The sequence below is a fragment of the Rhinoraja longicauda genome, chromosome 17 (assembly GCF_053455715.1).
Source record: "Rhinoraja longicauda isolate Sanriku21f chromosome 17, sRhiLon1.1, whole genome shotgun sequence".
Classification (NCBI taxonomy): domain Eukaryota; kingdom Metazoa; phylum Chordata; class Chondrichthyes; order Rajiformes; family Arhynchobatidae; genus Rhinoraja; species Rhinoraja longicauda.
Window position 1 is genome coordinate 20,573,706 of NC_135969.1, and position 141,845 is coordinate 20,715,550.

The 141,845-nt window shown below is 50.4% G+C and overlaps 6 protein-coding genes across 8 annotated transcripts in view; 4 read left to right on the forward strand and 2 right to left on the reverse strand.

Moving 5' to 3' along the window:
- Positions 1-14,490: 14,490 nt before the first annotated feature.
- lsm3 (LSM3 homolog, U6 small nuclear RNA and mRNA degradation associated) lies at positions 14,491-40,462 on the reverse strand. Its single transcript, XM_078413856.1, has 4 exons — positions 40,414-40,462; positions 27,277-27,387; positions 19,717-19,812; positions 14,491-14,785 (listed from the first exon to the last, which is right to left on the reverse strand). The coding sequence occupies exons 1-4, from the start codon at positions 40,432-40,434 to the stop codon at positions 14,705-14,707; spliced, it is 309 nt and encodes a 102-aa protein (XP_078269982.1). The 5' UTR covers positions 40,435-40,462; the 3' UTR covers positions 14,491-14,704.
- A 6,197-nt stretch (positions 40,463-46,659) lies between these two features.
- On the forward strand, positions 46,660-67,255 carry xpc (xeroderma pigmentosum, complementation group C). Its single transcript, XM_078414273.1, has 13 exons — positions 46,660-46,777; positions 47,422-47,506; positions 49,340-49,497; positions 52,216-52,339; positions 53,295-53,384; positions 55,711-56,589; positions 58,608-58,768; positions 59,927-60,008; positions 62,207-62,341; positions 63,223-63,392; positions 64,528-64,621; positions 65,222-65,311; positions 66,688-67,255. The coding sequence occupies exons 2-13, from the start codon at positions 47,429-47,431 to the stop codon at positions 66,856-66,858; spliced, it is 2,232 nt and encodes a 743-aa protein (XP_078270399.1). The 5' UTR covers positions 46,660-46,777; positions 47,422-47,428; the 3' UTR covers positions 66,859-67,255.
- tmem43 (transmembrane protein 43) lies at positions 67,249-82,978 on the reverse strand. Its single transcript, XM_078414274.1, is given in 13 exon segments — positions 67,249-68,853; positions 70,651-70,768; positions 71,738-71,839; positions 72,948-73,022; positions 73,845-73,966; positions 75,066-75,136; positions 76,550-76,619; positions 77,089-77,138; positions 78,344-78,438; positions 80,102-80,236; positions 81,476-81,625; positions 82,887-82,937; positions 82,940-82,978. Coding segments are annotated over 13 exon segments (1,278 nt in total). The 3' UTR covers positions 67,249-68,653.
- A 1,977-nt stretch (positions 82,979-84,955) lies between these two features.
- LOC144601632 (mitochondrial intermembrane space import and assembly protein 40-A-like) lies at positions 84,956-91,380 on the forward strand. The gene is made up of 3 exons (XM_078413857.1): positions 84,956-85,023; positions 87,673-87,771; positions 90,217-91,380. The coding sequence occupies exons 1-3, from the start codon at positions 85,002-85,004 to the stop codon at positions 90,516-90,518; spliced, it is 423 nt and encodes a 140-aa protein (XP_078269983.1). The 5' UTR covers positions 84,956-85,001; the 3' UTR covers positions 90,519-91,380.
- Positions 91,381-94,878: 3,498 nt separating this feature from the next.
- On the forward strand, positions 94,879-124,845 carry uroc1 (urocanate hydratase 1). The gene is made up of 20 exons (XM_078414281.1): positions 94,879-95,024; positions 98,084-98,214; positions 98,794-98,887; positions 101,124-101,183; positions 102,184-102,312; positions 105,690-105,751; positions 107,555-107,621; positions 108,229-108,372; positions 109,030-109,118; positions 109,568-109,630; positions 110,850-111,029; positions 111,599-111,696; positions 112,139-112,211; positions 112,973-113,094; positions 114,165-114,238; positions 115,441-115,539; positions 117,420-117,519; positions 118,200-118,281; positions 120,304-120,403; positions 121,656-124,845. Exons 1-20 carry the CDS (start codon positions 94,899-94,901, stop codon positions 121,827-121,829), a joined length of 2,067 nt encoding a protein of 688 aa, XP_078270407.1. The 5' UTR covers positions 94,879-94,898; the 3' UTR covers positions 121,830-124,845.
- A 1,951-nt stretch (positions 124,846-126,796) lies between these two features.
- The window catches only part of LOC144601823 (zinc finger protein ZXDC-like), a 47,444-nt gene continuing 32,395 nt past the window's right edge, over positions 126,797-141,845 (forward strand). For all 3 annotated transcript variants that reach the window (XR_013548374.1, XR_013548373.1, XM_078414275.1), the window contains exons 1-10: positions 126,797-128,091; positions 129,014-129,166; positions 129,953-130,031; positions 131,034-131,164; positions 131,645-131,815; positions 134,055-134,716; positions 136,681-136,765; positions 139,382-139,548; positions 140,075-140,176; positions 141,359-141,845. The exon at positions 141,359-141,845 is cut by the window's right edge. Coding sequence is in view for 1 of the 3 variants with exons in the window: in XM_078414275.1 (XP_078270401.1) it covers positions 126,837-128,091; positions 129,014-129,166; positions 129,953-130,031; positions 131,034-131,164; positions 131,645-131,815; positions 134,055-134,716; positions 136,681-136,765; positions 139,382-139,548; positions 140,075-140,176; positions 141,359-141,442 (2,889 nt within the window). In the remaining 2 variants the exon portion in view is untranslated. The remainder of the gene's footprint in view (positions 128,092-129,013; positions 129,167-129,952; positions 130,032-131,033; positions 131,165-131,644; positions 131,816-134,054; positions 134,717-136,680; positions 136,766-139,381; positions 139,549-140,074; positions 140,177-141,358) is intronic.

A 141,845-nucleotide genomic window follows, 5' to 3' on the forward strand; every position in this document is an offset into this window, starting at 1 on the left:
GTAGGATGGGGCCAGGTTATGGAGGGCTTTGTAGGTTATGAGGAGGATTTTGTACTGGATTCTCTGGGGGATGGGGAGCCAGTGGAGTTTGTAAAGGACGGGGGTGATATGGTCACGGATCGGGGTGTGGGTGAGTAGACGGGCAGCGAAGTTTTGAATGTATTGAAGTTTACTGATGATTTTTGAGGGTGCGCCATAGAGGAGGCTGTTGCAGTAGTCCAGACGGGAGGTGATGAAGGCGTGGATGAGGGTTTCTGCAGCTGTGGAGGAGAGGGATGGACGGAGACGGGCAATGTTTTTGAGGTGGAAGAAGGCTGTCTTTGTGATGTGTTTGATGTGTTTGTCGAAGGAGAGGGTTTGATCAAAGATGATTCCAAGATTCCGGATGTGAGGGGAGGTGGATACTGGGAGACCATCACATGTAAGTAATGGAAGGATATTTATAATGTGCAGACAGATTAGTTTAACTTGGCATCATGTTCAGCACAGACCTGTGTTCCTGTGCTGTACTCGTCTATGTTATTGCATTAACAAGTTCATTAAGCTGCACCAAGTGAAAAATTCATTGTTCCATTGTCGGCACATGTGACAATTAAACGCTCTTGACAGATTCCTTGCAAAACATCCCTGCTTCCATATTCCTGTTTAATTACAGACGGGTCCAGCTTATTTTACAACACTGTCATTGTGTTAAACTGGATTTTAAAGTCCCATAAGCACGGTAGTCTTCAATTGCAGGCTCCCCAGAGCAGCACTGTAACGCCACACTTTCAGCTTGCAAACCCATTGATTTTTATTCAAAACATCTCGACGTTTGGTTTACCATTGTTGCATGCACTGAGACACACTGAAAAGCTTTTGTTTGCATGCTATCCAGTCAAACCGTGTCATACTACACGAGAGCACAATCAGGCCATATACACGTAGAATAGGTAGTGCAAAGGGAAAAATACTAGAGTGCGGAATATAATGTTACAGCTTTATAGTGTTACAGTTACTGGGGAAAAGTCCAAAGGTCCACAATGAGGTAGGTTGGTAGATTGGGACTACACACTAACTTATGGGAGGACCTTTCCGTGGTCCGACAGTAGCGGGAAAGATTTTTTATTTATTTTTAGATTTAGAGATACAGCGTGGAAACAGGCCCTTCGGCCCACCGAGTCCGCGCCGCCCAGTGATCCCCGCACATTAACACAATCCTACACACACTAGGGACAATTTTTACATTTACCCAGTCAATTAACCTACATACCTGTACGTCTTTGGAGTGTGGGAGGAAACCGAAGATCTCGGAGAAAACCCACGCAGGTCACGGGGAGAACGTACAAACTCCGTACAGACGGCGCCCGTAGTCAGGATCGAACCTGAGTCTCCGGCGCTGCATTCGCTGTAAGGCAGCAACTCTACCGCTGCGCCACCGTGCCGCCTGATGCTGTTCCTGAGTCTGGTTAGAAGTATCTAGGCATGCATGTGCGCCACCAAGTCACAGAAGGTCGCAGAGCAGTAATGGATGAGTATAAGTGGATACTTGATGGTCAGCATGGACAAGTGGCCTGTTTCGGTGCTGTTCTGGGATATTCTATGATATTATGTGACTTTATGGCATCACACCTATCTGTATTAAACCCAACAACCAATAAACCAGTAAAGGAATGAAACAGATTAAAAGCAGCACTCTTCCATAGAAACACAGACAATAGGTGCAGGAGTAGGTCATTTGGCCCTTCGAGCCAGCACCGCCATTCAATGTGATCATGGCTGATCATCCATAATCAGTAACCCGTTCCTGTCTTCTCCCCATACTCCTTGATTCTGCTAGCACAAAGAGCTCTATCTAACTCTCTGTTGAATGCATTCAGTGAATCTGAGGCAGAGAATTCCACAAATTCACAACTCTCTGGGTGAAACAGTTTTTACTCATCTCAGTTCTAAATGGTCTACCCCTTATTCTTAAACTGTGGCCCTGGTTCTGGACTCCCCCAACATCGGGAACATGTTTCCTGCATCTAGCTTGTCCGATCCCTTAATAATTTTATGTTTCCATAAGATCCCCTCTCACCCTTCTAAATTCCAGTGAATACAAGCCCAGTCATTCCATTCTTTCATCATATGTGTCCCGCCATCCTGGAAATTAACCTCGTGGGCCTGCGCTGCACCCCCTCAACTGCAAGAATACCCTTCCTCGAATTAGGAGACCAAAACCGCACATAATACTCCAGGTGTGGTCTCACCAGGGCCCTGTACAACTGCAGAAGGACCTCTTTGCTCCTGTACTACTCTTGTTATGAAGGTGAACATGCCATTAGCTTTCTTCACTGCCTGCTGTACCTGCATGCTTACTTTCAGTGGCTGATGTGCAAGGACACTCAGGTCGTTGAACTTCCCCTTTTCCAAATCTGACACAATTCAGATAATAGACACAAAATGCTGGAGTAACTCAGCGGGTCAGGCAGCATCTCTGGAGAGAAGGAATGGGTGACGTTTCGGGTCTAGACCCTTCTTCAGACTGAGATGCTGCCTGACCCGCTGAGTTACTCCAGCATTTTGTGTCTACCTTCGATTTGAACCAGCATCTGCAGTTCTTTCCTAACCATTCAGATAATAATCTGCCTTCTTGTTCTTGCCATCAAAGTGGATAACCTCACATTTATACACATTATACTGCATCTGCTACGCATCTGCCCACTCACCCAACCCATCCATGTCACCCTGCATCCTCATAGCATCCTCTTCACAGTTCACACTGCCACCCAGCTTTGTGTCATCTGCAAATTTGCTAATGTTACTTTTAATTCCTTCATCTAAATCATTTATATTGTAAATAGCTGCGGACCCAGCACCAAGCCTTGCGGCACTCCACTCTCCACTACCTGCCATTCTGAAAGGGACCCGTTAGTCCCTACTCTTTGATTCTTGTCTTCCAACCAATTTTCTAGCTATGTCAATACCCTACCCCCAATACCATATGCTCTAATTTTGCCCACTAATCTCCTGTGTGGGACCTTATCAAAGGCTTTCTGAAAGTCCAGATACACTACATCCACTGGCTCTCCCTTATCCATTTTCCTTCTTACATCCTCAAAAAATTCCAGAAGATTAGTCAAGCATGTAAATCCAGGCTGACTTGGACCGATCCTGTTACTGCAATCCAAATGCGTCGCTAATACATCTTTAATAATTGACTCCAGCATCTTCCCCACCACTGATGTCAGGCTAACTGGTCTATAATTCCCTGTTTTCTCTCTCCCTCCTTTCCTAAAAAGTGGGATAACACTAGCTATCCTCTAATCCACAGGAACTGATCCAGAATCTATAGAACATTGGAAAATGATCACCAATGCGTCCACGATTTCTAGAGCCGCCTCCTTGAGTACCCTGGGATGCAGACCATCAGGCCCTGGGAATTTATCAGCCTTCAGTCCCATCCATTTCCTGAATAATGTGAATTTCCTTCACTTCCTCTGTCACCCAAGATCCTCTGTCCCCTAGTACTTCTGGGAGATTGTTTGTGTCTTCCTTAGTGAAGACAGAACCAAAGTACCTGTTCAACTCGTCTGCCATTTCCTTGTTCCCCATAATAAATTCACCTGTTTCTGTCTTCAAGGGACCCACATTTGTCTTAACTATTTTTTTCCTCTTCACATACCTAAAGAAGCTTTTACAATCCTCCTTTATATTCTTGGCTAGCTTACCTTCGTACTTCATGTTTTCTCCCCGTATTGCCTTTTTAGTTACCTTCTGTTTTTCTTTAAAAGTTACCCAATCCTCTGGCTTCCCACACATCTTTGCTATGTTATAGGGAAAAAAACTGCAGATGCTGGTTTAAATCGAAGGTAGACACAAGATGCTTTAGTAACTCAGTGGGTCAGGTAGCATCTCAGGAGAGAAGGAATGGGTGACGTTTCGGGTCGAGACCCGAAGTCTGAAGAAGGGTCTTGACCCGAAACATCACACATTCCTTCTCTCCTGAGATGCTGCTTGACCCGCTGAGTTACTCCAGCATTTTGTGTCTACCTTTGCTATGTTATACGTCTTCTCTTTTAGTTTGATACTGCCCTTGACTTCCCTTGTCATCCACGATCGCCTCTTACTCCCTTTAGAATCTTTCCAGATGTTGGGAAGTGTTGCTACTTAAGAAAACAGTGCTGCAATGATGGTAGGAGGTGGGAAAAGAACCAGAGGGACATGGACATGCTGGAGAAGAAAAGAAAACATGTTCTCTAGACGACGGGACCTTGGAAACCCTTCAAGGTTACAATAGGTGCTCCCCGGCAGGAGTGGGAAAGCAAAACGTGCAGATACTAGAAACCAGAGATAAAAACAAAATATGTTGCAGATTCTCAGCAGGAGTGAAGAATTATGTCTCTCATTGATGACTCCTCCTGGAAAGAAGTTGACAGGGAGCTCTCAGTTTGAGATCAGTTATCCCAAGGTGGGGGAAGCAGAGACTGGCTGTAAATCCCAGTCCATCATGCAAACCAGCCCCTCGTCTCCCCCACTGGCACCATCTACACTGCACGCCGAACATGAATCCAAGTTAAACTAATCTCTGCCTGTATAGAAACATAGAAAATAGGTGCAGGAGTAGGCCATTCGGCCCTTCGAGCCTGCACCGCCATTCAATATGATCATGGCTGTAACACACATCCCTCCATGTGCCTGTCTAAAAGCCTCGTAAACACCACTATCGTACCTGTCTCCACCACCACCCCAGGCAGCCCGTTCCAGGCACCCACCACCCTCTGTGTAAAATAACCCTGCCCCACACACCTCTTTTAAACTTTTCCCCTCTCACTTTAAAGCTAAGCACTCGAGTCTTTTACATTTCCACCCTGGTTTAATAGGTTCTGAATATCTACCCTATCTGTGCCTCTCATCATTTTATATATTTCTATCAGGTCTCCCCTTTACCTCTTACGATCTAAAGAAAATGCACCAGGTTTGTCCAATCTCTCTCTGTAGCTAATATCCTCTAGTCCAGGTAAACCTGTAGCTAATATCCTCTAGTCCAGGTAAACTTCTTCTGCACCCTCTCCAAAGCCTCCGCATCCTTCATATATGGGGTGACCAGAACTGTATGCAATATTCCAAATGAGGCCTAACCAAAATTTTATAAAGCTGTATTATAACTTCCCCTCTACAATTGCACAGCACTGTATTTTCAAGACCAGTATGTAAACCTTAGACAGTTCAAATAGTTTTAATTGCGGTCTTCACACTATTTATTTGACTATTTTCTTTACTCCTTTTCTACAATTCTATTTGTTCCCTACTCATTTATGTTAGTTTAGTCTGCCTACATCCTCCTTTCATTTATATCTTGGCACAAATAAAAAACAAATCAACAAATAACAGGGGTAAGTAAAAAAACAGAGTAATAATTACAGGAGATTTTGAACTCCTTGTAGTTTGGGTTAATCGAGTTGGAAAGACTAAGAGAACAAATTGAGAGGTTTCTTGAGTAATATGATATGGAGCCTGCCAGGACACAGTCTGTCTGGGATCCAGGAATAGGAACTAAGACTCTTTAATATATTAACTCAGAGTAAAAGTTCTGCTAAGATGTAGGATCATCGGGTAACACAAGCAACAGCAGATGCCGGAATCTTGAACAATAGACAAAGTACTGAAGGAACTCGTTGGGTCAGGCAGCGTCTGTGGAGGGAATGGACAGACGACGCATTGGATTGGGTCGGGTTGGGACCCTTCTCCAGACTGATGGAGTAGGGGGAAGAAAACCAGGAAAAGAGAGGTGGGCAAAGGCAAAATGGACACACAAGAAACTGCAGATGCTGGAATCTTGAGCAAAAACAAAGTGCTGGAGGAACTCAACTGAGCAGGCATCATCTGGGGAAAGATTTCCACCACACATACAGCCTGACCCACTGAATGCCTGCTGTTGGAAAGAGTGCAGAAGAGATTCGGCAGGAAGTTACCAAGGGCTTGGGGGGTTGAGTTACAGGGAGTTATTCAGGATATAAAATACGCACGGAACAAGAACTGTGCAAAGTTCCTCTGACATTCTCTGTGGCTACACATACATTCATTAGCATTCTGTTTGATAGTGTTCTCAAAGACCATAATTATACCCGACACTCTTGCCACTCATGTAGCCCCCGGGGGTGCTGTCTACTCCTTCCCTGGCTTGAGGGGCGGGGACATCTTTGGATCACAGGAGGCTGAGGGGTGACCTTATTGAGGTGTACAAGTTCATGAGGGGCATGGATAAAGTGGACACTTTTTCCCCCGGGGAGAGGATTCTAAAATTAGAGAGCACAGGCTTATGATGAGGGGGGAGATTTAAGAGGGACCTCAGGAGCAAGTCTTTCCACTCAGAGGTTAGTCCGCATCTGGAATGAGCTGCCAGAGGAGTTATATAAGAAGATCAAATTATGACCTTTAAAAGACACTTAGACAGATAAATAGATAAGAAGGGTTTAGAAGAAAATAGGCCAAATGCAGACAAATGTGACTAGCTTAAAATGCCAACAGTTGCCATTTGTTGTTTATTTTAGTTTAGTTTAGTTTAGTTTAGTTTAGAGATACAGCATGGAAACAGGCCCTTTGGCCCACTGAATGCACACCAACCACCAATTCACACCAGTTCTATGTCATCTCACTTTCACATCCACTCCCTGCACACAAGGGGCAACTTATAGAGGCCAGTTAACCTACAAACCCACACATCTTTGGGATGTAGGAAGAAACCGGAGCACCCAGAGGAAACCCATGTGGTCACAGGGAGAACGTATAAACTCCACACAGACAGCAGCTGAGGTGGGTCTCTGGTGCTGTAAGTCAGCAGCTTCTCCAGATGCACCACTGCGCTGTTTCTGGTTGAGATTTGCCCACATCCCTTGATCTGGGCTTTAAACACATGGGGAAGCTAAACAAGCATAATAACATTATTTTTAAAGACTTCTTTAATGAATTTGGAGGAAGAGAAAGTAAGGGCTCCAAGCAGGAGTGTTATATCCAACTCCAAGACCCATAATTTAGGGACAATCAAAAATCTTGGAGAGAGTTCAGAGGAAACATACAGAACGGTCCCAGGGATGAGGGACTACAGCAGTTTGGAGGGAGCGGAGAAGCAGAGTTTGCTCTCCTTGGAATGGAGACGGTTGAAGAGGAATTTATGAAAATGATCCCAGGAATGATTGGGTTAACGTAAGATGAGCGTTTGACGGCACTGGGTCTGCACTTGCTGGAGTTTAGAAGGAAAGGGGCGGCACGGTGGCGCAGCGGTAGAGTTGCTGCCTTACAGCGAATGCAGCGCCGGAGACTCAGGTTCGATCCTGACTACGGGCGCCGTCTGTATGGAGTTTGTACGTTCTCCACGTGACCTGCGTGGGTTTTCTCCGAGATCTTCGGTTTCCTCCCACACTCCAAAGACGTGCAGGTTTGTAGGTTAATTGACTGGGTAAATGTAAAAATTGTCCCTGGTGTGTGTAGGATAGTGTTAATGTGCGGGGATCACTGGGCGGCGCGGACTTGGTGGGCCGAAAGGGCCTGTTTCCGCGCTGTAGAATCTAAATCTAAAAAATCTAAAAAAATAAATGGGGACCTGATTGAAACTCTACCGAATAGTGAAAGGCCTTGATAGAATGGATGTGGAGAGGATGTTTCCACAGTGGGAGTCTAGGACCAGAGGGCATTGTCTCAGAATAAAAGTACGTGCCTTTAGAAAGGGGATGAGAAGGAATTTCTTTAGTCAGAGGGTGGCGAATCTGTGGAAGTCATTGCCACAGACAGTGGGGGAGGCGGTCATCGGGTATTTTTAAGGCGGAGATTCTTGACTAATGATGGGCATCAAGGGTTTATGGAGAGAAGGCAGGAGAATGGGGTTGAGAGGGAAAGATAAATTAGCCATGATTGAATGCCGAAGTAAGACGATGGGCCGAATGGCCTAATTCTGCTCCTATGACTTATGAACATGAATTTATTAGAAGTGTTCATCATCATAAAGAGTTTTGGTAGATTAAATAACAAGAAGGCGTTCCAATGACAGGACTGGTGGTGATCAGAGGGCATGGAGCGAAGGTGATTAGTGTCATGGTACAGGATACTTAGCACATTGCACCATCTTCAGCTTTGGAGATGTTACTGCGGTGCACAAGACCAGAGGGACGTGACTCCCACAACAATAGGAAAAACACAGCTATTTTTATAAAGGTCATAGATTTTTTTTTGCACAAGAGAAATATTTGCTTGCATTTAAACATAACAACTTGGCAAACATTCCAAAGCCCTTCACAAATGCAAAGCAGGGAACAACAGGATAGACGACCCAGGAACACGAGTGATTGCAGATGCTGGAATCTTGAGCAAAAGAAAGTGCTGGAGGCACCCAGTGGGTCAAGCAGCCTCTGTGGGGAGAATTGACAGACATTTTGGATTGGCACCCTTCTTGAGATGACCAGGTGTTGGTCAAAGAATTATAAAGAAAGTGAGAAAGGATTAGGGTGCAAACTCTACACATTCGGGCATGTGAATGAAAGTTTGGCTTCCATTTGCAGCGAAGAGAGTGGAGATGGTGCAAGAGGCCAGGCCTAGAAGTTCAGAGATCTGAAAGCAGTGCATGAATGGAGGAGGCTGCAGAGAAAGTTCACCAAGAACTCAGATTGAGGAGATTTGGCACGGCATCAAATTCTCGATTGAATCTCTACAGGTGTACGGTAGAGAGCACATTAACTGGTTGCATAAGGCCTGGATCAGCAACTCAAATGCCCAGGAACGGAGAAGGTTGCAGAGAGTGGTAGGTAACACCCAGTCCATCACAGGTACTGACCTCCCCACCAGCGAAGGGATCTATAGTTGGTGTTGTCTCCTAAAGACAGCCAATATCAAAGTCCCACACCACCCTGGCCGCACTCTCATCTGGCGAATAAGCTCATATTTTCGCAAATCCCATGCATTGTCAATTTAGCCTATACACTGAACTTATCAATACCAGTCTGTAGTTTAATGCTACCGCTGCACGGATAATGTTGCCTGCATGTGCTTGTTGTTGGCGCACAAGTGTGTGACTTGGTGGATGTGAGCCATCGTCCAAATCGTTAATCAATCCCCAAGCCCAAGCCCCAAAGCACACCTTTCCAATTATCACAACAACTATCTCCTGCCACTCATTTCTCCAACCAGGTTATTAATTTGCCTTCAATTCCGGGTGCTTCAACTTTAACTGACAGTCATTCACCAGGGATTTATTAAATGCCTTATGGATGTCTATATAAATGGCACCATAGACATGACCATCTATTACTTCCAAAAACCAGTCAGGTTTACCAGGCATGACATACTCTTTACAAGTCCACACTACCTCTCTCTCTGATCAGCTGAAAATGACCGAAATGTGCATTCAATTACAGACTCCAGTAATTCCCCTACAGCAGATGTTAGTTCACTGGTCTATAATAGTCATACAGCACAGAAACAAGGCCCTTTGCCCAAGTTGCTCATGCCAAGCAAGATGGCCCATCTAAGCTGGTTCCATTTGCTCACATTTGGCCCATAAGCATTTCCTATCAACGTACCTGTCCAAATGACTTTTCGTTTTTGTTTAGTTTAGAGATACATTGTTGTAGCGGGCCTTTCAGCCCACGCCGATCATTGATCACCTGTTCACACTAGTACTACGTTATCCCATTTTCGAAACCACTCCCTGCACACTAGGGGCAATTTAGAGGTCAATTAACCTACAAACCCGCACATCTATGGAATGTAGAAGGAAACCGGAGCGCCCAGAGGAAACCCGTGGGGTCACAGGGAGAATGTGCAAACTCCACACTTGCAGCACCCGGGGTCACGATTGAACTCCGGTCTCTGACGGTGTGAGACTACAGCTCTACCCGTTGCACCACTCTGCCACCCTCAAATGTTGTTTATAGTATCTGCCTCAATTGCTCTCTCAGGCAGCGTGTTCCACATACTCATGACCCTCTGAGTGGAAACGTTGACTGATTTCTCAAACAGAATTTCAGGTCCCATTTTCTAATCAAGAGAAATGACTCTCCATCGAAGAAAATGTTTGGAAAATTATACTTAGGGAATCTGCAATGCACTCACATGTAAAACACTGGGGATTTGCCACACTTCAGCGCAATTATTTTTTTCTTCTGGTGTTATTCGCTTCTGTTATCAAAACAGTTTCCCTGGGATACCTGGCATGCAGTCATCTCTCTCTAATGCACATCATAACAGCAATTACTCAAAAGCTCTGGCATTCCTTTATTTTCAAGTGGACCCACTTTATTCCTCGCTAGTTTCTTTTTCCTGATATGGCTATAACACAAAAGTCAACAAAAATTTCCTTTCAAAATGCAGTCACCCTTGAACCTTCTGCAAGCAGTGGAAAACAAGCCTGGTTTGTGTACTACCCTTGGAGATGACCTAACCCTTGGAGATGACCTAACCCTTGGAGATGACCTAACCCATGGAACTCTGGTGGTGTTCCGTGCTGCACTCATCCAAATCCAATATATCTTCGCCGAGGTGTGGTGCCCAGAACTGAACACTGTATTCAGATGTGTTTTCACCAGGGCTCTGTCCAGCTGCAGCAACTCAGGTTGTGTAATATTATCGAGAGAATAGGAAGCCCTGGTTTCCATGGATATTAGACGAGAACCACACAGAAATTCTGAAGGATCTTGACCCGAAATGTCTTCTGTCCATTCCCTTCACAGATGCTGCTTGATCCACTGAGTTCCTCCAGTACTTTGTGTTTTGCTCAAGATTCTAACATCTGCAGTTCCTTGTGTCTCCATTCTTCTGTTCCATTTCCAAATCTCCTCATAGTATGACCACTTTGAAGTAGTTCTCGGGCTCTCTCGGACGGGTGGTCTGCAAGACCATCTCCTGCTGCTCCCCCTGATTCCTGCTGCTCTCTTGCTCTTCAACCACGTTATAGAGTTATACCGCGCAGAAACAGGCCCTTCGGCCCAACTCGTCTGTGGCGATCAAGATGCCCATTTAAGCTAGTCCCATATCTCTTTAAACCTTTCCTATCCATGTACTTGTCAAAATGTTTAAATGCTGCGATTGTACCTGCCTCAACTCCTTCCTCTGGCAGCTGATATATTACCCTCTGAATGAAAAGTTGCCCCTCAGATTCCTATTGTCTTTTCCCCACTCACCTTAAACTTATCTCCTTGGGTTCTTGAATTTCCTACAGTACGTAAAAAAAACTCTGTGCATTCACCCAATCTATTCCTCTCATGATTTTATACATCACTGTAAGATCACCCCTCAGCCTCCTGCACGCCAAAGAATAAAGTCCTAGCCTGCCCAACCTCTCCCTGTAGATAGACACAAAATGCTGAAATAACTCAGCAGATCAGGCAGCATCTCTGGAGAAAAGGAATAGATGACGTCTTGGATTGAGGGCCTTCTCTTTCCATAGCTTTGGCCTTCAAGGCCTCAAAATATCCGCCGAGTGCATCTCCCCCCCCCCCCCCCCCATCCAAGTAGTTACTGTCCTCTAGATTCGGATACATAGCATCATGCTCCTTCCCAATAATGGCAGCATGACAGACAACTTCATTTTATATGCAATGCCAGTAAATATACTTCAAATGTGGTTTACTCAAGCAACTGCAAGTGCAGAGTACTCTTACTCAATACAACTTCTCACACCGTTTCACGGGACCATAGGTAAACAAGATATGATATGAAGCCACAAAGAGATAATTAAGACCGACAAGAGAAAGGATGCAAGGAAAATAAAAACACACAAAGTGCTGGAGCAGCTTAGGTCAGACAACATCTCTGGAGAATATGGATAGGTGACATTCCGGGTCAGGACCCTTCTTCAGGCTGATTTTAGTATGGGGGGAAAGAAAGCTGGAGAAGAGGTGGGGGTGGGATAAGCCTGCTGAGTGCTTGGTGGATACAGGTTTTGATAGGCAGGCAGTTGGGCAAAGGCCAGAGATGAAAAGACAAAGAGTGTGAGGCAAAGATAGAAGAGCTATATATTGCAAAGCCAGAGGATGGATTCTTTGTTGGTTAGTTACCTAAAACTGGAGAATTCAATATTCATACTGCAAGGTTCTAAGCTGTCTGTGGAATATGAAGTGTTGTTCCTCCAATTGGCATGTGGCTGCAAGGTTGGAAGGAGCAGTAGCACAGAGGGGTTCAAGGCATCAGTTTCAAAGCTAAGACCCTCGGCAGTTAGTAGTGTTGTCAATAATTAAGTGGTTACTTTAGGAGATGCTTCCAGGGCCAGAACTGGAGAAACATTGACATCTGACGGGGCAGTAGTAGCGTGGAAACAAGCTTCTTGGCCCACCAAGGACAATTTTACGGAAGCCAATAAACCTAAAAACCTGCACGTCTTTTGGATGTGGGAGAAAATCCACGCGGTCACAGGAAGAACGTAAAAGTTCCGTACAGACTGCTCCTGTGGTCAGGATCGAACCCAGGCCTCAGGCGCTGTAGGGCAGCAACTCTACCACCAAGGCCTGGAGATTACAGAAATGAAAAAGGAGCAAGGCCATGGAAAAAGGATGAGAATTCTGGGACCGCCACAACCAACAGGCAAACAGGATTCAAGTCAAGTCAAGTCAAGTTTATTTGACACATACACATACAAGATGTGCAGTGAAATGAAAGTGGCAACGCCTGCGGATTATGCTAAAACTACAAACAGAATAGATTTTTTTTTAAAAAGACACAACACAAAAAATAAATTACAGGAGGGGGCTAAGGACGCAACCCTGGGGGGATCCTGTGTTCAGGGTGAGGGGGTTAGATGTATGTCTCCCCATCTTGACCACTTAGGGCCTGACAGTGAGAAAGTCCAGGACGCAGGCACACAGGGGAGTGTTAAGCTCCAGTTTTAGCAGCTTCTCAGCAAGTCTGGTGGGAACTATTGCATTGAAAGCTGAATTAAAATCAATGAACAGCATCCTCACACTGTCCCCCTTCTGGCTGTCAAGATGAGAGAGCGGTGTGCAGAACCTGGGAGACCGCATCACCCGTGGATCTGTTCGGACGGTATGCGAACTGCAGCGGGTCCATATAGCGAGGGAGAAAGGCACAGATGTGGTTCTTGATCAGCCTCTCGAAGCATTTCATGACCACCGAGGAGTGGTAGTCATTCAAACAAGCTGGAGATTCAGTGCCACATAACTCAGCAAGGTTTTGGCTGAGCTCTCAGGTTCAGAGAATGACGGAGAGTGTCCAGAAATGTATTGCAACAGGCAAGTCTTGAGGTAAGAAGGACATTTAACACCACTTCCTAGGGGGGTCAAAGAATTAAATTATTCACAGAGATCTAAAGAACTGACAGAATCAATTAAATATACAGTCAGAAGCAGGAGATATTAAGTTTCGGGAAAATTTGAAGTTTGGGTTTTGGTATAAAGGGGACTGAGGGAGTGACCCGAAGATTGATTATTAACAGATTTGAAATGGTAGATAAGTGTTTCCAGATGTGGAGGAAACTTTAGCTAAAGGTTCATCAATATGTGACTGTCACCAGTAAAGGCATTTCAGGAGAAACTACATTACCAGAGTATGCTAAATGTGGAACTTATTACCATGGAGAAGTTGAGGTGAATACCACATATTTCGTTATGGGTCAGAATCTTTTTTCAGACTGATGAAAGAAGGATCACAACCCGAAATGCCGTCTGACCATTCTCTCCTGACCTGATGCTGCCTGACCCGCTAAGATCTTCCAGCAGTGTTTTTTGCTCAAAATTCCAGCATTTGCAGTTTTTTTGCATTCTCCTATTTCGAGAGCCATTGATTCAAATTTAATTGTAGGGGGAAAACACAAAAGAACATTCAAGCATAAAGATCAATATTTTCTGGCCTAAATATTAAATTTTGCAGTTGTAAACTTAATGTGTGCATACACATAGACACACACACACACGACAAAAAAACAAACTTCCTCTCAATTCTTAAGTGTTGAAGCCTAATTAAAGACCCCAGAGGTCTCAAGTAACAAAAGGGAGATGGTTCTCAGTATATAAACTTAATTTCCTCAGAGACCAACCCCCAGGCAACTGGGAATAAAAGCTCAAGAAGACAAAAAAAATTGATCAGTAACATCCAATATATTAATCACGTGGTGATAATAGACACCTGTTTGGTACTTATTGTCTGAATGTGGAAACTTTAATTACTGTTTCCAGTAAAAGTGAGAGAGAGAGAGAGAGAGAAGCAGAGTGCACAGATGCTTACTGATCATTGAAGTGATTTAATTGAAAGCCAGGAGCTGCTGAAGATGGAATCATCCACATCCAAGGACAATGGCTAACACTGACAGTAAGGCATCTTCTATGGAAATCAGGGCACGATGTTAAGAGAGGAGACGACAAAAGACGCAAAATGCTGGAGCAACTCAGCGGTTCAGGCAGCATGTCGGGAGAACATGGATAGGTAATGTTTTGGGTCAGGACCCTTCTTCGGACGATGTTAAGTTGATGTCAACTGTGGGTTAAAGATCTGGTTAATAAGTGAATAACGCATGGTTGAACATCGAGGCACAGAAAACGGTGGTGATCTTTATTAAATCCAACAGAAACACTTCACTTCGCTCAAGAGTCCAAGCTGGACACTTTTATAAAAATAAACTACAGGCCTCAGCCTTGTGTGATGTAACTTTGAAATAAGGTCTATAAAAACAATAACGTCTCAATCAACTGAAAATCATAGCCATATGTTGAAGCTCAGTCCACAGTGTTCACTTTGGTTGGGGTTAAACGACTCTCAGTGGAGGAGCCACAAGAACAACACCATCCCCACGGACAAACAGCATTGGAATATTTCTCTTGGTGGACTGGGGAGAGAAAGGAAAAGATCATGGATGAAATAATCTTTAAACAACCAGGTTCCTTTTCATAAAGCCCCAAACCATTTCGGCACCACATGTCAGATGCTGTTCACCTGTCCACTCCCAGCTTAAAAGCCATGGATTGTTATAGTTTACAGGGCTATTCTTTGACAAGGTTCACAGTCTTCGAAAGATGCATCATAAGGGCCATTCTTAAGCCAGGTGTGTGACCAAAAATGTGAAAAGTTGTGGAAGACATCTCCTCTAATTCTGAACGCATTACAGGTATATTGTTTTGTACTGTATATATGACTTATATATTTCAAAGTGAAATTTATCAAGTGAAATTTTAATGTTATGCTGGCAATGTTTGTTTAGGGTCAGAGGTCAAATATGACTGGTCACGTGTGTAACCATGCGAGGTCACACACGTGACTAAGAATGGCCCATAAGTAGACAGGACGGCGAAGAAGGCTCTTGGGCATGCTGGCCTTCATCAGTCATGGAATTTAGTATTAAAAAATAAAACAAAGTGCTGGAATAACTCAGTGGGTTAAGCAGCATCCCAGGAGGGAAAGGACAGGTGACGTTTAAGGTCCTTCAGCATCTTTGTGTTTTGTTCAAGATTCCAGCATCTGTAGTTCTTTATGTCCCCAATTCAGTATAGATGTTTGGACGTTATGTTACAGGTGTACAAAACATTGGTGAGGCCGCATTTGGAGTATTGTGCGCCATTTTAGTCACCCTTTTATAGGAAAGATGTTATTAAGCTGGAAAGTGTGCAGAGAATATTCACAAGAATGTTGCCAGGACTCGAGGGTCTGAGCAATAGGGAGAGGTTGGGCAGACTAGGATTTTATTCCCTGGAGCGCAGGAGGCTGAGGCGTGATCTCATAGAGGTGTACACAATCATGAAGGGAATAGATAGAGGTTTTTTACCCTCCAGGGTAGAGGAATCAAGAACTGGAGGGCATGGGTTGAACGTGAGAGGGGAAAGATTTAATAGGAACCAAGGGGCAACGTTTTCCACACAGAGGGTAGAACGTATATACATCGATCAGCCAAAACATTATGACCACTGACAGGTGAAGTGAATAACATTGGTTATCTTGTTACAATGGCACCTGTCAAGGGGTAGGATATATTAGGCAGCAAGTGAACAGTCAGTTCTTGATGTTGATGTGTTGGATGCAGGAGAAATAGCCAGGAGTAAAGACCTGAGCGACTTTGACAAGGGCCAAATTGTTATGGCCAGGCGACTGAGTCAGAGCATCTCTGAAACGGCAAGGCTTGTGGGCTGCTCCCGGTCAGCAGTGGCGAGTACCTACCAACAGTGCTCCGAGGAGGGACAAACCACAAACTGGCGACAGGGTGTTGGGCGCCCAAGGCTTATCGATGCACGAGGGCAGTGATGGCACCAGGATGTACTGTGGGAAGGCGACAAGCCGGTGGAGGGAGTGTGATGCTCTGGGCAATGTTCTGCTGGGAAACCCTGGGTCCAGCCATTCATGTGGACGTCAATTTGACACGTGTCACGTACCTAAACATCGTTGCAGACCAGGTACACCCCTTCAATGGTATTCCCTGATGGCAGCGGCCTCTTTCAGCAGGATAATGCGCCCTGCCACACTGCACATATTGTTCGGGAATGGTTTGAGGAACATGATGAAGTGTTCACGGTGTTGCCCTGGCCTCCAAATTCTCCAGACCTCAATCTGATTGAGCATCTGTGGGATGTGCTGGATCGACAAGTCCGATCCACGGCGGCCCCGCCTCGCAACTTACAGGACTTGAAGGATCTGCTGCTCATGTTTTAATGTGTCCAGATACCACAGGACACCTTCAGGGGTCTTGTAGAGTCCATGCCTTGGCGGGTCGGCGCTGTTTTGGCGGCACATGGAGGACCAACAGCATATTAGGCAGGTGGTCATAATGTTTTGACTGATCGGTGTAAAACGAGCTGCCAGAGGAGATAGTTGAGGTAGGTATAACAACAACATTTAAAAAACATTTGGACAGGTACATGGATAGGAAAGGTTTAGATAGATATGGGCTCGGAATGAGCACCTTGGTCAGCTTGCATGAATTGAGCCGAAGGGTCTGCTTCCATGCTGTATGACTCTATAGTCAAGTGAATTCTGACGTCCTGCAGTACAGCTGAAATCAAGTTTTTTTCGTCATCCAAAGAGCTCAGGTCAGCATTAAAATCCCAAATAAAATAAGCCAGGAGCAGGTAATTAGGTACTCCAGGCCCCTCTTAGCACTGATGAAAGAGAGAACACTTGGCAACGTTGCCAGTGATTTGGTGATCAACAGCAATCAAGGGAAATCTCTGGAACTGACCCGAATTCATGGTACGTACAAACCACGCCTGTCGCTAAATGCACTGAAACCCCCAGCTCAGTTACACCACATACAATTTAGCTTAATGCCATCGTTACTGCTTAGCAAAATTTCTGACCCAAATAAAATAAATACTTTTTCTGTAAATATGCTCATGATGCTTCAGTTTTTATTTTAATACATTTAATATTTATACACTGCACGCATTTTAAAAAAGGCTGTGAGATATCTTGATTAGTAAGGGTGTCAAAGGTTAACGGGAGAAGGCAGGAGAATTGGGGTTGAGAGGGAAAGATAGATCAGCCACGGTTGAATAGTGGAGTAGACTCGAAGGGCCAAATGGCCTAATTCTGCTGCTATGACTTATGAAGTTATGAAATTGTTTTCTGCTGCTCCACGAGCTTGATGGCATCAGACTTCCTGGGTGCCAGGAATCTTTCAACTGCTCACAAAAGCACCAGGGACTAGAAAAGGGGAAGATCTCACCATAGAAATTGGCAGGTATTTGTGGAACCATCCAAGGTCAGCAGTGAGTAACTTTGACTCATTGTTCACAGGGCCATAGGGTGAAATAAGGATGAGTCAGGCCTGTCCCAACATTATCATGGCAGATCTTCTACTTCATACCCTCCCCTTTATTCTGATACTATCACCCCCACATCCCCTCCCCAACTTTTCCCTGTAGAGCAGAGGGATCTAGGAGTACAAGTACACAGTTCCCTGAAAGTGGTGTCGCAAGCAGATATTTATCAGTCATGAGATTAAGTATGGTAGTTGGGACATTGTGTTATAGATGTGCAAGATGTTAGTGAGGCTGCACTTGGGAGTATTGTGTCCAGTTTTGGTCACCCTGCTAAAGGAAGGATGTCATTAAGCAGGAAAGAGTGCAGAGAAGATTTATGAAGATGTTGTCAGGACTCGAGGGCCTGAGCTATAGGGAGAGGTTAGGAAGGCTATTCCTTGGAGATCAGGGGACCGAGGGGTGATCTTGTAGAGGTGTGTAAAATCATGAGGGGAATAGATAGGGTGAATGCACAGTTTTTCTCCCAGGGTAAGGGATTCAGGAACCAGAGAAAAAATTAAATAGGAACCCAAGGGGTCACTTTTTGTGGTGGGTATATGGAACAAGCTGCCAGAGGAGGTAGCTGAGGCAGGTACATTGACAACTCTAAAAGACATTTGGACAGGTACATGGATAAAAAAAGGTTTAGAGGGATACGAGCCAAATGCAGGAAAATGGGATTATCTTAGATGGGGCATCTTGGTCAGGAAGGATGAGTTGGGCTGAAAAGCCTGTGCTGTATGATTCTATGTCCCCCCCTACTGCTAGACTCTCCTGACAAGAGAAATAACTCTCTACTTTTATCAGTGCTAGGATGGGCAGTTTATCTTATGAGGAAATAATGTGTGGGCTGGGCTAGTGTCTGGTGGACATTGGAAATTTAAAGATGGCTTGATGAAAACACAAGATCAGAGGTTACTTGACAGGCTGGATGTGGAGAGGATGTTTGCTCTTGAGGGGGAAATTTAAATTAGGGATTGCTGTTTAAAAACAAGAAGTCATTGAAGACAAACGAGGTGAACTTGTTTCTCTCAAAGGATGTGGAAGCCAAGTCTGTTAGAGTTAGATAGGTGCTCAATAAACAAATGGGTGAAAGGTTACCAGGAGTTGCCAGGGATGTGGAGTTGAGATTACAATCAACCAGATTGGCCACGACCTTAGTAAATGGCAGGAGTAGGGATGTACTGCTCCTAATTCATACCTGGTCAAGTCCCCAGAGTTTTGATAAATTGAATGACAAACAAGTTAATATACGCTTTCTACATACTGGCAATACAAGCCACTTCTGTTCCCAGGCCTTTGCTGATGCAGGCAATTGGCAGCAACTGGATAGGGTGCGAGGGAAAGGATGACTCTGCCCTCTGGTCACCCCATTACAGGAAGGATGTGGAGGGTTTGGAGAGGGTACAGATGATGTTCACCAAGACGCTGCCTGGATCAGAGGGTATTAGCTATAAGGAGAGGTTCGACAGTCATAGATTGCTTTCTCTGGAGCATCAGAGGTTGAAGGGAGATCTGATAATAAAAGTATATAAATTTATGAGGCACAGATAGGGTAGAGAGTCAGAAACTTTTGTCCAGGGTGGAAATGTCAAAACACTAGAGAGCATAACTTTAAGGTAAGAGGGGTAAAGCTTAAAAGAGATGTACGGAGCATTTTTAAAATATATACAGAGATAGGGTGGTAGTAGTGGCAGATACGATAGTGGCAGATACGATAGTGGCGTTTAAGAGGATTTTAGATCAGCACATGGATGTGCAGGGAATGGAGTGATAGGGGATCATGTGCAGGCTGAGGAATCTAGTCATGTACGGCATGGACATTGTGTTCCTGTGTTCTACAGTTCTACGAAAGGTGGGAGAGGCAGATTAGGTAGTCACAATATTGTTCTGACCAGTGCAACAGAGAATAAAGTCAAAGAGCTTGGGAGGGGGTCAGAACAAGTACTGTCCAACATGAAGCTTGTCCATGAGATCCCAAGCTGCCACAACAACTAACTCGAATGCGCAGAGGGAAGAGCATTGCACTTACTTTGTATATCTCCTCATACGTTTCCTCATCAATTTCCACTGTTGTAACAGTCTCTTCGACATCTCCCAATATCATATTCAAGTGCTGATCGTATGCCTGTGATTACAAAGAGCATGCTTCAAAATGGTGGCCTGCAATCTAACCTTGAGTTGAGAAGAAACAATGACAGATTTTGCACATGATTAATTATATCTACACAGGCCTGCTAACCTAGGCATTATAAATTCCAATGCTCACATTCATAATGGTGGCTGACTGTGTGTGTTTGTCAGCCATCTGCTGGGAGATTTCTGCATTGCCACCACGGGCAGGAGAAGGGTGTTTCTTGGCTTGGTAACAACACTGTCATTCACATAAATATGCACAGATGAACGAATCGTAGGAAAATGATAAAAGAACAATACAGAATGACGTCTGCATGGTCAGATCCCATTATCCTTGCCCCTGCTTCATCAGGCCTCACATGACTCTTGATGATTCACCATGGAAGATCAATTAGTACCATCCCAGGGAGAAAAGTCATGAGGGGAATAGATAGGGCAAATACAGAATCTCCTTCCCCAGAGTAGGGGAATCAAGAGCCAGAGGACATAGGTTTAAGGTGAGAGGGGAAAGATTTAATAGGAACACGAGGGGCAACTTTCACACACAGAGAGTGGTAGGTATATGGAAGGAGCTGTCAGAGGAGGTGGTTGAGGCAAGTACTATAACAGTATTTTAAATATATTTGGACAGAAACATGGACGGGAAAGGTTTAGAGGGATAAGTGCAGGCAAATGAGACTAGTTTAGATTGGGGGATGTTGGTCATCATGGATGCGTTGGGCTGAAGGGCCTGTTTTGGTGCTGTCTAGCTCTGTGACTCTACTGTTGCCTTCCAGAAAAGACAGGCCCCCTCAGATGGGCACCCAACGCTACCTTTCCTGAAGGACAATGACGTCTTGATCAATATGTAGCCCTCAAACATCATTTAAAAAAGAGACTCTGCTGATTAACACAGTGCTGTTTATAAGATCACACTGTTTGCAAATTAGTTGCTGTATTTACCTTATGGTGAGAGCGGCTACATGTAAAGTACTTCATCGGTTGCACCACACTCTCTATCCTCATGTTGCAGACAACGTTCTTTCCTACACACAAACATTTAATTTACTCTTTCCACTGCCCTTCTATTACATGGCACCTTAGCTTTTGTAACTTTGAAGTCAGCACACGCAGGAATTCAATATTCTGACGGGAGATACCTTGCAATTATTTTTTCCCCCAAAATGTTAGCATGATGAGCCTTTGGGTGTATCATCTTCTGAAAAGCTTTCAACAAAATCAGCCCTCACAGGAAATGGCAGTAAAATTAGATGTGCTCCTGGCCTCCAACACACAGAGTTTTTTTCCCAATCGTCATAAATTTGGGAACCTGATCCAATGTGCAAATCACGTGGGAATCCAGGGTTTAAAAACCATTGTGGGAAATAATATTATGTTCTCATCCGAACGTGAAACTAGTGGCTTTGCTCATAACATGCGGGAAGATTGTTTAGTCAAATAAATCAGGACCACTGCTTTAAAGAAACAAATCTACTTCTGTCCACAGGACAGGCGGCAGGGGTTTTAAACAAATGATTTGATTGCTACTTCCACCCAATGCTGCAGCAGAACATTGCTGATCTTGATCAAGGTGACTCCTTTGACGGACTTAATTCAGCTGCGCGACACGTTGTAAATCACCATGGACTAATGCATTCTATTTTTAAAAACTCCCAATTATTCATTTAGCGTATAACCAAATTATGGATTTATTCACAAAATGCTGGAGTAACTCAGCAGGTCAGGCAGCATCTCGGGAGAGAAGGAATGGGTGACGTTTCGGGTCGAGAATTCGCTCCCGAGATGCTGCCTGACCTGCTGAGTTACTCCAGCATTTTGTGAATTCTCTCCCGAGATGCTGCCTGACCTGCTGAGTTACTCCAGCATTTTGTGAATAAATCGATTTGTACCAGCATCTGCAGTTATTTTCTTATATAACCAAATTATGGAATTGCTTTCAGCAGGTAGTTGGAGTTAAGGATGACTTATTTCCATTACAGTGAGTGTTGAGTCATCCTATGGAGGATCTGCATGTTGTGTCACAGTGAAGTGGGTGGACAGGTGAATGAGTGATCTAGATTATCGTGACCCCTTCCCCTGTTTGCGTTTGGCCTCCATCTGCTTCCAGAGAGACTCAGAATGCTTACAGACGTCCTAGACGTTTGGGGTAGAATTCCCAGGAGCAATGGTGTTAACGTTTTGAGGAAGTTTGGAGGATACCCCTGAACATTTACTGCCCCACCTGGGAACTGCTTGCCACGGTGGGGTGTTTGCTTCAGGAGTCTGGTGACTGGCCTACAGTCAATACGGCTCACCCTTCAGATACAGCGGAACGTAATGAGAACCTTGGTGTTGGGATGTCTGCATCCTGAGAATGGATTTGGAGGCAGAAAAAGGAACTGCAGATGCTGATTTACACTAAAGTACACAAAGTGCCAGAGTAACTCAGCAGGTCAGCCTGCGTCCCTGGAGAACATGGATACGTGACGTCTCGGGTCGGACTCTTTCTCAGTCTGGGTGAAACTCACCCGTTCAAACTAGTTCAATGTTATTTCACTTTTGCAACCACTCCCTACACACTAGGGGCAATTTACAGAGGGCCAATTAACCTACAAACCCGCACGTCTTTGGGATGTGAGAGGAAGCCTAACCCTCACGCAAGTAAGGATATAATTGTTCTGTCTGGGATACATGACAATAAAACACTCTTGACTCTCTTGAAATTCACACGGTCACAGGGAGAATGTGCAAACTCCATTCAGTTTTGTGGTTGTGCAGGGAGGGCAGGTTGGTGAAGAGAACATGATGCCTCCAAGTATGCACATAAACGAGAAGTGGGCAAGGGGGAGACCATGTGGTCCATCAGCTCTGCGCCCACTCCCGGAAAGATCTCTCCAATTTGCTCCACTCACCCTGCTCTCACAGTTGTGCAATTTTAACCAAGTCCCGAGTGACGATGACTAACCAGCCTGCTTCAGTCAGCTCACAGAATAAAACACTATGTAAAAAATATTCCTTCGTCTTGCATCTGATTTTCTTTAACCATTTTGACAACTTGCTTCGGTTACAGTCTGTGGTTGCGGGCAAGGCTTTGCACGACCAGCAATCTCTGCCATAGATGAAGACAAGGAACTGCAGATGTTGCAATCCTGAGGGAAACACAAAGTGCTGGAGGAATTCAGCGGGTCAGGCAGCAACTGTGGAGGGAATGGACAGACAATGTTTCTGGCCGGCACCTGTTCATACCTTGTCTGCTGCATTCAGTGCTCCCGATATGGCTGTGACTGCTTTTCCGAATACTGCACTCGATCTGCCAAGAGCATTGGATCTCCCGGTTACTAACCATTTTAACTCTTCCCATTGCCACTGTCATCCTTTTTCTCCAGAGATGCTGCCTGACCCACTGAGTTACTCCAGCACTTTGTCTCTCTGTAGTATAAACCAGCACCTGCAGTCCTTTGTTTCGCCACAGCAACCTTTCTGTCCAGGGCCGTTCCTTTGCCAGAGAGAGGCCACACTTCTACTGGAAGAACAGCACCTCATATTCTGCCTCAGTAGCTTACAAGCCAAGGGTATGAGCATTGAATCCTCCAATTTTAAATGATGCCAGGCGCTACACCCTCTCTGTTTCCTGTCTCCAACCCAGCATGCACCCATTTGTCCCAATATCCCTCCGCAGTCACCCTGTTACTTTCCCTTCCTTCATACGTGCTGCCCATATCCCCTCTTTCCCATCCCCCAATATCCCTCCCTCCAACTTTACATTTCTCCCCTTATCCGACACCCTTTTGTCGTCCAGCCTTTGTCACTTTCTTCATCCATCTGCCAAGCCCCCCTCACCCAAGTCCCTACCACTTGCCGGGCTTTTTCTCACCTCTTCTTTCCAACTTTCTTCCCCCCTGCTCCATCAGTCTGAAGAAATATCATGACCTGAAATGTCATCTATCCATTCCCCTCAGAGGCTGCATCACTGGCTGAGTTCCTCCAGCACTTTGTGCTTTGTCCCAATACTTCTTATGTTTGACAAAAGCTTCACAGGGCAATTACTTTGATTTGTTTGAAGCTTCACAGAGCAATTTAGAACATTTTGAATGACGCATAGAAATGCCAGTTATTATTATTATAAATTCTATTAACCTTCGATTCTCCAAGGAGAACAATCTCGGTTCTGAAAGTACCTGCAGAAACACAGAACTGCAGATCTAGTTTACACAAAAGGACACAAAGTGCTGGAGTAACTGCGGGTCAGGTACCATCTCTGGGGAACATGGATAGGTGACGTTTCGTCTCGGAACCCATCTAAATCAGTCTGGATAATGGTCCCAACCTGAAATGTCACTTGAATTGAATACTTTCTTGTCACGTGACAAGTACAGTAAAATTATTTGTTTGCATACCCAAGGTATGCAAATAGTCGCTCATAAAGGGCGCTTACAAAGTTACAAAGTATCCCTGCGCCTGCTCCCCCTTTTTCTCCCCCCCCCCCTCGTCTTCCTCACAGTGGTTCCCCCCATGCCGGGTCCTCCATTGTCCATTGTTCTTGTTCATGTCCATGTTCTCCAGAGATGCTGCCTGCGTGTCCTTTCCTGCAAGTTCCTTTTCTCTTGGACCATTGTAGTTCTTGTTCTCCGTGCACCGAAGCTTATCATACCAGGCTGCACACAGTGATGTTATCTCTGCACTCAGAGATAACCCGGGAGATTAGTTGGGGTGTCTGCGACACAAAAAATCCAGGTTTCAGGTTTCAATTCCTGGACACTATTAAATTGCCTCTCCTGCGGCCTGAACAGATCAAGGTTTTGTTTCCGGCCATGTCATATGTGGCACTGTTAATCTGCGCTGACACAAGCCCCGCTGGAACATTTTTAGGCTTAATAGAAAGCAAAGCATCAATTATACACATTCTGGATGTCCATAACCTGGCAAGGACTGCATTACTGTCCAACGGAGACACGCGAGACTGCAAATGCCTGAGTGCACAACAAAAAACAAAGTGCTGGAGGAACTCAGTGAGGCAAACAGCATCTGTGGAGGGAAAATGCCGTTTCAGTTCCTCCAGCAGCTTATTTCTTTGTTCCACGTTACCCTCCTGTTTGCTTGAGGTTAAGTGGTTTGCTAGTCCACTTTAGAGTGCATGTAAGTGTCAATGTAACTGACAAGTGACTGCAATCGCATATAGGCCAGGTTGGATTAAGTTCTGTTGCAAGGTTATCCATCAGTAATATTAGTTCAGTATTGCTCTCTAGACACAGATACTGTCTGATCTACTGGACATCTCCCAACAACCACCTTCTGGTTTCAGTTCTCAACAAGAGCTCTGACTGGTTTCACATGTCCCTTTCTCAGTGTTCTCTCTCTCCAACCCTATAGCTGCCTTAAGTTAACCTAATAACCACACAGCTCTGCAAACTGAGTAAACCTGACCTCACTCTTTGACCTTCTCATGTCCTTTCTGCAACCAAAAACACATGTTATTCCTCTTTCCCAGTTCTGAAGGCTCTTCGATCTGAAGAGATTTCTGTAGATGACCTGCTGTGTTTTTCCAGCATGTTATGTTTTTATTAATGATTACATGTTTGTGTCCCTGGAAGACACTCACAACTTAATAGGCCTTTTATGATGAACGACTATGCTGATACCCGAACCTACATTCACTGGATTATGAGTTCAGATATTAACCACCAAAGTGGGGTGCAAACTTACACTCGCACAAGTTGGAAAACAATACATATTTTAAGGTGAGAGAGAAAAGGATTTAACAGGGGCAACCTTTTCACCCAGAGGGTGGTGGGTTTATGGATTTAGCTGCTTGAGGAAATGGCTGAGGCAGGTACAATAACAAGGTTTAAAAGACACTTGGACAGGAACCTGGAGAGGGAAGGTTTAGAGCACCATGGGCCAAACGTGGACAGGTGGGACTGGCTTAGATGCGACACCTTGGTCGGCATGAATGATTTCGATGCTGTGTGGTTCTAAATTCAGCTTACGCAGTGAATAAATGAGAATACTGGAAACACGCTGCAGGTCAGGTAGCATCTGTTGAAAAATAAACATGGTTAATTTTTACAGGTCCAAGACCCTGTCACCTGACCTGCTTGCATATTCTGTTTTTTCTGTGTTTAAGTCATCTTTATCAACCTAAGTCTTCACTGCTATCTGTTTTCAGAGAGAGACCAAAACTATACTCAATACTCCAGGTGTGGCATCACCAAGCACTGGAGAACGGCGGTAAGAGATCTTTGCTCCTGTATTTAAATCCTCATATTAAATGTCAACACTCCTCTGGCCTTCCAAATCACTTGCTCCACATGCACGCCAGTTTTCAGCGATCTGAGTACAAGTAGTCCCAGGTCCCCATGACAGCAATCCTTCCCAATCTCTCACCATTTAGAAATGACTCAGCTTTTCTGTTTTGTCTCACAAACTGGTGATCACATTTTTTCCACAATGCATTGCCATGTTTTCAGATCCCCTTAAAGCTTCTTCACATCCCCTTTTCAATCATATCTAGTTTAATATCAGCAGCAACTTGGAAAGATCGTTTAGACTAGACCGTGGGCCCGTTGAGCCCAAACCGCTCCTGCATTGGTGCAGCACCCTCTCCTCCCACCCCCTCTCCTTCCCCTCCCTCCTCCTCCCCCACTCCATCCTCCTCAACCCCCCCCCCCCCCTTATCCTCCCTCCCTCCTCCCCCTCCCTAGATAGATTAAAACTTAAAAATGTGAATAACTTAAAAAATATAACACCGATTTCAATGAAACTTCTTCCATTTGCACCAAAGGGACAACGGTGAGTAAGGTGGGTCTTAAATTGTCGCGCTATTTTGGCTGTAGTTCAGGAACAAACAAACAAACAAACAAACAAGAGTTTTAGTATATAGATAGATTTAGAGATTACAGCGTGGAAACAAGCCCTTCAGCCCATCAAGGCCTCACCAATCAACGATCACCCCGTACGCTAGTTGTATCCTACACACTAGGGACAATTTACAATTTTTACCGAAGCTAATTGACCTACAAACCCGCACGGCTTTGGAGTGTGGGAAGAAATCGGAGCACCCAGAGAAAACCCACACGGTCATAGGAAAAACGTACAAACTCCGCACAGACAACACCCATAGTCAGAGTTGACCCGGATCTCCGGAGCTGAAAGGCAGCCACTCTACCGCTGCGCCACCGTGTCGCCCTAGATGACAAGAATCTGAATAACGGTCCCGACCAGAAACATCACCTCTCCATTTCCCTCCACAGATGCTGCCTGTCCTGCTGTATTCCTCCAGCACTTTGATTTTTGCTCAGGATTCCAGCATCCTTGTGCCTCCGTCAGATGTTTTGATTCCTCAGCCAAATTATCGATATGGAACAAGAATAACTGGGGGCCAAGCATTAATCCCTGGAGTATGTCAATAACCACAGCCTGACAACCCGTAAAGAACCGAATTGTTCACAACATTGAAAGAGTTCAACTGGCTACCCACGTGTAGTCTGCCGCGAAGCTCTCGATCGTTCCTCATCTTCACGTAAATCCGCTCATCCAGACTAAGCCTGATCAAGTCAAGAGGCTCCTCGACGGTGTTGGTAGTTTGGGGCTAAGGTGGAAAGAGCAGAAACCAGAACATCACAAGGCAAGCATAGGACCTGACATCTTTAGCTACAGAGAAGTCACAGAGGTTTCATTAAAGCGTTTATAGAAAAATAGATTAGGAATATGATAATACATTGAAATAACAACCTCCATTTATACAGTGCTTATAAAACTTTCCAGGCCACTTTACAGGAGTGATGTTAAGATAGAACGTAGGATTTTATAGGGATGTATAAAATCATGAAGGGAATAGATAGGGTGAAAACATAGCCTTTTAAGCAGGGTTGGGAAATTTTAAGAAAGAGGACATAGGTTTGTGAAATGGGAAAGATTTACTTTGAACCTGAGTGCCAACTTTTTCACTCAATGGTGGTGGATATATGGGACTAGCTGCCAGAGGAGGTACTTGAGGCTGGTACTGTAACAGCATTGAAAAGACATTTGCACAGGTATATGGATAGGAAAGTTTTAAGAGGGATATGGGCTAAATGCAGGCAAATGGGACCAGCATAGATGGGGCATCTAGGTCATAATGGACGAGTTGGGCTGAAAGGCCTGTTTACGTGCTGTATGACGCTATAACATCCCAGAGACCAATATAAGATGCACATGCATAGAAATGATTTGGGACATGTGTATAGTGTCAGCAGCTGAAGATACAATGACATGAAAGAAATCAAGGATACACGAGAAGCCAGAGCTGGAAGAGCACAAATTTCCCAGATTGATGCGGGCCTGGAACAAGCACAAGAACGTTGTAGGGTGAACGCATAATATGAGAATATTTTAACCAGATGCGTGGTGAACGCCAATGCAGGTCAACAAACACAGATTGATTTATGACCGTAGTGGAGTAGGGTTCAAGTCACAAAGCTCTGGATGAATGACATGACATGCGAGAAGGCTGCCGGATGAGAATGGTGGGCAATAACAACGTAGATCAAAGTATTCGGGTAGGAGGTGGAAATTATCTGGTGGTCTTTAGAAGATATACAGTTGGAAGCATGATGTTCACGGTGGGGAGAGAATAGGGGGTTACTGATGTGGAACACCAGGGCACCAGCACAGAGTCCGATTCTACGAGTTTGGAACGCTGCAGAAAATCAGGCCATTTAGCCACTTAAAGTCTGCACCCACCCTAATATCCTGTAAAAAGTCAGATACTATAATCCCAGTCAAGGTACTGGAGGTAAGTTCAGTGGGGCAAGATCACGCGCCATCCCTCCTGCCCTTCTATTATAATTCCTTGCTGACTTCAATATCAATTGGGAGTTTCTTCAAATTTCCCTACAAATAACGTACTATTTTGGTCTTTATATTGTGCTTAGATTATCCAAGGAATTTCTGGGAATTAGAACTTTGCTCTTTATAGATACAATCTGGCTCTGTATCAAAGTAAATTATTTTTATTAGGCACTAGAGTGGTGGCACCATTAATGGATTTAACAAATTCACTGTAGAGACTATGTATGTTGAATGGATGCCATCTTTATCAAACCTAGAAACTTACTAGGATACACAAGGAACTGCAGATGCTGGTTTACAAAAATAGACACAAAGTACTAGAGTAAAAGCAGGTCAGGCAGCATTTCTGGATGACATGGATAGGCCACATTTCGGCTCAAGGCCTTTCTTCAGACTGATGTTAAATCCTGACCCACTGAATTACTCCAGCAATTTGTGTCTTTTCTAGATTTTTACTAAAAAAAAATCAATTAGTCCTTTTTCAAAACTACATTAAGCTTATCATATAATGATTGTTATTCAATAAATGCTCAACAATCATTGCATTGCTTAGAATATGGCTTATTATTCAGTACCAAATATCGGACTGCTAGTTCCCTTGTTCTAGTTTTCAGACATGTTTATCCCAATCCAAACGAAAGTAGTTTTACTACCCATCATTTCTTGATAAGGATTAAACACCCCCACCCCCTCCCCCCTCCCACCCTTTCTTAGCTTTAGAAAGCGTGGAGTGGTTTACCGGAAGGATCCATGAATTACGTGGAGGAGTAGTAGGAAAAATGACGTGGTTTTAGCTAAAGGGAGAGGTTGTACAGATTGGGATTGTTTTCACTGGAACGCCTGAGGCTGCGGGATGACCTGACAGAAGTATATAAAATGCGAGGCATAGATTAGGATAGACAGTCAGAACCTTTTTCTCAGAATGGAAATATTAAAAAAAACTAGAGGGCATAGCTCCTAGGTGAGAGGGCAATGTTTAAAGTGGATGTGGGGGGAAATTTTCTTTTTTTACATAGGGGTGTTGGGAGCCTGGAATGCGCTTAGGGGGTGGCATTTATGATAGTGGAATTTAAGCGATCTTAGATAGATACACAGATAACAGCAGGATTCAGTTTATGTATAGGCAGATAAGAGATAGACTTGGTGTCATGTTCACACAAACATTGGGCGCTCAAGGTCCTGTTCCTGTACTGTTCAACGTTTGTCCATGCCGACCAAGATGCCCCATCTAAGCTAGTCTCATTTGACATTTGGCCATATCACTCTAAGCCTTTCCTTTCCATGCACCTGTCGAAAAGTCTTTTAAATGTTGTTATTGTTCCTGCGTCAACTATCTCTGATGGTGGCTCATCCGAATGGGGAAGCGGGAAACAGTCCCAACCAAAACTTCCTTCGTACGGACAGATACCCTACATTTTTACAAAATAGCTACACCATGGTCAAGGAAACAATGATATGGCTTCTCTTCCTACTGACACTGTAAGGCTACAGCTTACAGGTTGCTGACATTCATTCCCAGGTGTTTGATTCTGAGCGATGAACTGCCATATAAATGAAGGCAATAGGTAGTAAATGCGGGAATCCTGAGCAAAATAGAAAGAGCTGAAGGATTTCAACAAGTCAGGTAGCAACTGGGGAGGGGGGGGAATGGATATGCAATGTTTCAGGATGGACCCTTCTTCAAACGTGTTTACAAAAACTGGAGCAGAGCAGGCTGAGGGATAATCTTATAGATGTCTATAAAATCACGAGGCGAATATATAGGGTGAATGCACAGAGTATTTTACCAAGTGTGAGAGAATCAAGAGCTAGAGGACACAGGTTTAAGGTGGGGCAAGATTCAATGGGGACTTTTTTCACAGGTGGTGGGTGTATGTAAAGAGCTGCCCAAAAGGTAGTTAAGGCAGGTACTATAACAATATTATGGGGTGGGGGGGGTGTTAGATACATGGAGGGATATGGGCCAAAGGGAAGCAAATGGATACGCTTAGATGGGCCTATGTAAGCAGAGTTAGGCCACAGGACTTGTTTCCGTGCTGTATGACTCTCTCTGTGTAATCTGCTGCTACGACATTTGAGTCTGCAGCACCATCTAGTGAGCGCATTTAAAAACTATAACCCGTATGCAATATGCAGCACCTATCTGGATATTTACTACATTGCATTGCAAAAACCCATTTTCAGATTACCTCGTCATTTCAATTGATGTGGTGTCACGGCACACAAACTGGTCAATACCATTACAGCCCAGGAAGTGCTATATTTAGAAATGACCTCTCTATCTGATCAATCTAATTCTTAGTAACTGGATCCACTGCAAATACAAAGGAAATTAATACTCTGTGGGATCAGTCACATGACACAGCTTCTGGTAATAGAACAGGCACCATCTGCAACGTTTAATAATTGAAAGTCACCTGCACTGCATTCGAGAAGTGATTGGCATGCAGTCCTGAAGGATGATGACGCAAGAGAGGCTTGGTAATCTTCCACGCTCCAGATACACTCCGTTAAATCACGGTTTGAGCTGATGTCTGAGTCAGTATATCTGCCCAATTTTCTCCCCCTATTTATTTTAACTCTGCTTCCAAGAGCAGGATTTAAAAAAAATTACAACCTTTTCCAGAATAAAGTGAATGTCAGTCTTTTTCCAGGGGCAGAGGATTCTAAAAGGGCATAGGGTTAAGGTGAGATGGGAGAGATTTAATAGGGTCTTCAGGGGCAACTGTTTTATGATGTATAGCATGGAACCAGGCCCTTCTATTCATCATGTCCTTTCCAACCAAGTTGGCAGATTAGGCTAGTCTCATTTGACCCATTTCCCCCTGAACCATTCTCATCCATATATTCATCCAAATGTCTTATAAAAATCATATTTGCATCCAATTCTATGGCTTATTCTGGCAGCACGTTCCAGATAGGAACTACCCTCTGAGGTCCTCGGGAATAAGTTGACAGGTGAAGCCATAGAATCGGATGCAATTGGGACTTTCAAAAGACAATTGGGCAGATATATGGATGGGATGGGTTCAGAGGGTTATGGGCCAAATGCAGGCAAGTAAGACTAGTCCAGTATGGCAAGGTGGGCTGAATGACCTGTTTCCGTGCTGTATAGCTCTGTGACTGTTCATTGAACCAGTGGTCCTAATTTGTTTCCTCATCTTTTGTAAACGACGTGATGAGAGAAAGAAAGTTACAAGGGTCTCTGGCATTCCATCCTTGATCCCCACCAACATGTCACAAAGCTGCTCTACATTTGTAATCTAGGGAGATTTGATGTGGTGTTGCCTAGAAAGCCTGGTATTAACCATTTGTATTTGTACAACTTAACACAGGAAAACATCCGATGCACTTCACAAGAGTATGAGCAAACAATATTCACCACTGGGAAGCAAAATGGGATATTTGTGTAGATGACCAAGTTTGTCAAAGAGAAAGCTCTTTATTGCACCTTGAGTGAATTGAACAGGAGGCGGTCTGAGAGGGAACTCCAGAGTGTAGTGCCTATGTAATCAAAGGTGTTACTTTCAAAGTTAAGGTGATTAAAGTCGGAAAAACACAAGAGACTGCCTCTGCTTGAATCCAAGACAGAAAACAGAAAAGTGAAAGAACACAGCAGCTTTTTAAAATACATTTGATTTCTGGCAGATACTGACTGATTATGAATCACAAAACATTACTCATCATCACTGATTCAACCAAACTAGTCTTGCAAAAAGTAGGAAAACAAACTATCAAGAAATATACAAGCAGATTAGAATTATTTTAGGCAAAATGTAAAAATGTAGCACAACTAAATGTGGGTAATGAGGAAGAAAAAGCTGAGATATTAAACAAGCATTTGTATGTGTGAAAGGTGACTTAAACTGTAAAACATGTTAAAATATAATCTATGTTAAACAGTTCCTGATGTATCTTAATGATTTTATATATCGTTGTTGCAACATGTCGTGTTTTATTGATTTTGTTTTTTGTTGTGTGGTCAAAATTGTTAAGGTAAATATAGCACACATTAACTCTACAGTAAAATAGTCCAAGGTCAAAAAGCAAAATATGAATTGCGTTAAGTAGGAAATAATATCACCGCAATGAATATGCCATGTTTAAAACTTGCAGAATGTGCAAGTCAGGGCACTAACCAACTACAAGGCTACATGACACACAGATCACCATGGACAGAACAGGTACGGTAAATTTACCAAGGTGGTAATAAAGTACAGTGCTTGAAACAAGTAGGGAACAGAACACTGATTAAGAATTAGAACGAGCAAGGGATTGCAACAAAGGGCCATGTTGCTGAAGCAAGTGACATATGTCACAGAATTAAAGGCAACTGGTAAAAGATCCTTCCATGGAATAGCTCATTCTGCCAGGAACTAAACATGATTGCAAGGAATCTGCAGAAGAGGTGATGGGGCAAATAGTAAAATAAATGTCTTTTTGGAAGAAACAGGGGTAAGATGGTTCAGAAAACTTATTGGATGGGATGCAATTTACTGAATTCCATTGCAATTATAACCATTATTCCCTGCACCTGTGGTGGCTGTCATCACAGGTTAGGTCGGTTAAACTAATTTCGGTAGGTTAAACTAAGTTAGGTTTTCTCTGGAGCGTCGGAGGCTGAAGAGAGACCTGATAGAAGTATATAAAATTATGTGGGGTATAGATAGGGTAGATAGGCAGAACCTTTCTCCCAGGATGGAAATGTTACAGACTAGAGGGAAAAGCTTTAAGGTGGGTGGTGGTGGAGGCAGTTGTGGATGGTGGAGTCCGAGGCTTTTGGGCAAGCATGTGGGTATGCAGGGACTGGAGGAACAAAGATCATGTACAAGCAGAGGAAATTTGTTTAGCTTGGCATCATATTCAGCACAAATATTGAGCCACAGGGGCAGGTCCCATGATGTACTGTTCTGTTTTAAATATGAATGGCCAATTTACAATGTTTTCACCATATACCTGAAAGCTTGCGGAAGCCAAGAGTCCAATGACAGATAATTATTAACTGTAGACTAAGATAAGTTATCAGGAAACTGCTAGAATATACTGTTCAAAGACATTCAGAAAATCCTATCATGAATAGGCAGTCAACATGGTTTTTGAAAGGAGCCAAGTGTTTGATTAATTGTCGTATGTGCCAACACCAGAACAATGAAATTCTTGCTTGCTGTAGCTTCACAGGCCCATAAATGTAATCACACGCAGATAAAAAGCATTTATATACATATCACTAGGAAACAGCATTTGATATATCCAAGCCTTTCTTTTTGAGGATGTACACCAGCAGGGTAGATGTCGGCGAGACCAAGCACAGACTCGACGATCATTTCACGGAACACCTTCGCTCAGTCCCCCACGGCCTACGTGATTTCCTGGTTACCAAACACTAACTCCCCTTCCCATTCCCATACTAACCTTTCTGTCCTGGGCCTTCTCCATTGTCAGAGTGAGGCCAAATGTAAATTGGAGGAACAGCATCTCAGATTTCGCTTGGGCAGCTTACAACCCAGCAGTATGAATATTGATTTCTCTAACTTCAAGTAACACTTGCACCCCCTCTCACTCCATCCCTCCCCCATCCAAGTCGTCGTACTAATTTTACAGTCGCTCTGTGCGAGTTCCTGTCTGCATACTCACTATAACCTATCCCTCAGCCAACAATGGCCTGTGTGCCCCACATTTCCTTATCATTGCTTTTTGCATATCTTCCATTCATTTCTCTTAAGTACCATCTATATCTCTCATTCCCCTTTCCCCTGACTCTCAGTCCGAAGAAGGATCTCGACTTGAAACGTCACCTATTTCTTTTCTCCAGAGATGCTGCCTGACCCGCTGAGTTACTCCAGCTTTTTGTGTCTGTCCGGTTTAAACCAGCATCTGCAGTTCCTCCCGACACAGGTTTATAGGCTATAAAGATTTTCCAAAAGGCATTTTATAAAGATCACACAAAAGGTTGTCAAGTAAAATAAAGGCTTAAGGGATTACGATTAACATATTTGAGTGGTTTAGCAACATATTTGAGTGGTTAGATGACTAGTCAGAAACAACATGGGAATAAAGTGAGGTCTTTTTCAGGTTGGTACGTGCCAGATGGATCTAGTACCAGGCCAGCAGTTCGAGACAATTTGCATGAATTACTGCCAAATTGAACAGGAAGTGTAACATGTCTCGATTTGCCTCCAATACTAAGCTGAGAGGGAAAGCGTGCTTTGAGGAAGATGAAAGGAATATAGATTAAGCAAGGAGATGAGAGGTTATTACTTTTGGTGGAAATAAAAAAATAAAACAAGAAGCATCTTGTGTGCTGGTTCATAAAAAGTAGAAATGTGACATCAGTCAGGAAATTGAATATAGAAGGTAGACACAAGAAGCTGGAGTAACTCAGCGGGACAGGCAGCATCTCTGGAGAGAAGGTATGGGTGACGTTTCGGGTCGAGACCCTTCTTCAGATTCTATACAGAAGTTGGAATGTTACAGTTGTATAGTTCTTTGGTGACGCTGCATTTGGAATATTGCATTCAGTTTTAATCACCCTGCTATAGGAAAGATGCCTCTGAGCTGAAAAGAGTGTAGAGAAGGATACAAAGATTTTAGAGGTATAAAATCACAAAGTGAATTGACAATGAATGCAGAGTCTTTTTCCCAGGATAGGGGAATGAAGAACTAAGGACATAGGTTTATGGTGAGAGGGGAAAGATTTAAAACAAACCCAAGGGGCAACTTTTCACACGTAGGGTGGTGGGGAAATAGAACGAGATGCCAGAGGAAATAGTTGATTTAGGTACTGTAACAACATTTAAAAGACACTTGGACAGGAACATGGAAAGGTAAGGATAAGAGGGATATGGCCCAAACAGGCAAATGGGACTAGATTAGATGGGCATCTTGGTCAGCATAAGTTGGGCCAAAGGTCCTGTTTCTGTGCTGCAAGACTCTTAACATGACATGGTAACAAACAGAATGCAAATGGCATGTTAGCTTATTTGCAAGGGTGTTGCAGTGGAGTTGCAAGACCCTCTTGCTACGTTGTCGGATTAGACCATACCTGGACCACACCACAGTTTGGGCCTCTTTATTTACAGCAGAATGGCCGATGAGACATTGAAAGTTTTTAGTTAAGAGATCAATGACACACTGAGTAGCCACACATATGCACTGGGATTTATCGGAGTCGCTGCTTCAAAAAGGCAGCCAGCATCATCAGAGACCCACACTATCCTGGCCACACACTCATTTCACCCCTGCCATTGGGAAGAAGGTACAGGAGCCTGAAAACTGTAACGTCCAGGTTCAGGAGCAGCTTCTTCCCAACAGTCATCAGGCTATTGAACACAACCTCAAATAAGCCCTGAACTACATAGACTATTATTATTATTATTATTGAACTACTATTGTTTGTTTTTTGTGTGTACATGTGTGCATGTGTGTGTGTATATGTATATATATATATATATGTGTGTACTTGTGTGTGTGTATATATACACAATGATTTTTTTTCTCTCGTTTATTATATTGTTTACAGTGTATTATGTTTACATATTCTGTTGCGCTGCAGCAAGTAAGAATATCATTGTTCTATCTCGGACATATGACAATAAAACACTCTTGACTCTTCATCTCCAGTGATATTTTTCCTACAATAATTAACTCGGATGGGTAAAGAGAGCACCATCTTTGAAGTAAGAAGGTGCAAAGCTTGGCAATGCAGCAAATAGTGCTGAGCATAATAAATCTCAAAAACCCTACAGTGCAAAGCTGCAGACTCATGGAGAATGTAATTTATTGCAGAAAGTTGTTAAGTAATGTTCTGTGGGAGATGACATTGTAAAGCAGTATAATCTAAAAGATAATGGTACTGAAGGACAGCAAGAGTAGAGGGACTGTGAGCATGTTTATTCATATATCTTTGAAGGTGACAGGTTGTTAAATCCGTTAAGAAAGCTTGTGGGATATTTGATAATGTTCTTGTGAAGTACCAAGGGATATGTCTACATACAAGGATCTATTCAAGTTCCAAAAACACAAAGTGCTGGAGTAACTCAGCGGGTTAGGCAGCATCACTTAGGCAACATGGACAGGCGACATTTTGGGTCGTCTCTGAAAGTGTGGTGGAAACAATTGCCACTGTAATTTAAAAAAAACAGGCAGATATGTATTTGGAGAAAAACTTTGCGGAATCACAATAGCAAGCTGAGAACTGTGAAGGAAAACACTCCAAACGAGGTAGCACTGGACATACTGGGATGTATGGCCTCTTTTGCTCCTTATATTCTGCTTAGCTACAACTGACCCAGATTTATTAAGGACAGAATATACTTTAACTGTAGAATGTCACAGAACTATTGTAGATGGTGGCCACTGTCCAAGTTAATGACATTCTGCAGAGCAAGTAAAGACACAGAATGCTGGAATAACTCAGAAAGGTTGGTATGGGAATGGAAAGGGAGATAAAATGGTCAACAACCTGGAGATCCACCAGGCTTTGGCAGACCGAGCACAAGCATTCGGCAAAACGGTCACCTTGTCGACACTTTGTCATACTGGGAAAAAGGAGGCCACATTGGGAGCATCAAATGCAGTGGGTGAAGTTGGAGAAGTGCATGTGAACCTCTCATCTGGAAGGATTGCTGGAGTCCCTGAATGGATGAGAGGGAGGATGTATAGGCATTACATCTCCTGTGGTTGCTGGGGAAAGTACATCGTGAGGGGCTGGTTTGTGTCGGAAGGGATGAGTGTGGCCCAGGACCTTTCTGTTCTCGGCCTCCCCCATTGCCAGAGTGAAGCAACATGCAATCTGAAGGAACAGCACCTCATATTCCGCTTGGGTAGCTTACTACCCAACGGTATAAAGATTCAAATTCTCCAATTTTAGGTAACTAACCAACAACAACCCTTTCCCCTTCCACCTATATCCCCACATTTCACCTCTTCTCTCCTCATCTCACAACCTTCTGTCTTCTTCCCATCAAATTACACCCTCTTCCTCACCTGTATCCACCCATCACTTACCAGACTTTGTCCAGCCCCCACCTCTCTTCCAAGCTTTCTTCCCCCTCCCCCTACCAGTCTGAAGAAGGGTCCCGACCCAAAACATTGCTTCAGAGATGCTGTCTGGCCCGCTGAGTTACACCAGCACTTTTTTTTGTTTGTTCTTTTCCATTACACTTCCCCCTTCTCAGTTTCCTTCCAGTGTACTGTAGCAAGACTCCCAATTTTCCTGTCTTTCTTCGTAAACCAGCATCTGTAGTTCCTTGTGTTTACATTCTGCAGAGCAATGCAGCCTCTTTATACATACCTTTGCAGATTCCTTTCCCTCAACTCTTTTATTAATCCTCATTTGTGAATCATGGTAAACTCAATTAGCTCCAGATCATTACGGCGGAGAATGAAGATTCTTGATTAGCAAAGGTGTCAAGGTTTAGGGGGAGAAGGCAGGAGAATGGGGTTGAGTGGGAAAGATAGATCAGCCATGATTGAATGGCGGAGTAGATTCGATCGGCCAAATGGCCTAATTCTGCTATACTGGCATACCAATCCTTTATGGTTCATACATCAAAACCCCACCGCCCCCTGATCATGTTATACTACAGATTTGTAGTATTGCCACATATATTTTTCCGTTTCAAATTTCCTTCCAAATGGAATAACCTTCAAAGATGCCCTGTTATATTCCATTTGCCCACAATTAAGTTCTTAGGAAATGAATTAGGCCATTTGGCCCATCAAGTCTACTCTGCCATTCAATAATGTCTGATCTGTCTTTTCCTCTCAGCCACATTCACCTGCCTGCTCCCCATAACCTTTATTACTCATACTAATCAAGAATCTATTTCTTTGAGGATGTATTAGAAGGATAAAGATTTTTGACACGATTCCCTTTTCATAAAATCATGCAGACTTCTCAAATGTCGTACCACTTTCTAAATGTCCTATTATTTTCATAATGAATTCCACGACTTTCAATGTCCACTACTACAATGTGATCAGCCATGATCACATTGAATGGCGGGCTCAAAGGGCCGAATGGCATCGGTTTAATTGGCAATTGGCTTAACTCCCTTTCAGTTTGTCTCCTCTCTTGTAAATTTCCCATCTCTGAGATTTCTCCAGATTCTGAAGAATTTTAATGGACTAAAACCAGCCCATTCACTCTCTGAAGCTATTTCCTTAAGATCATAGAGAAGCAAACTATCAGGTCCATGGGTTGTCAGCCTTTGACGACGTTAGTTTGCACAGTACCTCTTCCTCCCACTCCCACCTTGTCTCCCAACTCCCGTAACACCCTTCTTCATGCCTTCATCTCCCCATATCTTCACCCCCCACTCCCCTCCTTCTGTCACACACCCTCCCCTCCATCTCTCCTTCCCCATCCCTCCTCTCTCCATTCCCCCTCACTCCCACCTCCCCAAGCTTCTCAAAACACACCCCTCACCTCCATCACACCTCTCTCTCTCTCCCACACTCACTCCCTACCTCACCCCTTCCCTCAGTCCCTCCTGCTCACCTCACCCCCTCTTCACACTCACCCACTTCCTCCCTCCTCACTGGTACTCCCTCCCGGGTTCCCCCTCCCCATTCTCTAGTTCACCCCCCTCCCTACCTTCCTCCCACCCCCTTCCCACTTGCACTCACCCCCGTCTCTCCACACTCCCCCATAAACCTCCCATACATCCCTTACTCCCTCCCCCCCATCCCCACCCACTTTCCCCTTGCACTGAGCCCTCCACTCTCCCTCACTCCCCCCTCACCTCTCTCCCCCTCACTCCTCTCCTCTCTCCCCTCCCTCCTCTCTCCCCCTCACTCCTCCCCCTCACTCCTCTCCCCCCCCCCACTCCTCTCCCCCCTCACTCATCTCCCCCCCCTCACTCCTCTCCCCCCTCTCCTCTCCTCTCCCCCTCCTCACTCCTCTCCCCCTCACTCCTCTCCCCCCCTCACTCCTCTCCCCCCTCACTCCTCTCCCCCTCCTCACTCCTCTCCCCCCCTCACTCCTCTCCCCTCCCTCACTCCTCTCCCCCCCCTCACTCCTCTCCCCCCCTCACTCCTCCCCCCCACTCCTCTCCCTTCCCCCACTCCTCTCCCCCTACTCCTCTCCCCCCCTCACTCCTCTCCCCCCCCTCACTCCTCTCCCCCCCCTCACTCCTCTCCCCCCCCTCACTCCTCCTCCTCTCCCCCTACTCCTCTCCCCCCCCTCACTCCTCTCCCCCCCTCACTCCTCTCCCCCCCCACTCCTCTCCCCCCCCCACTCCTCTCCCTTCCCCCACTCCTCTCCCCCCCTCACTCCTCTCCCCCCCCTCACTCCTCTCCCCCCTCACTCCTCCCCCCCCCCACTCCTCTCCCTTCCCCCACTCCTCTCCCCCTACTCCTCTCCCCCCCTCACTCCTCTCCCCCCCTCACTCCTCTCCCCCCCCTCACTCCTCTCCCCCCCCTCACTCCTCTCCCCCCCTCACTCCTCTCCCCCCCCCTCACTCCTCTCCCCCCCCTCACTCCTCTCCCCCTCCTCACTCCTCTCCCCCTCCTCACTCCTCTCCCCCCCCCACTCCTCTCCCCCCCCCACTCCTCTCCCTTCCCCCACTCCCCCCCTCACTCCTCTCCCCCCCCTCACTCCTCTCCCCCCCCTCACTCCTCTCCCCCCCCTCACTCCTCTCCCCCCCCTCACTCCTCTCCCCCCCCTCACTCCTCTCCCCCCCCTCACTCCTCTCCCCCCCCTCACTCCTCTCCCCCCCTCACTCCTCTCCCCCCCCCTCACTCCTCTCCCTCACTCCTCTCCCTCACTCCTCTCCCCCCTCACCTGCTCCACCTCCTCCGCCATTCTCCGTCTCCCGGGGCAACTCGCGCGAGACTCTCTCTGCGCATGCGCAGTATCGCCCATCCGGGCGGGAGCCGCGATTTAAAGCCTCGCAAACTCTGACCTCGCCTCCCGACCCCCTCCAACCCGCTCCCGACCCCCTCCAACCCGCTCCCCCGAGGCCGGGTGTCGGCGTGGTGTTTTCCGTTTATTCGCTGAGGCAGCGTGGCGACCGGGCCGCCGGTCCTCCCCGCAGCGCGCCCCCAGCGGCCGGGAGGACGCCGCGCTGCGCATGCCCGGGGGAGCCTGCCCGCTGTTGCAGTCTGAAACACAAGAGGTGGCATCGCTCAGCTTGCATTACTCAAGATTCAAGAGATTCAAGATAGCTTTATTTGTCATCCAATATTGGACGAAATTACGGAAGGTATCATAAGAGGCTGCGATCCGCACACTGCATCCTATCCGAATTTGCTTGAGCCTCAGAGATGGCCAAGAGGAAAGAGTCAACTCAGTCTCCAGCCCAGAATCACAGAAAAAGAGTGAAACGGGAGTGCAGAACTCAACGGGCCGAAGGGTGTTCTGCCAAGAGTGCAAAATCTACAAATCAGCAGCATCCTGGTAACTAACCTAAAAGTTGCTTTTCTTTCATTAACTTTGCAGTAGACAGTTCAAAATGTCTACTACAAATATCTAAAGAGTTAATATCTAACATTGCATTGATCTCTGTGCAGCTGGAAGTAAAGCCACTGCATTTATTAAAACATATAAGATAATTAGGGGATTGGACACATTAGAGGCAGGAAACATCTCTCTCCTTTCAGTCTGAAGAAGTAGGGGCCCGATCCGAAACGTCACCCATCCTTTGTCTGCAGAGATGCTGCCTGACCCACTGAGTTACTCCAGCACTTTTTTATCTATGGTATAAACCAGCATCTGCAGTTCTTTGTTTCTACTGCATTTCGGTAGTTCAGCATTCTCTATTTACTGGATGGAGATGGTCTCAAGAATCAGGATGTTTAATTGTCATATGCACCCACAACAGAACAATGAAATTCTTACTAGGCCCATCAAAGCCATAACACAAATTAAAATATAATAATACAATAAATTAAAATGATCAGTAAGTGTGTCAAAAGTTACCGGGAGAAGGTAGGAGAATGGAGTTGGTAGATCAACCGTGATTGAATGACAGAGTAGACTCGATGGGCCGAATGGCCTAATTCTACTCTTATGACCCATGAACTTATACATCAGTGCAAAAGCTGGTGTAAAGTGAAAAATACCAGGGTACAAAATATCGTGTTACTGCATTATGTTGTTACAGTTACCGAGAAAAAGCAGCTAAAAAATGCAACTTCCTCAAAGAGAAAGGTTGGAAGATGGGGACTACAACCTCGTTTAAGGGAGGACTGTCCAGAACTGTGATGAAGGGTGTTGTCCTTGTTTAAATGTCACTGAAGGCTAATGTGCAGGTGCAGAAAATGGTTAAGAGGCAACGGGTATGTTTTTTGCGATGGTTTGTTGACAGGAAGGAGGTGTTATACCGAGCCATGGTGGCAAGGACACCTGGAGTGTTGTGTACAGTTGTGGTCTCAGTAACGTGCACAAAATCCATAACCGTTTCAACAGCTGTGATGGTGACTGGTCTTGGACCAAGGCTAACAGTCGGAAAATAATGGTCCGCCATTCAGGACTGAGATGAAGAGACATATCTTCACTCAGAGGGTGATGAATCTTTGGAATTCTCCACCTGTAGTCTGTGGAGTAAAGTTTGGAGTTGTAAGTACTTAATTGCCATATGCACCGTGACCAGCACATGTGAAATTCTCACATGCTGTGGCGTTGTAGACGCATTAATTGGGCAGCACAGTGGTGCAGCGGTAGAGTTGCTGCCTTGCAGCCTCTGACCTGGGTTCGATCCTGACTATGGGTGCTGTCTGTACGGGGTTTGTACGTTCTCCCCGTGACCGCATGGGTCTCCTCCAAATGCTGCAGTTTCCTCCCACACTAAAGATGTAAGGGTTTGTAGGTTAATTGACTTCTGTAAATTGCAAATTGTCCCCAGTGTGTAGGATCATGCTGGTGTATGGGGTGGGCCCAGGGCCTGCTTCCATGCTGTATCTGTAAAGTTGAATGCAACAACACAACAATTGACATTTAACAGTACCTTGACCATGAGACCACTGTTGCCAAAGAATAAAACAGTTGATATTTTTCCTGTTCTGATGCTTCTTCCTTCCCCTCCCAATGAACAGATGACGACGATAGTCAGGACTTCGAGCCGGAAAAGCCTCCGTTGAAGCCAAAGGTCTGTGGAAGGGAGCAGCTCGTCAGAGAGCCTGCCCACTCCCACAGCATAAGAAGACGGTGAAGAGAAAATCATCAGAGGGCAGAGGGAAGAGAGGAACTTCTGTGGCGAAGGAGGGAGCGGGGGGCGGAGCACGAGGCTCAGGAGCTGTGGCAAGGTAGGCTTCAGTCTGTGGGATGGTTAGATTATAATGAGGGATGAGCAGCTATAGGTTGGTTGTCATGTGTACCGAGGTAAAGTGAAAAGCTTTGTTTTGCTTGCTATCCAGACAGATCAGATCAGGGCGGGACAGTGGCACAACAGTAGTCGCTACCTCCCAGCGCCAGAGACCCGGGTTCGATTCTGACTAAGGGTGCTGTCTGTACAGAGTTTGTATGTTCTCCTTGTGACCGCGTAGGTTTTCTCTGGGTGCTTCAGCTTCCTCCTGCACTCCAAAGACATATAGGTTTGTAAGATCAGTCTGAAGAAGGGTCTCGACCCGAAATGTCACCCATTCCTTCTCTCCCGAGATGCTGCCTGACCTGCTGACTTACTCCAGCATTTTGTGAATAAATAGGTTTGTAGGTGAAATGTGTATGAAGGAACTGCAGATGCTGGTTTAAACCAAAGATAGACACACAATGCTGGATAGATACCCTTCGATTTGTACCAGCATCTGCAGTTATTTTCTTATACTACCTGTTGCTCCACTGCGATTTCTCCTCAAGGTATGTCCACTTTGAAGAAGTTCTCCTCCTCTCTTCGACGAGAGATTAGCAATATGCTCTCTCGCTGCTCCCCCTCTGTGATCCCCCCTGACATCAGTCTGAAGAAGGGTCTCGACCCGAAAGGTCACCCATTCCTTCTCTCCTGAGGTGCTGCCTGACCTGCTGAGTTACTCCAGCATTTTGTGAATAAATACCTTCGATTTGTACCAGCATCTGCAGTTATTTTCTTACACACACAATGCTGGAATAAATAAAGAAGTCTGAAGAAGGGTCTCGACCCAAAATGTCACCCATTCCTTCTCTCCAGGGATGCTGCCTGTCCCGCATTGAGATACTCCAGCATTGTGTGTCTATCCTAAGTTTGTAGGTTCATTTGCTTTGGTAAAATTTGTAAATAGTCCCTCGTGTGTGGGATAGTGCTAGTGGTGATCGCTGGCCAGCGCAGTCTTGGTGGGCTGAAGGGCTTGTATCCAAGCCGTTTCTATAAAATCTGAGGATGATACTAAGGTATAGATACAATCAAGTCCAACTCGTGTATAATAAGTAGAGCAAAGGGGAAGATAGAGCGCAGAATATAGTTCTCAGCATTACAGCACTTTGCTTTGTAGGGATCTGCAGCAAGTCAAGAGTTTTAAATTGTCATCCGTACCGGCCACAGAACAATTAAATTCATACTTGCTGCAGCTTTACATGCCCGTAAACACAATAACACACAGATATATAAATAATAGTAAAATAAATTAATAACCAGTCTTACTAGGTAACCGTAATAGTGCAAAACTGTAGTTTGTATTGCAAACAAAGACACAGTCCACAAAAGATCACAGTTGCAGAGGTTAGTGTTGTGCAGTGTTCACGAGCCTGATGATTACTGGGAAGAAGCTGTTCTTGAACCTGGAGGTCACGGTTTTCAGGCTCCTGTATCTTCATTCGCATTGTAGCAGCGAGATGAGAGCGTGGCCAGGGTGGTGTGGGTCTGTGATGATGCTGGCTGCCTTTCTGAGGCAGCGCCGCCTGTTGATCCCCTCAATGGTGGGGAGGTCAGTACCTGTAAAGGACCGGGCAGTGTCCACCACTCTCTGTATCCTTGGGGCTGTTGACAATCTCCACCACCGTCCCATTGAACAACTCTCTGTCGTGGAACTACGTTGTAGCAGCTAATATCGCTTCCATTTGGATCTGAGTGAATTTAGCTCAGTGACACTTGACCGGACATTCGGCCAGAACTTTGAGGAACTTGGAAGGAGAGAGATTGAGTCTCTGCAGACACCTTTTGTTTACTGGGAGCCTGGCACCAATGACAAAGATTGTTGGAGGCACGATTGCACAGCGGTAGAGCTGCTGCCATGTAGCACCAGAGATCCGGGTTCGATCCTGATTACGGGCGTTGTCTGTACGGAGTTTGCAGGTCTCTCTGTGACCGTGTGGGATTCCTCCGGGTGTTACAGTTTCCTCTCACACTCCAAAGACGTCATGTAGGTGGTTTTCAGGTTTGTAGGTTAATTGGCTTCTGCATCAATGCTCAGCATGGACTCACTGGGTTGGAAAGCCTGTTTCCGTGCTGTCTCTCTTTTTTTTTTAAACTGAGTTGTCCAAGCTCTGGTCACCCTGCTCCATGAAGGATGTCATTAAGTTGCATCAAGTGCAGGAAAGCTTTACGAGGATATTGCCAGGATTCAAGCGCCTGAGCAATAGGGAGAGGTTGGACAGGCGAGGAGTTTATTCCTTGGAATGCAGGAGGATGAGGGGTGATATTATAGAGGTGTATAACATCATGAGGAATAGATAGGGCGAATGCATGAAGTCTTTCACCCAGAGAAGGGGAATCAGTAACCAGAGGACGTAGGTTTAAGGTGAGAAGGGAAAAGATTTAATAGGAACTTTTTCACATAGAGGGCAGTGTGTATATGGAACAAGCTGTCAGGAGGAAGTTGAGGCAGGTACTATAACAACATTTGAAAGACATTTGGACAGAAACATGGGTAGAAAAGGTTTAGAGGGATATGAGCCCAACACGGGCAGGTGGGACTGCCACAGGTGGAGTATCTTGGTCGGTATAGACAAGTTGGGCTGAAGGCCTGTTTCTTTGTTCTATGACTCTATGTATCTGTCACAGGAAACGCATTCCCAAACCATTCGTGTTGTAATACAGGTTTTAGATTTTTTTTAGAGATACAGCGCGGAAACAGGCCCTTCGGCCCACCGGGTCCGTGCCGCCCAGCGATCCCCGCACATTAACACTATCACACACAATAGGGACAATTTTTACATTTGCCCAGCCAATTAACCTACATGCCTGTACATCTTTGGAGTGTGGGAGGAAACCGAAGATCTCGGAGAAAACCCACGCAGGTCAAGGGGAGAACGTACAAACTCCATACAGACGGCGCCCGTAGTCAGGATCGAACCCGAGTCTCCGGCGCTGCATTCGCTGTAAGGCAGCAACTCTACCGCTGCGCCACCGTGGTTAAGGGATTCAAGATCTAGAGGGCATAGATTTAAGATGAGAGGGGAAATATTTAATAGGAATGTTTTGACACAGAGGGAAGTGGGTATATGGAACGAGCTTCCAGAAGATGGGTCTCAACCTGAAACGTCTGTGTCCTTTTGAGCTGCCAGAGGCAGTGGTTGAGGGAGGTAAAATAACAATTGAATGGGTACATGGATAAGAAAGGTTAGAGGGATATGGAGCAAACGCGGGCAAATTGAACCGGCTTAACATAGACATGTTGGGCCAAAGGGCCTGTTTCTGTACTGTGGCACTGTGTGTCTAACATCTCCCTTATGCCAGTTTGACAGGTCATGAGAAGGAGACAGAGAGTACAACAGAGGAGAGCGAAGAGGAGTGGCAGGAGGTGGAAGGTGAGTTACCAGGCAGCGAGGAAGGCCCAGCAGTGAAACACAGCACCCAGCTGATACCTGCCTAACGGGAGAGGCTGTAGGCTATTCAGCCCTTCGTGCCTGCTACAATAATCAACCAAATCATGGCCAATCATTCACTCAGCTTCACTTTCTTCCTGGGGGGAGCTTCACTCTGTGTCTGACCCTGGGTGTGTGATGGGACGGTGTAGAGGGAGCTTCACTCTGTGTCTGACCCCGGGAGTGTGTGATGGGACGGTGTAGAGGGAGCTTCACTGTGTCCTACTCGTATGGTCGTGATCTCGAGCTGCTGGGTGGGTGAATAATGCCAACAATGCCAGTGCCAGTTTTAACGTCCTCATCCTCTCCTGGCAGAGCTGCTGCCGGATCCAGCAGAACCTCCACCTCTTCCCCGTCCAGAACCCTGCCTCCCGGAGCAACCACTGGAGATTGAGATTGAAACTCCACAGCTTGCCAAGAAGAGGAAGACCAGGTCCGTGAGTTACAGTGAGCACCAGCATAGGGAGGGGCGGTACTGAGGGAGGGGCGGCACTGGGGGAGGGGCGGCACTGGGGGAGGGGCGGCACTGGGGGAGGGGAGGCACTGGGGGAGGGGCGGTACTGGGGGAGGGGCGGTACTGGGGGAGGGGCGGTACTGGGGGAGGGGCGGTACTGGGGGAGGGGCGGTACTGGGGGAGGGGCGGTACTGGGGGAGGGGCGGTACTGGGGGAGGGGGGGCGGTACTGGGGGAGGGGGGCGGTACTGGGGGAGGGGCGGTACTGGGGGAGGGGCGGTACTGGGGGAGGGGCGGTACTGGGGGAGGGGCGGTACTGGGGGAGGGGCGGTACTGGGGAGGGGCGGTACTGAGGGAGCGCCACACTGAGCTCTTATCTGTTCCCTTGTTTCGAGATGCTTCTGAGGGTTATACTTTCTCCGACCACTCTGATGTGAACAGATAATCTCTATGTTGCCATGTGTGGGAACTTGCATAACAATAATGACGAGATTATAAAAGGTTCTTGGGGTTGAAGTTTTTGAAAGTGCAATCTACAAGCCATCCAATCCATTGCTTGTATAAATCAAACTTTGAATCCTCTCCACACTCTGGGCTGCTCACCTCCTGTTCCCCGCTCCACAGAGAGAAGATGGAGGCTGAGTTCGAGTCCTACCTGCGTCGAGCGATAAACCGCTTCAGCCGGCAACTCCGTGTGGACATCCACAAGGTTTGGAACGAAAGCTTCTTGAACTTACACGGAGAATGGTGGGGCAATGGGGAGTGTTGTGGAGCAGAGGGATTTAGGAGTGCAGGTACATAGTTCCCTGAACGTGGCACCATTCAGGGTGATAGGGTGATCAAGAAGGGTGTCGGCACATTGGCCTTCCTCAGTCAGAGTATTGAGTGTAGAAATTGGGATTTCATGCTGCAGTTGGTGAGTCCGCATTTAGAGTATTGTGTTCAGTTTTGGGAAGCATTTTATTGGAAAGATGTTGTCACGCTGGACATGGTGCAGAGAAGATTTACGAGGATGTTGCCGGGACTCGAGGGCCTGTGCTAGAGAGAGACGTTGGACAGGCTAGGACTCTACTCCTTGGAGCGCAGAAGGATGAGGGGTGATCTAAAAAGGGTTTTGCAAAATCATGAGAGAAATAGATCGGGTAAACACACAGTCTCTTGCCCACAGTAGACAAAGTTTAAGGTGAGGAGGGAAAGATTGAATAGGAACCTGAGGGGTAACCTTTTTTACACAAAGGGTGGTGGGTGTATGGAACGGGATGCCGGACGAGTTAGTTGAGGCAGGTACTATCGCAACGTTTAAGAAACGTTTAGAAAAGTACATAAATAGGAAAGGATTGGAAGGATATAGGCCAACGCAGGCAGGTGAGACTAGTGTAGATGGAACATGTTGGTCAGCATGGGCAGTTTGGGCCGAAGGGCCTGTTTCCACACTGTATGTCTCTATGGGCCTGTGAATGTGGACATTGGGCATTGGCTGTGGGATTGGTGCCAGGGAGGGGGGAGCAGCTTCAAGGAGCGGCAATGATGTTAATTACTAACTTGTGTACCTCGGCTGATCTCTCAAGAAAAGTCAAGAGTTTTGATTGTCACATGTATCGGCAACAGAACAATCAGATTCTTACTTAGAGTCACAGAGTCATACAGTCTAACACACAGATAAAGAGTCAAGGGTCACCAACAACGGTTATGTACCAACAACAGAATCGTGACGTTCTCTCTCCCAGCAGCATAACAGGTTTGTAAAGTCTGTAAGTTCGTCATTTGTAGGAGCAGAATTAGGCCATTCGGTCCATCAAGTTTACTCCGCCATTCAATCATGGCTGATCTATCTTTCCCTCAACCCCATTCTCCCCATAACCCCTGACACCCATATCAATCAAGAATCTATTAATCTCCACCTTGAAAATATCCATTGACTTGGCCTCCACAGCCGTCTGTGGCAATGAATTCCACAGATTCACCACCCTCTGACTAAAGAAATTCCTCCTCGTCTCCTTTCCAAAGGCACATCCTTTTATTCTGAGGCTAAGGCCCCTGGTCCTAGAATCTCCCACTAGTGGAAACAATACTGATAGATAATATAATAAACAACAAATTAAAACCTTACCAGACAGCCTGAAGTTCTTAATGTAACCATGACAGTTTGTAGTTTAGTTGGTGTTGTGCAGTGTTCAAGAGCCTGATGGTTGCTGGGAAGAAGCTGTTCTTGAACCTGGAGGTCACGGTTTTCAGGCTCCTGTACCTTCTTCCCGATGGTAGCAGCGAGATGAGAGTGTGGCCAGGGTGGTGGGGGTCTGTGATGATGCTGGCTACCTCTTTGAGGCAGCGCCTCCTGTAGATCCCCAGGTACTTCTGTGAGTCAGGACCTGTGATGGATCGGGCGGGCAGTGTCCACCACTTTCTGTAGTCTCCTGCGTTCCTGGGGGTCTGAGATGTATCAATAACCGATATAATCAATACTATTATAGTCAATAATACAATAAATGACAAACCATTTTGCTTTCCACATTCAGTCTTTGTATTGTTCTCCTCACTACAGACGCACCTCCTCTGCCTGCTGGCCAACGGAATGTTCCGGAGCAGGACGTGCAGCGGGCCTGAGCTGAGGGCGGTGGCTCTGTCCTTGCTGCCCACGGAGATTGCTGGTGTTGTGACCGGGCAGGTGGACCTCCCGTACCTCAACAAACTGCTGACGTGGTAAGCTGGTGGGGCCGCATTTGCAGCACTGTGCCCGGTTCAGGTCGCCCTGCTGTAGGAAGGATGTGGTCAAGCTGGACAGGATGCAAAGAGGATTTACGAGGATGTCGCCTGGACCCGAGGGCCTGGTCTACAGGGGGAGGTTGGGCAGACTAGCGCTTTATTCCTTGGAGTGCAGGAGGAGGAGGGGTGATCTTATAGAGGTGTAAAATATCACGAGGGGAATAGATTGGGTGAATGCACAGAGTCTTTTACCCAGAGTGGGGGAATCCAGAACCAGAGGACAGAGCTTTAAGGTGAGAGGGGAAAGATTTAATGGGAAGCTGAGGGGCAACCTTCACACACAGAGGGTGGTGGGTGTAGGGAATGAGCTGCCAGAGGTAGTTGAGGCAGATACTATTACAGCATTTGAAATACTTTTGGACAGGTGCGCGATAGAAGAGGTTTAGAGGGATGTGGGCCTAACGCAGGCAAACGGCAGTGGCTTAGATGGGTTACCTTGGTCGGCATGGATGAATTGAGCCGAAGGGTTTGTTTCGCTCCCCTATGGATCTTGACCCCCCTTCCCTCACCCCCCATGCTTGCCCGCCCAGTCCTTGCCCAAATGCCCAGAGCTCCCACTGGCACCGTGGTGGCATTCCGGGACTGCTGGGCACCACATGGGATGGAGCGTATCCTGAATCGGGATGGTTATGTAGTGATTTGATATTTATTTGTTATAAATATTATTGTTTCCCTTTTGCTGAACACTTGCGCTCAGTCCACCTTGCCCTCTGCGATCTCCCAGTCACCAAACATTTTAAGTCCCCTTCCCATACCCATTTTCGGGGAGACTTCTAGAGGGGGGGGGGGGGGGAATTCAAGCGTGTTCTCGTATTTTTGTCTGGGTGAAAGGCGGAGCCAAACCACCACCATTTGCTGGAAAATCGGTGTTGGACCTGTAGTTCAATCAACCAATTTTTGTTTAAAAAAACACAAATTCTGCCTGACACGCTGAGTTCCTCCAGCATTTAGTGTGTTGCTCAAGACTCCGCGCCTGCAGTTCCTTGTGTACGCCCGAGTCTGGCTGGGTCTGTGGATAGCTCAGAGTGTGGGTGGGTCAGAGATGTGTGTGTGTGTGGCTGGGCGGGACTGTAGGCGGGTGGGTCTGTGGGAGGTTGGGTGTATGGATGGGTCAGTGGGTGTGTGTGTGTCTGGGTGGGGGTGTGGGTGGGTGGGTCAGAGTGTGTGTGAGTATGTCTGTGGGTGGGAGTTTGGCTGGCTGGGTGGGTGGATGGGTCAGAGTGTGGGTGGGTGGGTGTGTGTGTGTGTGGATGGGAGTGTGGGTGGCTGGGTGGGTCAGAGTTTGGGTATGTGTGAGTGTGTCTGTAGGTGGGTCAGAGTGTGGGTGAGTGTGGGTGGGTGGGTCTGTGAGTGTGTTTGGGTGGGTGGAAGTGTGTCTGGGTAGGTAGGTGGATGGGTCAGTGTGTGTGTGTCTGGGTCGGTGGGTGTGCATGTGAGTGTGTCTCTGGGTGTGGGTGGGTGTGTCTGAGTGTGTCGGTGGGTGTGTGTGAGTGTGGCTGGGGTCCCGGTGTACAGTGCCACCCACTAACCCCAGGTGTGTGTCTGTGTGTGAGTGTGTCTGTGTGGGTGGGTGTGTGGCTGGGGTCCCGTGTACCGTGCCACCCACTAACCCCAGGTGTGTGTGAGTGTGTCTGTGTGGGTGGGTGGGTGGGTGGGTGTGTATGTGTGAGTGTGTCTGGGTGTGTATGTGTGAGTGTGTCTGTATGAGTGTGTCTGGGTGTGTGTGTGGGTGTGTGTGTGTGTCTGGGTGTGTGTCGGTGTGTGTGTGTCTGGGTGTGTGTGTCTGGGTGTGTGTCGGTGTGTGTGTGTCTGGGTGTGTGTGTGGCTGGGTGTGTGTGTGGCTGGGTGTGTGTGTGGGTGTGTGTGAGTGTGTCTGGGTGTGTGAGTGTGTCTGGGTGTGTGAGTGTGTCTGGGTGGGTGTGTGGCTGGGGTCCCGTGTACCGTGCCACCCACTAACCCCAGGCCCTCCCGTCTGCAGATTTGTGTCTGGGTGTCTGGGTGTGTATGTGTCTGGGTGTGTGTAGGTGTGTGTGTGGGTGTGTCTGGGTGTGTGTCTGGGTGTGTGTGTCTGGGTGTGTGTGTGGCTGGGATCCGGGTGTACCGTGCCACCCACTAACCCCAGGCCCTCCCTCCCGTCTGCAGGTTTGTGTGTGGGTGTGTGTGTGTGGATGGGGTCCCAGTGTACTGTGCCACCCACTAACCCCAGGTGTGTCTCGGTGTGTGGGTGGATGTGTGTGTGTGTCTGGGTGTGTGCCTGGGTGTGTGTGTGTCTGGGTGTGGGTGTGTGGCTGGGGTCCCGTGTACCATGCCACCCACTAATCCCAGGTATGTGTGAGTGTGTCTGAGTGTGTGTGGGTGCGTGTGGCTGGGGTCCCGTGTACCATGCCACCCAATAACCCCAGGCCCGCCCTCCCTCCTGTCTGCAGGTTTGTGTCTGGGTGTGTGTGTTTCTGGGTGTGTGTGTGTTTCTGGGTGTGTGTGTGGGTGGGTGTGTGAGTGTGTCTGAGTGTGTGAGTGTGTCTGTGTGGGTGTGTCTGGGTGTGTGAGTGTGTCTGGGTGTGTGTGGGTGGGTGTGTCTGGGTGTGGGTGTGTGTGTGGCTGGGGTCCCGTGTACCATGCCACCCACTAACCCCAGGCCCTCCCTCCTGTCTGCAGGTTTGTGTCAGCCTTTGTGTTGGACCCGTCTCTCCCTCGGGGTGGTCTGGAGGAGGGGCTGAGTGAGCGGCTGCAGCGTGGTCTTGACCGCCGTTCCGCCGGCACTGCAGAGGAGCTGGTTCACGTACGTGTCGCCAGTCATCAAACCCACCCGTCCACGTCCCGGCGCTGCCAACACTCAGCAGGGCACAGCCCGAGCTGGAACATTGACACGGTCTCTCTCCCCCCACACGCTGCCTGACCAGCTGAGTGTTTCCAGCATTTTCTGATTTTAGATTTCCAGACATTTTCCTTTTGCTGTTTATCAAATCCCCCCCTTTCCTTTTTAGAATTTAGACCATACAACGGTACAGCACAGGAACAGGCCCTTTAGCCCATAATGTCTGTGCCCAACATGATGCCAAGTCCAACTCTTATCTGCCTGCACATAATCATTATACCTCAATTTCCTGCATGTCCATGTGCCTATCCAAATGTCTCTCAAATGCCGCTATTATATCTGCCTCCACCACTCCCGGCAGCGCGCTCCAGACCCAAACAAACCGGAACCTCATCTCTCCCCTCCCCGCACCCTTCCACCCATATCCCTCCCCCTCTCCCTATCTGATGCCCTTTTGTCTCCTTCTCATCTCCAGCCTTTGTCACTTACTCCACCCATCTGCCAATCACCCCCTCACCTGTATCCACCTATCACTCGCCAAGCTTTATCTCCCCCCCCACCTCTCTTTTCCAGCTTTCCCCCCCCCCTACTCCATCAGACTGAAGAAGGGTCACGGCCCAAACCGTCACCTGTCCATTCCCTCCGCAGATGCTGCCTGACCCGCTGACTTCCTCCAGCGCTTTATGTTTTGCTGAAGATTCCAGCACCTGCAGTTCCTGGTGTCTCAATGCTCTGTTTTACTCTTCACCCTCGTCCTTCTCAGCCCGTCTTCCTCCCTCTCCCCTTCTCCCCCCTCTCCCCTCCTTTGCTCCTCCGGGACATTGGTTGAGGGTGGGATTGAGTGGAGGGTCTGTCTGTCGTCCCCCCCCGTCCCCCCGTGTGTGCTGTGCTCCCTCACTGTGGTCTCTTGCATTCACAGCTGTTCCTGATCACCGTCTGTGCGCTGCCCCTCTCTCCCCGCCTGGTCGTCTCGCTACAACCCATCCCGCTCAAGGAGAGCACCAAGGCGGTAAGACATGTCTCTCTCCCTGCCCTGCCCTTCACAACCAAAGCTGGGGAAGAGAATGGCAGCAAGTTACAGTGCAGATGCTCCTGTAAACATTCTGAGCTATTTCCAGTGTCCAGCACGGTCTTTGGCCCAATACGTCACTGCTCCACCAGTCCACAGTGTTGTGTTTAGTTTAGTTTTAATATAATCTAGGATTAATTTAATTAGTTTGGTTTGGTTTAGTTTATTATCAGTGAAAACCCTTTTGCTGCGTGCTGTCCAGTCAGCAGAAAGACAAGACATAATTATAATCAAGCTGTCCACAGTGTACAGATAGATACAGGATAAAGAAAATGATGCTCCAGTAAAAGCCGATTAAAAATAGTGTGAGGGTCTCTGATGAGGTGGATGGGAGGTCAGGATCGCTCTCTGGTTGGTGAGAGGATGGTTTATTTGCCTGATAACAACTGGGAAGAAACTGTTCCTGAATCATTCACCCCCCCCCATCATTCCCCCCCTCCCACCATTCACCCCCCCTCCCATCATTCACCCCCCCATCATTCACCCCCCCTCCCATCATTCACCCCCCCATCATTCACCCCCCCTCCCATCATTCACCCCCCCATCATTCACCCCCCCTCCCATCATTCAACCCCCCCCATCATTCACCCCCCTCCCATCATTCAACCCCCCCATCAATCACCCCCCCTCCCATCATTCAACCCCCCCCCCATCAATCACCCCCCTCCCATCATTCACCCCCCCCTCCCATCATTCAACCCCCCCCATCATTCACCCCCCCCCCCATCATTCACCCCCCTCCCATCATTCACCCCCCTCCCATCATTCACCCTCCTCCCATCATTCACCCCCCCTCCCATCATTCACCCCTCCCATCATTCACCCCCCTCCCATCATTCACGCCCTCCCATCATTCACGCCCTCCCATCATTCACCCCCCTCCCATCATTAACCCATCTCCCATCATTCACCCCCCCTCCCATCATTCACCCCCCCATCATTCACCCCCCTCCCATCATTCACCCCCCTCCCATCATTCACCCCTCCCATCAATCACCCCCCCATCATTCACCCCTCTCCCATCAATCACCCCCCCCATCATTCACCCCCCCCATCATTCACCCCCCCTCCCATCATTCACCCCCCCCATCATTCACCCCCCTCCCATCATTCAACCCCCCCCATCATTCACCCCCCTCCCATCATTCACCCCCCCTCCCATCATTCAACCCCCCCCATCAATCACCCCCCCCTCCCATCATTCACCCCCCCTCCCATCATTCACCCCCCCTCCCATCATTCAACCCCCCCCATCATTCACCCCCCCCCATCATTCACCCCCCTCCCATCATTCACCCCCCTCCCATCATTCACCCCCCCTCCCATCATTCACCCCCCCTCCCATCATTCACCCCCCCTCCCATCATTCACCCCCCCTCCCATCATTCACCCCCCCTCCCATCATTCACCCCTCCCATCATTCACCCCCCTCCCATCATTCACGCCCTCCCATCATTCACCCCCCTCCCATCATTCACCCCCCTCCCATCATTCACCCCCCCTCCCATCATTTACCCCCCCATCATTCACCCCCCTCCCATCATTCACCGCCCTCCCATCATTCACCCCTCCCATCATTCACCCCTCCCATCAATCACCCCCCCCATCATTCACCCCCCTTCCATCAATCACCCCCCCCCCCATCATTCAACCCCCTCCCATCATTCACCCCCTCCCATCAATCACCCCCCTCCCATCATTCACCTCCCCTCCCATCATTCACCCCCCTCCCATTCATCCATTTCAGAACCGTTAAATCATGACGAGCAGAGTCATGGGGCTGTACAGCACAGAGGCAGGCCCTTCAGCCCCCCACACCCGTGCTGGAAGCTGTTGCTAAGGAAGACAACTTGGTTGGCATGGACTCCTTGGGCCGAAGGGCCTGCTTGCTGCTGTGCAGCACTATGATTCTGGCCATCAACTTACTTTAAACAAATTCTATATTAGTCCTAATTTTATACTCCCCACATTCCTACAAACCCCTCCCAGATTCTACCCCTCACTTACACCCCAGAGGGCCAATTATTCTACAAACCTGCACGTCTTTGGGATGTGGGAGGAAACCGGAGCACCCGGAGGAAACCCACGCGATCACAGGGAGAATGTACAAACTCCATCCAGACAGCGCCGGAGGTCAGGATCGTACCCGGGACCCTGGAGCGGTGAGGCGGCGGCTCTACCTGCTGCACCACTGTTGAGCTTGGTCCTAACACCGTGACCCTTGAGATAACAGTTTCCTTTTCCTTCTCCTTCTCCTCTCCCGCAGAAGACCCCAAGAGGGCGAAGATCTGACGTCAATTCCCGGGAAACTCCCGCCTCGACGCCCCGGGCTAAACCTGGGGCAGCTGCCGGAAAAGCAGGAACAGGAAAAGCAGGCGGCAAGCGAGAGGGCAAGAGGGAAGCGGGGGAGAAGACGGAGGGACAGGAGGGGTGGAGAAGGGGCAGAGCCTTGGCCGCGGTTCACAGAGGGAGAGGTGGGAAGGTCGAGTGTCCGGAAGCCTCGGGCGAGTCGGGATTCGAGGAAGATGAGCGCCGAAGAAACCCGGCGTTTGGGAGGGTGAAGAACCAGCGGCAGAGACGGGTTGCCTCGAAGATCTCGTACAGAGAGGCGACCGACAACAGCGACTCGGAGAGTGATCTCGCCGAGGGGTCTGGCGATTCAAGCAGTCGCTCGGCAGGGGGCGAGGGGAGCGTGTCACGAGGTGTGTCGGGAAGGAGCTCGGAGATGAGTGAGGATGAAGACTTCGAGAGGAACCCGGTGAAGGAGAAGGCCAAGAGGAGATCTTCGGGCCGGCGGAAGCCCAGCGACGGAGTGGTGGGGCCAGCGGGCGAGGTGCCAGCACACGCCACACCTTCGGATCAGTGGGTGGAGGTCTACCTGGAGGTGGAGAAGAGGTGGGTGGCAGTGGACTGTGTACATAACGCCGTGGACCGGCCGGAGCTCTGCGGCCAGCGCGCCACCAAGCCGCTCCGCTACATCGTGGGCTTCGACGGGCAGGGCAACGTCCGGGACGTGACCCAGAGGTACGACGCTGCCTGGATGACGGCCACAAGGAAGATTCGAGTGGACCCCGCCTGGTGGGATCAGACTCTGTCACCCTACAGGAGTGCCTTCACTCAGCGGGACATGCAGGAGGATCTGGAGGTACGTGGGCATTCAATGGGTCAATGACCTTCGGGGACTCAATGGGTCAATGGCATTGAATGGGTCAATAGAGTCACACAACATCGAAACAGGCCCTTCAGCCCAACTTGCCCATGCTGACCGACATGCCACATCTGCACTAGTCCCGCAGCCTGCATTTGGCCCATATCCCACTAAACTTGTCCTATCCATGTACCTGTCTAAATGTTTCTTCAACGTTGCCACAGTACCTCCTCCAGCAGCTTGTTCCATACACCCACTACCCTGTGTGTAAAAAAAGTTATCCCTCAGAATCCTCCTAAATCTTTCCATCCTCTCTTTAAATCTATGGTTCTCCATTCCCCTACTCTGAGAAAAAGACTGTGCATCTCCCCGATCTATTTCCCTTGTGAGTTTGTACACCAATAAGGTTATTGCACGTACTTGGCCAATAAACTTATTCATTCATTCATTCATTCAATAAGGAAGGAACCAATGAATTGGTCATTGGCATTCAGCAGGTCAATGGTTCAATGATGTTGGAGGATCGGGACGTAGGTGGGCACATGGCAGGATCAATGGTTCCTTCATTGTCACGTGTACCAAGGTACCGTGAGATTCTTTTTTTTTGCATATAGATCAGTGAGATTATTGCCAGATACAAGTACAATCCCTGGTTAACACACAATGCAAAGAAACAGCCCACGGTGTCCACATGCCAGAGTTGCCAGGTATTGTGCCATTTCACATTCACACTGCAGCTGGCCGTAAAGGCCTGTCGCCGCCACCATCTGCTCGTCCCGCAAACTGTAGTCCCTCTCGCACGGCCCACCTTCAGCCACCTTAGTCATACAGTGTGGACTCTGAACAGGTCCTTCAGCCCACCTTGCTCACGACGACCCATCTACATTAGTCCCACGTGAGGCAGGTACTGTCACAGTGTTTGAAAAACATCTGGACAGGTACATGGATAATCATAATCATAGTTTGTTAGCCAAGTATGTTTTGCAACATAAGAGGAATTTGATTTGCCACAGTCATAACAATAAAAAGCAACAAAATACACAAAATACATTTTAACAAACATCCACCACAGTGACTCCTCCACATTCCTCACTGTGATGGAAGGCGAAAATAAAAAGTTCAATTTCTTCCCTTCTTTGTTCTCCCGCGGTCGGGGTCCTCGAGCCTTCCGTTGACGGGACGATCTTGGCTCGCATAGTCGGTGGTCGAGCCCCCCATGTCGGGGTGATCAAGCTCCTGCATCGGGGGGATCTCAGCTCCCCCGCGCCAGGCGATCAGACCCCGGGTTGGGGCTGGTTGAACCTCCTGTGACTTTAGAGCTTCCCGACATCAGCCTCTACCCGAGACTGAGAGCTCCTCGATGTTGGAATCCGCAGGCTGCGGTTGGAGCGTCGATCCCAGGCAAGGGATCGCAGGCTCCGATGGTAAGTCCACGTCCCCGCGGTGGGGCTCAAAGTCAGACTCGAGCAAGGCCGCCAGCTCCATGATGTTAGGCCACAGAGCGACCGGAGATACGATCTGGAAAACAATCGCATCTCCGGCAAGGTAAGAGATTGAAAAAAGGTTTCCCCCGACCCCCTCCCCCACCCCCACCCCCACATAAAACAAATCAGAGAACATTAACACATACTTCTAAAACACACTAAAAATAACAAAAAAGACAGACAGACCTTTGGCAAGACTGCCATTGCTGACGGCGCCACCCGGTGGTATATCTCTAAACCATCGGAATGGTTTATGTGTGCAGGTGGGACTTGTGTAGATGGGGCATGTTGGTCGGCGTGGGCACATTAGGCCGAAGGATCTGATTGTAACCTTGTATTGTATTTTCACTGACAATATAGTACGCAACAAAAACTTTTCACTGTACCTCGGTACACGTGACAATAGTAAAATAAACTGGACCCAGCCGTGTGGGAATGTATTCACCTCTGCCGTTAATGGTGGAGAAGGCAGTGGAGTTGCTGGACGGTGGAGTGAACCCCAGTGCTGACCGCTCTCTCCTGTTCTGCCAGCTTCACGCCAAGATGCTGGACCAGGCTCTGCCCACCTCCATCGCCGCCTACAAAGACCACCCGCTGTACGTGCTGCAGCGACACCTCCTCAAGTACGAGACCCTCCACCCACCCACCGCCGCCATCCTCGGCCACTGCAGGAAGGAGCCTGTCTACTCCCGGTGAGTGGGTGCTCTCTCCGCCCGGCAGTGGCCCGAGTCAGGCCACGGGGGAGGGGGGAGTCCATGGTCAGATCCCCGAGGGTTGGAGGAGGGGTCCATTGGCAGGTGAACCCTGCAGGCCGGGGGGTGGTGGGTCCGCGGGCACGAGACCCCTGTTAGGTGGGGTGGGATCCGTGGGTGGTGACCAGAGATTCACCGGGCATCAGATAGTGTGTCTGTTCCCCCTCTCTCCAATTCCCCCCTGTCCCCACCCACCTCCTCCCGCTCCCCCTGGCCCCATTCTTCCCCTCCCTACCCTCCTCACCCCACCCATCTCTCATCCCAACCCCTTTCCCGCTCCCACTCCCCACCCCCTTCTTCCTCTTCCCATTCTCGCCTGCTCTCCCTCTACTTGAACCCTGCTACTCCCTCCCTGCTTTGCCACCCCTCCTCCACCCCACTCTCCTTAGTTCCACCCACTGTCTCCCTCACTCACCTTCTGCATTTCACTTCGCTTTGTCTCCCTCCCCCACTGCCCCCATTTCTCACTACCTCTCCCTCACCTCCCCCACTGCCCCCATTCCCACCACCTCCCCCACTGCCCCATTTCCCACTACCTATCTCTCTCCACTTCCTCCATTCAGCACAATACCCCCTGACTTCTCTCTCTCTCCCCACTCCTCCAGTGCCCGCAATACCCCCTGACCTCTCTCTCTTCCCGCTGCCCTCTCTCCTCACTCCAGTGCCCACACTCTCCCCACCCCCACCTCTCTCCCCATCCTCCAGTGCCCACACTCCCCCCACCACCTCCCCACTCCTCCAGAGCCCCCACTCCCCCGCCCCCCCCCACCACCACCCTCTCTCTCCCCGCTGCCCTCTCTCGCCACTCCTCCAGTGACCACACTCCCCCCCCACCCCACCACCTCCCTGTCTCCCCGCTGCCCTCTCTCCCAACACTGCACACTGTTGAAGCGGGGAGTGTGCGGCAGGTCAGTGTACCTCACCGTACAGCTCCGTGACTGCTCCCTCCACCGTGACATCCCCACTGCCTCAAACTCCCCGCGCCAGCGTTTTCTGGTTTCGAGTTCGTCTGGTGCGCTGAACACTTTCACACAGATAACCACACGCATGAGGACGCGTGGACATGGCTGTTATATCCGTGTGCTCCGCCTGTTTCAGAGACTGCGTACAAGTGCTCCGTTCCAAAGACACTTGGCTGAAGGAAGCACGCGTGGTGAGAGAGGGCGAGGTGCCTGGCAAGGTGGGAGCTCACCTTTAATTTTATTGCACACATACATACTTCTGTTGTACATTTGTTGTTGCATTAGATGTGTCAGTAAAGTTGCAGCAAGTAAGAATTTCACTGTTGTGGTTCATGTTCTGGTTGCCCAGCTAAGGATGTCATTAAGAAGATAGACACAAAATGCTGGAGTAATCAGCGGGTCAGGCAGCATTTCTAGAGGAAAGGAATAAGTGACCCTGAAGGTCTGGTTGGGTCTGAAGAAGGGTCTCAACCCGAAATGTCACCTTTACCTTTTCTCCAGAGATGCTGCCTGACCCGCTGATTTACTCCAGCACTTTGTCTATCTTTGGTGGAAACCTGCATCTGCAGTTCACATCCTACACATAGATTTTTTTTTTAGATTTAGAGATACAGCGTGGAAACAGGCCCTTCGGCCCACCGAGTCCGTGCCGCCCAGGGATCACTGCACATTAACACTATCCTACACACACTAGGGACAATTTTTACATTTACCCAGTCAATTAACCTACATACCTGTACGTCTTTGGAGTGTGGGAGGAAACCGAAGATCTCGGAGAAACCCCACGCAGGTCACGGGGAGAACGTACAAACTCCGTACAGACGGCGCCCGTAGTAAGGATCGAACCTGAGTCTCTGGCGCTGCATTCGCTGTAAGGCAGCAACTCTACCGCTGCGCCACCGTGCCGCCCGTAATTTTATTCCGTTCATAAGGATGGCATTACATTGGAAAAGGTGCAGAAGAGATTCACCAGGATGCTCCCTGGTCTCGTGGGTTTGGGCTACAGGCCGCGACACAAAGTGCTGGAGTAAACCCGCGATAAGCAACCGGCCCAGGCGGAGATCCTGGCCGTGCCCTCAGTAGTTGCGCGGGCCAGCTAGCGGGAGTATTCACGGACATCTTTAATCTCTCCCTACTCCGTTCTAAGGTACCCACCTGCTTCAAGAAGACCACCATCATCCCGGTGCTGAAGAAAAGCAAGACCTCATGCCTAAATGACTACTGTCCCGTGGCCTTGACATCCACCATCATGAAATGAGAGGATAGTTATGGAACACATTACATCCAGTCCACAGTCTACCCAGCGGTCTAGACCCACTGCAGTTCGTCTACCACCACATTTGGTCCATAGTCAAGTCAAGTCCATTTTATTTGTATAGCACATTTAAAAACAACCCACGTTGACCAAAGTGCTGTACATCAGTTCAGGTACTAAGAAACGAACATACAATGGCACCCAAACATAACAGCACATACATAAACAGTTCACAGCGCCCCCTCAGAGGGCCTCAAACGCTAGGGAGTAGAAATAGGTTTTGAGCTCTGATGGGGAGAGGGATGCTGTTCCACAGTCTAGGAGCTGCAACCGCAAAAGCGCGGTCACCCCTGAGCTTAAACCTAGACCGCGGGACAGTCAGTAGCCCCAAGTCGGCCGACCTGAGGGACCTGGAGATAGAGTGGTGGGTTAGAAGATTTTTGATATGGGGGGGCAAGCCCATTTAGGGCTTTGTATTTCATATTTTTCATATTTCAGATACAGCGCGGAAACAGGCCTTTTCGGCCCACCAAGTCCGCACCGCCCAGCGATCCCCGCACATTAACACTATCCTACGCACTGGTTAAGAAGTCTATTTTGCCCACCCCAATTTTATATACTACTGTCATGTCATCTCTCAGCCTCCTGCATTCTAGGGAAAACAGCCCCAGCCCTCCAGTCCCGGTGACATCCCGGTGAATCTTCTCTGTGCCATCTCTCACCTCATCACACCCTACCTGTAGCTGTGCGACCAGAAGTGTACACATCCCAAAGACATGTGGCCTTGTCGGTCTATCGGCTTCGGTAAAATGATAAAATTGTTCTTCGTGTGTAGGATAGTGTTAGTGATCGTTAGTCAGTGAGGATTCGGTGGACCGAAGGGCCTGTTTCCATGCTGTATCTACAAAGCCCAAAGCAAAGTCTAGAGGATATAGGTTTAAGGTGAGAGGGAGGAGGTTTAAGGGGTTATTTTTTCACACCCAGAATAGTTGGTATCTGGATGAATCTGCCAGAGGTGGTGGTGGTGTTGGCAGGAATAGTAACAACATGAACAAGGGCGGCACAGTGGTGCGGCTGGGAGAAGCCACTGCCTCACAGCGCCAGAGGCAGCGGGTCTATGCACGGTGCCACTAAGGCGCAGTGATGTTGTGGTCCCCACAGATGGTGAAGAGCCAGTCTAACCGGGCGCGCCAGGCACGAGCTGCCAACTGGGAAACCCGCGACCAGGGCGATCTTGGGCTGTTCGGACAGTGGCAGACGGAGGTTTATCAGCCCCCCTGCGCCAGGGACGGGAAGGTAAGCCAGGGGTGGGGAAGGTGCTCCCCTAGTACCGCCTCTCCCCCAGTAGTGCCCCTCCTCCAGTACCGCCTCTCCCCCAGTACCGCCCCTCTCCCAGTACCGCCCCTCCCCCAGTACCGCCCCTCTCCCAGTACCGCCCCTTCCCCAGTACCGCCCCTTCCCCAGTACCGCCCCTTCCCCAGTACCGCCCCTCCCCCAGTACCGCCCCTCCCCCAGTACCGCCCCTCCCCCAGTACCGCCCCTCCCCCAGTACCGCCCCTCCCCCAGTACCGCCCCTCCCCCAGTACCGCCCCTCCCCCAGTACCGCCCCTCCCCCAGTACCGCCCCTCCCCCAGTACCGCCCCTCCCCAGTACCGCCCCTCCCCAGTATCGCCCCTCCCCAGTACCGCCCCTCCCCCAGTACCGCCTCTCCCCCAGTACCGCCCCTCCCCAGTATCGCCCCTCCCCAGTACCGCCCCTCCCCCAGTATCGCCCCTCCCCAGTACCGCCCCTCCCCCAGTACCGCCTCTCCCCCAGTATTGCCCCCTCCCAGTACCGCCCCTCCCCTGTACCGCCCCTCCCCAGTACCGCCCCTCCCCCAGTACCGCCCCTACCCCAGCGTGGCGCTCCCTCACCCCCCCCCCCCCTCCACCAGCGTGGCGCTCCCTCAGTACCGTGGCTCCCTCAGTACCGCCCCCTCCCCCAGTGTGATGCTCCCTCAGAACCGCCCCTCTCCCAGTACTGCCCCTCCCCCAGCATGGCGCTCCCTCACCCCCCCTCCCCCAGTGTGGCGCTCCCTCACCCCCCCTCCCCCAGTACCGCCCCTCCCCAGTACCGCCCCTCCCCCAGCACGACGCTCCCTCAGTACCGTGTTGTGACGGGCTTCTATCTGTGGACAGGTGCCGCGGAACGAGTTTGGCAATGTCTACCTGTTCAGACCCTGTATGCTGCCACGGGGCTGCCGGCACGTCCAGCTGCCCAACCTCAACCGCGTGGCCCGCAAGCTGGACATCGACTGTGCTGCCGCCGTGACCGGCTTCGACTTCCACGCCGGACACTCACACCCCACGTACGGCTCTCTCCCCCTCCCCCTCCCCTCCCTCTCCCACTCACACCCCATGTACGGCTCTCTCCCCCTTCCTCCCACTCACACCCCATGTACGGATCCCTCCCCCTCCCCTACTGACCACCCCTGTCTCCTCTTTACCCCCTGCTTCCTACTAATTCCCTCTCCCCTCTTCTGCCTCTCTTCCATCTCCCCCCCCTTCCCTCATTCCCAACTAACCCCCTCCCTGTTTCCTCCCCCCCCCTCCGCACTGAATCTCCCACATTGCTCTACCCTCTCCTCATGGACCCCCTCCCCTCTCCCCACTGATTTCCACTCTCTCCACTCGTTTCTTTCCTTCCCCCCCCCCTCTACTCGCCTGTAGTCCTGGGGGGTGAACGGGAGGGGGGTCCGGTTGGGGGCGTAGGGCACACGGCTGCCCCTCCCACTGTTGGGGTTCAGGAAGTCGCTGGGCAGCCCCGAGCACAACTCCCTCAGGCTGACCATCTCCACACAGGGGCAAAAGGGATTAGTGTAGACCGCATCAACATGGTGGGCCGAAGGGCATGTTGCCCTGCTGCACAACTCACTGAGTGATGTGGATGGGGAGAGGTTGTTCCTCTCGTGGGAGAATCTAGGACAAGGGGTCTCTGTAAAGCTTAGTTTAGACTTTACAGCGCGGACACAGGCCCTGCGGCCCACTGAGTCTATGCTGACCATTGATCATCCATTCATCTCTGGAGAACATGGATAGGTGACGTTTCAGATCAGGACCATTCTTCAGATTGAGGAGCAGATTATCCAGTGATTACCATGCCTCTGTGACCATCGATCGCCCGTTCACACTCGTCTATGTTATCCCACTTTCTCAACCACTCCCAACTTACTCGCGGCAATTTAAGGGTCAATTAACCTACAGACCGGCACGTCTTTGGGATGTGGGAGGAAACGGGTGCACCCAGAGGATCCTCACAGTTACAGGAGAAACGTGCAAACTCCGCGCGCACACACACACACACACACACACACAGCACCCGAGGTCAGGAGCGAACACGGGTCTCTGGCGCTGTGAGGCAGCAATTCTACCCGCTGCACTGCAGTGTGTGTATGTGGGTTAGGGAGGTTGGAGGAATCTGACACGCGTGTTGTTCCTGGACAGAACGGACGGCTACGTGGTGTGTGAGGAACACGTGGACATCCTGGAGACAGCATGTGAGCAGCAAGAGGCGGAGATGGCCAAGCGGGAGGAGCAGGTGAGCGCTCCTGAGTACACGTACTGGGGGGGGTGCGGGTGGTGGGGGCAAAACGGGGGGGCCGAGGGCAATGGGGTAATGACGGCTCAGAAACCCACCGATGTCCATAGACTATTACTTGCACAGTGGTGCCGTGCGAGAGTCTCTACCTTACAGCGCCAGGGTTTGATCTTGACGAGGGGTGCTGCCTGCGGAAACATGCCCCTTGGCCCACTGAGTCTGTGCCGACCACCCCGTACACTGGCGAATATTTACCATTTCAACAAGACCAATTGACCGACACACCTGCACGTCTTTGGGATGTGGGAGGAAACCAGAGCACCCGGGGAAAACCCACGTGGTCACAGGGAGAACGCGCAGACTGTACAGACAGCACCCGTAGTCAGGATCGAACCCGGGCCTCTGGCGCCGTCAAACAACGGCTCTACCGCAGCACCACTGTGCTGCCCCCATTGTACCTAATGTGCAGGATAATGCCAACGTGTGGGGTGAGCGCAGGTCGCTGCGGACGGACTCAGTGACCAGAGGGCCTGTTTCAGTGCAGCTTCTCTAAAGTCTAATGTTCCTGCGGTGACGGTGTTCCCTGTGTTTGCCGTGTAGAAGAGGGAGAAGCGAGTGCTGGGCAACTGGAAGCTGCTGGTGAAGGGACTGATCATCAGAGACCGACTGCGAGCTCGATACGGCACCCAGGTACTGTCCCCCGCCCACCCATTCCCGTCACCCCACCCACTCCCGACACCCCACCCCCTCCCGTCACCCAGCCCCCACCCCCTCCCGTCACCCAGCCCCCACCCCCTCCCGTTACCCCACCCCCTCCCGTCACCCCACCCCCTCCCGTCACCCAGCCCCCACCCCCTCCCGTCCCCCAGCCCCATCCCCTCCCGTCACCCCACCTCTCTGCACTCACACCATAGTGAGTGCCATTCCAGACCACATCCCCTGTGTCTGTAGCCCCCTCCGGCCCCTACACCCCTCCCCGTCTCTGTAACCGTCTTTGACCTCTACCCGTCTCTGTAACCCCCTCTGGCCCTTACACCCCCCCCCATCTCTGTGAACCCCCCCCCCCCAATCTCTGTGACCCCCTCTGGCACCTACACATCTCCTGTCTCTGTGATCCCCCCCTCCCACTGGCCCCTACACCCACCCTCATCTCTGTCACTCCCTCCAGCCTCTCCTCCCCATCTCTAACCCCTCCGGTCGCTACCCCCCCCCCCCCCCCCGTGTTCCTGACGCCCCTCCCCATCACTGTGACCCCCCTCTGGCCCCAACACCTCTCCCCATCTCTAACCCCTCCGGTTGCTGCACCCCCCCCCCCCCCCCCCCCCCCGTGTCCCTGACGCCCCTCCCCATCACTGTGACCCCCCTCTGGCCTCTACACCTCTCCCCATCTCTGGCCAAAGACACAGTCCTCAGATCACAGTTGCTGAGGTTGGTGTTGTGCAGTGTTCAAGAGCCTGATGGTTGCTGGGCAGAAGCTGGTCGTGAATCTGGAGGTCACGGTTTTCAGGCTCCTGTACCTTCTTCCCGATGGTAGCAGCGAGTGTGGATCTGTAATGATGCTGGCTTCCTATTTGAGGCAGCGTCTCCTGTAGATCCCTTCGATGGTGGGTAGGTCAGTCAGTACCTGTGATGGACCTGGCAGCGTCCACCACTCTCTGTTGTATCCCCTCCCACTTTCCACCCGTAACACTCCCTGCTGGCTTTACATTTCACTTATTTTCTCTCCTAATCTGACACCCTTTTGTCTTCGTTTTACTTCTAACCCCTCCACCCCTTCACTCACTCTACCCATCTCCCAACCACCCCCACCTGTCACTTGCCAGGCTTTGTCCTCCCCCCCCCCCCCTCCTTCCTACATAGCTACAATATGTTTGGAGACCTGATCCCTCAGTCTGAAGGAGGTCCAGACCTGAAACGTCGTCTGTCCATTTCCAGCCTGACCTGCTGAGTTCCTCCACTACTTTGTGTGTTCAGCTGGATCAATAAAAGTTGGAGGAACTCATTCCCCATCCCTTCCTCAGAAACAGATGCAAGTATTGAGTGTTTGTGTGTGCTTTCTCGTCCAGGGCTCTGGGCCGGGGGACGCCGGCTACTGTGAAGAGGGTCCCAGTGAATCGACCCCAGTCAAGGACGCTGCCTCTTCCTGGCCCCTCAACCGACAGGGTGGGGAGAGGAGGGAGAGCCTCAGGCTGAAACGAGGCGAGGAGAAGCACCTCTTCCCATTCGAGAAGCTGTGAGCCAGACAGGAGGGGAGACACCCCGGTATATTCAAGGCCACGTCCCAGAAATTCCGGCATCGGAATGCCTCTTCCCGCCAGAGCGTGCGGCTGAGGTCACTGTGGTCATGGTTTCACCGTAATCACACCCGGTCTCTGGCCAGGTTCCCTGTGTGTGGGCACCCCGGGGCAGGGGATGGCAGATGGATCTGTGCGTCGCCACCCTGCGGGGCATTGGGGTGGACCCTCAGCCCAGCATTGCCACCAGGCTGGTAGAGGGGCACTATCTCTCCTGCTAGGCCACGCTGGTCATAGGATCCCCACCCGTCACTCTCTCATACCGCTGGCTGCTTGACCGACCAGCTCACTGCAGCAACGATCAGTTGGTTAAAACCATTTTTTTTACTATTGCAAAAATAAAAAATAAAGTGTTGATTCGTATTAAAGCTCGTTGGACTTTAATTAAATGCAAAGTCGGCTGGGGTGGAGAGGGTGGGTCGTATCCACATGACTGAAATCTCCCTTCCAACAAGTCATGCAGCACAGAAACAGGCCCTTCTGCCCAACTCGTCCATGCCGACCAAGGCGCCCCATTCAGCCCATATCCCTCATACCTTTCCTATCCATGTACCTGTCCAGGTGTGCCTTTTAAACTAATTGTGTCTCCTCCAGCAAATCTTTGTACCCAACCCCCGCTGTGTGGAAAAAGATGCCCCTTGGGTTCCTGTTAAACCTCTCCCCTCTCATCTTAAACCTCTGTCCCTGGTTCTTGATTCCACGAGCCTGGGAAAAAGAGACTGAGTATTCACTTTATGCGGGTTCCTCCAGTACATTGTACGCTGCCAGTACCCCAGATCTCCGCTGGGTGTGGGTACGAGTGGTCCCTTGGAGCAGCTGCAGTCTGGGTGCTGCAATGCAGCAGGGATTTCTGGATGTGAAGCACCAGTGCATCTTAAATGCGGCTGTCAACGAGAATCACCCAGCAATACATTGATTGTTTTATTTTTTTCTTAAGAAAAGTTGCCCATAATATCCCAACCCCTCGTAGAACTGGAACCCGAATGAAGGAGCAAACGTGACCAAACTCTCAGCAGCTGCCCTGCATCCAGTGAGATGTCGTCGGGACATTGGTAGCCGGCGGTACAACACCAACAGGTGACCGTGGTCCTGGTCAGCATAGATCAGTCCAGGCCCCTTCGCCACTGAATATAAGCAAGGGGCTTCAAGGTAGGGGGCGGTTGTAGGTTTTCTTGGTACAGTGGTTTACCGGGATCAGCCGGTGACAGAGGCAGCAGCGGTGATGTGTAGGCGGATGGGACTGTGGAGCAGCGGTGATGTGTAGGTGGCAGCAGCGGAGATGTGTAGGCGGATGGGACTGTGGCCCAGTGATGGACCACTGCATGGTGGAGGCGTGTTTGTGGGCCAGACCCACGGATCTGTGATGGAGACGGCGCAGTGGAGATGTGCAGATGGATGGGAACAGTGGACATGGAATAGACACGGCAGCAAAGAAAGTGCGTTGGTAGACCAGACCCATGAGTTGGTAGACCACTGCACAGTGGAGGTGGACAGACCCACAGGCCAGTGAGACACTGCACAGTGGATGTGGACAGACCCACTGCACAGCGGAGGTGGACAGACCCACGGGCCAGTGAGGCACTGCACAGTGGAGGTGGACAGACCCACGGGCCAGTGAGGCACTGCACAGTGGAGGTGGACAGACCCAGGGGCCAGTGGAGGCGGACAGACACACGGGCCAGTGAGGCACTGCACAGTGGAGGTGGACAGACCCACGGGCCAGTGACCGCTGATGGGCTCACAAAGTCTTGGGCCGGTCACGGGCTTTCGCCATCAGAATGGGGAGGAGAGCCAGCAATGTCAACAGCAGGGCCAGCAGCGGCCGGTAGAAGACCCAGCCCACGGCCATCGTCAGCAAGCTGAGTGAAGTGGCCACGCACAGCGCAAAGACTGTCAGGCCCAGGCTGACCAGGTCACGGACAATCGGCAGCCAGTCCACTGCAAGGGGCAGAAAGAGAGAAGGGTTTAGTTTAGAGTTACAGCTGCAGACAGGCCCTTCAGCCCGCACCGACCAATGAACACTAGTTCCACCTACACTTTAGGGACAATTTACAGAAGCCCATTATCCTACAAACCCAAAGACAGACACTAAGTGCTGGAGTGCTATCTTTGGTATAAACCAGTATCTGCAGTTCCAGGAATGTCTGAAGGTTTAGGTTTATCATTGTCACGTGTACTGAGGTACAGTGGGAAGCTTTGTTTTGCACGCTATCAAAATGGATTAGATAATACTGGACATAAATACAACCAACCCAAACTCAAGTACATAGGTAGAGCAAAGAGGAAGAGCCAGAATGCATTGTAATGCATCAGTTCTAGAGACAAGTCCACAATGGGGTAGAGGTGAATCAGACAGTACTTTAGCTTATGGAAGGATCTCTACAACTTAAAACTATTTTTTTCTCTTTGAAGAGGCTTTTAGATAAGCAGTGTTTAGGTTGTGTTTGGCCTGTATCCATCTATCTATGTACCTGGATATGCAGGGAATGGAGGGATATCAATCATGTGCAGGCAGATAAGAGTTGGTTTTGGCATCATATTCAGCAGACATTGTTCTCTTTCCCTAATCTGGTGGGGTATCTGCATCCTGAAACATTCGCCCTTTCTCTCCCCATGGATGCTGCCTGACCTGCTGAGTTTCCAGTGATTTGTGCCCCTCTCTGACACCCAGCACTGCAGTAATGCTGTTTGCCAGTCTCAGTAAATGTCGGAACTGGTCCAGTGCTCAGAGCAGCCGCCTCCTGCGCCGTGTTCAACTGAGCAAGAGATTAATTGTATCTCTGGAACGTCCGAGGTTGAGGTGAGATTTGTTAGAAGTATATAAAATTATGAGAGGCATAGAAGATAGACACAAAAAGCTAGAGTAACTCAGCAGGGCAGACAGCATCTCTGGGGAGAAGGAATGGGTGACGTTTCGGGTCGAGACCCTAGGCTAGACAGCCAGAACCTTTTTCCCCAGGGTGGAAATGTCCAACACTAGAGGGCATAGCTATAAGGTGAGAGGGGAAAGTTTAAGTCATGCAGCTTGGAAACATGCCCTTCGGCCCAACTTGTCCATGACGACCAACGTGCTCCATCTACACTCGTTCCACCCGCCTGTGTTTGGCCCATATCCGTCTAAACCTATGTACCCGTCTAAATGTTTCTTAAACTTTGTCATAGTACCTGCCTCAACTACCTGCTCCGGCAGCTCGTTCCATATATGCACCACCCTTTGGTCCTCTACTTCTCGATTCCCCTACTCCGGGCAAAAGACTCCGTGCGTTTACCCGATCTATTCCTCTCATGATTTTATACACAAGTAGGGATGTGTGAGGCAAGTTTTTTTTTTTACAGAGAGGGGTGGGGGCCTGGCAGGCAGTATCAGGGATGGGGGTGGAGGCAGGTACGATAGAAGTACATGGGAGTGCAGGGAATAGAAGGGTCATGGATCATGTACAGGCAGATGAGATCAGTTTAACTTGGTATCACGTTCGGCACAAACATTGTGGGTCAGAAAGCATGTTCTTGTGCTGTACTGTTCTATGTTCTAGAGAAATAGGTTCACACTGCACGGAAACAGGCCCAACTCCTCCGTGCTGACCAAGATGCCCCATCTACACGAGTCCCACCTGCCAGCCTTTGGGCTATGTTGTGTGGCAGAGTCCCCTGGTAGAGTCAGCGGCCCACACGAGGCGGCGGGGAGACAGCGCGGTGAGGCTGCGACGCCAGAGAGAGAGAGAGAGAGAGACTCACCCAGAGTGTGCAGGATGCGAACCATCAGCTTGAGGCCGACGAACATGAGGAGCCAGCCGGCGAAGCGCAGCGCCCAGGTCAGAGTGGAGTTGGCCACGTGCTCCCTCTCAAACACCTCCTGCAACACAGAGAGAGAGAGAGAGAGAGAGAGAGAGAGAGAGAGTCACGCAGCCCAGCCCAGAGAGCCTCTGTAAATGGTCCCCAGTGTGCAGGATAGTGCTAGTGAATGGGGTGATGGTTGGTCGATATGGACTCGGTGGGTCGAAGTGCCTGTTTCCACATGATGTACTAAAGTAAGCTGTACTCGACATTGGTCAAACCACATACGCAGCTCAGAGTTCTGATTATGCTGCTTCAGGAACCATGTCATTAAACTGGAAAAGGTGCAAAGAAGATTTGAGGACGGAGGGGTTTAAATTATAAGGAGAGGCTGGGACTTCTTTCCCTGGAACACAGGAGGCCGGGGGTGATCTGATGTATGTGTATAAAATCACGAGGGGAATAGATAGGGTGAATGCACAGTCTTACCAAGATTTGGGGAATCAAGAACCAGAGGACATAGGTTTAAGGTGAGAGGGGGAAAGATGTAATAGGAACCTGATAGGCAACTTTTTCCACACAGAGGGTGGTGGGTGGATGGAACGAGCTGCCAGAGGAGGTAGTTGAGGCAGGGACTATAACAGCATTTAAAAGACACTTGGACAAGTAAATGGATAGGAAATGTTTGGAAGGATATGTGCCAAACGCAGGCAGGTGGGATGAGTGCAGATGGGGCATCTTGGATGTCATGGATGAGTTGGGCTGAAGGGTCATGCTGTTTCCGTGCTGTGTGACGCTATGATATGACCTCCCCCGTGGCCTAGCCCTGCCCCAACACACGCGCACATGGACAGACGAGGGGATGGTGATGAGGGGTAGATGGAGACAGTGACGGGGAGGGGGGGGAATGTTGATGAGCAGAGGGAGGGGAGAGTTGGCGATGGTTTGGGGGTGGGATGGAGAGCTGGAGTGGGGGGAGTTGGCGAGGGGAGGGGTTTCTGCGGCCAGTGGCACACCCAACGGGGCCGGTAACCGTGCCGTCACTGACCGTGGCTGAGAGCTGCTCCTCGTACAGGATTTCCAGATGATTCCCCGCCCGCGTGGGGTAGGCGGCCAGAGCGTTGGTCTGTTGGCGAGCCACCACCGTCACCTGTGGACAGGCACACACACTGACACTCAGGCCACAGTACAGGGAGGGAGGGAGGGAGACACACAGGGAGGGGGAGAGAGAGAGAGAGAGAGACACACACACACACAGGGAGAGAGAGTGAGAGGGTGATACACATAGGGAGAGAGACACGGGGGGAGAGAGACAAAGGGAGGGAGGGAGGGACACAGGGAGGGATGGAGGGACACAGGGAGGGACACAGGCAGGGAGGGAGGGACACAGGCAGGGAGGGAGGGACACAGGGAGGGACACAGGCAGGGAGGGATGGAGGGACACAGGCAGGGAGGGAGGGACACAGGGAGGGACACAGGCAGGGAGGGATGGAGGGACACAGGCAGGGAGGGAGGGACACAGGGAGGGACACAGGCAGGGAGGGACACAGGCAGGGAGGGAGGGACACAGGCAGGGAGGGAGGGACACAGGGAGGGACACAGGCAGGGAGGGAGGGACACAGGCAGGGAGGGAGGGACACAGGGAGGGACACAGGCAGGGAGGGATGGAGGGACACAGGCAGGGAGGGAGGGACACAGGCAGGGAGGGACACAGGCAGGGAGGGAGGGACACAGGCAGGGAGGGAGGGACACAGGCAGGGAGGGAGGGACACAGGCAGGGAGGGAGGGACACAGGCAGGGAGGGAGGGACACAGGCAGGGAGGGAGGGACACAGGCAGGGAGGGAGGGACACAGGCAGGGAGGGAGGGACACAGGCAGGGAGGGAGGGAGGGACACAGGCAGGGAGGGAGGGACACAGGCAGGGAGGGAGGGAGGGACACAGGCAGGGAGGGAGGGACACAGGCAGGGAGGGAGGGAGGGAGGGAGGGACACAGGCAGGGAGGGAGGGAGGGACACAGGCAGGGAGGGAGGGACACAGGCAGGGAGGGAGGGACACAGGCAGGGAGGGAGGGACACAGGCAGGGAGGGAGGGACACAGGCAGGGAGGGAGGGACACAGGCAGGGAGGGAGGGACACAGGCAGGGAGGGAGGGACACAGGCAGGGAGGGAGGGACACAGGCAGGGAGGGAGCGACACAGGGAGGAAGGGAGGGACACAGGGAGGGAGGGAGGGAGGGAGGGGGTCATAGACAGGCCTACCGTGTAGGGCGGCCCCAGAAAGGACCACTGGCCGCTCAGCCCCGCGTAATGGAAGGACACACGGACATCCCCAACCTGGGGAAAGGAGAGCAGCAGTTTGCACTGATCTTCCCACCACCTCTCTCCTCGTGACCAAGCTCCCATCTCCCATCCCCACCCCCTCCCACCTCCCACTCACTCCCCTGCCCCGCCCCCTCTCACTCCCCGAGCAGAGGTTTCCCTCCACAGCGCGTTAGGCAGCTTCCCCGCCCCCACAAACCTCATCCAAGCTGTCCAAGTTGTTTGGGAGCAGCCAGAGACCATGCAGCCCCTCAAATCCATGCTGGCCATCATTGAAATCACAGCTGACTTTCACCAAAAACTGCTTCCACAAGTGGCAGGCAGGGTCATGGGCAGTCAGAGGTGGATATCAGGACTATCTTTTCAAAATCATCTAATTGATTGAAAGGCACAGCATGGAAACAGGCGCTACGGCCCACCGAGTCCACGCCGACCACCAGTCACCCGTTCACACTAGTTCTATGTTATCCCACTTTCTCATCCACTCCCATCACACAAGGGGCAATTTACAACAGGCCAATTTGGGCTCTCTCCCTGTGGTGCCTCTCTCTCTCTCTCTCTCTCCCCCTGGGGCCTCTACACACCTGCACGTCTTTGGGATGTGGGAGGAAACTGGAGCACCCTTGAGGAAACCCACGCAGTCACAGGGAGAACATGTAAACTCACACACAGACAGTCCCCGGGGTCAGGATCGAACCCAGGTCACTGGCGCCGTGAGGCAGCGGCTCTACCAGCTGTGTCACTGTGCGGCCCTAACACAAGGGCAAACAGGCAGTGAGATCCCGGCAACAAGGCACTGACCCCATTCACGGTGCGTGCCAGTGATTGACTGCTTACCTCTGGACTCCTGGGGTTTCTGCTGTGGTAGAAGTAATCATCTAGCACAGTGATATCAGCATGGGGTGCCTCGAACTTGGACAGTGGAATCTTCTTAAAGCTCTGGATTTTCTCAATTAGTCCTTAAAGTTAACAAGGAGAGAGTTTAACCATCTATTTAACACACCAGAACGATGAAATTCTTACTTGCTGCAGCTTTACAGGCACATTAAATGCAACAATTCGACAAATTTATATATATATATCTTAAATTGTCAGTTACCCAGACTACGATAGTTCAAAAATTAAAGTACATAGAGCCACAATAGTGCTTAGTTTATTATTGTCACGTGTGCAGTGAAAAGATTTTGTTGCGTGCTATCCAGTCAAAGAAAAGACTATACATGAATGTATGACACAGGAGATCGATGGTCAGCATGGACTCGGTGGGCTGAAGGGCCTATTTCCATGTTATATCTTTTAATCAATTCAATGAATGTTTTTGAATACATGAATACAATCATACCTTCCACAGTGTACAGATAAAGAATTAAGGCTACAATATTCAGTGCAAGACAATGTCCGATCAAAGAGAGTTCAAAGATCTCCAATGAGGTAGCTGGGAGATCAGCACTGCTCTCGAGTTAGCGAGAGGACGGTTCAGGAGTGCAAAGTCCATAGTGGTTCATTGCCAAGATAGAGTTGTGATTAGTGTGAAGTTCAGGTTTATCATTGTCACGTGTGCCAAGGTACAGTGAAAAGCTTTTTTATGCATGTTATCCAAACAGATCAGATAATGCTGTACATAAAGACAACCAAGCCAAGCTCAGGTACAATGGGTGGGTGGCTGCTGGTTGCAGGGACACAGCCGTTATAGAGTCACACTACATGGAAACAGGCCCTTCGGCCCAACTTACCATGCCAACCAACATGCCCCACCTGTTCTTGAACCTGGAGGTCACGGTTTTCAGGCTCCTGTACCTTCTTCCCGATGGTAGCAGCGAGATGGGAGCGTGGCCAGGGTGGTGTGGGACTGTGATGATGCTGGCTGGGAGATCAGCACCTGTGATGGGCCGGGCAGGCTCAAGGGGCCGACTCCTGCTTTCCTACAGTTCCTGTGCCACCATTCCTGAACCTTGCCGTCCCCCCCCGTCCCCCCCCGGTCTGTGACTTGATCTCGCTCCATTTCTTAGACTTCTCTTCCCCCCTGAATTTAGTCACCAGAATCAGAAGAGTGCTCACCTTTGGAGAGGAAGAAGTTGCCCAGGTTAACGACAGGAGCCACCACAGTGAACGATTCGACGGCCATGGAACTGGGGGGCAGGAACGACAAAAGGGTTTTGTGGGCGACAGCTGATGACGAGACAGCCAACAACACCCTGAACTTATCAACTTGCACTTCAGGGCAGCGCAGTGGCGCCACAGACCCTGGTTCGATCCTGGCTATGGGTGCTGTCTGTGTGGAGTTTGCACATTCTCCCTGTGACCACATGGGTTTTCTCTGGGTGCTCCGGTTTCCTCCCACATCCCAAACACAAGCAGGTTTATAGTAAATTGCCCCCAGTGTGTGTAGGATAGTGCTAGTGCACTGCGTGATAGTCGGTCAGCACAGACTCTGTGGGCCGAAAGGCCTGTTTCCATGCAGTTTCCTGTCTAAAACTGTGCCCTCCAGCTTTAGAATCCTCTACCCCGTGCAGTAATTACATTTTGTTGTCACTATTTTTTGTTCCTATACCTTGTACCCATTACATTCATTTAACACCCCACAGCCTAGTCTTGAACACCACAAGTTCTCCTCCAGCTTTCTGAATGCCCAGGGAACCATCATTGGTCAGGGAGAGATGTCACTTCAGGGGATTCACAGCACCCGAGGACTGGGAACTTGCAAGGTGCCCAGTGTTGGGTTTATTTCATATTTCATATTTCAGATACAGCGCGGAAACAGGCCTTTTCGGCCCACCAAGTCCGCGCAGCCCAGCGATCCCCGCACACTAACACTATCCTACACACACTAGGGACAATTTTTACATTTACCCAGTCAATTAACCTACATACCTGTACGTCGTTGTCCAACTCTCTGCTATTTTGGTCAACTGGTCCCATCACAGCTTCTCTTTGTCATGGATTCACAGTCATAATGGGGAAATAGGCCCTTTGGCCCAACTTGTCCACACTGACCAACATGCTCCATCTACACTAGTCCCACCTGCCTGCGTTTGGCCCATATCCCTCTAAATCTATCTTATCCGTGTACCTGTCTAAATGTTTCTTAAAGGCTCCAATAGTACCTGCCTCATCTACCTCCTCCGGTAGCTCATTCCATATACCCACCACCCTTTGTTACCCCTCAGGTTCCAATTAAATATTTCCCCACCCTCACCTTAAACCAATATCCTCTAGTTCTTGATTCCCCGACTCTGAGACTTTTCCTGATCTATCTCTATAAGATCACCCCTCATCCTCCTGTGCTCCAGGGAATAGAGTTCTAGCCTGCTCAACCTCTCCCTATTGCTCAGGCCCTCAGGTTCTGGCAACATCCTGGTAAATCTTCTCTGCACTCTTTCAAGCAACAACAGCATCTGAAACATCTTTCCTATAATGTGGTGCCCAAAACTGAACACAATACTCCAAATGTGGCCTCACCAATGTCTTGTACAACTACAACATGACCTCCCCATTGCTACACTCAAAACTAATTACTGAAACTAAATGTACCACATCCTTACCTTGGATTCTTGTGTCCAATTTCCCGATCAAAGTTCCTGCTGTTGACAACCTTGGACTGCCACTCGGTATCTGAAGAACAAGAGAAGAAGGCAAGAGATAGTGGAGAGACACAAGGAACTACAAATGCTGGAATCTTGAGCAGAACACAAAGTGCTGGAGGAACTCAATAGGTCAAGCAGCATCCGTGGAGAGCGTGGACAAAGGCTGGAAATGAAAAGAAGACAAAAGGGTGTCAGATAAGGAAAGAGGGGGAGTGAAATGTAAAGCAGGAGGAAGCGATATGGGTGGAAGGGTGGGGGTAAAAGGAAACATGGGATTCTGGATACACTGGCATTTAGAAGGATGAGAGGGGATCTTATCAAAACGTATAAGATTATTAAGGGGTTGGACACGTTAGAGGCAGGAAACATGTTCCCAATGTTGGGGGAGTCCAGAACAAGGGGCCACAGTTTAAGAATAAGGGTTAGGCCATCGGTCAGTCAGCTCTCGCCCTTCAGCCACTGCACGCGTCCCATAAGCCAGAGAAAATGGCACTTACTGTACGAATAGCGGGTCTCTGTCTTCTTTTCACCATTCTCTTCGTAATCCCTGGATAAAATTGGAGTGATTAAGACTCCACTCTCACCTGGGATCTCGAAGTTATAAAACCAAAACATCTTCAGCTAAGGATGCATTCCCGATCTCCCAATCTACCTTATGCGACCCCTGCACTTTTTTTAAATCTGCACTTTCCCTGCAGCTCTAACTTTAACCTGCACCGTTTCCTTGCTCCGCTCATGTATGGGGTAAACACAGAGTGCTGGAGGAACTTAGCGGGTCAGGCAGCATCTGTGGAGGGAATGGACAGACGACGTTTCGGGTTGGAGCCTTTCTTCAGGCTGATGGAGTAGGGGGAGGAAAGCTGGTAAAGAGAGGTGGGGGCGGGCAAAGCCTGGCGAGTGATAGGTGGATACAGGTGAGGGGGTGATTGGCAGATGGGTGGAGTAAGTGACAAAGGCTGAAGGTGAGAAGGAGAAAAAGGGTGTCAGATCAGGAGTGAAATGTAAAGCAGGAGGGAGGGATATGGGCATGTTCCTACGCTGTATTGTTCTATGTTCTTACATATGATTATATTCATGTATGGGTACTTTATCTGGATAGCACGCAGAACAGTTGTTCACTGTACCTCAGTGCGTGTGGCAATAATAACAACAACTGAGGGAGTTAAGAACATCAAACAAGTGCAGATGAGATTAGTTTATAATGGCATCATATTCAGCACAGGCATTATGGGCCAATGGGCCTGTTCCTGTGCTGATCTTTGTTCTACATTCTAGTATGGCACTTGAAGTCCACGTAAATACTGTCTTGTCCACGTCAATCCTCTTGGTAGGAAAAAAAACTGCAGATGCTGGTTTAAATTGAAGGTAGACACAAAATGCTGGAGTAACTCAGCATCTCGGGAGAAGGAACAGGTGATGTTTCGGGTTGAGACGACCCAAAACGTCGCCCATTCCTTCCCTCCCGAGATGCTGCCTGACCCGCTGAGTTACTCCGGCATTCAATCCTCTCGGTAATCTCTTCAAAGACAGATTAGTGAGACACGATTTCCCACACACAGTCATCACATCTGATTGGGTGCGCTGGGACTGCCTGGAGTATGAAGGATGCGTCTAGTACTCACACTGATCGGCCACCCCTGCCCTCCCACTGCACCCCCGGCCGGTGCAGTGGAAGCCATGCGTCGCAGGCCCTGCTCCCCATCCCACCCACCACACCCCGCCCTAGCCGTCACCGATCGCCCACCTACTAACCTCGAGTCTCCATATTCCACCCACTGGTACATCTCAGCCCGCCGCTGTAGCTTCACCACGTGGAGCGAGATGCCGTAGTTTGGATCGTAAAGGGGCTGCGGAGAAAGAAGCACAACGGCCGTCAGGAAGACATCTTGCTGGAACGTCTTGGATAACAGTCTACAGGCCAAGGTCCACCGAGTGACAACACTCTGCATTTACACAGCGCCTGGAACAGCCAACAGATCAGCGTGATTCTCAGGGGCTTGATATTCCCCAATCCTTCATATCAATGCACGAAGGAGATATTCAGGAAGACAATTTGGGGCGGCACAAATGGCACAACATTAGAGCTGCTGCCTTTACAGCACGAGAGACCAGGTTCGATCCTGACTACCGTGCTGTATGTACGGAGTTTGTAAGTTCTCCCGGTGACTGCCTGGGGTTTCTACGGGTGCTCCGGTTTCCTCCCACACTCAAAAGACGTCCAGGTTTATAGGCTAATTGGTTTCTGCAAATGGTAAATTGTCCTTCGTGTGTAGGATAGTGCTAGTGTATGGGGTAATTGCTGGTCAGCGTGGACTTGACTGGCTGAAGGGCCTGTTTCCACGCCGTCTCTCTAAAGTCTAAAGACAAAAAGGTTGGCTTTAAGGAATGTAACAACATAAAACAGTACAGCACCAGAAATGGCCCTTCGGCCCACCTTGTCCGTGCCAACAATGATGCCTATCTGGACTAACGCTGATCTAATCTAAAAACCCTAGTCTGAAGAATGGTTCTGACCCGAAACGTGTTCTGTCCATTCCCCCCATAGATGTTGCCTATCCCATTGAGCTACAGCATCTGCAGTCCCTCGTGTCTCCGGCCTTTATGGAACATCTCAATGGAGGAAAGCAAGAGAGAGGATTAGGGAAGGAATACCGGAGCCCAGAGCTTAGAAAGCCTACGGCATGACCGCTGACAGGAGCGATTAAAGTCAGGGGTCACCGAGTTGCCTTGGGCAGCTTCACCCCAGTGGTTTGAATTTCAAGTAACCCTTGCTTTCCCTCTCTCTGTCCCTCCTCCTGCCCAGTTCTCCGACCAGTCTGACTGTCACCCTGATTACATTTTATCTCTGTATGCTTCGTTGTCAACTTCTCCTAGCAAACAATGATCTATTCTACATTTTCCTTGATGTCCATCTCCTTTTAAGTCCCGTTTCCACATCTTACCCTCCTTATCTCTGTGTTTTCATCTGCCCTGACTCTCAGTCTGAAGGGTCTCGACCCGAAACGTCACCCATTCCTTCTATCCAGGGATGCTGCCTGTCCCGCTGAGTTACTCCAGCTTTTTGTGTCTATCTGCAGTTCCTTCCTACACACCTAGTGTGTAGGGAATGGATGAGAAAGTGGGATAACATAGAACTTGTGTGAGCAGATGATCGATGGTCGACATGGACTCGGTGGGTCGAAGGGCCTGTTGCCGTGCTGTTTCTCTGAACTACACCAGGAGTCAGTGTGGGCTGTTCGGAGGTCGGTAGACTTGCCTCTGGCACAACTGTGGTCTAGACTGCAGCTGTTGAACTTGGGTGAGAGGTTGATGTGTCGATGAGGTCAGGCATGAAGATGCCCAAGGAATAAGAACAGTGGAGCCTTGATAACCAGGGGGGACATGACACACGTTATACCACAAGCCTATACGCCCGAGGAACATGCATCTTTACCACTCATCTGAATACCTCCCCCATCCTGTGTGGGATTCGAACCATCAGTCGCAGGGGACAACATGGTGGCCACTCACCTGTGTCGTCATGAGAGGTCCCGTCAAGTGCACCAGCTTCCCGTCATTCAGCGGCATCGGGCTGTAGATGTCGCTCAAGGGGACAACGAGGGAGAGGCCCTCGTCCAGGGACTTCTGTGTCCGCACACACCTTCCCTGCGTGGAGAGCAGATACAACTAAGACACCACTGCAATAGAGGAAGCTCATGCACCCAGCACTAAGGCCATGCATTCATATAACTACTTTAGCACAACAAATGGCCCAGCCCTTCCCAAATAGACAACAGATTCATTTGTTGTCAAAATACACCAGGGGGAGATTAAATCTAAATTGTTTGACTTTAAACTTTACTTTAGAAATAACACGGAAACAGGCCCTTCGGCCCACCGAGTCCATGCCAACTAACAATCACCCGTACAAATATACTAGCATTATCCTACACGCTATGGACAATTTACAATTTTACCTAAAGCCAATTAACCTGCACATCTTTGGAGTATATTTGCATGAAGCTCACAAAGTGAACAGTAAACATAAGCCAATAGGACACAGAAGCAGAATTATGCCATTCAGCCCATCGAGCATACTCTGTCATTCGATCATGGTTGATCTATTTCTCCTCCTCAACCCTATTCTTCTGCCTTCTCCCCATAACTTTTGATGCTCTTACAAATCAAGAACCTATCAATCTCTGCTTCAAAAATAGCCAAAGATTTGGCCATCACAACAGTGGCAATGAATTCCACAGATTTCCTTCTCTTACTAAAATAATTCCTCCTCATCTCCATTCTAAAGGAACATCCTTTTATTCTGAGGCTGTACCCTCTGGTCCGAGACTCTCCCACTAGTGAAAACATCCTCTCCATATTCACTCTATCCAGGCCTTTCATTGTTTGGTATTGCAATGAGATCCCCTCGCATCCTTTTAAACTCCAGCGAGTACAGGCCCAGAGCCGACAAATGCTCCTCACACGTTAACCCAATCATCCCCGGGATAATTCTCGTAAACCTCCTCTGGACCCTCTCCATGCCAGCACATCCATCCTCAGATATGGGCCCCTTAACTACGTGCATTAATGATACAGGCAACAATAAATAAAATGAGAAGTGAAAAGATGGCAGGATACACAGACGGTGGAGAGACTGACTGGTTGCATCACGGCCTGGTTCGACAACTCTAACGCCCAGGAACAAAGTAGATTACAAAAGTGGTGAACACTGCCCAGGTCCAGTCCTGGTGCAAATGAGAATGAAATCCCCTCTACTCTCGGCATCGCCTGGGGTGACGACTCCTGGACTTTCTGCTTTGGGTAGAATAAGCACAAGGAACTGTAACCTGCCCCATACAGAGTACCACACATGGATTAGAGATTAGCCCTCAACTAAACTCTTACTTCATTTGTGAAGAGGAGGTAGAAGGAGAGCAGGAAGGCTGCCAATCCCACCAGCATTCCCACCGTGGTGTCGCCAAGACGATCCAGGAAGCCTGGTTTCTTCTGAGATGTGACCCTCACGTGTTCATCCGTGCCCATGTCTTCTGCCAACTGCAAGGTGAGAATGATTCAAATAAATCACATCAGCAATCAAAACCTTCAACACGAGTCATCTAGACAAATGAAAGCACAAACGATTATATCTTTAGAAAGCAAGACACAAAGTGCTGGAGTAACTCAGCGGGTCAGGCAGCATCTCTGGAGAACATGGATGGGTGACATTTTGGGTCAGGACCCTTCTTCAGACTGAAAGTAGAGGAAAGGGGAGGTAAGAAAAGGCCAGAACACAGCAGGGCTTCTGGCCTTTTCTTACCTCCAGTTCCCTGCCCTCTATTTTCAGTCAGAAGAAAGGTCCCAATCTGAAACCTCACCTCTCCTTTTTCTCTAGAGATGCTGCCTGACTCGCTGCATTACTCCAGCAGCACTTTGTGTCTATCTTTGGTATAAACCAGCATCTGCAGTTCCTTTCTACACATCTTTAGAAAGCAATTTCTCCCTGTTGTTGGAAGGCTGGAATCACTGGGAGCCTTTTCATACGACTGAGGGATTGGCCAGGATTCAATGTGTCAGAATAGTCACAGACGATACCCAATTTCATCACCACCTCTCCCAATTCCACCAAGCCTCCCCACACATGGTCATCCCTCCTTCACACAGTCCCCAGTCCCCTCATCCTCCACTCCCCTCATTAACCATCTCATCATCCTCAATCCACCACCACCAGCCCCTTCCTGCCTCACATCCTCCTCTCTTTCCCTCACATCACCCTCTCTAACCCTCACATCACCCTCTCTAACCCTCATCCTCCTCTTTCCCTCACATCATCCTCTCTCACCCTCACATCTCCCTCCCTAACCCTCACATCACCCTCTCTAACCCTCACCCTCTCTCACCCTCACATCACCCTCTCTAACCCTCACCCTCTCTAACCCTCTCTAACCCTCACATCATCCTCTCTCACCCTCACATCACCCTCTCTAACCCTCACATCACCCTCTCTAACCCTCACATCACCCTCTCTAACCCTCACATCATCTGCTTTCCCTCACTCACATCCATCACTCCCTCCCTCAGTCACTCGTCCCTCACTTACTTACTAAGGAAGGTAGGAACTACTCCTTATCCCCAGCCCCCTTGCCCTCCCCACCCCTTTCCACATCCCTCACATCATCCTCTCTTTCCCTCGCATCCTCTTCCCTTCATCACTTCTCCCTCCCTTACTAACTAACTAAGGAAGGAACTACTCCTTATCTCCTTATCCCCTCCCTCCCTCCCTCCCTCCCTCCCAGCCCGGCCCGGCCCGGCCGGCTACCTGTGGCCTGGCTATCGCCACCCAGCCCCGGACCTCCCGCCAGTCGACCCCCCAACTACCGGCCTCCTCAGGCTGGATGCACGACCACGCATGCGCAAGGCCAGCCGCCGCGCACTGCATCCTGGGGGCTGTAGTCCCAGTCACGGTTAGTAACCGGAAGTCCAGTGCCATCGATTGCCAAGAGGGAGGCTCAGAGTTTCTCTCGTCAATATTCTCTAATGCTGATTTTATTACACAGTATAACAAGTTAACCAGGCATGGAGAGTAATTAGAAATTAATTTAAAAATGCAGCTGTTGGAAATCTGAAATAAAAACTCTGAAAATGTAAACTCTCAGAGGGACAGTTATTTCTTTAGTCATATGGAAGTATTTGGGGGATTTTGGTTTATGATTATTATTGCCACATGTTACAGTGAAAACTGCGTGCTATCCAGTTAAATCAGATAATAATATCGTTTGAAGAAGGGTCCCGACCCGAAACATCACCTATCCATGTTCTCCAAGGATGCTGCCTGACTTGCTGAGTTACTCCAGCACTTTGTGTCTTTTCTGGTCTACATTTACCTCTATGTCTTCCAAAAAAACCATTAACATTTAACAAATTGAAAGGTCACAAAGTGCTGTAGTAACTCAGCAGGTCAGACAGCATCTCTGGAAAACATCGCTGCAAAGGGACTTGGGAGTGCTGGTACAGGATTCCCAACAAGATCATTTGCAAGTCTAATCAGTAGTAAGGAAGGCAAGTACAATGCTAGCATTTATTTAAAGAGGACTAGAATATAAAAATAGGGATGAAATGCTGAAGCTTTATAAGGCACTGGTCAGACTGCAGTTGGAGTATTATGAGCAGTTTTGGGATGTGTTGGCGTTGGAGAAGGTCCAGAGGAGGTTTACGAGAATGATCCCAGGAATGATCGGGTTAACCAATGATGAGCATCTGACGGCACTGGGCCTATACTCACTGGAGTTTAGAAGGATGAGGGGGGACCTCATTGAAACTTACTGAATAGTGAAAGGCCTGCATAGAGTGAATGTGGAGAGGATATTTCCACTAGTGGGAGAGTATAGGACCAGAGGCCATAACCTCAGAATAAAAGGATGTACTTTTGGAAAGGTGATGATCTTTTATCTTAAATTATTGTTTTCTTGTTTAGTATAGTTTGGTTTAGTTTACTGTCACATGTACCGAGGTACAGTGAAAAGCTTTTGTTGCATGCTATCCAGTCAGTGGAAAGACTACACATTACAATCGAGCCATCCTCAGTGTAGAAACATGATAAGGGAACAATGTTTAGTGCAAAATAGTCATCTGTGTGTAATCCGAAGGGTGTCAACCTGAAACGTCACCCATTCCTTCTCTCCAGAGATGCTGCCTGTCCCACTGAATTACTCCAGCTTTTTGTGTTTATCTTCGGTTTAAACCAGCAGCTGCAGTTCCTTCCTACACAGTAAAAACAGATTTTTTTCCACGAGTAGTAGTTCTACTCAATGACCAAAGTCTGTAGTCTCTTTTTTGCTCTGGTTTTTCTTCACCCATGTTTAGACCGTAATGTTGTATCCTTATTGTTTTGATGTCTTTATACTTTATTCTTAATTGTTAACAGTATGTTTGTGTTGTCATTTGTGAGCGGAGCACCAAGGCACATTCCTTGTATATGAACATACTTGGCCAATAAACTTATTATTTATCATTATTTGTGTGTTATTGTGTTTGCGGACCTGTTAAGCTGCAGCAAGTAAGAATTTCATAGCTAGTGCATATGCCAATTAAACACTTGACCTCTGTCTGTCAAAGAGGGAGAATTGGCTGGGAGAGAGGGTGACGAGACGGGGGTGCACGGTGACGAGAGGCCGAATGGCCTGCTCACACTTGCTGTAATTCCGACCATGAAGCACGCTCTGCATTCTTTTATTCACGCTGCACATTGGACGATGCAGCAGTGTGTGCAGGGGGGGGGGCAGCGGGCGGGGGCGCGCGCGGAGATCCCCGGGGATCGCGCGCGCCCGTGCCGGAGCCGCTTCCCATTGGTCGGGCCGTCCGTCGCCCGCCATTGGCTGGCCGCGCGCGGAGTGAGAGGTCGTGGCGCGAGTGCGCGCACGGAGCGGGGGGAGACATGTCCCACTGCCGGCAGCAAGGTGAGAGAGAGAGAGGGGGGGGGAGGGAGAGAGAGAGAGGGGGGGGGGGGGGGGGAGGGAGAGCGGGGGGGGGGGGAGGGAGAGCGCAGGGGGAGGGCAGGGGGAGGGCAGGGGGAGGGGAGGGCAGGGGGAGGGGAGGGCAGGGCAGGGGGAGGGCAGGGGGAGGGGAGGGCAGGGCAGGGGAGGGGGAGGGGAGGGCAGGGGGAGGGGAGGGCAGGGGGAGGGCAGGGGGAGGGGAGGGCAGGGGGAGGGGAGGGGGGAGCGCAGGGGGAGGGCAGGGGGAGGGGGGGAGCGCAGGGGGAGGGCAGGGGGAGAAGGGAGCGGAGGGGTAGAGAGAGTGGGGACACGAGACAGAGGGCAAAGGAAGCTTGAGGGAGGGGAGTACACGAGAGGGGGGTACATGAGGGAGAGGGGTGCATGAGGGAGGTACACGAGAGGGAGGTACACGAGAGGGGGGTACACGAGGGAGGGGGTACACGAGGGGGGATACACGAGAGAGGGGGTACATGAGGGAGAGGGGTGCATGAGGGAGGGAAGTACATGAGGGAGGGAAGTACATGAGGGAGGGAAGTACACGAGGGAGAGGGATACGAGGGAGGGGGGTAAATGAGAGGGGTACATGAGTGAGGAGGGCAGACATGGATGGTTGACATGAGGGAGGAAGGGAATTGGGTGGAGGAAGACATGAGGGAGGAGGAAGATAGGAGGGTGGGTGTGGGAGAGGGAGGGAGACATGGGAGACACTGGGGGATGAAGTTATTGGGGGAATGGAGATGTTAGGGAGAGTGACTCATGGGGGGAGGGGAGAGATTGGGTAGGGTGTGCTTATTCTCACTGGAGGTGTATAAATTATGAGAGATATAGAAATGTTAGATAGTCAGGTTTTTTTCCCCGTGTAGGAGAATCAAGAACGAAAGGGAATGCTAGTCCCACCTGCCCGTGTTTGGCCCATATCCCTCTAAACCTTTCCTATCCATACACCTGTCCAACAGTTTTTTAAATGTTGTAATGGTATCTGCCTCCACCACTCCTGCAGGTAGCTCATTCCACACAATAGAATTGATGGGACAAATAACCTCAGTTCTGTGACATATCTAAAGTGCAGCACTGGAAATATCCCTTGTGATTAAATATGACAAAGCAATAGAATTGATGTTATTTGTCCCATCAGGGCAGGAACAGGCTCCAGGAACACACAGTAGATTGGAGGGGACTTTCACTCCAATGAAGGGCCCTGACCTGAAACATCACATGTCCTTGTTCTTTAAAGATGCTGCCTGACCCGCTGAGTTATGAGTTACTCCAGCACTTTGTGTCTATCTCCAGGAAACCACAACCTTGTGGAAATGGGTAAATGTGGATAAATAGATAGTAACACTTTGGGAGGAAGGGGCAGTGTAACGTGAGCAGGTGCAGAGGGAGTGGCAAGTCAAGGTGATTAAATGGTTAAGGTGAATGGAATGCTTAGTCGTTGTGAATGGGTGTTGATAGTGAACACAAGGAATTAATGCTGGCCATACCCGGGAAGCTGAAAGCTGAGTGAAACTGGTGCAGAAGAGGAGTTGACATTTGGGGCTGATCAGCCATGATATTGTCAGGCTTTGTCCTGTGCCCACCTCTCTTGTCCAATTTTCTCCCAGGATTGGCCCAAGGGATGACAAATGGATTTAAACCAGACAAGATAGATATAAAATGCTGGAGTAACTCAGCAGGTCAGGCAGCATCCCTGGAGAAAATGGGTGGGTGATGTTTTCGGTTGGGACACTTCTACATTCTAATTGCAAGGGGAGTAACTGGAAGCGCGAGAGGGCTGGACAAATCATGGCCCGGCAACAGGTGACCTCGGGCGAGAGGGTTTCCTGATGGGCAGATTTGTCCAGGCCCTTCTCACTTCCAGTTTATCCCCCCCCCCCACGCCAGTGTCCGAAGAAGGATCCCGCCCCGAAAGGTCGTCTATCCATGCTTTCCAGAGATGCTGCCTGACCCGTGTGTAGGAAGGAACGGATGGCAGATGCTGGTTTAAACTGAAGATAGACACAAAATGCTGGAGTGACTCAGCAGGACAGGCATCATCTCTGGATAGAAGGAATGGGTGACCTTTTGGGTCGAGACCCTTCTTCAGTTTGAAGAAGGTTTTCGACCCAAAATGTCACCCATTCCTTCTCTCCAGAGATGCTGCCTGTCCCGCTAAGTTACTCCAGCATTTTGTGTGCATGCTGCCTGACCTGAGTTACTCCAGGACTCTGTGTTTGTCTTTGGTATAAAGCAGCATCTGCAGTTGCTTGGTCTTGCATTTTAACTCTTGAGAAGCACACGCGTGTTGCACTGTGGTGTGTCCACTCTTGATTATACACAATCCAGACAGGGGAGACTGCTGGAGGCCCTGCAGCAGCCTGGGGCTTGGCTGGATCGGGCACCGCTCCAGAAGACGACCTTGAAAATGGCACTAGAACCTGGCGCCTCTTACATGTGGTCTCAGTGGGCTATCACTATCCAATTTGTACTAATCAGGGATTGTGCATGGGTATGGCAATACTTTACTGAACTGCATGCAATGAATTTTTTTACTGTACGTCTGTACATGTGACGATAAAGACCTATTGACCATTGACATGTTTTACATCACCTGAATCTTCTTTTGGCTTTCAGGCAAAGACAAGATCATCTTTGTCACCAAAGAGGATCATGAGGCACCGAGCAGTGCTGAGTTGATAGCGGATGACCCCAATGACCCCTACGAGGATCAGGGTGAGTTGTTGGTGTTGTGTGACAGTTCACTTATCGTGGGATCACCGTCCACTGCAATCACGACCGACCAATCCTTTCTATGCCCCAGTGAATTCCCCATCTCCGTCCGTCCCACAGGCAGTGCCCAAGCCCATGCCAATTGGGGCTTCACAGAACACAGAACAGTACAGCACAAGATTAAGAACAAGATATGCAAACTAAACTAAACCAGCCCTACTGAACATGATGCCGTTAAACTAATGTCCTCTGCTTGCACAAAATCAATACCCCTCAATTCCCTGCATATCCACGTGCCTATCCTACTCTCATAAACACCACTATCGTGTCTGCCTCCACCACCAACTCTGGCAGCGCAACCCAGGCCCCCACCACCATCTGTGTTAAAAAAAAACTTACCTCGCACATTTCCTTTAAACTTTGCCACCCTCACCTAAAAGCTATGCCCTCTAGTATTTGATTTTTCCATCCTGGGGCAAAAGGTAGTAACTGCCACCCTATCTATGCCTCTCATAATTTTATATACCCTCATCTCTGGAATTCCTAAGTCTTCTTCGCCACCTTACTTTGAGGATGTGCCTCAAAAACCTCAACATTGACTGCGTTATTTGGTCACCTTGACCAATGTCCTTGCATGCCTCTGTCAAATGTTGGGATGTTTGACCTCATATAAGGGTGTCATAGACTTTCTATTAAGCGTCAGAGGCTGAGGGGTGACCCCATTAAGGTGCACAAGATCATGAGGGGCATGGATAAAGTGAACGCTCAGTCTTTTCCCCCAGGGTAGAGGATTCTAAAACTGGAGGGCAAGACTAAAGGTGAGAGGGGAGAGATATAAGAAGGACCTCGGGAGCAACCTTTGCACTCAGTGGGTAGTCCGTATCTGAAACAAACTGCCCGAGGAAGTTTTACAGATCCAATAACAATTTTTAACAGACATGTGGACAGATACATGGATAGGAAGAGTTTAACGGGCTATGGGCCAAATGCAGGCAAAAGGGACTAGACCAGTGCACCAACTTGATCAGCATGGACCAGGTGGGCCGAAGAGCTTGTTTCTGTGCTGTACATCTCCGTGGCTAAAGGTAGGGGGTTGTTATTGATGCCATTGAAGATTGGAGAGGCGGGGATGAGTTGGGCCGGTGAATAGCAACGGGCTGAGCTGGTTCTGTGTTGTATGAATGGTGCAGTTCAGTTGTAGGTTGTCATCGGTTGTAATCTCGACAGAATAGTGAATGGAGCAGGTCTCTTCTGTTCAACCTCCTCACCTAGTCTATGGGTGATCATTGGAACAGCTCGAGCGTTTGAAGAGCATTTGATGGCACTGGGCCTGTACTTGCTGGTGTTTAGAAGAATAAGGGAGGAGCTCATTCAAATTTACCAAATAATGAAAGGCCTGGATAGAGTGGATATGGAGAGAATGTTTCTACTAGTGGAAGTCTAGGACTAGAGGGCATATCTTCAGAATAAAAGAACGTACCTTCAGCAAGGGGGAATTTCTTTAATCAGAGGGTGGTGACTCTGCGGAATTCATTGCTGTGGAGACCAAATCATTGGGTATTGTTAAAGCAGAGATTGATGGGTTCCTGATTAGTAACGGTGTCAAAGGTTTTGGGGAGAAGGCAGGAAAATGGGGTTGAGAGGGAAAGATAGATCAACCACAATTGAATGGGCTGAATGGCCTCATTCTGCCCCTACAACATGAACGTGTGAGCTAAAGGTGGTTGGTTCTGTGATGCTCACCCGAGGAACTCTTGGTGCAATGTCATGGCACTTTCAGCATTCACGCCACCACCTTTGAGCAAGATAGGCACCAATGGTGGCATTAAAGCCTTGAGAAGACCTGGTCAAAGGGCATCAAGTGGGAAACTTTGCTCCAGCTTCAAACCCTAGGAAAATGTTCCAGTTACAAACCCTAGGAAAATGTTCCAGTTACAAACCCTAGGAAAATGTAATGGAGTCATATAGCATGGAAATCGGCCACTAGGCCCACCACGTCCATGGTGACCAGTGGACATCCATCCCTAATAATCTCATCAGCAAGACCCAGACGAGGTGTAGGATCCTTTCCTTGGGTGCTATCTGTACGGAGTTTGCATGTTCTCCTTGTGACCGCATGGGTTTTCCCCTGGTGCTGCGGTTTCCGAGATTAGTTTAACGGCATCATGTTTGGCACGGACATTGTGGACCGAAGAGGCTGTTTCTGTGCTGTATTGTACCACGTTCTATGTAAACCTCTGCACCCTCTCCACATCTTTCTCTTCTGGGGTGACCAGAACTCAACATAATAAACCAATATCAGTCTTGTCCTCCATTCCCCCCCCCCCCCCCCCCCGAGCCACTATTTTCCCCCAGCTCTCCCCGTGTAATGTCAGGAAGAGGCCATTCACCCCCTTGTGGCTGTGCTACCCCTCAAGCTGCTGACGTGCTTCCTCTTTCTGTTTGCAGGTCTGATCTTGCCGAACGGTGACATCAACTGGAACTGCCCGTGCCTGGGGGGGATGGCGAGTGGCCCGTGCGGGGAGCAGTTCAAGTCTGCCTTCTCCTGCTTCCACCACAGCACGGAGGAGGTGAAGGGCTCGAACTGCCTGGACCAGTTCCGCACCATGCAGGAGTGCATGCAGCGATACCCCGACCTCTACCCTCAGGATGAAGAGGGCGAGGGGCAGGACCGGGCGGATCAGGAGCAGCTGAGAGACCTCTCACCGCAAGATGCACCCCTCGCCCAGACTCAGGGATCCAGCTCATAGGTGGGGAGGGGAGGGGAGGGCTCTTTGGATTTTCTCCTCCTTCCCCTCCCCCCACCCCCCTCCTCCCACCTGTTCCTCAGCCCAGCCACACCTCAGCAGCACAGACTTGGCTTCATTGTAGGGGCCAGGAGGGCTTCCCCTGTGTGGAACAGAACTGCAGATGCTGGTTATAACACAGAAAGTGCTGGAGTAACACTGCGGGTCAGGCAGCATCTCTGGAGAACGTGGTCAGGTGATGTTTTGGATGGTGGCCGTAAAATCAGTCTGAAGAGGGGTCTTAACCCGAAATGTTACCATGTTCTCCATGAGATGCTGCTTGACCTGCTGTTATTCCAGCGCTTTCTGCCTTGTATTTTGTACAAGTGATTAGCTTGTATATAAGGCACAGAAAGACAGTGCTGGAGTAATTAAGTAGGTCAGGCCGCAGCTCTGGAGAACATGGAGACGTTTCGGGTCGAGACCCTTCTTCAGACTGATTTTAGGGCATCGATCCGAAACGTCACCTATCCATATTCCCCAGAGATGCTGCCTAACTCGCCGAGTTACTCAGCACTTTGTGTTGTTTTGGGTTTACCTTGTGCCCGTGCAAAGCCCAAGGCTGAGGTGTGGAGAGGAAGCTGGTTGACTCCCTCATGGTTGGGAGGGGATGGTCTTGCTGTTCTTTACATGCTGAGCACTTGCCTTGCTCCGTGTGTCCTGTGAGGACCGGGTCTACATTGATTTGGGCGAAGGGGTGTTGTCCGTGCAAGGGTGAGGCCACTCTACACCCAACCTGCACTGACGGCTGCTACCCTGTGTGACTGGCCCCTTCCCCACAACAGGGCAAACAAATCACATTCTACTAAATTAAAGATATTTTTACCGTGAGTTGTCTTTGATCTCGTTGCAATTGGCTCCTCTTTGGCCATCGTCCTCTTCCTCCCCATCCCGCCCGCATCCCTCATCCCTAGCCGGAGATTACGTCTTTAATTCCCATCAAGGACACGAGGAACTGCAGGTGCTGGAATCTTGAGCAAAGGGTTTAGTGCCGGAGCAACTTAGCGGGTCAGGCGGCATTTATGGAGGCAATGGACAGAGGTAAAAATCACCGCTGTTCTATAGGCCGCAGAGCCATGCCTGTTCTGAGTTCTACCTATTCAGGTACCCTTTCCCACAATTGACCGGCCTCCAATGTAGGGGTTTAATGCAACTAAGAATCAATTGTGTTTCATTGTGACATGACAATGGAAGAATGAAATTCTTACTTGCTGCAGCATAACAGACCTGTGAAAGTGATAACACACAGATAAATATATCATACACAGATAAATATATCATAAACAGACATTCCATAAATATCTCCAGTACCAATGCAACCAAAGACGCAGTCTGTAGAAGATCGCAGTTGCTGAGGTTAGTGCTGTGCAGTGTTTAAGAGCCTGATCTGTCCTTGAACCTGGAGGTCACGGTTTTCAGGCTCTTGTACCTCCTAAGGGAAACCTGCCCTCTAGAGAATGTTATATACAGAATTATAAGAGGTGTAGATAGGGTAGACAGTCTTCCCAGGGAAATGTGTTTCCCGGGGCGGAAATGTCAAATACTAGAAGTCACAGCTCTAAGGCGAAGGGGCAAAGTTTGAAGGAGAGTTTTATTTTAGTTTAGAGATAGAGCGGGGAAAACAGGTTCACCCATATGCTGGTTCTATCCTATAGCCTGGGGACAATTTACAGAAGCCAATTAACCTACAAACCTGCAAGCCTTTGGGATGTTGGAGGAAACGAGCACCCAGAGAAAACCCACTTGGTCACGGGGAGAACATACAAACCCAGTGGACCGAAGGGCCTCTCTCTCGAACCCAAGCTGTACAAAATGTTGGTCAGACCTCATTTGGAGTACTATGTACAGTTCAGGATGGCCTACCACAGGAGGGCCGTTAGTAATCTGGAAATGGTGCAGAAAAGATTTACAAGGATGTTACCGGATCTGATGGGCATGTTTAAGGTGAAAATGGGTCCGAAAGAGGTGTATAAAGTCGACTGCCCGTTCTCCGGTGAGGTCCTCTGACCAACTCTTCACCTGTCCCCCGCCCCGCCCACACCAGGTGTTCAAAGGTCAGCTGCTTGGGGTTAAAGGTCAGCCAGAACTGGAGGAGCAGCCCCTTTAAACACTCCCCAGGCTGTGCATATGTCGATCAGTACAGCACAGGACATGATGCCCAGTTAGACTAATCTGTCTACATGTGATCCATATTCCTCTAATCCTTGTATTTCCATGAATCTATCTAAAAGCATCTTATGCACTACTATGATATCTGCCCTCTGTGAAGAATATTTGGCTCCTTGCCCAGCACGTTGCCTTTAATTGGAATCCTGCTGTGCACCGATGCTGCCTGCATTTCCGTCATTGGGTGGCAAAATGGCACAGCGGGTAGAGCCAGAGGCCTATCTGGGTACCATCCTGACCTCGAGTGCTGTCTGTGTGGAGTTTGAACGTTCTTCCTGTGACCAAGTGGGTTTCCACCGGGTGCTCCAGTTTCCTCCCACATCCCAAAGACGTGCGGGTTTGTAGGTTAATTGGCCTTCTGTAAATTGTCCCTACTGTGCAGGAAGTGGATGAGAAAGTGGGATAACAAAGAACTGGTGTGAATGGATGGTCGGCATGGGGCCAACGACCTGTTTCCATGCTGTGTCTCTCAACTAAACAGTTTAAATGCACTTCACTGTTTGTGGGGAGGTTTGGGATTTTAAAGACACAAAGTGCTGGAGTAATTCAGCGGGTCAGGCATCATCTCTAGAGAACATGGACAGGTGACCTTTCGAGTCTTTAGACTTTGGAGATACAGCGTGGCTATAGGCCCTTAAGCCCACCAAGTCCGCGCCAACCAGCTTTCACCCCCTACACTAACACTATCCTACACACTGGGGGCAATTTTGGATTTTACCAAAGCTAATTAACGTACAAACCTGCGTGCCTTTGAAAACCAGAGCACCCGGAGAAACCCCATGCAGTCACGGGGAGAATGTATAAACTCCATACCGACAGCAACCTTCGTCGGGATCGAACCTGGGTGTCTGGTGTTGTCCCTACTGTGCAGGAAGTGGATGAGAAAGTGGGATAACAAATGACAATAACCCTAACACGACTGTGTTCCTGCATTCGACACCAACACCATTGTCAAGTTTGCAGACGACAAAACGGTGATGAAACAAAATACAGAGCGGAAGTGCAGAACCTGGCGGACTGGTGCTCTGATAACAACCTGTCCCTAAATACCACCAAGACCAAGGAGCTGATCATCAACTTCCGTAGGTCACACAACGGGGAATATGCCCCAATCTTTATCAACGGGGACAGTGTGGAGAGAGTGTCCAGCTTCAAGTTTCTGGGCACTCACATTTCGGAGGACCTTACATGGTCCAATAACACTGCTGCGCTGGTCAAGAAGGCACAGCAACGACTGTTCTACCTAAGAACACTGAAAAAGTCTGGTCTACCCCAACAGCTGCTGACGACATTCTACCGCTGCACCATAGAGAGCATCCTAACACATGGCATCTCTGTGTGGTATCTCAGCTGCACGGAGGCAGAGGAAAGTTCATCAGCGGGTAGTCCATAGAGCTCAGAGGACCATCGGAACACAGCTACCAGCCTTGGAGGGCATCTACAACACACGATGCCTCAGAAAAGCCACCAGCATCCACAAAGACACTTCACACCCCTGCAACAGTCTGTTCGAACTTCTACCATCGGGCAGACGCTACAAGACCTTCTACGCCCGCACCTCCAGACTCAGGAACAGCTTCATCCCCAGGGCCATAGCTGCTATGAACCGGTCCTGCTGAGCCGGATGGTCACATCGCACAGTGATCCGGCACAGATCTACTTGCACTTTATTCTGTTTTAAAACTGTTCTAATTTGTCTCATTGGGTTGTTTAAATTAATACTGACTAGCTAATTAATTTATTGCATTGTATGGGAGGCACATTCCCAATCTCGTTGTACCCCTGTACAATGACAACAAAGATATATTGTATTGTATTGTGAGGCAGGAGCTCTCCCTGTGCTGCCATCGCGTTGCTCCTTCAAGTGGCGTTAATTGTCATACGCACAAGTGCGGTCAAGTCCAGGTACAATTAAATCATGAGGGAAGTGGACACTAACTACTGTGTGCAAAGCCTGCCCGCACACACAACTGCCCGCGAGCCATGTACAAGGTGGGGGTTTGACGGAGACGGGACCGAGCTGATCAGCCGGGCAGGTGAATCATTGACTTGTTTGTGGATCATTGAGGCCCAATGATAGAGGGGAGTGGGGACCCTCCCTCCCTCCCTCCCACGGCTGTAAAGCAGCTCCCGCCTCCCTCTCCCCTTTGCCTCTGTGTGGAACTGGACGGCGTGGAGATGGTCAGCCTGAGGGAGTTGTGCTCGGGGCTGCCCCTGGACCCCCTGCCCCCCAACAGAAGGAGGAGTAGCCGTGTGTCCCACGCCCCCATCCGGACCCCCAAGCTCACCCTCCAGGAAGAGAAGGTACTCGATCCGCGCGTCTCTCCCACCTCTGTCATGGGTTTGCGTCTTCTACTCATAGTCACACAGCACAAAAACAGGCCCTTCGGCCCACCCCGACCAAGATGTCCCACGTTTGGCCCATATCCCACTAAACCTTTCCAATCCATGTACCTGCCAAGTGTCTTTTAAATGTTGTTATAGTACCTGCCATAACTACCTCCCGTGGCAGCTCGTTCCATAAACCCTCTCTATGCGAAAAGGTTGCTCTTCAGGTTCCTATTAAATCTTTCCCCTCTTACCTTAAACCTACGGTTCTTGACTCCCTTACTCTGGGTTAAAGACTGTGCGTTTACTCTATCTATTCCTCTCATGATCATGTTTACGTCTGTAAGATCATCCTTCAGCCTCTTGTGCTCCAAGGAATAAAGTCCTTTTTAGCTCAGGACAAATCGAGAGGCAGGGGAGTTTCTTCGAACAGGAGCTGAAGACTCTTGTCCCAAGAGCTTTGTGTTGGGAGGGCAGCTGGCAGCTCTGAAGATGCCGAGGTTGATATGAGGGATTGGCCTCCAAGGACTGAAGGTTCAATGATACTTAGGAGTTAGGACCAGAGGCCATGGCCTCAGAATAAAAGGATGTACCTTTAGAAAGGAGATGAGGAGGAATTTCTTTAGTCAGAGGGTGGTGAATCTGTGGAATTCATTGCCAGGAGCGACAGTGGAGGCCAAGTCATTGGGTATTTTTAAGGTGGAGATTGATAGATTTGTGATTAGTACAGGTGTGAGGGATTATGGGAGAAGGCAGAAGAATTGGATTGAGAGGGAAAGCTAGATCTGCCATGATTGAATGGCAGAGTAGACATGATGGGATGAATTCTGCTCCTATAACTTATGAAGGCCCTTCGGCCCACCGTGTCCAGGCTGACCAAGTTGATCCATGTGGCGACAGAAACAAGGAACTGCAGAGGTGGTTTACTATAAAGGACCCAAAGTGCTGGAGTAACTCAGGAGGACAAGCAGTATCTCTGGAGAACATGGATAGGTGATGTTTCTGGTGTGGAGGGTCTCGACCCGAAACGTCACCTATCCATGTTCTCCAGAGATGCTGCCTGGCCCGCTGAGTTACTCCGGCGCTTTACATCGTGGCACATTAGGCTAGTAACCTTTGCCCGAGTTTGGCCCATATCCCTCTAAACGCTTCCCATCTGTGAATCTGCCCAAATGTCTTGTGAAAGTCATAATCCCATGGCACACTGAGGTTCAAATGATTTTTTTGAACAACAATATTTAAAAGACACAGACGGGTACATGGATAGGAAAGGTTTAGAGGGATAAAGGGCTGGTGAGGCCAAATGGGACTAGCTGAGATAGGGCATCTTGGTCAGGATGATGAGGCCAGGTGGGACCAGCTTAGATGGGGCATCTTTGTCAGGATGATGAGGCCAGTTGGGACCAGTTTAGATGGGGCATCTTGGTCAGGCTGATGAGGCGAGGTGGGACCAGCTTAGATGGGGCATCTTGGTCAGGATGATGAGGCCAGTTGGGACTAGCTGAGATGGGGCATCTTGGTCAGGATGATGAGGCCAGGTGGGACCAGCTTAGATGGGGCATCTTTGTCAGGATAGATGAATTGGGCAGAAGGGCCTTATGACTCCTTGACCTCAATCCCCTCAGGAGTTGTGGGAGCTTACAGCAAGCACAGAGTTTCCTCAGTTTGATACCCCTAGATTGGGTGGGACAATGGAGCAATGGGTGGAGATGCCTCACAGAGCCAGAGACCCCAGTTCAATCCCGACCTCCATCGTTGTCTGTGAGGAGTTTGCATGTTCACCCTGTGACCACGTGGGTTTCCTCCCACTTCCCAATAACGTGCAGGTTTATAGGTAAATTGCCCCTAATGTGTAGGGAGAGGGGTAGAACATTGATGGGAATGTGGGGAGAATGGGATTAATGTCGGATCAGTGTAAACTGGTGATTGATGGTCGGCATGGGCTCGGTGGGCCGAAGGGCCTGTTTCCATGCTGTATGTCTCTCAGTCTACGACAAGTAAGGCAACACAGATTCCCATTGCCTACCGATGGTGTTCCTTTGGTTTCTGTTATCTCATGGCTAATCATTAGGTTGAATGTTTAACTGATAATTTGGTGAACAATTAACTCCACATTTTTGGTTTCTAGTCTCTGCTGGTTGCAGGTCATGGATGGGAGGGGGAGGGTGGAGGGACTGGTGTCACTGACAGGTAATGAATTCACTCTTCCAATTGCTCAATCCAATTGCTTCTTGGACCTCGAGGGCAAGGGCTGTGGTCAATGAGAAACAAATGGCAGCTGTGGATTGTACTCCAGCCTCAGTACTGCCCCTCCCACAGTGCAACACTCCCTCAGTACCGCCCCTCCCACAGTGCAACACTCCCTCAGTACCGCCCCTCCCACAGTGCAACACTCCGTACCGCCCCTCCCACAGTGCGGCGCTCCCCCAGTACCCCACCCCCACAGTGTGGCGCTCCCTCAGTACCGCCCCTCCCACAGTGTGACCCTCCCTCAGTACCGCCCCTCCCACAGTGCGGCGCTCCCTCAGTACCGCCCCTCCCACAGTGCGGCGCTCCCTCAGTACCGCCCCTCCCACAGTGCAACACTCCCTCAGTACCGCCCCTCCCACAGTGCAACACTCCCTCAGTACCGCCCCTCCCACAGTGCAACACTCCCTCAGTACCGCCCCTCGCACAGTGCGGCGCTCCCCCAGTACCCCACCCCCACAGTGTGGCGCTCCCTCAGTACCGCCCCTCCCACAGTGTGACCCTCCCTCAGTACCGCCCCTCCCACAGTGCGCCCCTCCCACAGTGCAACACTCCCTCAGTACCGCCCCTCCCAGTGCAACACTCCGTACCGCCCCTCCCACAGTGCGGCGCTCCCTCAGTACCGCCCCTCCCACAGCGCGGCGCTCCCTCAGCACTGCCCCATCAAACCACCACCCACCCGCCTCTGAAGAAGAGAGTGACCCACTGACCCGTGGGACTGGAGTGGGGAACCCTATCCCTCGATTACCCTGCGTGTTGGTGGTGAAGGTGCGTTTTTGGTGCCACAGGTTGCCGTGAGGAATTCCTTGCGTTATTTCCCTCCGGATGTCCACGGGACCCTGGCCCCCGAGTTTGCGGCTGAGCTCCGGGAGTTTGGCCACATCTACATGTACCGCTTCTGTCCGCAGAGTGACCTGAGGTGAGTTTTACCAGGCGGGGAAGAAGTGCTGAGGAGACTCGTGAGGAGGTTGCCAGGAAACGAGGGCCGGAACTATAGGGAGACATTGGGCAGCACAGGAGCTGCCATTCCTTGGAGCGCGGAAGGGTGAGGGGGTGATCTTGTGGTGGATGTGGTGGGAACACACTGGACAAAGTGGTTCAAGGATATTGGCAAAGTTCTTTGGGGCATCTCTAGGCTAGACCTTATTCCCAGGGTGGAAATGTCAAAGGCTAGAGGGCACAGCTTTAAGGTGAGAGGGGCAAAGTTTAAAGGAGATGTGCGGGACAAGTTTTTTTTACACAGAGGGTGGTGGGGGCCTGGAACCTGCCCGACGGGGTTGGTGGTGGAGGCAGATATGATAGTGGTGTTTAAGAGGCTTTTAGATAGGCTCATGGATATGCAGGGAATGGAGGGATATGGATTATGTGCAGGCAGATAAGAGTTTGTCTTGGCATCACGTTCAGCACAGACATTGTGGGCCGAAGGGCCTGTTGTTGTGCTGCACTGTTTTGTGTTCTATATATTAATAATAACGGGATGTTGATGCTGCCTTCCCAGAGCTCACCCGATCGATGAGTACCCCAGCAAGTCGAAGGCAGCAGCAGCGATCATGCACATGATCATGAACAACCTGGACCCCCAGGTAGCCCAGGTAAGCCTCCAGGTAGCCCAGGTAAGCCCTCGGGTAGCCCAAATAAGCCCTCGGGTAGCCCAAATAAGCCCTCTGGTAGCCTAGATAATCCCTCGGGTAGCCCAAATAAGCCCTCGGGTAGCCCAGATAAGCCCTCTGGTAGCCCAGATAAGCCCTCGGATAGCCCAGATGAGCCCTCGGATAGCCTAGATAAGCCCTCAGGTAGCCCAGATAAGCCCTCTGGTAGCCCAGATAAGCCCTCGGGTAGCCCAGATAAGCCCTCGGGTAGCCCAGATAAGCCCTCGGGTAGCCCAGATAAGCCCTCGGGTAGCCCAGATAAGCCCTCGGGTAGCCCAGATAAGCCCTCGGGTAGCCCAGATAAGCCCTCTGGTAGCCCAGATAAGCCCTCTGGTAGCCCAGATAAGCCCTCGGGTAGCCCAAATAAGCCCTCGGGTAGCCCAGATAAGCCCTCTGGTAGCCCAGATAAGCCCTCGGGTAGCCCAGGTAAGCCCTCGAGTAGCCCAGGTAAGCCCTCGGGTAGCCCAGATAAGCCCTCGGGTAGCCCAGATAAGCCCTCGGGTAGCCCAGATAAGCCCTCGGGTAGCCCAGATAAGCCCTCTGGTAGCCCAGATAAGCCCTCTGGTAGCCCAGATAAGCCCTCGGGTAGCCCAAATAAGCCCTCGGGTAGCCCAGATAAGCCCTCTGGTAGCCCAGATAAGCCCTCGGGTAGCCCAGGTAAGCCCTCGAGTAGCCCAGGTAAGCCCTCGGGTAGCCCAGATAAGCCCTCTGGTAGCCCAGATAAGCCCTCGGGTAGTCCAGGTGAGCCCCCAAGTATACAACACGATACGATAAAACTTTAGTCATTGCCGGAGGGAAGTTGGTCTGCCGACAGTCACAACACACAAGGTACACAAAAACTTGAAATTAAAAGTGAAAAGAAAAAGAAAAAAACAAGTGACTGTTGGCTGGCTGCCATGTGTACAGAGTAAAACTAGAGTGCTCCCCCACACTGGGTCCCCCTTTGGTCTCCCACTGTCCCTTGCAGCGGTCCCCCCACGCCAGGTCCCCATTGTCTTCCCCTCCCCCCCACGCTCATCGACCACGAGGCCCTACCACCGCCGCCGAGGCCCCACCACCGCTACCGAGGCCCCACCATCGCTACCGAGGCCCCACCACCGCCCAGGCCCCACCGCCGCCCAGGCCCCACCGCCGCCCAGGCCCCACCGCCACCGCCCAGGCCCCACCGCCACCGCCCAGGCCCCACCGCCGCCTAGGCCCCACCACCACCGCCCAGGCCCCACCACCACCGCCCAGGCCCCACCACCACCGCCCAGGCCCCACCACCACCGCCCAGGCCCCACCACCGCCCAGGCCCCACCGCCGCCCAGGCCCCACCGCCGCCCAGGCCCCACCGCCGCCCAGGCCCCACCGCCACCGCCCAGGCCCCACCGCCGCCCAGGCCCCACCACCACCGCCCAGGCCCCACCACCACCGCCCAGGCCCCACCGCCACCGCCCAGGCCCCACCGCCACCGCCCAGGCCCCACCACCACCGCCCAGGCCCCACCGCCGCCGAGGCCCAACCACCACCGCCGAGGTCCCACCGCCGCCCAGGCCCCACCGCCGCCCAGGCCCCACCACCACCGCCCAGGCCCCACCGCCGCCCAGGCCCCACCACCACCGCCCAGGCCCCACCGCCGCCCAGGCCCCACCGCCGCCCAGGCCCCACCACCACTGCCCAGGCCCCACCGCCGCCAAGGCCCCACCGCCGCCCAGGCCCCACCACCGCCCAGGCCCCACCACCGCCCAGGCCCCACCACCGCCGAGGCCCCACGGGTCGGCGGCGGCGTGGTTGTTCGGCGGGTGGATCGGGCCTGCATGGCTCCCCAGGATACTCCCACCGCGCACGCGGCTCCCCGGTAGCCCAGGTAAGCCCTCAGGTAGCCCAGGCAAACCCTCAGGTAGCGCAGGCAAGCCCTCAGGTAGTGCAGGCAAGCCCCCGGGTAGCCCAGGTAAACCCTTCCGAGTCATTTTCGCCAGGCTCAGCGCCTCACTGCGGGAAACACAAAGTGCTGCAGGAACTCTGTCAGGCAGCATCTGCGGAGGGAATGGGCAGATGATGGTTTGGGTCGGGACCCTTCAGACTTGTGGAGGACGGGGGGGGGAGAAAGCTGGAGAAGAGTGGTGGGGTGGGGCCTTGACAAATCCAGGTAAATGATGGTCAACCTTTCCATTGATTCCGTTGAATTCTGTTGCAGTTTCCCCACGAGCTGGTGACGTACGGAGGGAATGGACAAGTCTTCAGTAACTGGGCTCAGGTAAGCCCATCGATGGTGGCCATTGATGGTGGTCTTCAGTAACTGGGCTCAGCTAAGCCCATCCATGGTGGCCATTGATAGATCACCATGGGATCGTACTCTGCACGTTCTCACTCCCCCCCCTCCCTTCCCGCCCAACACTCGTCCCTGTGTAGAACCCTCCGTCCTGCGTCCCATCACTATTATTACATTATTACATTAATTCAAATCCATTTTGTGTAGTTTGTAAACATGAGATTGCAACATGGTCATCCGTATGCTGGTGCACTCACAGTGTACATAGAGTCACAAAGCACAGAAACGGGCCCTTCCGCCCCACTTGCCCACGCCGGCCAACATGCCCCAGCTACACTAGTCCCACTTGCCTGCGGTTTGGCTCATGTCCCTCTAAACCTATCCTATCCATGTACCTGTCTAAATGACTCTTAAACATTGTGATAGTACCTGCCTCAACTACCTCCTCTGGCAGCTCGTTCCATATACCCACCACCCATGTGGAAAAAACAAGTTACCCCTCGGGTTCCTTTTAAATCCTTTCCCCGCACCTTGAACCTATATCCTCTGGTTCTCGATTCCCCTACTGTGGACAAGAGACATTGTCATTGAGACATACAGCGTGCAAACAGGCCCTTCGGCCTGACTCCCCCACGCCAACCAACATGTCCCATCTTCACTAGTCCAACCTGCCCGCATTTGGCCTAAATCCCTCTAAATCTACCTTATCCATTACCTGTCCGTGACATTAAAATGTTGTCACTGTATCTGCTTCAACTACCTCCTCTGGCAGCTCGTTCCATACACCCACCACCCTCTCTATGAAAAAGCTCCCCCTCAGGTTCCTATTAAATCTTTCCCCTCTCACCTTGAACCTACAGTATGCCTTCTGGTTCTTGATTCCCCTACTCTGGGTAAAAGATTTATTGACCATAAATCGCCATGGTCATTGGGGATAGTTGCCGGACGGACCGTTGCTGTTGGTGACTTGCCCCTCTCTCTTCAGTTCTGGATCACCATGCAGTACCTCTCGGAGATGGGCGAGGACCAGACACTGGTGATGTGTAGTGGACATCCTCAGGGCTTGTTCCCCAGTGCCCCCAGCGCACCCCGTATGGTCATCACCAACGGCATGGTAAGGCCGACCACCCCACAGCGGCCAACCTGAGTGCCTCATCACCGCCACGTCAACCCCGTCGCCCCTTCCATCCCCCTCCCACTCAGACACGTCCACCTGCGGTCTCCCGCACTGTTCATATGGCACAGGGGCAGAATTAGGACATTCAGCCCATCGAGGCTAACTCCACCGTTCGATCAAGGCTGACCTATCTCTCTCTCTCAACCCCATTCTCCTGCCTTCTCCCCATAACCCTCGACCAGCTTACTAATCAACAATCTGGCAATCTCCACTTTAAAAAATCACTTGGCCTCCACAGCTGTCTGTGGCAATGAATTCCACAGATTCACCACCCTCTAGCTAAAGAAATCCCTCCTCATCTCATCTCACTGTCACAACAAAGCCCAGTACAAGCCTGAGGAACAACATCCCATCTTCCGTCTGGTCCCCTTGTGTCTTTCTAGACGCAATGTCCAATTCTTGAACCTTCAGTAACTCCCTTTCTTATAATAGATTGGCCATTTTGAATTCTCCAATTTTAGGTCTACTGTCTACCCCCCCCCCCCCCCCCTCCCTTTTCACCCTCTCCCTTTCTCGTGTCCCTTCTGGATTCACACCCATGTATCCCCTTCCCCATCTCTTCCATCTATCCCTTCCTCCAGCTTCACAATCCACGCCTCTTCTATCCTTGTCTCCTTATCTCACACCTTTTCTACCCCCTTTCCCTGTCACCCCAACTGGACGCACACCCATCTTATCCCCTTCCACCTACATTCCTTCCTCTGGCTTCACAATTCACACCTCTTCGGAACAAAAAACCTTCCACTGTACACGTGACATGAAGCTAAACTAAAACTAAAAGCTGTCATTATTTCACATAGAATCTATTTAAAATCTATCATTATTTGACTCTTCATCATTGGCGTTTGTCCAGTCATCTGCCTGTCAAACTTCCCCCTTACCTGTACCCACCTATCACTTGCCAGACTTTGTCCCGCCCACACCTCTCTTCCAGCTTTCTCTCCCCTACTCCAAGAAGGGTCCCAAGAGCAGTGCTGGAGGAACTCAGCGGGTAAGGCAGCATCTGTGGATGGAATGGACAGAGGACATTTTGGGTGGACAGACTGATCCGCAGATTCACGTGCACATATATCATAAGTTATGTTCATAAGTTCTTGGAGCATCAAGTCTACTCTGCCATTTAATCAAGGCTGGTGTATCTGTCCTTCTCGACCCCGTTCTCCTGCCTTATCCCCATAATGTTAATCCTATTTTATTCTGCCCACATTCCCATCAACTTCCCCCAGATTCGCAATTGCACCTAAACACTGGAAACATTTTTGCAGTGGCCAATTAATTTGCAAACCTTTAAGATGTGGAAGGACACTGGAGCACCTCAAGAAAACCCCACATGGTCACAGGAAGAGCGTGCAAGCTCCACACAGATAGCAGGATTGAACCAGGGTTGCTGATGTTGTGAGGCGACAGCTTTACTAGCTGAACCACAATGAATCTCAAGGTGTACATGTACAGGGACATAATTGTTCATAGTAACGTGTGGTGGGGGCAATGTCCAGCGTACAGGTATCAGCAGACAGAAATCAACAGATAATGGGGACTTAGGGTACAGATCAATAATAGACAATAGACAATAGGTGCAGGAGGAGGCCATTCGGCCCTTCGAGCCAGCACCGCCATTCAATGTGATCATGGCTAATCATTCTCAATCAGTACCCCGTTCCTGCCTTCTCCCCATACCCCCTGACTCCGCTTTCCTTAAGAGCTCTATCCAGCTCTCTCTTGAATGCATTCAGAGAATTGGCCTCCACTGCCTTCTGAGGCAGAGAATTCCACAGATTCACAACTATCTGACTGAAAAAGTTTTTCCTCATCTCAGTTCTAAATGGCCTACCCCTTATTCTTAAACTGTGGCCCCTTGTTCTGGACTCCCCCAACATTGGGAACATGTTTCCTGCCTCTAACGTGTCCAACCCCTTAATAATCTTATACGTTTCGATAAGATCTCCTCTCATCCTTCTAAATTCCAGTGTATACAAGCTTGATCCACTCAGCTTCATACTGATGAAGCGTTGGGCTGCTGCCACAAGATGTCCCCATTGAGGTTTGTGCTGGTAATTGCATGGCAAGGAACCTCTCCTCCAAAGTTAATAAAATCATGCTGAGTTTATTGTCTCTCTCACACACACACACACAGGGACAATGGAAAGCTTGCTTGCAGCAGATCACAGGGACATAGGCTCAGACAAACAAACAGATACAAAAACGTGCGGAAATTATGCAAAATTTACACATTACATTTCTGAAAGGAAGAAGACTGTGCCAGAGAACAAGAAGTTCAGATCCATTGAAATTGTTGGGTGAATTTCATAGGCAGAACACGACACCTTGTGACTATCGCTTAGTGTGGCAGAAGCTTCTGCAGGAGTTTGATGGATAATTGGAACATAGAGCAATACGGCACCATTATCTGCCATTCCCCCCAGTCACCCTGCTCCTCTCCCCTCCTCCATATCACCCAGCCGCCCAGCCCCCATTTCCTTTTCACCCCCCTCTTTCCCCTTCCACACATATCCCTTCTTCTGGCTTTACATTTCATTGCACTTCTCTTCTTATCTGTCGTCCTTTCGTCTTTTTTTCACCTCTAGCCTTTGGTAATTACTCCCAATCACCTGCCAACTACCCCTCGCCTGTATCCACCTGTCACTTGCCAGGCCTTGTCCCAGCCCCATCTCTCTTTTTGAGCTTTCTCTCCCCCCCCCCCCGAAGAAAGGTCCCGACCCGAAAAGTTGTCTGTCCATTCCTTCCCTCCACAGATGCTGCCTGCCCTGCTGACTTCCTCCAGCACTTTGTGTCTTGCCCTTCTCTCTACTTCTTGTTGCGTCTCTCTGTCTCATTCTCCCTCTCCTTCTCTCTCTCCTCCTCCCTGTCTGTTTGTCTCTCTATCTATCTCTCTGTCTCACTCCCTCTACCCCCCCCTCTCTCCTTCCACTGCTCTCTCTCTCTCTCTCTCTCTCTCTCTCTCTCTCTCTCTCTCTCTCTCTCTCTCTCTCTCTCTCTCTCTCTCTCTCTCTCTCTCTCTCTCTCTCTCTCTCTCTCTCACTTTGCTTTAATTTGCTCCCTCTTTCTCGTCCATCTTTTCTTTCCACTCCTCACTTTTCCTGAAATCGCGGCGGGGATGGGAGTTTATTGGGAATCGGACATTGCGCGTACGGCCTATTATAAAAGCATCGTGTTAAAGGCTACGCGAGGGCAGAGCTGTGGCTGACCTTTCCCTGATCTCCCTGCGCGGCCGAGGGTTTCCCGTTGTGAGTCTCGTGTCGGGGTGATCTTCTGCATTTCCTTGTGGCCCTGACCCGTTCTCCTTGTCCTTCCAGATGGTTCCCAACTACTCTTCGAGGGAGGAGTACGAGAAGATGTTTGCCATGGGAGTGACCATGTAAGGGTCCATTAAACTAGGAATGATTTCTGTGTGAAAGATAGTGTGGAAGCAGGCCCTTCGGCCCACCGAGTCCATTTCGACCATCCATCGCCCGTTCACACCAGTTCTATGTTATCCCACTTTCTCATCCACTCCCTACACACTGCCGGCAATTTACAGAGGGCCAATTAATCTACAGACTCGCATGTCTTTGTGATGAGGGTGGAAACCGGAGCACCTGGAGGATACCCATACGGTCACAGGGAGAACGTGCTAACTCCACACAGACAGCACCCGAGGTCAGGACCAAACCTGGGTCTCTGGCATTGGGAGGCAGCAGCTCTATCAGCTGTGTCACTGTGCTGACCTGCAGTGTTAATTGTGGATCAGTGGGTTATGCAGTCACAGGGCTGTACTGTACAAAAATAGGCCCTTCAGCCGACCTGGTCTGTGCATTCTGGGCTAGTCCCATTTGTCGGCATTTGGCCCATGTCCCTCTAAACCCTTCCTATCCATCTATCTGTCCAAATGTCTTTTAAAATCCTTAATTGTATCCACTTCAATAGCTTCCCCAGGCAGCTCGTTCCAGTTAGGGACAACCCTCTGAGTGAAAAATCTCTCCCCTCTCACCTTAATCCTGTGCCCTCTAGTTTTAGAATCCTCTACCCTGAGGAAAAGACTGTGAGCGTTCACTTTATCCGTGCCCCTCGTGATCTTGTGCACCTCAATAACGTCACCCCTCAGCCTCCTACATGCCAGAGAACAAAGTTGCAGGCCCCAGTTCTGTGTCCGAGTCTGAGTTCTGTTGGGGCCTTGGTGTTCGATAAAAATCCTGTCATCTCCTGAAACTGAGTTCAAGAGTCTAACTCATTATCCTGGGTGAAAGGGATTATGTATTCTGTTGTCCTTTGATATCTGAGGTTGTTTGTTGAGCCATTTCTCTGCCCATTTAAAACATTCAAAGTTAGCCTAGTAGTTGTTAATGGGCCAGTATTCAGAGTAGGAAGCTCTGATCCAGAGATAAGAGTTCAAATCCCACCATGGCGGCACAGCGAGTAGACCCTCTGCGTCACAGCGCCAGAGACCCGGGTTCGATCCTCACCACGGGTGCTGTCTATACGGACTTTGTACGTTATCCCTGTGATGGCGGGGATTTCCTCCGGGTGCTCCGGTTTCCTCCCAACTAAAAAAAAAAACGTGCGGAGTTGCAGATTACTTTGGCTTCTGTAAAGTGTAAATTGTCCCTAGTGTGTAGGATAGTGTTAGTGTAACGGGGATCACTGGTCGGTGTGGACTCGCTGGGCTGAAGAGCCTGTTTCCCCCACTGTATCTCTAAACAAAACGAATGCTGAGAGTTTCAGACTCCCCATGACAAAGTTACTTTTCCCCGTAGGATATTTTAAAAACTAAAGGACTTTTTAAAAGAGATTTAATTACTAAATAAAATTACTAAAGCCTTTAGTTTAGGGTAACAGCGCGGAAACGGGCCCTTTCGCCCGCCGGGTCCGCGCCGCCCAGCGATCCTCGCACATTAACACTGTCCTACACCCACTCGGGACAATTTTTACATTTGCCCAGCCAATTAACCTACAAACCTGTACGTCTTTGGAGTGTGGGAGGAAACCGAAGATCTCGGAGTAAAACCCACACAGGTCACAGGGAGAACGTACAAACTGTACAGACAGCGCCCGTAGTCAGGATCGAACCTGGGTCACTAGCGCTGCATTCGCTGTAAGGCAGCAACTCTACCGCTGCACCATCGTGCCACTCTGAGTGTGACATTTTTAAATTGAGCAAATGTTAATACTTGTGTTGCCTCAGGTACGGTCAGATGACTGCCGGAAGCTTTTGTTACATCGGTCCCCAGGGGATTGTTCACGGCACGGTGGTAAGGATGCCCTTCCCTCCCTCCTTCCCTCTCTCACTCATTCCCTCCCAGCAACCCTCCCTCACTCTCAGCATCCCTCCGTCCCAGCACACCTCCCTATCTCTCTCCCTCCCTCCTTCCCTCCTTTCCTCTCAGCACCCCATCCCTCCCCCCAAGCACCCTTCTCTCCTTCCCTCCCGGCACCCCTCCCTCCCTCCCTCCCTCCCTCCGTCCCAGCACCCCTCCCTCTCTCTCTCCCTCCCTCCCTCCCTCAGCACCCCTTCATCCCTCCCTCCAAGCACCCTTCCCTCCCTCCCGGCACCCCTCCATCCCGGCACCCCTCTCTCCCTCCCGGCACTCCTCCCTCCCTCCGTCCCAGCACCCCTCCCTCTCTCTCCCTCCCTCCCTCTCTCTCCCTCCCAGCACCCCTTCATCCCTCCCTCCAAGCACTCTTCTCTCCTTCCCTCCCTTCCGGCACACCTCTGTCCCGGCACCCCTCCCTCCCTCCCTCCCTCCGTCCGTCCCAGCACGCCTCCATCCCTCCGTCCCAGCACACACCCCCCTCTCTCTCCCTCCCTCTAAGTTCAAAGGGGTCGTTCCTGTACTAACCCCAGTGTCCCGGCCACAGCTGACGCTGCTGAACGCGGGCCGCCGCTACCTGGGGGAGTCCGGCCTCGGGGGTCGGGTGCTGGTCACCTCCGGCCTGGGCGGCATGAGCGGGGCCCAGGCCAAGGCAGCCACCATCACCGGCTGTGTGGGAGTCATCGCCGAGGTGAGTAGTCATGGGCTCATGGGCCCCACGCCCGCAGGGGAGTGGTGATGGAGGGGAGGGGGGGAGAGGAAGGGGATAGAGGTGGGGGAGGAGGAGGGAAGTGGGTTTGTAGTGGTGGAGGGGAGAGGAAGAGGAGGGGGGTGGGTGTTGGCGAGATGCAGGGGGAGATGGGGAATGGTAGGGTGGTAGTGGGGCATGGGGAGGAGAGAAGGAGGGGAGGGGAAACATAGAAACATAGAAAATAGGTGCAGGAGTAGGCCATTCGGCCCTTCGAGCCTGCACCACCATTCAATATGATCATGGCTGATCATCCAACTCAGTATCCCGTACCTGCCTTCTCTCCATACCCCCTGATCCCTTTAGCCACAAGGTGGGGGTTGGAGCGGCGGAGGTGGAGATGGGATAGTGGGAGATGCATCTGGTGGTGCAGGCTCTCAGATTTGTCTACCTTGTGCTGGACGGGCGAGGGGAGGTCATGATGATGTCGGCTGCTTTCCCGAGGCAGCGTGTAGTGTAGATGGAGTCAATGGTGGAGAGTCTGGTCAGTGTGATGGACTGGGCTACATCCACAACGCGCTGTGATTTGTCAGGGAGGCCCAGTGAATTGGGCCAAGTGCAGAGGGCAGTGAAGTCAACCCCACCACGTCTGTGTTTCAGGTTGATGAGGCAGCACTGAGGAAACGCCTGCAACAAGGCTGGTTAATGCAACTCACCGACAGTCTGGACCAATGCATTGCCCAGATCAGGTGAGAGATTCCTGCTCACCTCTTCTCTTCCCACTCTCCCCACGGTCCTTCCCTCCTCCACAAACCCCCCTCCCTCTGCCCCTCCCTCCACCCCGCCGACCCACCTCCCCCCAGCTCGTGTTTTAGTTGTAGTTTTAGAGATACAGCGAGGAAACAGGCCCTTCGGCCCACCGAGTCCACGCTGACCAGTGATCACACGTACACTAGTTTTATCCCACACATAGGGGCAATTTACAGAAGGCAATTAACTTACAAACCTGCACGTCTTTGGAGTGTGGGAAGAAACCAGAGCACCCGGAGAAAACCCACTCGGTCACAGGGAGAACGTGCAAACTCCATACTGACAGCACCCAAGGTCAGGATTGAACCCGGGTCTCTGGCGCTGTGAGGCAGCAGCTCTACCCGCTGCCGCTCCATGAACTAACACTTGTTCTCTTTCCCAATTTCAGGGAGGCTCGGCGAACGAAAGTGGCCCTCAGCCTCGGTTACCATGGCAACGTGGTGGATCTGTGGTAGGTGGGGAATATCTGGCTGCTTATCCCAGGGGTTTACTGTCTGGGGATGTTCCCTGCACTGCAGGCTGTATCATGACTTCTGACAAACCTCCTCCCCCACTCCCCATTATATTCCCCCCTCCCCCACTCCCCATTATATTCCCCCCTCTCCCACTCCCCATTATATTCCCCCACTCCCCATTATATTCCCCCCTCCCCCACTCCCCATTATATTCCCCACTCCCCATTATATTCCCCCCCTCCCCCACTGGACTCACACCCATTTCTCCCTTCTACCTGCATTCCTTCGTCTGGCTTCACAGTCCGTAACTCTTCAATCCTTTTGTCTCACACCTTCTGTCTTTTCATCTCTGGCCTTTGTCCAACCACTTATCGGAAAGGAAAGGTCCAGAGGGATATGGGCCAAACACGGTCAGGTGGGACCAGTATAGATATGGCATCTTGGTTGGCATGAGTAAGTTGGTCCAAAGGGCATATTTCCATGTTGCATAACTCTAGGAATCTACCTGCCTATTGCCCCCCCTCCCCCCACCCCTTGTCTGTATCCACTGTGCTACACTTTGTCCTGACCCTCACCTTCCCATTCTCACACTGACCTTTCTGCCCTGGGCCTCCTCCACTGCCAGTAAGGTCAAACGTAAATTGGAAGAACAGAACCTCAAATTCCATTTGGGCAGCTTACAACCCAGTGGTATGAATGTTGATTTCTCTAATTTCAAGTTACCCCTGCATTCCCTCTCTCTCTGCTCCTCTCCCACCCTCGTCATCCTGCCAGTTCCATATATCCACACCCATATATCCCGTCGTCATCACCTCTTCCACTGCCAACAATGGACCATTGTGGACTTCACCTTTCCTTTGTCATCGGTGTTGACTCTGATTTGCTCTGAACACTTTTCAAACCTCTAGTTTCACTAGCCCCTGACTCTCAGTCTGAAGAAGGGTCTCTGTGATGATGCTGGCTGCCTTTCTGAGGCAGCGCCTCCTGTAGATCCCTTCGATGGTGGGGAGGTCAGTAGCTGTGATGGACCGGGCAGTGTCCACCACTCTCTGTAATCTCCTTCATTCCTGGGCGTTCGAGTTGCTGAACCAGGCCGTGATGCAGCCAGTCAGTGTGCTCCCTGCTGAGCACCTCCAGAGGTTGGACAGGGTGGTCATTGATGTACGGAATCTCCTCGGTGGTGGGAGGGTTTGATGAGGGTCGTGTTGCCCGCAGGGAGAGGCTGGTGCAGGAGAGTGAGCGGAGCGGGGAGCTACTGGTGGACCTGGGGTCGGACCAGACTTCCTGCCACAACCCCTACAGTGGGGGCTACTACCCAGTGGGGCTGACCTTCGCAGCTGCCAACCAGATGATGCACACGGACCCCAAACGGTTCCGGACACTGGTCCAGGAGAGGTGAGTGAGAACATCGAGCGAGACCTCCTCCCCTCCTCTCCTCACCCAGTGGGCAGGGAGGGGGCTGATGGGCGTCACTAGACTGCGTCTGGGAGAGTGGTCAGTGGGTTTGAGAGAGAGATGGGAGGGGAGAGGTGTTGGGCTGGGGAGGATGGTGCTGGGTTGGAAGATGAAGGGGTAAGGATGAGAGGAGTGTTGGGTGGGAGGGTGAGGGAGATGGAGGGGAGAGAGGTTTAACAGGAAAGATGGAAGGGGAGAGGTGTTGGGTTGGGGAGGAGAAGGAGAGGGGTTGTAACTTTGGAGGGGTGAGGGGAGAAAGAGTGCTGTGTTGGAAAGTGAGGACATTGAGGATGAGAGAGGTGTGAAGTTGGAGGAGTGAGGGTTGGAAGAGGGGAAATGGGAGGGAGGAGGGGTAAGGGATGGGTGTTTGGTTGGAGGGAGAGAGGAGGTTGAGGGGAGGGTGGTTGGAGGGGGGAGGGCAGTGTAGGGGGAGGGGGCAAGGGCAATGTGGGGTGTGGGAGGAGCTGTGCACTGAATTTGTTGTGACTCCTGCCCCGTCCTTCCCGCAGCCTCAGGCGCCAGGTGGCAGCCATCAACAAGCTGTCGGAGAGGGGGATGTTTTTCTGGGATTATGGGAACGCATTCCTCCTGGAGGCCAAGAGAGCCGGTGAGGGAGGGGCGGCACTGGGGGAGGGGTGAGGGAGGGGCTGTCCTGAGGGAGGGGTGAGGGAGGGGCGGCACTGGGGGAGGGGCGGCACTGGGGGAGGGGCGGCACTGGGGGAGGGGCGGCACTGGGGGAGGGGCGGCACTGGGGGAGGGGCGGCACTGGGGGAGGGGCGGCACTGGGGGAGGGGCGGCACTGGGGGAGGGGCGGCACTGGGGGAGGGGCGGCACTGGGGGAGGGGCGGCACTGGGGGAGGGGCGGCACTGGGGGAGGGGCGGCACTGGGGGAGGGGCGGCACTGGGGGAGGGGCGGCACTGGGGGAGGGGCGGCACTGGGGGAGGGGCGGCACTGGGGGAGGGGCGGCACTGGGGGAGGGGCACTGAGACCTCTCGTCTGACCTAATCTTTGAACATCACGTAGAGAACGTGTTCTTTTCTAATTCCAGGGGCTGCTGTGGAGAAAGATGAAGGCGGGGGCACGGAGTTTAAATACCCTTCCTACGTGCAGCATATCATGGGGTGAGTGTGTGGTGTTGGGGGAGCTCACGTTGTGTCTGGCACTGTGGGTGAGTGCCACCCTTCGTAAAACCTCAGGCAGTGACAGGTGTCTTGAAGCGTTAGGAGTTGAACATTAGGACCTGGCGAAATGGTAGACAGGGTGGGGAGAAGGCTTTTGGCACCCTGGCCTTCATCAGTCAAGGTATTAACTCCCCTTCCCATTCCCATACTGACCCTTCTATCCTGGGCCTCCACCATTGTCAGGTTGACCAGTGTGGGGTTGACCAATGTTGCATGTGGAGTTGACCAGTGTGTGGAGATGACCTGTGTGTGGATGACCAGTGTGTGGATGACCAGTGTGTGGATGACCAGTGTGTGGATGACCAGTGTGTGGATGACCGGTGTGTGGTTGACCGGTGTGTGGATGACCGGTGTGTGGATGACCGGTGTGTGGATGACCGGTGTGTGGATGACCGGTGTGTGGATGACCGGCGTGTGGATGACCGGCGTGTGGTTGACCGGCGTGTGGATGACCGGCGTGTGGATGACCGGCGTGTGGATGACCGGCGTGTGGATGACCGGCGTGTGGATGACCGGCGTGTGGATGACCGGCGTGTGGATGACCGGCGTGGCGTTGTCTGGCGTGGCGTTGACCGGCGTGGCGTTGACCGGCGTGGCGTTGACCGGCGTGGCGTTGACCGCCGTGGCATTGACCGGCGTGGCGTTGACCGGCGTGGCGTTGACCGGCGTGGCGTTGACAGGTGCTGTGTTCTCCTCTGCAGGGATATCTTCTCGTTGGGATTCGGGCCGTTCCGTTGGGTCTGCACCTCCGCTGACCCCTGTGACCTGGCGGAGACCGACGCCATTGCCACCTCTGTCCTGGAGAAGATAATGCGTGAGGAAGGTAGGTGGAGGGGAGGCTCGGGAATATAGCTCCTCGTGATGTGGCCAATGTTCTTCATCCCTCAACCAACATCACTGAATCACATCAACCAGTCCAGGCAGCCAGTAATCATCAAAGACTTGTCACTGCCCGGTCATTCCTTCTTCTCCCCACTACCGTCCAGCAGAAGGTACAGAAGCTTGTAAGCGCACACCACCAGACTCAGGAACGGCTTCTTCCCCTTCTGAAGGCTTCTGAATAGTCTTTCCATAAGCTAGGATACTGTCCGATTCACCTCTACCCCATTGGACTTTGTCTCTGGAACTGGTGCACTACAATGCTAAGAACTACATTCTGCACTCCGTATCTTCCCCTTTGCTCTTCCTATTGTACTTGAGTTTGAACTGTTGTATTGATGCATGGTATATCTGATCTGTGTGGATAGCATGCAAAATAAAGCTTTTCACTGTAACTCGGTACACATGACAATAATAAACCTGAACATAAAACCTCAACTCGTGGTGTATGAGAGCGGAATTAAGCTGGACTTCTGCAAACTCTTTGTGGTTGAATGGACATTGGTTTTACTGGCAGGTTGAGTACATTTCCACATATTTCACACTTGTAAGACTCTACCAAAGTCACCGAGTTTCAGCAAGGAAAGATTACGTCCAAATGTCAATTGCCTTGAATCACATTCAGGCTTTGCCTTTGTATCTTCTCAGTCTTGTAAAACACAACAGAGAAAAGTCAAGTAGCTTTGGTCAGGCTGCATTAGGCTCCAAGCACAAGACGTACAAGTTTGCAGGTGAATTAGCTTCGGTAAAATTGTAAATTGTCCCGAGTGTGTAGGATAGTGCTAGTGTACGGAGTGGTCTCTGGTCGCACGGACTCAGTGGGCTGAAGGGCTCGTTTCCACGCTGTGTCTCTAAGGTCCAAACGCCTCGGAGACCCGAGCTATCAACAACTAGATATAAATGTCTTTCCCCTCGCACCTTCAACCTGTGTTCTCTGGTTCTTCATCCCCCTTCCCTGGATACTTGACACTGTGCTTCCACCCCACCTGTCTCAATGCTGTGTTTGTGTTGCAGATGACAGCGATGCAGTGAAGCAGCAATATGCCGACAACATCCACTGGATCCGTCAGGCCGCCCACCACAAGCTGGTTCGTATCCTCTGAATCTGCCCTCTGCCCCTCCTCTCTAATCCCCACTCCCTCTTTTTGTGCCACACCTCAGAGTGCACACACCTCTCCCACCATCTCCCCACTCCCTCAGTCATCCTGCCCCTCTACCCTCCTCCCCACACTCGTCTGCCATCCCCGAATCCCCCATTCCCCTTTTACCTGCTCCTCCCGTCCTCTTCCACCCATATCCCTCCCTCCAGCTTTAGTCTACGTTACCCAAGCTCTCCTCTGACACCCAGACCTGTTGACACAACTCCCTCTCCCCTGTCCTCAACACCCACTCACCTCCTCTCTTCTCACCTTCTCACTCACCTCCTCTCTTCCTACGGTGGACACTGCCCGCTCCATCTCGGGCACTGACCTCCCCACCATCGAAGGGATCTACAGGAGGCGCTGCCTCAAAAAGGCAGCCAGCATCATCACAGACCCACACCACCCTGGCCACGCTCTCGTCTCGCTGCTACCATCGCGAAGAAGGTACAGGAACCTGAAAACCATGACCTCCGGGTTCAGGAACAGCTTCTTCCCTACAACTATCAGGCTCTTGAACGCAGCACAAAACTAACCTCAACAACTGTGATCTTTTGTGGAGACACAAGGAGCTGTAGATGCTGGAATCTTGAGCAGGACACAAAGGTGTTGAAGGAACTCAGCAGGTCAGGCAGCATCTGTGGAGGGAATGGCCCGGCGATGTTTTTGATCTTCTATAGACTGTGTCTCTGGTTCATATGAACTTCAGTATTTGCACTATGATGATCACTTAGTATTACTTTACTTTAGAGATACAGCGGGGAAACAGGCCCTTCAGCTACACTAGCACTATCCTACACACAATTTTACTGAAGCCAATTAACCTATACGCCACCATGTCCTTGGAGTGTGGGAGGAAACCAGAGCACCCAGAGGAAACCCACACGGTCACAGGGAGAACGCACAGATTTCATAGAGACAGCACCTGAGGTCAGGATAGAACCGGGGTCTCTGGCGCCGGCAGGCAGCAACTCTAGCGCTGTGCCACTGTGCCATGGTTATTACAGTTATTAATTTATTGTATTATCGTGTCTTTATCTGTGTGTTATTGCGTTTATGGGCCTATTAAGCTGCAGTAAGTAAGACGTTCATTGTTCCGTTGCCGATATAAGGATGACAATTAAACGCTCTCGACCGTCCTGACTTCACAGGTAGTGGGGTCACAAGCCCGCATTCTCTACTCAGACCAAAGAGGTCGGACGGCCATCGCAGTGGCAATAAACCAGGCCATCGCTGCGGGCAGGGTCAAGGTGAGTTCATTAGTGATAGGAGCAGACTGAGGCCAATCGGCCCATTAAGTCCACTCCGCCATTCAATCATGGCTGATCTATCGTTCCCTCTCAACCCCATTCTCCTGCCTTCTCCTCACAACCCCTGACAGCAAGAACTGGAGGGGAATCAGCACAGAGAGCCATACAACATGGACACAGGCCCTTTGGCCCAACTTGTCCACTCTGACCGAGTTGGCTTACAGGACTAGTTCCATTTCCCTGCATTTGGCCCATATCCCTCTAAACCCTTCCTATCCATATATTTGTCCAAATGTCATTTTAAAATGCATACTTTTACCCACTTCTACAGCTTCCTCTGGCAGCTCGTTCCAGATCCGGACTACCCTCTGAGTGATAAAGTTCACCTTGAGGTCCCTCTTAAATCTCTCCCCTCTCACCTTAATCCCGTGCCCTCTAGTTTTAGAATCCTCTACCCAGGGGGAAAAGACTGTGAGCGTTCACTTTTTCCGTGCCCCTCATGATCTTGTGCACCTCAATAAGGTCACCCCTCAGCCTCCTACGCTCCAGAGAACAAAGTCCCAGCCCATCCAACCTCTCCCTGTAACTCAAGCCCACATGCCCAGGTAACATCCTGGTGAATATCTTCTGCACCCTTTCCAACTTAATGACATCCTTCCTTCTGGGTGACCAGAACTGCACACAAGACTCAAGTGTGGTCTCACCAACGACTTGTACAGCTATATCTTATGATCCTTGTTGCTATAATCTCAATAAACAGCTGAAAGCACTGAATATGGAAAGCACCATCCAATGACTACAGAATCAAAGAACATCCAGTCTGTTCCAGTCCCACCCAACCTTTCACACTCAGCCCACACTAACCATCCCAGTCTAGCTCCATCAAGGCCATCTTAATATTAGCCAAAGATAGACACAAAATGCTGGAGTAACTCAGTGGGTTAGGCATGTGTAAGAAGGAAATGCAGATGCTGCTTTACACCAATGATAAACACAAAATGCTGGAGTAATTTTAGCCAATCTCCTTCAGTCTCTCTCATTCCCACCTGCCCCTTCACAGTCTTAGTTTACATTAGTTTACAACTCAGTTCCTCTCAGTTGTACAAAGCCTCATCCAGACCCCCTCACTCTTCTTCTTGCGTTTGAGGCAGCAGAAGTTATGAAGCTGCTTCTGCTGTCTCTGTTTGTTGTCGTTCGCTTGACTGAGGTCAGTTGACAGGGCTCACCACGGGGAGGTCGACAACGTGAGCCCCCCCCTCACTCTTATCCAATGCAATCCTCCCCCCCCCCTCAGTCCCATTATGGCATCGTTTCCATTTGAGTACCTGGCAGCTTCAGCTGGGAAACTGGAACCATTTCAATTTCAAATTGGAAATTGGTTAGGAGGGAAAGATAGGTCAGCCATGATTGAATGGCGGAGTAGACTTGATGGGTCGAATGGCCTAATTCTCCTCCTCTCACATATGATGATCACCATGTCCCAACTTTTGTATTCAATGACCTTCAGCCACTGAGTCCACACCGACCAGCGAGCATCCCATACACTAGCACTATCCTACACACCAAGGACAATTTTACAACTTACCAAAGCCAATTAACCTACAAACCTGTGCATCTTTGGAGTGTGGGAGGAAACCAGAGCACCCGGAGAAAACCCACGCGGTCACAGGGACAACATAGTAACTCCCATCAGACAGCACCCATAGTCACGATCGAACCCGGGTCTCAGTCGCTGTCAGTTGGCAACTCTACCACTGTGCCACTCTTACATCTTGGTCGCGTGGATGAGTTGGGCTGAAGGGCCTGTTTTCGTGCTGTGTGGCTCTAATTTCCCATTTAATGGAATCTGTTCCCCCCCCCCCCCCCCCCCCCCCTCACAGGCCCCGGTGGTGATTAGCCGAGACCACCATGACGTCAGTGGCACAGACAGCCCCTTCAGAGAGACCTCCAACATCTATGACGGCTCGGCATTCTGTGCAGGTCGGTGACACTTGAAGATCAGACTTTAGAATTTAGAGATACAGCGTGGAAACAGGCTCTTCAGTCCACTGAGTCAGCACCGACCAGTTACCCCATACACTTTGGAGTGGGGGAGAAAACCAGACCACCCGAAGAAAACCCTCGCAGTCACAGATTGAACATACTAACTCCGTAGAGGCAGCACCCGTAGTGAGGATCGAACCCGGGTCTCTGGCGCTTTAAGGCAGCAACTCTACCACTGCGCCATTGTTTTACCCCAACTTGAGATCCTTTAACTTGTTGAGCTTTTCCAAACATTCAATTAGTTAATAGAGTGATACATCATGGAAACAGGCCATTGGCCCATCGGGTCCACGCTGACCATCGATCACCCATTCACACCAGTTCCATGTTATCCCACTTTCTCACCCACTCCCTGCACACTGGGGGCAATTTAGCGAGGACCAATTAACCTAAAACCAGCACATCTTTGGGATGTGGGAGGAAGCCAGAGTACCGGGAGAAAACCCATGTGGTCACAGGGAGAACGTGCAAACACCGTACAGACAGCACCCTTAGTCAGGATCGAACCCGGGTCTCTGGTGCGGTAAGACAGCAACTCTACCGCTGCGCCACTGTGCCACCCTAATGACTGTGTTTGTTCCGTTTAAAAACACCAACTGCACTCTCTCCTTCCCCAGACATGGCGGTACAGAACTTTGTCGGCGATTCCTTCCGAGGGGCCACGTGGGTGGCTTTGCACAATGGCGGTGGCGTGGGCTGGTGAGTCTTGCACGGAGTGTGGTGCCCACGTGAGTCTGGCAGAGTGACAGGGGGCGGTGCGAGTCTGGCAGAGTGACAGGGGGCGGTGCGAGTATGGCAGAGTGACAGGGGGAGGTGCGAGTATGGCAGAGTGACAGGGGGCGGTGCGAGTATGGCAGAGTGACGGGGCAGTGCGAGTCTGGCAGAGTGACAGGGGGCAGTGCGAGTCTGGCAGAGTGACAGGGGGTGGTGCGAGTATGGCAGAGTGACAGGGGGCGGTGCGAGTATGGCAGAGTGACAGGGCGAGGTGCAAGTATGGCAGAGTGACAGGGGGCGGTGCGAGTATGGCAGAGTGACAGGGGGCGGTGCAAGTATGGCAGAGTGACATGTGGAGGTGCAAGTATGGCAGAGTGACAGGGGGCAGTGCGAGTATGGCAGAGTGATAGGGGGCGGTGCGAGTATGGCAGAGTGATAGGGGGCGGTGCGAGTATGGCAGAGTGACAGGGGGCGGTGCGAGTATGGCAGAGTGACAGGGGGCGGTGCGAGTATGGCAGAGTGACATGTGGAGGTGCAAGTATGGCAGAGTGACAGGGGGCAGTGCGAGTATGGCAGAGTGACAGGGGCCAGTGCGAGTATGGCAGAGTGACAGGGGGTGGTGCGAGTATGGCAGAGTGACAGGGGGCGGTGCGAGTCTGGCAGAGTGACAGGGGGCGGTGCGAGTATGGCAGAGTGACAGGGGGCAGTGCGAGTATGGCAGAGTGACAGGGGGTGGTGCGAGTATGGCAGAGTGACAGGGGGCGGTGCGAGTATGGCAGAGTGACAGGGGGCGGTGCGAGTATGGCACTGGAGGTGTTGAGCAGGCAGATGCCAGCCGCTTTACCAGCACAGAGGGACGGAGAGAGAGACTTTCATTGTCATAGCGCCGGCAACAGAACATTGCAACCTGAAACGTCACCTATCCATGTTCCCCGGAGATGCTGCATGTCCCACTGAGTTACTCCAGCACTCTGTGAAACGTCACCTATCCATGTTCCCCAGAGATGCTGCATGTCCCACTGAGTTACTCCAGCACTCTGTGAAACGTCACCTATCCATGTTCCCCAGAGATGCTGCCTGACCCGCTGTTACTCCAGCACTCTGTGAAACGTCACCTATCCATGTTCCCCAGAGATGCTGCCTGACCCTCCGAGTTACTCCAGCACTTTATGAAACGTCACCTATCCATGTTCTCAAGAGATGCTGCCTGACCCGCTGAGTTACTCCAGCACTTTGTGTTTTACACAAAATTCCAGCATTTGCTGTTCCTCGTGTCAAAATTCCTACTTGCTGCAGGAAATTATTTGCACATCTTGCCGGTAAATATATAACAATCAATAATAGAATAAAATAAGTTTAGTTTAGTTTATTGTCACGAACAGGTGCAGTGGAAAGCTTTTGTTGCATGCTAACCAGTCAGTGGAAGGTGATATACAATTGAGCCATCTACAGTGTACAGATACAGGATAAAGGGAATAACATTTAATGCAAGGTAAAGTCCGATTATAGATAGTCCGATTAATAACTGTAATAGTAGGTAACCACATTTATGCAAAACCAAAGTCCGTAGTGGAACCAAAGACACAGTCTATAGAAGATCACAGTTGCTGAGGTTAGTGTTGTACAGTTTTCAAGAGCCTTGGTTGCTGGGAAGAAGCTGTTCTTGAACCTGGAGGTCACGGTTTTCAGGCTCCTGTACCTTCTTCCCGATGGTAGCAGTGAGATGGGAGCGTGGCCAGGGTGATGTGGGTCTGTGATGATGTGGGGCAGCGCCTCCTGTAGATTCCTTTGATGGTGGGGAGGTCAGTAGCTGTGATGGGCCGGGCAGTGTCCACCACTCTCTGTAGTTACTGAACCAGAGCGTGATACAACTAGCCAGTGTGTGCTCTACTGGACAGCTGTAGAAGTTTGAGACGGTGTGGAGGGAGCTTCACCCCGGGAGTGTGTGATGGGATGGTGTGGGGGGGAGACTTTCGCTGATTTATGGTGTTGTTTCCTGGTACGCAGGGGGGAGGCAATAAACGGCGGGTTTGGGTTGGTGCTGGACGGATCTGCAGAGGCTGAGGAGCGAGCGAAGATGATGCTGGGCTGGGACGTGTCCAATGGGGTGAGTGACCGATCCTCCTGTCGTTTCCCTCTCGAATCAAGATTCCCTGCTGCGTAATCAAGAACCAGAGGACAGAGGTTTAATGTAACGGGGGAGAGATTTAATAGCAATCTGAGGGGTAACTGTTTTACACAGAAGGTTGTGGGTGTATAAACCAAGCTGCTAGAGGAGGTAGTTGAGGCAGGTACCATTGCAATGTTTAAGAAACATTTAGACAGGTACATGGATAGGACAGGTTTAGAGGGATATGGGCCAAACGCGGGCAGGTGGACTAGTGTAGATGGGGCATGTTGGCCGGCATGGGGGAAGTTGGACCAAAGGGCCTGTTTCTGTGCTGTATGACTCTGTCTCTATGACTCTCCTTTTTCCTAAGATATATTGGGTTGAATTCAAACATATTAGCCTCTGCATCAAGCGATGGATAGATGGGGGCACAGAAGGCCATTTGGCCCACCAAACCCATGCTACCTCTACAACAGAGCTGTGAAATGAGTCCCACTCCTCTGCCCGTCCCCACCACCCTCCACACATCTCCTTGTGATTCTCCACGTCCCTTGTGGAAGTCCCTGTTGAATCCTCCCCCATTAACATTTAAGGCAGAGAAGTAGGGCCAGCACAATGGCGCAGTGATAGAGCTGCTGTCTCATAGTGCCAGAGACCCGGGTTCGATCCCAACTACGATTGCTGTCTGTACGGAGTTTGTATATTCCCCCTGGGACTTTGTGGGATTTCTCCAGGTGCTCCGGTCTCCTCCCACATTCCAAAGACGTGTGCGTTTATAGGTTAATTGGCTTCTGTAAAGTTTAGTTTAGTGTAGAGATACAGCATGGAAGCAGGCCCTTTGGCACACCAACTACCCATATGCCAGTTCCATCCAACACACTAGGGACAATGAACCTACAAACCTGCACATCTTTGGAATGTGGGAGGAAACCGGAGCACCCGGAGAAAACCCACATGGTCAGTGAAACATCCCACATTCCAAAGGTGTGTGGGTTTGTAGATTAATTGGCCCTCTGTAAATTGCCTCTAGTGTGTAGGATTTAACTAGTGTGCACGGGTGATCGCTGGCTAGTGTGGACTCATTGGGCCGAAGGGCCTGTGTCCATGCTATATCTCAAAAATCTAAAGAACTAGTGTGAATGGGTGATAGCTGTCGGCATGGACTTGATGGGCCAAACTAAAGTAAAAGTGATTGGGGGTGGTTGGAGACTGTGCGATGATCCCCGCTCTTGCTCTTTCGTTGCCGCAGGTGACGCGCCGTTGCTGGTCCGGGAGTGACAAGGCCTACGAGACGATCTGCAGGACGATGAGGGAGAACCGGGGCCTGCGGGTCACACTGCCCCACAGGGTGGAAGACGAGGGCATCTTGGAACGAGCCCTGCAGGGACTGAGGGAACGTCCACTCCCCACTGAGGGCCTCTGAGAACCAACCTCAACCAATCTCATCAAAACATACCTTCATAAGTCATATCAGCCCATCGAGTCCACTCCGTCATTCAATCAGAGCTGATCTGCCTTTCCCTCTTAACCCCATTGTCCTGCCTTCTCCCCATAACCCTTGACATCCTTACTAATCAAGAACCTGTCAATCTCCACTTTAGAAATACCCAATGACTTTGCCTCCACAGCCGTCTGTGGTAATTCATTCCACCACCCTTTGGCTAAAGAAATTCCTAATCATCTCCTTTCTAAAGCTGTGTCCTTTAATTCTGAGGCTGTGCTCTCTGGTCCTAGACTCTCCCACTACTGGAAATGAGTTAGCCTCCACTACTGTCTGTGGCTGCACACCGCAAACCGCAGAACACTTTCCTCATCAGTTTGTCATTTTCAATCAGTCAATGTTGTTGTTCCCTATTGTATGGACATTACATTAGGGGGCCATTTGGCCCTTCGAGCCTGCCCCAGCACTCATCGAGATCTTGGCTGACCTACCTCAGAGCAAGTTCCCTCCACCGTCTCCGCAGCCCATGATTTCCTTCATAACCGGAAGCATGTCAATGTATTTAATTGTCACAAGGGCGGCACAGTGGCGCAGCTGGTAGAGCTGATGCGCCAACGTGCCAGAGACCCGGGTTCGATCCCGGCTTTGGAGTTTGCAGGTTCTCCCAGTGACCGCATGGGTTTCGTCCGAGTCATAGAGTCATACAGTGTGAAAAGAGGCCATTCGTCCCAACTTGCCCATGCCAACCAACATGCTCCATCTACACTAGTCTTATTTGCCTGCATTTGGCCCATATCCCTCTAAACCTATCCTATCCATGTACCTGTCCAAATGTTTCTTAAATGTTGCGATTCTTAAAAGTGCACCGGTTGCCTCCCACATTCCAAAGACGTGTGGGTTTGTAGGTTAATTGGCCCTTTGTAAATTGCCTCAGTGTGGAGGGAGTGGATAAGAAAGTGGGATAACATAGAACTAGGGTGAACGGGTAATCATTGATCGTCGAGCACTTGGTGGGCCAAACAGCCTGTTCCCAGGCTGGATCTCTGAACTGATATGTACTGGCAACAGAACAATGAGGTTTTTATTTGCTGTAGCTTAACAGGTCTGTAGGTGCAATAACACACATAGATTAATCTATAATATTCAATAAATAATGAATGAATAATCAGTAATACATGGGACTGAAAGCTGATAAATCCTCAGGGCCTGATGGTCTGCATCCCAGGGTACTTAAGGAGGTGGCTCTAGAAATCGTGGACGCATTGGTGATCATTTTCCAATGTTCTATAGATTCAGGATCAGTTCTCGTGGATTGGAGGGTAGCTAATATCCCACTTTTTAAGAAAGGAGGGAGAGAGAAAACAGGAAATTATAGACCAGTTAGTCTGACATCAGTGGTGGGGAAGATGCTGGAGTCAATTATAAAAGAAGAAATTGCGGAGCATTTGGATAGCAGTAACAGGATCGTTCCGAGTCAGCATGGATTTACGAAGGGGAAAGCATGCTTGACTAATCTTCTGGAATTTTTTGAAGATGTAACTAGGAAAATGGACAAGGGAGAGCCAATGGATGTAGTGTAGCTGGACTTTCAGAAAGCCTTTGATAAGGTCCCACATCGGAGATTAATGGGCAAAATTAGAGCACATTGTATTGGGGGTGGGGTACTGACATGGATAGAAAATTGGTTGGCTGACCGAAAGCAAAGAGTGGGGATAAATGGGTCCCTTTCAGAATGGCAGGCAGTGACTAGTGGGGTACCGCAAGGCTCAGTGCTGGGACCGCATCTATTTACAATATACATTAATGCCTTTGATGAAGGGATTAAAAGTAACATTAGCAAATTTGCAGATGACACAAAGCTGGGTGGCAGTGTGAACTGTGAGGAGGATGCTATGGGGATGCAGGGTGACTTGGACAGGTTGCGTGAGTGGGCAGATGCATGGCAGATGCAGTTTAATATGGATAAATGTGAGGTTATCCACTTTGGTGGCAAGAACAGGAAGGCAGATTATTATCTGAATGGTGTCAAGTTAGGAAATGGGGAAGTACAAAGAGATCTGGGTGTCCTTGTTCATCAGTCACTGAAAGTAAGCATGCAGGTACAGCAGGCAGTGAAGAAAGCTAATGGCATGTTGGCCTTTATGACAAGAGGAGTATAGGATCAAAGAGGTCCTTCTGCAGTTGTACAGGGCCCTAGTGAGACCACACCTGGAGTACTGTGTGCAGTTTTGGTCTCCAAATTTGAGGAAGGACATTCTTGCTATTAAGGAAGCGTAGCGTAGGTTCACTAGGTTAATTCCCGGAATGGTGGGACTGTCGAATGTTGAAAGACTGGAGCGACTGGGCTTGTATACACTGAAATTTAGAAGGATGAGAGGGGATCTTATTGAAACATATAAGATTATTAAGGGATTGGACACGCTAGAGTCACGAAACATGTTCCCAAAGTTGGGGGAGTCCAGAACCAGGGGCCACAGTTTAAGAATAAGGGTAGGCCATTTAGAACGGAGATGATGAAAAACTTTTTCACTCAGAGAGTTGTAAATCTGTGGAACTCCCTGTCTCAGAAGGCAGTGGAGGTCAATTCTCTGGATGCTTTCAAGAGAGAATTAGATAGAGCTCTTAATGATAGCGGAGTCAGGGGGTACAGAGAGAGGGCAGGAACGGGGTACTGATTGTGGATGATCAGCCATGATCACATTGAATGGCGGTGCTGGCTCGAAGGTCCAAATGGCCTACTCCTGCACCTACTGTCTTATTGTCTATTGTAACAATAATAGTGCAAAGCCAATACCTGTCTAACACAGATGTCTCTATCCTCTGACAGCAAATAAGCTGAGATGAGAACTAAAATGTTCTTGATTCCCCACTAACTCCTAATCTAGAGATAGTCACAATTGATAAAGTGAAGAGGAAGGATTTTCATTGAATATTTGTTGATAAAAATGCTAACTCCCTGAATGTAAAAGATCACAGAAATCCCAGAATAAAAGCCACGTGGAACTACACTGTGTCTGTGACCGCCTGTTCTCCAACGCTCCTCTCAGCTGTGTTGACTGTAATGTTCTGAGCAACACTTCATCGGAGAGGTTCATAACCCATGGCTCTGTGCCAGTGTTTTTAATGTTCAATTCAGCTTTCTCTTACGGTTTGCAACCATGCAACCCAGGGGCCAGGCTCACACTGGTGGCTGGGTTCCTTGGTGAATCAATGGTTTAAGGATAGAATACGCAGACCTACGTACCCCAGGGAATGGGTAGGAGCAGAACGTAAAACAGTACAGCACAAGCATAGGCCTTTCGCCCCCACAAAGTTTGTTCCAAACATGATGCCAAGGCTAACTTATCTGCCTGCACATGATCAATATCCCTCCACATCCATGCTTCTATTCAAAGCCCACCACTATCGTATCTACCTCCACCACCACCCTGGCAGCATGTTCCATGTACCCACCACTCTCTGTGTAAAAATACTAGTCCCGCACATCTCCTTGCAGCTTTGCCCCTCTCATGTGAAACCTACGCCCCCTCGTCTTTGATATTTCCATCCTGGGGAAAAAAGGTTCTGGTTTTCTACCCTATCTATGACTCTCATCTATCTATATACTAAAACTCTAATTTGTTTGTTTGTTTGTTTGTTCTTTAACCACAGCCAAAACAGTACACGATAGCGCAACAATTTTAGGCCCACCTTACTCACCGTCGTTCCTTTGGTGCTAATGGAAGGTTTCATTGAAATTGGTGCTATATTTTTAAAGTTATTGACATTTTAAAGTTTAAATCTATGTCCTAGGGAGGGAGGATAAGGGGGGCGGAGGGGGTGAAGTGGGAGGGGAAGGGGAGATGGGGGGGTGAGTGGGGGGGAAGAGGGTGCTGCACCTATGCAGGAGAGGTTTGGGCCCAATGGGTCCACTTAGTCTAGTAATTTTATATACTTCTATCAGGTCTTCCTGAAAACCTCCGGCATTCCAGAGAAAACAATCCAAGTCTGTCCAACCACTCCCTGTAACTAATACCCAGGTATCATTCTGGTAAACTTCTGCACACTTTCTAAAGCTTCCACTATTTCAACACCTTCCAATTTCCTGACCCCCCCCCCCCCCCCCCCATCACAAAGACCTTAAGGTACATTGCTTCTGTCTAGAACATAGATCCGAGCACTTCCTATCTATTAACATGCTCCTCTGTCTGATAGAACATTCTTCTTCTTAACAATTCCTCCTTTGATTCCACACACACAAAACTGCAGATGCTGGAAACCCAAGCAAAACAAAGTGTGGGGGGAACTTAGTGGTCCAGGCAGCAACTGCGGAGAGAATGGACAAACTCCATCAATGCGATGGGCGCATAAACACAATACTGCGGCAGAACGGGTAGAGCCACTGCTTTGCTGCACCAGAGCCCCGGGTTCGATCCTGACCTTGGGTGCTGTCAGTGTGTGGAGAGGGATGGTGGTTCGCTGGACGATCTGGAAGGAGACGACGGATGCAATAGGCCTTTCTGGACAGCTGCAGCCTGGACTTTGAAAATAGTGCCAAACCTGGCGACTCTTGTATATTAAACACAAAGGTAATATATTAGTCTGGGACAGTTTCTTCCCAACTGTTATCAGGCAACTGAACTGACCTTGCACCAGCTGGAGTGCGGTCCTGATGTACCATCTACTTCTGGATATCTTTGATGCTTATCGTTGTACCTTGGTACGCGTGACAATAATAAACTAAATAAAAGGGGAAAATCAATCCATTAATAACCCCAGTACTAGTGCAAATGACCTTTTGGGTGTGATATTGTTTGTAGAATCTGGAGAGTGCACGGATGGTCTGACAGGCATTGGAAGTTGCCGGATCCACACAGGAATCCAGGCCGTGTTTTGCGGCCACTGACTGCTCCGGCTGCGCTGCGCTCCGCTCCGGCGGCGCGTACTCCAGGCCGCGCGTTGCGGCGGCGGCGGGCGGGCGGGCGGGCGGCTGTGGCGGGGACACCGGGGATGGAGCAGCAGGGGCTGGGCCTTGGCCTCGGGCTCGGCCTGGGCCTGGGGCAAGAGGCCGAGGCCCCGGCGCCCGGCGGCCCACACGCCCGATACTCGCTCTTCCTGGACGACACCTCCGATTTCCGAGGCCCGGCCGCCGACTCCGACATCTTTGTCGTCTTTAACCTGGAGCCTGAGGCGGAGGTGGCGGCCGGGCCGTCCACTCCAGTCCGGGGCCCCGGCCTCCTGCCAGGCCCAGGCTCCGGCCTAGTCCCAGGCCCCGAGCAGCGCCAGGCCCAGCCCCCGCCCAGGCCGGAGCCGGCCCCCGACACCGTCTACTACCTGCAGGCCGGGCCCGGGCCCGGGCCCGACAGGACACGGCTTCGCCTGGGCGCCTCGCCGGCCCAGCAGGGCGGGGAAGCCGAGCCCCTGGCCCCACCGCCACCTACGCCCGGGCCCGGCCTGCTGCTGGAGGCGCCCGCCGTGCTCGGCAACATCGAGAACCTGCCCGGGCCCGGGGCCTCGACAGCCGGCCTGGCTGCCAGCCTGGGCCTGGGAAGCCGCGACCTCCTGCTGCGCCTGGAGGACGGGCTGCTCTTCCTCGCCACGCCCGAGCTGGGAACCGGGGGCCTGGCCAAGCCGGAGGAAGAGCCCTCGGCCCAGGCCTACCCCGGCGGCCAAGCATCGGCCCCGGCTCCTGGCCCGCCACAGGCCGGCTTTTGCGGCGACTCCAGCGGCCGGCCGCTCCAGGCTGAGGAGCAGAGCCCGGGCCCCGAGGCGGGGGGCCTGGGGCTAGAGTCTGGGCTGTTGCTGAGCGAGAGCGGGGACGTGTTGCTGAAGCTGTCCGAGGGCCTGGGCTTGGGGCTGCAGCCTGGACAAGGGCCGGACGCCGAGCCTCTGCACCACTGCCCCGAGCAGAACTGCCAGCAGGCCTTCGACAAGAAGCAGCGGCTGCGGGTGCACCTGCTGTCCCACAGCCAGCGGCCTTTCCACTGCACGGTGGCCGACTGCGAGTGGGCCTTCACCACCGCCTACAAGCTGAAGCGTCATCTACACTCCCACGGCAACCTGCGGCCCTTTGGCTGCCAGGCCGAGCAATGCGGCAAGCGCTTCACCACTATCTACAACCTCAAGGCCCACATGAAGGCCCACGTGCAGGAGCTGGCCTTCGTCTGCGATGTCTGCTACCAGCCCTTTGCCACCGCCCTCAAGCTCAGCAGCCACCGGCGATGCCACTTCGAACCCCAGCGGCCCTTCAAGTGCGACTTCCTCGGTGAGGCCCAAGACCACCGACAGCCTGGAGGGGATGCAGTTTATTTGGGGCGGTGAGAGAGGGGTAGAGGGGCCAAATAGCCCGCCTTTTTCGAGTCTCCACGTGTCCGTGACAGGTTGAATAGTTAGCTGTTTGGAGAGCTAGCATTGTTGTGTTGGGCCAAATAGCTCCCTATAGTTTAGTTTATTGTCATGTGTACCGAGGTAAGCTACTTGTTGCGTGCTAACCAGTCAGTGGAAAGATAATACATGATTACTATTGAGCCATCCACAGTGTACAGATACAGGGTAAAGAGAATAGCATTTAGTGCAGGAATCCACATTTGTATGTGGTGATCTAGAAAACCCTGTTGGTGGTTTAGGTGGCAGTGCCTTGTATCTGAGTCTGAAAGTTGTGGTCTGAGTACCACTTCTGGAAAGAGAACATAGCATGTAGTCTGAGACTCAAATGCAGCACCAAGGGAGTGCCATAGTGTGCCGATTTTTCTGGGTGTCTTCACAAATCAGTGCTAGAGATCTATCTCAAAGAAGACTATGGCAGTTCTTAGAGTCGTGGCTTACATTTCAAGGGTCCCAGCCTGAAACGTCACCCATCCATGTTCTCTAGAGATGTACACAAAGTGCTGGAGTAACTCGGCAGGTCAAGCAGCATCTCTGGAGAACATGAATAGCTGACGTTTTGGGTCAGGACCCTTCTTCACTTTGACTGAAGTGGGGGGGGGGGGGGGGGGGGGGGGAGAGAAAGCTGGAAGAGAGATGGGGCAGAATAAAACTTGGTGAGTGATAGGTGGAGCTAATGTTGTTTTATTTAAGAAGTACAGGGATAAGAAGCCAGGTAACTAGACTACAGCCCACCCAAAGAGTGGTGGAAAAGATGACAAGGGTGATTAGTTCCTTGTGCTGACTGTATTTCCCTGGTGCAGGTTGTGAGAAGACGTTCATCACCATCAGTGCTCTCGGCTCCCACAACCGATCGCACTTACGTGATCAGGAGGACTTTATCTGCTCTTTCCCAGGCTGTGACAAGAGATACGACAAAGCCTGCCGCCTGAAGATTCACCTCCGAAGCCACACAGGTACAGTTCCAGCTCATTGAGGCTGCCACCAGCATCAGCACTCACGTTAGCTTACTTTAATTAATTATTGTCACGTGTACCGAGATACAATTACAAGCTTTTTTGTTGCGTGCTATCCAGTCAGCGGAAGGACGATACCGGTCCACCACCGATTTTCTGTCAAGTAGTGGTCTCCCACCCTTCCCCCACACCCTTTAATCTGGACAAAATCTCCCCCCTGGAAATCCCCCTGAAAATGTGGCAACTAGTGTAGATGTGGTATCATTGTCATATCAACGTCATTGGGACTTCTACGCTGCTCGGCAGGTCGAATTTGCCCACTGGGGCCGGGGCTGTGGAACTCCGGCTCACTGCGACAGGCCCGTAAAGTTGGCCACGGAAGTCAGCTGTGGGAACAGATCTGTAGCGCCAGAGACCCGGGTTTGATCCCGATAACAGGTGTTGTTTGTACGCTCTCCCTGTGACCGCATGGGTTTTTGTCGGGTGCTCTGATTTCCTCCCACATTCCAAAGACCAAAGGCTTCTGTAGATTGTAAATTGTCCCTAGTGTGTAGGATAGTGCTAGTGCACAGGGTGACCACTGGCCGGCCTGGAATAGGTGGTCTGAAGGGCTTATTTCCACGTCCTATCTCTGAAGTCGGTCTAAAGCTCAGTGAATTCAGTGCTCTGAGAATGCTTTGCATGCCATGTCTCCGTCAATGTTCCGGTTTTGTTTGAAAGCAGTAATATCCGAGTTTAATCGGAAGATGTTACCCCAGGTTTCTAAAGAGTGATCTTTCCGTGCAGGTGAGCGGCCCTTTATCTGCGACTTTGATGGCTGTGGCTGGTCGTTTACTTGCATGTCCAAATTACTGCGACACAAAAGGTAAGGACCCAGCCTGCATGGGTTAAATAGTTCCAGCAGAATTTCCCCCGTGCAGTAGAGCACTGTTTTAAGGCAGCAACCACATGGCCTGTTTGTGTGAGGCAAGATGGGCCAAAGGGCGTATATCTGTGCATCCGGCTCTATAAGAGTCTGCAAGCAGGTGAGTGATTACAATTTAACAATTAAAGATTTTGGCTTGGACACCAAGAACAATGTTCTTGTTTGGAACATTGCTGTGGGGCAGGTGGACCTTGTCAAAACATCTCATCTGAAAGTCAACTTGTTTAGCCCTGCTGTTGCAAGCGGTAGCCAAGAGTTTGTTGCAGTCTCTTGATGCAACATTTCAATTCCAAGCACGCCATTTTGAAATAAAACTCCGCACCCTACCTGCTGTTCACCAGTTTTTAAAATGAGGAAGGGTCTCGACGCGAAACGTCACCCATTCCTTCTCTCCCGAGATGCTGCCTGACCTGCTGAGTTACTCCAGCATTTTGTGAAATAAATAGCTTTTAAAATGTTATCATGATCAACCTTCATCTGAGGTCTCTGGAGGGAAGTCACCTCTGTTTTCTAAAGCTGACAAGAATATGTCTAATTATTTATTTCTTCTCTTCCCCTTCTATGGCTGCCCACCATTCAATCCTGCAGCTCGCTCTGCCTCACCGCGCCAGAGACCTGGGTTCAATCCTGACCTCAGGCGTGGTCTGTGTGTGGAGTATGCACGTTCTCCCTGGGTTTCTTCCAGTGTTCCGTTTCCGCTCATGTCCCAAATTCGTGAGGGGTCGGTGAGTTAATCGGCGGCAGTAAATCGGCCCTATGGCGTGGTGAGGGGTTGAATGTGGGAGTGTTGATGGGAATGTAGGGGGATTGAATATAGGATTAGTGTAATTAGGTGTTCGGTGGTCGGCAAGGACTCTAGCCCACAGGGCCTGTTTCTGTGCTGAACGGCTATGCCTGGGGTGAGGTTGCCCACCGGACTACAGTGTTTCTTGCTCTCCCCAGGACTCATGAGGATGACCGACGGTTCATCTGCCCAGTGGACGGCTGTGGGAAGTCCTTCAACCGGGCAGAGCACCTGAAGGGGCACAGCATCACCCACCTAGGCACCAGGCCCTTCGTGTGCCCCGTCGAAGGTACGTCTCGAGGCGATGCGGAAACGGAGGCAAACCTTAAGCTAATGGCCAGCACAATGTCACAGCAATAGAACCGCTGCCTCACGGCTTCAGAGACTTGTCCGTGTGTGCAGTTTGCATGTTCTCCCTGAGACCACTTGGGTTTCCTCCGGGTGGTCAGGTTTCCTCCCTCAGCCCAAAGACATGCGGGTTTGTAGGTTAATTAGTCTATGTAAATTGTCCGTACTATGTTGGGTAGAACAAGGGTATGGTTGATCATTAACGTGGGCCGAAGGGCCGGTTTCCACGCTGTATTACTAAACTAAACTAATACCAGGTAACCATAATAATCCAAAACCGAAGTCCACATTGCAACCAAAGACACAGTCGTTAGCAGATCACAGGCGCTGATGTTGTGTAGTGTTCCAAGAGGTTGCTGTGAGGAAGCCGTGTTGGCGTGGCGTGTGTTCCTTGCTAACACGCGTGTTCCTGTGTGCTCAGATTGTGAAGCTAGGTTCTCGGCACGCAGCAGTCTCTACATCCACTCCAAGAAGCACCTGGAAGACTTGGATAAGGTGAAAACCCGATGCCCCCTCTCCAACTGCAGCAAGCTCTTCAACTCCAAGAACAGCATCAAGGCTCACATGATGAAGCAGCACAACATCAGCCCGGGTAGGTGGGCCAGTGTGGCTCCCAGCAACTGTACCTGGCATCAGCCCATTGGCATCCTGGCACCAAGCTGGTGATCTGCTGGACCGTTGCCCACACTGCCACGCAATGGGTGGCCCAGTGTTGTAGCACCTGCTGCCTGTTAGCTCCTGGTTCACACCGCCACTGTCGTTTAAAGCCATTGAGTCTCACAATGTGTATACAGGCCCTTGGGCCCAACTTTCCCACACCGACCAACATGCCCCATCTACACTAATCCCATCTGCCAGTGTTTGGCCCAAATCCCTCTAAACATAGAAAATAGGTGCAGGAGTAGGCAATTCGGCCCTTTGAGCCAGCACCGCCATTCAATATGATCATGGCTGATCATCCAGAATCAGAACCCCGTTCCTGTTTTCTCCCCATATCCCCTGTCTGTTAGCCCTAAGAGCCACATCCAACTCTTTCTTGAATACATCCAGTAAATTGGCCTCCACTGCTTTCTGTGGCAGAGAATTCCACAGATTCACAACTCTGTGAAAAAGCTTTTCCTTATCTCAGTCCTAAATGGCCTACCCCTTATTTGTAAACTGACCCCTGGTTCTGGACTCCCCCAACTTTGGGAACATTTTTCCTGCATGTAGCCTCTCCAATCCCTTAATAATTTTATATGTTTCTGTAAGATCCGCTCTCATCCTTCTAAATTCCAGTGAATATAAGCCCAGTCGATCCATTCTTTCATCATATGTCAGTCCCGCCATCCCGGGAATTAACCTGGTGAACCTACGCAGAACTCCCTCAATAGCAAGAATGTCTTTCCTCAAACTAGGGGACCAAAACTGCACACAATACTCCAGGTGTGGTCTCACCAGGGCCCTGTACAACTGCAGTAGGACCTCCTTGCTCCTGAACTCAATTACTCATACCCAACATGCCATTTGTTTTCTTCACTGCCTGCTGACTACCTGCATGCTTACTTTCAGTGACTGATGTTCAAGGACACTGTGTACGATGTACAAGCAGGTCTCGTTGGACCACCCCTTTTCCTAATCTGACATAGAGCTGGATAGAGCTCTTAAGGATAGCGGAGTTAGGGGGTATGGGGAGAAGGCAGGAACGGGGTACTGATTGAGAGTGATCAGCCATGATCGCATTGAATGGCGGTGCTGGCTCGAAGGGCTGAATGGCCTACTCCTGCACCTATTGTCTATTGTCTATTGACACTATTTAGATAATAATCTGCCTTTGTGTTCTTGCCACCAAAGTGGATAACCTCACATTTATCCAAATTATAATGCGTCTGCCCACTCACCCAACCTATCCAAGTCACCCTGCAGCCTCATAGCATTCTCCTCGCAGCTCACACTGCCACCCAGCTTTGTGTCATCTGCAAATTTGGAAATGTCACATTTAATTCCCTCATCTAAATCGTTAATATATATTGTAAATAACTGGGGTCCCAGCACCGAGCCTTGCGGCACCCCACTAGTCACTGCCTGCCATTCTGAAAAAGACCCGTTAATTCTTTGCTTCCTGTCTGCCAACCAGTTCTCTATCCATGTCAATACCCTACCCCCAATACCATGTGCTCTAATTTTGCACACTAATCTCTAGTGTGGGACCTTATCAAAGACTTTTTGAAAGTCCAGATACACCACATCCACTGGCTCTCCCTTATCCATTCTACTTGTTACATCCTCAAAAAATTCCAGATTAGTCAAGTATGATTTCCCCTTCATAAATCCATGCTGACTTTGACCGATCCTGTCGCTGCTTTCCAAATGCGCTGCCATTACATCTTTAATAATCAACTCAAGCATCTTCCCCACTACCGATGTCAGGCTAACTGGTTTGTAATGCCCTGTTTTCTCTCTCCCTCCTTTCTTAAAAAGTGGGGTTACATTGGCTACCCTCCAGTCCACGGGAACTGATCCAGAGTCTATAGAACTTTGGAAAATGATCACCAATGCATCCACGATAAACCTTTCCAATCTATGTACCTGTCTAAATGTCTTTTAAATGTTGTTATAGTACCTGCCTCAACTACCTCCTCTGGCATATCGTTCCATACACCTACGACCCTCTGTGAAAAGGTTGCCCCTCTGGTTCCTATTAAATCTTTTCCCCCCCAAACCCCCCCCCGCCCCACACGTTTAGGTTGCATGAATGAGCTAGCAGGGGTGAGATGTGCCAAAGGTACTTGCAGTGGTTGTGGGTCGTCATGGCGGGGATACTGTGCTGACGGGCGGGCATCTTGTTTCAGACGTGTTTTCGCAGCTGGAGCTGACGGGCTCGCTGACCCCGAGCAGTGAGCTGACGAGCCCCGGACAGAGTGACCTGAGCTGCGTGGACATCGCCTCGCTCTTCACCGCCGTGCCCGTGGCGCCGGTCAGCCTGTCGCCGGACATGTCGCTGGTCAGCTCAGGAATCCTCACCATCGAGGCTGCCTCCGTGGGGTCCACGCTGGGCAGCACCGTGTCCGCCAGCAATGGGCCCATGGCGCAGGGCGCTGACCCTCTGATCGTGCCCACGCCGGACATCTCCCACGCCATGGACAGCGGCCTGGGCCTGCCCGCCAGCATGCTGCAGCAGGGTGCCCTGAACTTGGAGGGGGTGCAGGTGGTGAGCGCGGAGGCACTGGGGGCCCTGTCGATGCGGGGCACGGCCGGATGCCCTGACCTGCAGGCCCTGTCGTCCAGAGGAGCTCTCAGCCCCTCTAGCAGCCTGGGGGGCAGCCACGTGCCCGAGCTCCTCGCGTCCCCCAAGGTGGACTGCCACATGCTGAGCGTGTCTGACGTGATGGGCCCGCCCGAGGGCAGCAAGGTGGTGGCACAGTACGTCTTCTCCAACCTCAACACCCCCACCACCACCTTCAGCACCCAGAAAGAGCTGGAGCTCAGCGTGGTGTCTGGCTGCTCCTTCCTGGTAAGTACCGGGCACTACCCACCTCCAGGGCACGGGTCCGCGGCTAACACTCACTACCTGCCTCAGTGGGTCATTGCTAGAGCCCCCACTCACTCACAGTTCAAAAACACATTATTTGTCCCCGTGGGGCAATTTACAAAGACACGTAGAGTAGTACAAAAACTATTGTGGGGGGGGGGGGGGTGAGCAGCGGGACTGGGGTGGTTGGGAGTTGAACAGCCTTGGGGACAAAGGTTGCCCTTCTCTTCTGTGTCCCACAGCCTGGGCAGTGAGGCCGGCGTCCTGAGGGGAGCCATTCTAACGCAGAGCACAGGACATGTGAGGGGTTCGGTAAAATCCTGCCAACTGACCTTAGCATCTGCTGGTTGCATAGGGTGGAGAGGGCTCTGACAGGGAGTCCAATAATTTTGGAACAGACTTTGGCTGTGCTCTGCAGGCGGTTTCTGTTCTGAAGGCTGATGGAGTGGAGTGTCTGCTGACATCTCCTGCAGACACATCTGTTATGATTTCTGTATGCCTACATAATTTGCTTTAGATTATGGGCGGCACAGTGGCACAGCAGTACAGTTGCTGCCTCATAGCACCAGAGACCCGGGTTCGATCCTGACTATTGGTGTTGTCTGTGCGGAGTTTGTATGTTCCCTCTGTGACTGGGTTTTCTCAGGGTGTACCGGTTTCCTCCCACACTCCAAAAACGTACAGGTTTGGTAATTGGCTTTGGTAATAATTGGCTTTGGTAATAATTGCAAATTGTCCCTCGCGTAGGATAGTGCTCGTATACGGGGTCATCGCTGGTCAGCGTGGACTCGGTGGGCCGAAGGGCCTGTTTCCACACTATCTTTAAAGTCTAAATTGGCACAAAACCTATCATTCTAAACCTAATTTTACATTTTTTTAAATGGCACAATCACAGAGTCCTGGTGTAAGTCAGCAGGTCAGGCAGCATCTCTGGAGATCGTGGATAGGTAACATTTCGGATTGGGACCCTTTGACAGACTCAATTTTACATTCAATGAGCCGAGCCGTCTTGGATGTCACACAGCACAGAAACAGGCCCTTTGGCCCAGCTCATCCATGCTGTCCAGGATGCCCCATCTAAACTAAAACTTTCCTGTCTATGTACCTGTCCAAATGTCTTTTAATGTTGTTATTGTACCTGCCTCAACTACCTCCTCTGGCAGCTTGTTCAAAATGCCCACCACCCTCTTTGTGAAAAGGTTTCCCCTCAGGTTCCTATTAATTTCTTTCCCCACTCACCTTAAGCCTATGTTCTCTGATTCTTGATTCCCCTTCTCTGTAAAAGACTATCATCCATTCACCCTATTTATTCCCCTCATGTTTTTATGCACCTCCTTTCAGATCGCCCCTCAGCCTCCTGCGCTCCAAGGAATAAAGTACTAGCCTGCTCAACCTCTCTCTGTAGCTCAGGCCCTCGAGTCCTGGCAACATCCTCGTAAATCTCTGTCCCCTCATTTCTGATTTGGCATTATCAGCGTCTGGTCACGCACCTAATTTGAAACCGGTCCTGTTAGTATTTAATGTCCCAAAATGCATCGCCTCACATTTGTCTTGATTCCATTTTCCATCTTCCACTGCTTTACTTTCTTTCCAAGCCCTAAAGATGAGCCGGATCGGTGGGTTAATTAGCTGCTGTAAGTTGCCCCTGGTGTGCAGATGAGGGGTAGAATCCGGAGGGAGTAATGGGAACGGAGGAAGATTAAAATGGGGTGAGGGGACTGGAGGGTTGGTGGGTTTGGGGGGGTTAGCATGGCCGATGGTCTGAAAGGCCTGTTTCTGTGCCGAATACCTCACTGGTGATTGTAGTTGGGCTGATCAGGGCTGAAGGGGTGGTTCTATTTGGGTACACACTGTTACTCTGCATGAATCCGGTGTCGTTGCCAATGAATACATGTGTATGTCCACTGCGGCTCATTGATTCTGTCACTAACCAGTGAATTGTTCAGGAGAGCGGCGGCTCAGCGAGGACTGACTACCGGGCTATACAGCTTGCCAAGAAGAAGAAGCAGAAAGGAGTGGGCAGCAACGCGGGTAAGGGCTTCTGTTGAAAGACGATTGCAAGGGCTGGGTGCTATTTTCCGTTTTCTTCTTTATTATTTCCCAAACATGGCAGCCGTTGTCGGGGGATATCTTCTTGTTTTTCACTCTAAACACGCACCCCATTAACTCCTGTCATGGTAGTTTAGTGTCATCTCTGGCGAGGTACAGTGAACAGCTTTTTTTGTTGTGTGCTATCCAGCCAGCGGAAAGACTGTACTTGATTACAATCAAGCTGTTCACAGTGTTCAAGTCAAGTCCATTTTATTTGTATAGCACATTTAAAAACAACCCACGTTGACCAAAGTGCTGTACATCAGTTCAGGTAATACGAAACGAACATACAATGGCACACAAACATAACAGCACATACATAAACAGTTCACAGCGCCCCCTCAGAGGGCCTCAAACGCTAGGGAGTAGAAATAGGTTTTGAGCCTGGACTTAAAGGAGTCGATGGAGGGGGGCAGTTCTGATGGGGAGAGGGATGCTGTTCCACAGTCTAGGAGCTGCAACCGCAAAAGAGCGGTCACCCCTAAGCTTGCCTAGACCGCGGGATAGTGAGTAGCCCCAAGTCGGCCGACCTGAGGGACCTGGAGATAGAGAGGTGGGTTAGAAGATTTTTGATATGGGGGGGGGGGGGGGCAAGCCCGTTTAGGGCTTTATACGTGAATAGGAGGAGCTTGAAGTTGATTCTGTACCGTACTGGGAGCCGGTGGAGAGAGGCCAGAATCGAGGTGATGTCCCTTTTACGGGTACCCGTCAGGAGTCTCGCTGCGACGTTTTGGACCAATTGCAGGCGGGACAGGGATGATTGGCTGATCCCAGTTTATAGGGAGTTGCAGTAGTCTAGGCGGGAGGAAATGAATGCGTGAATGATTTTTTCAATGTTGTCAAATTGGAGGAATGGTTTGATTTTAGCTATGGTACGAAGCTGGAAGAAGCTGGCTTTTACTACAGCGTTGACTTGCTTGTCAAACTTTAATGCAGATATTCAATTTAATGCAGATGTTCAGATACAAGATAACGGGTATATCGTTCAGTGTAAGATAAAGTCCAGTAAAATGTGATTAAAGATAGTCCATGGGTCTCCAATGAGGTAGATAGTAGCTCAGGACTGCTCTCTAATTATTGACAGGATGGTTCAGTTGCCTGATAACAGCTGGGAAGAAACTGTCCCTGAATCTGGAATCTGTCCCACAATCTTCCCACTGCCTCCAACCCTTCACAGGAAACAATCCAAGTCTGTGCAACCTCTCCTACAAATTCTGCTTTAAATGTTCTCCCTCTCACATTAAAGCTATGCCCTCTTTCATTTGACATTTCCACTCTGGCAATAAAGTTCTGACCCCATTTATGCCTCTCGTAATCTTATATACTTCTATCGAGTCCCCCCCTCAATCTCCAACACGCCAGAGAAAACAATCCAAGTTTCTCCAGCCACTCCTTACAGCAAACACCCTCTAATCCGGGCACCGTCCTGGTAAACCTCATGTGTACCCTTTCCAAGCCCCTCCGAATCCACGCTGACCATTGTTCACATATTCACACTAGCACTATGTTGTCCCAAGTTCTCATCCACTCTACACACTAGGGGCAATTTACAGAGGCCGATTAACCTACCTGCGTGTCTTTGGGATGTGGGAGGAAAACCGAGCACCCAGAGGAAACCCACGGGGTGAACGTGTAAACTCCACACAGACAGCACCCGAGGTCAGGATTGAACCCGGGTCACTGGTGCTGTGAGGCAGCAGCTGTGCCACTATACCGCCCCCCATTATTCTAGAAGCCTCTATGTTTTACATTCCCCTCCTCCTGCTATTTGCTGTAGTTCTACTGAGACACAGTGAACAGCTTGTTCTGTGTTCTCTCCATTAGACATGAGTACAATAGATCCTCTTCTGGAACAGCATGCCGAGAGTTGCCACATTCCGGCGCCATCTTGCAACTTCCAAGTCTCTGAAAAGTCCAATTTTGGCCCAAGGAGATCTGTGATTTCTTAGTTCTCTCACATTAAGGCCCGGTGTCCTGGCGGCACTGGATGATGTAGGGGTAGGTCTGGCCCATTGCGATACTGTCGGCTCCTTCCACTGCTGCTCCATGCAGTTGCCATGGACTGTGCCCGATCTGCACCCTTGCCCGGCTGCTGTGGGGCCTGCGAACACCTCCACCACGCGCGATCACTGCAAACCATCGCCTCCAGCAGCCGCCCCTCTGCTTCTGTGTGCCAAGGTCTCCATGCCCTCCTTCCTGAGCCAATAACTGTGATCTCCATGTTCACAAACAGCTTCTTCCCAACACCATCAGGCTATTAAACTCTAAGGACTTTGGGCTTTTGTTTGCACTAATATCCACTTTTAATTTATTGAACATTTTTTGTTTATGTTTTCTATGAGTACTGTGTTCATAGGCCAGTTATACTGCTGCAGTAAGAATTTCATTGTTGGGTTTTAATACAGAAGACAATTAACTGCTCTAGACTCGGGGAACATTAGAAGGTGCGGGAGGTGAGTTGCGGTCTGTTTACAGCCACTGACTTCCCCCTCCACCTCCGCCGCCGCACTCTCTGCTCCCCAGGTATTAACGGTTTGTTTCCCTCCCCTGCCTTAGAGAGCCCCGGCTGTGCCAACCAGCGGAAGAAGTTGAGCCGAGGAGCGGCGTTGCCGGCAGCCGAGGTCGGGCAGAGCGGCCGCTTCGGAGTGATGCTGCCGGGCGGTGGGCTGACCATCCGAGATCCGTCCACCGGCACCCACTACGTCCAGCCCCAGCTGCTGCAGGTAGCTTTCCCCCTCCCCAGGCCCAGCCTGGATGCTAAATGACCAGATCAGGTAGACGGAACCTTATCCCAGGATGGAAATGTCAAAGACTACAGGGCATAGCTGTAAGGTGAGAGGGGCAAAGTTTAAAGGTGTCGTGCTGGGCAAGTGTTTTAGACGGAGAGTGGCGGGGGCCTGTGGCTGCCACAGGTGGTGGTGGAAGCAGATACATTAAACAACTTGCCCCGCACGTCTCCTTTAAACATTGCCCCCTCACCTTTTACACTGCTTTCAAACAAAACCGGAATGTAGGTGGGGATGTGATTGTAATGGAGCGTTTGGCCACGCGTGTGAGGTGTGACGGGCTGGGGGCACTTTGTGGCCTTGTTCTCGGCATGCCTTCCCCTATCTCAGCTGAAGGTGTGTTGCGGTTAGTTCTGTGTGGTCGTGGGGGTTCGGACACAGTCAGATGGGTGGTGGTGTGATCAGTTAATGTTGAAATGCCAGCGGTCACTTTCCAATTTGCTTGATGACCTCTCTGTTGCAGGATGACCCGACGGGAGAGGGGGAACTGGCCTTCCAGCTCTCGGACCAGTCTTCAACCTCCCACACGCAGCTCACTGTCGATCTTCCCATCAACATCCTGCAGGTACAGCTCCCAGACAGGGGAAACACTGCACCGCCAGGCACTACTGGCCCTTAGGGTCTGAGGAAACTACATTGTACATAGAACAGTAAACCCTTGTTTTATCTGACCTCTTTATAACATATTTGAGTTATAGCAGACCGAATCCGTTGTACACCGAGTTTGTTGTTTCATGGATGGATGGAGCGAATTGTTTTTGAACCAGTTTAGCTTAGAGATACAGCATGGAAACACTGAGTCTGCGCCGACCAGCGATCACCCATACACTATCCTCCACACTAGGGACAATTCAGTGTGTGGGATAGAACTACCGCAGTGGTTCTATCTTCCCACGTTGCAGACAGACATTGTGACGACGTGGTTTTACCTCGGGCGCCCCCACCCCCAACAATGTGCAGACCTGCAGCCCAACTGGCCTCTGCGAGCCGCCTTACTGCAGCGCCAGAGACTCTGACCCCAGGCACACCACCTCTACCCCACACACTAGTGTGTAGCATAGAACCAGTGCACCGGCAGCCAGGGAAACCCACTCGACCCAGGATCAAACCCGCATTTCCAGCGCTGTCAGGTAGCAACTCTACCGCTGTGCCACCCCCAGGGCACTGTGTATTTTGTGTCCTTTACTGTTTATGGTGTTGTGTATGCTTATTGGCTGTTTTTCCAATACTACTGTAGATATGAACCCTTATATGCAGTTATAGTGGACAATCAGTAATAACGGACACCATCTCCCCCCCATGTGGTCCATTATAGTGAGTGCTTACTGTAGTTGGGGGCACAAAGAACTGCAGATGCTGGAATCTTGAGCAAAACACAAAGTGCTGGAGGAACCCAGCGGGTCAGGAAGATGTTTCGGGTTGGGTCTGGAGAAGGGTGCTGACCTGAAACACCATCCGTCCATTCCCTCCACAGATGCTGCCTGGCCTGCTGAGTTCCTTCAGCATTTGTATTTTATTTGTTGTAAATACTTTGCAGATCAGGAACCATTTGTGATAAGAATCACTCAACGGTACATGGATAGGACAGGTTTAGAGGGATATGGCCCTGACACGGGCAGGTAGGACTAGTAAAGATGGAACATCTTGGTCGGTGTGGACGTTGGGCTGAAGGGCTTGTTTCTGTGCTGTGTGACTATAGTCGCAAGTCTCCTGCCTGTCTGGTAACTCCTGACTTCCATCCCCACAGGAGCCGAACCCATCAGCCGAGGATGATGGCTCCGGCAGTTCTCAGTTCACAGGGAGCACCATAAATCTGCAGGACCTGGAGTAATGATGGTGGAGAGCCCTGTGGTGCACCCTGCCTGCCACTCACCCTCGCACTGTCCCAGGGCTGGAGCCCAACGCAGGAGCCAGCGGTTCAGGCTGCGGATCGGCAACAGGTGGCGTGGTCCTACAGTCAGTCGGGCTGGATGGCATGGACTCTGGTGAGGTCCTGGACCCTGGCTCTGCCCCGCCATCCTGGGGCTGGACCTTCGCTTGCTGGAACAGGTACAGTGCCAGGAATAACTACTGCTGCCGGGGAGGCAATGGGCCGCAGTCTGGTCGACCACCCTGTGGAAATGGTGGCTGTGTGAAGGTTATTGAGGATCGTACAATGTGTTGTCCTGAGAGAGAGTGCACAGGAACTGCCTTGCACCTGCACGCAACCTCTCTCCTCTTACCCAGACCCTGCA

Coding starts and splice junctions, on each gene's coding strand:
- xpc (XM_078414273.1), top strand. CDS start 47,429: ATGGAGGCTGAGTTCGAGTCCTACCTGCGTCGAGCGATAAACCGCTTC. Junction 52,340..53,294: donor CTGCAGAGGAGCTGGTTCAC/GTACGTGTCGCC, acceptor TTGCATTCACAG/CTGTTCCTGATCACCGTCTG. Junction 60,009..62,206: donor AGGGCGAGGTGCCTGGCAAG/GTGGGAGCTCAC, acceptor TGGTCCCCACAG/ATGGTGAAGAGCCAGTCTAA.
- LOC144601632 (XM_078413857.1), top strand. CDS start 85,002: ATGTCCCACTGCCGGCAGCAAG. Junction 85,024..87,672: donor GTCCCACTGCCGGCAGCAAG/GTGAGAGAGAGA, acceptor TTTGGCTTTCAG/GCAAAGACAAGATCATCTTT. Junction 87,772..90,216: donor TGACCCCTACGAGGATCAGG/GTGAGTTGTTGG, acceptor TTCTGTTTGCAG/GTCTGATCTTGCCGAACGGT.
- uroc1 (XM_078414281.1), top strand. CDS start 94,899: ATGGTCAGCCTGAGGGAGTTGTGCTCGGGGCTGCCCCTGGACCCCCTG. Junction 102,313..105,689: donor TGGTCATCACCAACGGCATG/GTAAGGCCGACC, acceptor TTGTCCTTCCAG/ATGGTTCCCAACTACTCTTC. Junction 117,520..118,199: donor CGGCTCGGCATTCTGTGCAG/GTCGGTGACACT, acceptor CTCCTTCCCCAG/ACATGGCGGTACAGAACTTT.
- lsm3 (XM_078413856.1), bottom strand. CDS start 40,434: ATGGCGGAGGAGGTGGAGCAG. Junction 27,388..40,413: donor TGGCGGAGGAGGTGGAGCAG/GTGAGGGGGGAG, acceptor TTTCCACCTTAG/CCCCAAACTACCAACACCGT. Junction 19,813..27,276: donor AGCTTCGCGGCAGACTACAC/GTGGGTAGCCAG, acceptor TTGTAATCACAG/GCATACGATCAGCACTTGAA.